Genomic DNA, 144,179 nt, shown 5'->3' with positions numbered 1-144,179 from the left:
AGCACTCGCCTAGAGCGCACAAATGGTGCCCTGCCGAGTACGTTGCTGAGTGGTGAGTGTTTCCGAGTGACCTGTAGGCCCAGAGCTGTATGAAAAGAAAAAGGGAGAGGGTTAAGGGGCGCTACTGCTCAGGGGCTCCTCTCCGTGGGCTGTGGAAGGGGCTCAGTTTATTCTAATCATAATAGAACTTCGAGCGACGCGTTTGAAGCGAGGAGGCCAAAACAAGGAAATTAGGGATGGGCCCGCCTATTGTAACTTCGTTTGGCCAGATCACGTGGGGAGAATCTGTCCAGCATAAGCGTATTCCCCGCCACCATAGTTGTACGTAATTAATTGCATTTTTGTTGTCGATTGACTGCCTAAATGTGTGCGTGTGCGTTTGTGTGTGTGTGTGTGTGTGTGTGTGTGTGTGTGTGTGTGTGTGTGTGTGTGTGTGTGTGTGTGTGTGTGTGTGTGTGTGTGTGTGTGTGTGTGTGTGTGTGTGTGTGTGTGTGTGTGTGTGTGTGTGTGTGTGTGTGTGTGTGTGTGTGTGTGTGTGTGTGTGTGTGTGTGTGTGTGTGTGTGAACTGTAAAACTGATATAGGGTAAGCATATAAACGAGGGCACCCTATGCGTGTCTCGAAAACAGCCACTCTACACACTCGGAATACACTGACACGCAGTTCTGCCAATTCAATTCACGCACGTAGTTTCTTCACTTTTGCGCACGACTGTACGCTAATTAGAGAGGAGATACGTACGTGTTTGCGTGTGACACGGATACCCTGCTGATGTCCCGCAAAATACTATATCCGTTCTTTCATAACGTCAATCTCGGCTCGAAGCTCCGCTGTGCATTCGTCCTTCATACGCTTGCCGGCGACAGTCGGAATATGACGCGTCGGCGCCGGTCTTTCTTCGCAGCTGTTGAAGCGTCGGGAATTTATATCGACACATGCTCTACATTCACAACCACGACGCTCAGTGCAATGTCTCGTAATGTCCTTGGGCCACACAGCGCTTAGCAAAATACTTCTGTCGCTCGGAAGTCGGCGACGTGCGCGTCCCTCCAACTGGGTCGGGTAAAACATTAGGGTCCTGATACCCAGTCGCAGCAGGTGCTACACGTGCGGAGGCTACTTTGAGCACGGAGAGAAGTGCAACGGTGATGCGCCTTATAGACGGTGAGGAGACCAAAGAGAGTTTCTGGAAAAGTTGCAGTGACTCTGTGACCGAGATGGGAAGTTTTGCTATGTTTTCGTAGTCTACATAACAAACTTGCCGCCAAATATTCCAGAGTTGATTGAAATTTTTTACTGTCCAGTAAAAGTAATGATCGTCCACCCCGCTGAATGTCTCTGTTGAATCCAAGACAGCACTTTTAATTATAATTCGGAACATTCAAGAATTATTGAGAGGAATGGCTATTAGCTGCTTCTGTGTCGTCTTCAAAAATCTTGTCGACGCTGGGTGACATTGAGTGTGGGCGAACACATTCTCCGGGTGCATAGTGCCTTCCCGGGTGATGCAATTGCGCTTGCGACTGATATCCTGAGAATATGAGGCCTGGTGAGGGGAGATATATAATGCAGGCTGCAGCTGCGACAGACCCGAGGCGAGTAGTCCACGTCGTATTCTCATGCGGTATATTTATATGCATCTTGGTCAACGACGCAGAAGAGAACTGTGCGCAAGAAAAAAATGCTTCACCTGTTTCGTCGGCTGCGAGGCCGATGTTCCTTTAATTCTGCTTTCTTGGAGCAAATACTACATAAACCAAACAGCCGGCAGTGTTTAATGGAAGGCTGCATGACTTCGAGTCATTTCGGTGGCTATAGTATATATGGGCAACGGCTGTTGCAAGGTCAATCTGGGCGCCATCAAGTTTTGACAACGTCAGTTCAGTTCAGTCGTTCAGTCGTGTCCGACTCTTCGTGACCCTATGGACCATGTCACGCCACGCTTTCCGGTCTCTCACTATCTTCCTAACATCACATAACTTCATCTGCAGTGCCTCGAGGATGCCATCTAACCATCGCGTTCGCTGCCTACCCCTTCTCCGGCGACCCTCAACCTTTCCCAACATCAAATCCCTCTCCAGTGACTCCTCTCTTCTTATCAGATGACCAAAGTAGCTGAGCTTTAACTTTAGAATTTTACCCTCCAATGAGCATTCAGGGTTTATGGTCGAGAATATTGACTGATTTGATCTTCTGGCAGTCCAAGGAACTCTCAAGAGTCTTCGCCAGCATCACAATTCAAACGCGACAATTGTTTGGCGGTCAGCCTTTTTCACAGTCCAACTCTCGCATCCATACATCACAACTGGAAAGACCATAGCACGAGTTATACGGATCTTGGTTGGCAGACTAATATCTCTGCTCTTTACTAGGCGGTTAAGGCTAACCATTGCTCTCTTTCCCAGAAGCAGGCGTCTCCTAATTTCATGGCTGCAGTCTCCTTCCGAGGTAATCTTGGAGCCCAAGAAGAGAAAATCTGTCACAGCTTCCACTTCTTGTCCATTGATGCTCCAGGACTTGATGGGGCAAGACGCCATGATCTTTGTCTTTTTAATGTTCAGTTTAAGCCCAAACTTCTCACTATCTTCTTGTACGCGCATCAGAAGTCTCTTGAGTTCCACTTCACTTTCTGCCATTAAAGTGGTATCATCCGCATATTTAAGGTTGTTGATACGTTTTCCAGCAATCTTCACTCCAGCTGAAGACTCGTCCAGACCGGCCTTCCTCATGATGCACTCTGCATATAGGTTAAATAGGCAGGGCGACAGTATGCAGCCTTGCCTCACTCCTTTCTCAATCGGAAACCAATCAGTAAGACCATGCCCAGTTTTGACTGTGGCCTCTTGTCCTTCATACAGGTTCCTGAGGAGACAGATGAGGTGAATTAGAACTCCCATCTCTTGGAGAGCTTGCCACAATCTGCTGTGATCTACGCAGTCAAACGCTTTCGCATAATCAATAAAGCAGAAGTAGATGGGTTTCTGGAACTCTCTTGCTTTTTCCATGATCCATCGAAGGTTGACAATTTGGTCTCTAGTTCCTCTGCCCTTGCGAAACCCAGCTTGCACGTTCGGAAGCTCCCGGTCCACATACTGCTGCAGCCTTCCTTGGAGGATTTTCAACATCACCTTGCTAGCATGCGAAATAAGCGCGATCGTGCGGTAGTTGGAACAATCTTTGGCACTGCCTTTCTTTGGAATGGGGATGTAAACTGACCTCCTCCAATCCTGTGGCCACTGCAGGGTTGTCCAAATCTTCTGACATAATGTATGCAAAATGTTAACAGCGTCATGGTTGAGGTTTTGAAGCAACTCAGCTGGAATGCCATCAATTCCGCTAGCTTTGTTCTTAGCAAGGATGGCTAAGGCCCATTCAACTTCACTCTTCAGGATGCCCGGCTCGAGATCAGTAATCACAACCGTCTTATGTTGGGTTTGCACATTCGGGTCCTTCTTGAACAGTTCTTCTGTGTATTCCTGCCACCTCTTCTTTATCTCTGAGGCTTCAGTGAGGTCCTTGCCTCGTTTGTCCTTTATCACGCCCAGCTTAGCACAGAAGCTTCCTTTGATATCTTTGATTGTCTTGTACAGAGCTCTTGTGTTCCTTAATTGGCTGTTGTCCTCAACTGCTTGACACTGTATGTTCAGGAAGACATTCTTATCTCTCCTTGCTATTTTCTGAAAATCCGCATTGAGAACCTTGTATCTTTCTCTTTCCCCCATAACTTTTGCCATCCTCCTTTCCTCAGCTATTTGCAAAGCCTCTTCAGATAACCAGTTTGCTTTCTTGAATTTCTTTTGCTTTGGAACTACCTTAGTAGCGACTCCTTGTATTATATCACGAACATCAGTCTACATCTCTTCGGGCTCTCTGTCTTCTAGATCTAATTCTTCAAATCGATTCCTCACTTCCACAGCATATTCTAATGGAATCTGATCCAGATCATACCTGAAAAGCCTTCTAGTTTTCTGCGTTTTCCTCAATCGAAGCTTAATTTTGGCAACAAGAAGCTGATGATCGGTGCCACAATCGGCCCCAGGCCTTGTTTTTACTGCTTGTATAGCGCTTCTCCATCTCTGCTGGCAAAGAATATAATCGATCTGCTTCCTATACAGACCGTCTGGTGAAGTCCATGTGTACAGGCGCCTCTTGTGCTGTTGAAAATGAGTATTCGCTATGGTCAGGTTGTTTTCTTGAAAACTCTACTAGCCTCTGCCCAGCTTCATTTGGCTCGCCAAGACCGAACTTGCCTATAATTCCGGATATTTCTTCACTCCCGAGCTTAGCATTCCAGTCTCCTATGAGAAAACGACGTCTGATGATAGGGTGCGGTCTAAAAGGCATTGTAGGTCCGCATAAAATCTCTCAACGTCAGCTTCTTCAGCAGTAGTGGTCGGTGCATAGACTTGGATAACTGTTATGTTGAAAGGGTGACCTTGAATCCGAAGTGAAATCATTCAGTCGTTTTTGGGGTTGTACCCTAGCACTGCTTTGCCCATTCTTCTGTTTACTATGAGAGCGACCCCATTCCTTCTCTTGGATTCGTGCCCACAATAAAAGACATAATGGTCGCCGGCGTTAAATTCTCCCATTCTGGTCCACTTGAGCTCGCTGATACCCAAGATATCAATGTTCAATCTGCCCATTTCTCGCTTGACGACATCCAGTTTACCTTGCGTCATAGATCTTACATTCCATGTTGCTATGTGATATATCTCCTTGCAACATCGGACTTTCCGGTCGCTTCCCGACACATCCACAACTGAGCGTCCTTTTGGCTTTAGCCCAGCCGCTTCATTCGTCCTGGGGCTACTAGGAATCGCCCTTTGTTCATCCCCAGTAACATGTGGGACGCCTTCCAACCTGGGGGGCTCATCTTCCAGCGCCATATCTTTAATGGTATTGTGACTGGCCATAGGGTTTTCTTGGCAGGAAATACTGGAGTGGGATGCCATTACCTTTTCCAGTGAATCACATTTTGTCAGAACTCTCTGCCGTGACCTGTCTATCTTGGGTGGCCCTACACAGCAGAGCTCACGACTTCATCGAGTTTCGCAAGCCCCTCCGCCACGACAAGGCAGTGATCCATGAAGGGGTTTGACAACGTAGGTAGGTATTTTCGCGCAATAAGGGTTACGAAGGCTGTCGCCTTGAAAATGCTTTTAAATGACAAAAAGCACGTTCACAGCAAAATGAAGCTTTACATAACTTTCCCTTTTTAACGAGAGGAAAACGTGTAGAGCAACGGAATAATGAAAAGAGAGAAATGACATACTATGTTCACTGCAAGCAGAAAACCTTGTGAACTGACAAAAAAAAATGTAACAGAAAGCCGCACACGAGACAATTTCTGTAAATTTCACAAAGCTTTCTGCTCTCATAAAAAGAAAGAACCTGCGAAATGACAGAATTAAAAACAGGACTCATGGCAGAACAGAAAATTTCTGGCAGAGCAGAAAATTATTCTCCGTTGTAGAAGCTCGTTAGGCACCAGCAGTGGGCATGTTCTGCTTGTGTTTAACAGGCGATGAAATCGTTTAGTATTCGAGCGAGAATACGTTCACGTTTTTCGCTTGGATATGAGTGTGTTGTCAAGCGCATTTGGGCGATGACACGACTGGCTTCCTCGGCTTATCACCTCGACACCACCCAGTAATCATTAGTTGTCCCTACACGAGTTCGAAGGATACGCTGCATACATGCATGTCGACTCTGCGCTGTGGAATCCTGTGTGTGCGTGGTCTCTATACTCGGACCACCATAATCAATTCGTTATACTATGACATCATCACCATCTATTCGCAACCTAACTCACCTTTTACTTCCCCAGTATTAATAGCTGACCAGGGTCATCTAGCCGCCTGCCTACCTCTCCACCTTTCCTTTCAGAAAATTAAAATTGATTTGCCTCTGTCACGATCGAGTGGCTTAACTAGTTCCTTCCTTTTCGCAACGGCAGTAGTGGAAGCTATGTGTTCAGACACATCTATCTAAACAATAAAACTATTCTAAAGCATTGCTTCAACCCAAACTGAAGTGTTCATGTGTCATCTATTTGGGACCCGCCACTTTGTCCCAATGACTATGGCGTTAAACTCCTCTGAGGCCGTGGAATCGAACCCTGAACTTAGCAATAGCGTTTTTTATGAAGATGCCTGCGTGCTGAGACGTGAGCCAGCTGATACATCGAATTATTCCTTATATCGAACAGTCTAGACATCCCATAGAAAATGATGTACAAACATATACTATAGTTGTTCGCGTTAATGTAACTGGCGTTCATCAGAATATTCAGTGTATGGAACGGCACGCCGCACACTGCAAGTGGCGTTTTTCCTCCCGGTGCCCTTCTACCACTTTTCGAGCGCAGAGGCAAGTCGACTGCGCCGGTTTTGCCCCTACCGCTACAAGTCGAGCTCAGCATGACGTATGCATCGAGGTTTCCCTCGATCTCCAAGGGCGGTGTTGCCTGATCGTCTGTTGCTGGGTGGTCTATGAGGGTGGCCCTTGAGTGGCTTGCTTCGCTGCCGAAGGTGTTGCGCACGCAAACGCAAACTGTAGCCTAATTCTTATGAGGAGTCTATATTTATGGTATATAGCGGTAACGAAATGAAGCGTGTTATGATAAGCAGTGGCTAGTTCCAAAGCGCCGTTCTCTGCAGTTTACGGCTAGCGTGCGTTCAGTATAATGACTAGGACTGCCACCATGCAAACGGCGTATGCAGATACAGGCGGTGGTCGCTTGGGCATCGCTTGCTCGTCATATTGCATTCTCATTGTTTTAGGTGCGGTCGCTGGGTTTTCAGCGTCGCACACTTTATGTGTTTCCTGTGCACCTGCTTGGGCTTACCGTTCATATCGCTCAAATGGAACGCTGTTCAGTAGAAACTGTTACTCGCATCACTTGTCTCTTACGTGGGTGGTGATCGAATCTGAATCACCATAATGTTTAAGCTGGCATGTTAACTGCAACTCTGCTTGAAGAAACTCTAACTCAAAGCATAAACAGTCAAGTGCAAGAATCAGAAACAGACGAATTACTCGAATGAATTCATCCATGTGTACCATGATTGATTTATAAACTCAACTGCCTACTAGCAGATGGCTTCTCGCATGCTAGATTTGTGATTGCCTAAATGTCACCAATTCTTGCAATAAATCAATTAGTTTCTGAATCAATGCAAAGCTCCGTTCTGGCTATTTACATTCATATTTATTATTTATTCTATATTTACTGTTAGTAAGCGTCGTAACTAATCAGGTTCCCGGCACCATTAATCTCTTTGCATGCGCCTTAATGCTTTCCTGGTCACAAGTTGTAGATTAAAGCGCTGCAGAGTGATGGTGCGCAGACGGGTAGAAAAAAAATGGCAGACGCTTTCACTCCACCAGCTGAAGTAATGTCGTGCCCGAGCATCCAAACCTCCACTGTCCACCCAGATAATGGACTTCCCCGCATAATTTTGGTGCTGGTCCACCCAAATCTGGTGGCCCACACAAATGAAGGTTGATGACGACGGCGACGTGCAACGCTGTGCGATAGTGCCAGCTAAATATTAAACACGCAGTGCGGTCAGCTGCGGTGATAGATACAAGGCCCCGTAGTCTCTCACCCACGAAAAGTAGGGTACGGATCCGCTCCAACGGGATGGCTTTTTTTTTTTTTTTCGTTTTACTGTTGCTATGCTAGGCTGGCAAGGTCGCTTCAAGGCAAGGCTTCAGACGCACCTCCGGCTTTGCAGCTTTGGCCGCGTAGTAGTGCCTTCGCGCTAAAAACTATGACGGAATATAGTTGTAATATCCATTACGAACAAAAAGTGGTCTGTGTTTCTGAAATGGCTTTAACGTCCTCGCTCTTCAAACAGTAACGGAAACAAATATCCAGGTGCGTTAATGAGATCCGAATTAGCTCCAACACACAAATAGGAACCGCGAATAATGCCGTATATAGAATTGCGAAACAGCTGGCTTGCGTCGACCTTATCGGACAAGTCCTACAGTACGCTAACATAATGTGGTTTTCGCGCACTTAAAATCTCCTCGCAGCTTCAATGAAAAACTATATGCGGCATTTCTGCAAACGCAACGAGCGATTGAAAATATTAGCGGCTTTTCTGTTTTTTTTTTTTTTTTTATTTGGCTATTTGTTGGTGACATCAAGCATGTTACTGTCGACCTTCATTGACAGCTTAATGAAACGCATGGTTTCCGGAGACTTGCACAGGACATCGCTTATATACTTCGGACACCGTAAACGGATACCTATACACTCGAGAGCAGAGGCGAGTGCATTCCATTGTTAAGGCGCAAACAAGCATTCCATGCGAGCCGACTCTGCCTCTGTCAGCGTACTGCCTGCGGCGTTATCTGTTTCCGCCGTGTCACCAACCTACCAGTGCGGGCAGCCGTTCCAGAGCTTACGGACCGATAACGTTCACTCTGCACAATGCTCAAATTTGTAAGTATGCCAGTAGAATGTCGAGCTGCGAGACATGAAAGAAGTGAAAGAAATGGGCCTTTAAAGACAAGGGGGAGCTAACAAATAACGTCCCTGTTGAACCTTTTGTAGATGCTCTGGGGTGGCACATGGGTGAAGTTTTCATTAGGCACGCTTCACACTGTTTGGCTACATTGGGTTCTTTGACATGCACTGATGTTGCACAGTACACAAGCGCCTTGCTTTTCGCCTCTACCGAAAATCGGCCTCCGTGCCACGGACTCGGGTGCAGTATAGTCGAGCGTCATAACCACTGCGTCATCGCGGTGGGACTGCGCCACACTGTAAATGCACGTTGGCGTTGTGGGTAAATAAATGTGTACCTGTGCACGGTGTACCGTCTTCACCTTGGGCACCATAATAAAAAGTGAGGGTGCCGTGAGCTGCCACGCAACAGCGCGGGTCGTTGCAGACCCAACGTTCCATTCTCTGTCTGTTCCACTTTGTTACCTTCCGGAAAAGTTCTGGCCTGGATACTCTCTCGTCACTGAGAGCGCACATGATGCGCCTTTCGAGGTAACTCTGAAGGACGCGACGTATAGCCAATTCCCACGTTCCCACGAGTAGCTTGGTCATGTGGTACTGCGGCTTTGGCCGGACGTTCAGTATAATGACTAGGACTGCCACCATGCAAACGGCGTATGCAGATACAGGCGGTGGTCACTTGGACAACGCTTGCTCGTCATATTGCATTCTCAGTGTTTTAGGTGCGGTCGCTGGGTTCTCAGCGTCGCACACTCTATGTGTTTGCCGGTGCACCTGCTTGGCCTTACCGTTCATATCGCTCAAATGGAGCGCTGTTCAGTAGAAACCTACTCGCATCACTTGTCTCTTATGTGGGTGGTGATGGTTGTGTTGCACATATGTGTGTGAGAGAGAGAGAGAGAAAGAGAGTACCTTCCCCTCTCTCTCTCTCTCTCTCTCTCTCTCTCTCTCTCTCTCTCTCTCTCACACACGCGCACACAGAAAGGATGTAATACAGGGATGCACCTCACCAATTCATGGATTGCCCAGAGCACGACAATTACAGGGCACGATTGAGCAAGGACCTGGGCATTCTTGAGAAAAAAACGTCTTCAAAATTTATTGGCCAGTGGTCGACGCGTACGCTGCAAGAATGAGCCCTCATGACAGCAAAGTCATTCTTCGAGGACAGTGGAATCCTTGTACAGTTATAGATAGAGCATGAATTGCAGAGTTATAACCTATCATCATCGCACACTCTATGTGTTTGCCGGTGCACCTGCTTTTCCTTACCGTTCATATCGCTCAAATGGAACGTTTTTCAGTAGTAGAAACTTACTCGCATCACTTGTCTTCTATGTGGGTGGTGATGGTTGTGTTGCAAATATGTGTGTGTGTGTGTGTGTGTGTGTGTGTGTGTGTGTGTGTGTGTGTGTGTGTGTGTGTGTGTGTGTGTGTGTGTGTGTGTGTGTGTGTGTGTGTGTGTGTGTGTGTGTGTGTGTGTGTGTGTGTGAGAGAGAGAGAGAGAGAGAGAGAGAGAGAGAGAGAAAGAGAGTACCTCTCTCTCTCTCACACGCGCACACAGAAAGGATGTAATAATGGGATGCACCTCACCAATTCATGGATGGCCCAGAGCACGGCAATTACAGTGCACGATTGAGCAAGGACCTGGGCATTCTTGAGAAAAAAACCGTCTTCAAAATTTATTGGCCAGTGGTCGACGCGTACGCTGCAAGAATGAGCCCTCATGACAGCAAAGTCATTCTTCGAGGACAGTGGAATCCTTGTACAGTTATAGATATAGCATGAATTGCAGAGTTATAACCTGTCATCATCGCACACTCTATGTGTTTGCCGGTGCACCTGCTTGGCCTTAACGTTCATATCGCCCAAATGGAACGTTGTTCAGTCGAAACTTACTCGCATCACTTGTCTTCTATGTGGGTGGTGATGGTCGTGTTGCACATGTGTGTGTGTGTGTGTGTGTGTGTGTGTGTGTGTGTGTGTGTGTGTGTGTGTGTGTGTGTGTGTGTGTGTGTGTGTGTGTGTGTGTGTGTGTGTGTGTGTGTGTGTGTGTGTGTGTGTGTGTGTGTGTGTGTGTGTGTGTGTGTGAGAGAGAGAAAGAGAGTACCCCCCCCCTCTCTCTCTCACACGCGCACACAGAAAGGATGTAATAATGGGATGCACCTCACCAATTCATGGATGGCCCAGAGCACGACAATTACAGGGCACGATTGAGCAAGGACCTGGGCATTCTTGAGAAAAAACCGTCTTCAAAATTCATCGGCCAGTGGTCGACGCGTACGCTGCAAGAATGAGCCCTCATGACAGCAAAGTCATTCTTCGAGGACAGTGGAATCCTTGTACAGTTATGGATATAACATGAATTGCAGAGTTACCTATCCTCATCGCATCCTCGCGAGAGTGTCCAGATATATTTAGTGTTAACTTTCCGGCCATGAAATTATTCGTACAGGGCTTTGGTGCAGCCGGAGAGCCATTTTTTTAGGTTCGCATTCTGTCTAGGTTGAGTACTTGCCTATGTTCTTCTATCTTATATTATTGCCGCACTCATATGGGTGCGTTGCTCACTATTGTGTTGACATGGTTACTTTGCATTTACAGTAATCATGATCACCCACTAATGCTATTTCTGCTGATGCGTGTAATGTGCTTTCTATATTTTGTACTGGGATATACTTGCGTTTTGCGGAGCTGTATATAGATAGTCAGTGCGAGCAGCTTTTTTTATTCATTTATTTATACAAACTAGTATCAGGTAGCACTGCTGGAGGAACCAGCCTCTCCTTATTTGTCCATGCTAATGAAAAAATAAAAAGCCCATGAATGAGATAGTCTTCCAAGATTTACAAAAGGATAGCCTTGCCGTCGAGTGCTTCTTAGTTTACGTACCTTCAGAGAACAGCGCATAAGCGACGCTGTCCAGATCTCAGGCTCATTTCACCTCATCAGACTAATCGGAAATATATCGCACTCACGAGAAAAATGCGGGCACACTAGAACATGTGTGTGATATATAAAGCAATTGATGGAGTAACAAGAGGACAACGACATGCACATTCAGGATCAGCCGTATTCACACATGTCAAAACACCTGCTCGATGGACCGTTGCGAACAGGTGCAGATGCCTGCCTCTACTAGTTTCAGTATGCTTGCGAGCCTTTGCGAACAGGGCGACTGCTGTCATCGTGCTTCTTCAGAATTCACGCAACAGTCGAGATAGCTATATGGGGACGCCTAGGGAACACTCATTGTTATATGTGCGCCGGGTACCCCTGATAATTTGAGTGAAGGGTTAAAACAATAAAATAATAGCTAGGAAAACCAGTTGGACATTTCTGGTAGACGTTTTGCGCATCGAAATATGCTTTTTTTGTTTCTCAGTTACGTACTAAGTTATATTGACTTTAGAAAATAAGTGGCATTTCCGAAGTTGAAGAGCACCTTCAAAAACCCCCATTACATTACTTCAGATAAGGAAATTCTCATCCGTACTTTTTTTTTTTCCACCTCCAAAGAAAGCCTGCGAAATACTGGACCAGGGTGGGGTGCCAGGTCACGGAGGTGCTATTGCATGACCGAGAAATATACGTCTGTGTGGTTTTGTAGACATTTCCGTTTTGCACCTGCGTGTGAAAGAAGGTAAGGGCGCTGGGTCCCTCGCGGGCTGCATCAGCTGTGCGTAATCATTGTCGCACGACATCTAGCGTTGATATTCCGCTTTTAAATTCTTTGAATTCAGTTCCGCAATTCAGTTCATTGCTGGTATTTCTTTAAAGTTAATTATCTTAGTACTCTGTTAGCTTTGGGATAAATACCGCTGCATAGGTGTAACAGTTGCAGAATTCACGCGTCAAACGGTAAGGAAGTTTACATTCTGTTAGCTTTGGTTACTGGGAAGGCTGCGGCGCGTCAGCGCCAAAAACAGCAATTATATATGTGTAAAGGAAGTGTGAAAGAGAATGTACTGTTTCCCCAATCTCTGCTGACGTGTTCTTGAAAAACTTTGCTGTTAAGTCGGATACATTTACCGCACGCCAGGCTCTCGAAAGCTGGATGGACGGACACATTATACACGCATTTCTTGGTCTTTACTTAGTTTAGGTACGATGCCTCCAGTCGGACGTTGCCATGCGATAACCCTGTTGACCCGATTCTCGCAACTGTTGACCCCGTATTGCAACACGCTTCTCCACTCTTCTGCTGACTGCATTGTTCTTCTTATCACAAGACTATCGCTGCCACGCGCCCTTAACGCAACATACAGCGATAGGAGGCACTCGCCGGCGCACAAAGCGTGCCAGAGGATCCGTGCTCACAAAAAGGAAATTCCCCACCTTTTGCTGAACGACCTTCGTGGTCCATTGGAGCCATAGGGCTTAACATGCAGCAGCCTCCTATAAATTCACTTTACTGACAAAAGAGCTGCCACCAGCAGATTGTTCTCTGTTACACCAGCCACGGTGGCTTAGGGTTCCGCTAAAAATGCTCCGAAAAAAAAAAAAATAAAAAAAACGGCCCCGGAGTAAACCTGCCCGGACAAAAATGGTCTCGAAATAAGCGTCCCCAGAAGAAAAGTCCACGTTTGCGAAGTCGGAAAAAATGTCCCCAAATGGCTGCAGTCAAACGTACCATTCATTACTGGCGTTTACTGATTTTACTTTACATCTTTGGTTTCAGCTTGAACCTAGTCTGTATTTGGTTCCGACCGTTTTCTTTTTATTTTCCTCGTGCTTTTTATAATGCGCAGATTGCGCTTCCCCGTGACATGCTACAACATCGTATAATACAGCGCCTTCACCCGTAAGATTTGAAGTGTAACAAAAATAATGATGCTAGCAAAAAATTATCGGCAGAGGGCACGTGCTTTTCTCGATCATGCTGTGCTTCAACGGTATCACTGGTCGAAGTGTTTTGTAGTGCGATGCTTCATGACATGGCCTACGCTGCACTGTCGTGGTGTGATCTGTTATACCAATATCAGCCCCGTAGACAGCGCTCTCGTCTTCGCTATTATTTTTTTATTTCATTTTTTTTTTGCGGATAAAAGGTTCGCTGACCACCCCCTTCAGTGGGCCGGACTATCCGGACGCTGCGAACAGTGCTTGAGGGGGCCACGGTGAACGACCGGTTAGGGCTGGGCCTACCATCTCTGGTTAAGCATCTCCATCACCACCAGAAGTGTGACAATAATTCTACACTGTCGCCATCGAAATGGTTGACGTCCGTCACCATAACATCTGCGGCGATCTTCTAGTGACCCTCCAACCATAGGTGGAACACGAAAACTACCATTTCTACCAGCCTATTGTACACTTCTTAACATTACCAGGAAGATGAGGCCTGTATTATTAAGTGCATAAAGAACTACGGAACTAAGGAACAAATAATGTTTTTTTGCGAAGTGAGTTCTAAAACGATGCATTCTAATGGTAAAGTTTTGGCTTCCCCAGGGGCCTTTTCTTCTGGGGACGTTTTTTCCGACGCCTTATCTTCGGAGGGACTTTTTTTTTTTTCTTTTTTTTTTTGGGGGGGGGGGGGGGAGGGGGGGCTACGTTTTTACCTACACCTGACGACTCAGCGGCTTAGCGTTCGGCAGCTCATCCCGAGGTCGCTGGCTACGAAAAAAGACACGTATTGTGCGATGCCGAAGCACGTTAATAGCCCCGGGTGGTGTAAATTAAGGGGAAGGGGGAAGGGGGGGGGGGCGTAATGAGCTACGCCCCTTCTAATAGATGTGTCGCCTCGACAAGTTAAACCCCGCAATTTAAAAATCCATCCTATGTTCCACTCCTGGATGTTTAAGTATCGTTATAAACCATTGCTTGTCTTAAACTAAAACTGGTACAATACAAAAAATAAATATTTTGAGTACTCACTGGCAGTGATTATTTGGAGTTGTTTTGCAAATTGAGGTTGGGTGGCGTCACGACGTGGCGCGAAGAAGACGCATAGCAGATGCAAAGGCGGCAGTAAATGGAAGCATAGAGAAACAAAGGGGCGATAATACTAACGCATTGTCATCACAGAATGTGGACTGGGCGCCCCATTAATATGTCTGCTTTCATTCTGTGCCTTTAAAAAGTGATTACATGGAGTACTGTACTTTTATTTCCCACCTTCGAACGTGTAGCCAGCCGGTGGCTCTGTCCACAGTCGATCTTAGTGACAAATGAAGTACAGCTGCCTAAAAGAGGTACAGAAAAAAAGAAAAAAAAAAAAAAACGAAAAAAAAAACACGCGTGTTCATTTTTTCGCCGTGGTGAGAAGGGAGAAGGGATATGGATCGCACCTGCTCCGGCATTGCTGTGGGATGCGGTGCATGAGCCACTTGTTCGCGGTCGACAACAGATAACTACAAAAAAAAAAAAAGTCAGTCAACGAACATGTCGCCTCTGAAGAGCTGCACTAAGCACTGCACGAGAGTCTAAGGAGTGAAGCCAGAGCTCTGATGAAACGCTTCGCGGCAGCCTTCGAACAGGACGCTCGGCTTGATGGGGTCAGTTGAAAAGGACGGCGCACGCCTCATCTTTCCACATGGCGTCCGGCGGGCCGCAGAGGAAAGCGTCGTGGAAGAGCATCATCTCGGCCAGCGGCCGGTTACACATCTCTCTGCCACCCGGCCGACCGCAATGTTGTAGACACCAGGCGGCAAATAGTAGTCGGGTACCGCGAAGACTCCTCGGAAGACCCTGGATTCCCTGTCTAAAGACGTGCTCGTCGGACTCTTGCAGAGCCGAAGCCAGGGCCATGAGCGATAGAAAGCGGAGCATGGCTCGTCGCTGCGTGGGCTGCAGTTCGGGCAACGTTATCCGGCGGCCCAAGTGACAACGGACCTGGACAGCAAACTCGCGGCGTGACTCGTTGTCCCATTCATCGTACTCCTGGAAAAGCAGCGAGGCCAGTGCGTCGGCAACCACGGCGCCAGCGACGGACAGGCGTAGAGCCAGCGGTGCGCCATCGCCGAAGAATGGCAGCGCAGCCGCCTCGGGCAGCAGCTCGAAGTCGGCGCTCAGCGGGCGCGTTCTGTAATACGGGTACTCTTCTGTGGACCCACTGTCCTCGTCTGTTACCAAAGAGAAACGGATAGAATGATCATGAAGGGAGTTCTAAATATCGCGGAGAATATTAAACATGTCACAACGGCACTGGTCCGATTTAGGTGCATTCTGTCAAGCCAGCGCAGTCGGAGCTATTCCTGCACTTGCAGAATGGCCTCACGTAGCATACCTTCTCAGCCTGGTCACCGCGCTCATGATCTGGATCGACCGCGGCAAACCAAAACCGGACGCCACTTGGTAAATTGTTATGAGTGTTATATGTTATGAGCGCTATAGGCGTTTTTGCTGGTCCGAAGCTTCAGGGCATATTCAATTTTTCATCAATCTGTATTGTGTTTTAGTTGGCATCTGGTCTCTTGATGCAGTAGTACACGTTCGCGATAACCACCTTTGTGTTTCCAATGCTTATGTGACCTAGGGCACGGACCATCAATGTATTCTCGCCTTTTTCATCTTCCATGTATCTTGTAACGCTTTTTTTTTTTCAGTTTTAATTTCTTAACTATGTATGCCCACTCCTTCCCAAGGCCTTCTGCAAATTCTGGCAGTATTTGCGAAATAAATAAATTAAATAATTAGTTAATAATTAATTAACGGTTTATTGCGGGTGAATCCTCTTGGATCCATAGAAGGCTCCCAGTAGTCGACGTACTTGCTCACTTACATTTATCCATTCGTGGTGAAATACTAGGTGTTTTAAGTTATTTAATCGGAATTTTTCTTTTAATACCCGTGAAAAATACTTTGATGTGGGCACTTTCTGCGGGTTGCGCGGTAAGGCGGACATTGACGTGATATAGGGCAAAATACGATTAATTAGCTGCAGTCCACTCATCATAATGTATGGTGCAATACCATGTTGTCAAACTTAAGGCCATCGGCATGGAAGGCTAGCTGTTTTGAAATGTCGGAATCGGCACTGTGGTTTGAGGTATTAGATGTTGAAAACACGCTTTAATATTTCGGTAGGTTGGCTTTACCACACTGCATGTTGATTACACGGTGTTGCTGGAATGCAATTACTGCGGAGTTAATATGCTGCGTTTATGATCTAGAAGACACTGAAGCGGTTTCTGCGTCGACACTAATAACTAGCGACCCCACTTGAGGAATCTTGCGAAAGAAAGATAATCGATGGTCGCTAAGGGTAACTGACTGGATCCTAAAGCGAACGTAGCACGTGGTAGCAAACATTTAGGCTGTCGAATGAAATTAGGAAGTTTTCGGGGATGAGGTGGACGCAGATGGCGCAAGACCAAATATATGGGGGAGGCATCTGCCGTGCAGTAAGTGGGGTCAGGCTGATGGTGACGATGATCGCTCTTTGCTTTTACTGCTATGCAGCTCCGCTTCAGCGCAGGAACTGACCGTGAAACACGGTACCGTACCTGCTATAAAATTTTGCTTCGTTTGCTCTGCGCGAGACAAGCCTGCTCCCGTCTGTACGTCGTGGCGTGAATTTGTGGCGTAAAACTCCAAAAAATATTCTTCAGTCTTTTGATCAGGCTAGTGTACAAGGCCCTGATCAATGGTCTCAGTGGAAGATACGAAGACAGCGTATCAGACACCTTCGTAAGCCTTGAAAAGTACCGACTGGTTGTGCGCTAGCCGTTTATAAAAACGGCTTGTATATTCTTCGTACCTTCATTTAACGCCTAGCTTGCTGTGATACAGATGTCTTGCGTGTCTTATCGAAATTTCTTCTATGTGTGTAACAGATGTTAGCTGTGTTCAGTGGCCTGCACGCCTTTTCTGTGTATATCACCATGCAATTGCTGCTAAGCTTAAAATAGCACACACTGTTGGGCATGTTGGTGTTTCATACTTCCATTATGTATGAACGCACGTACAAACGTGGATTAGGGGAAACGGACGACTCGAGCGCTCATTTTCTACTAACTACTAATGAAAATACACACATATAGAAGGAGAACACATATGCACGGTACGTTTCAGGGCTTAGGCGGCTCCGCTCTCCGTACAACCTACTTCTTTTCAAGTTAGAAAGAACTTACAGTGAACTCGGCCTTTTTCGTGTTCTTCCACCACAAGGATGTCACGACTGTCACTGAGATGAACAAGCATCGCTAGGGCAGCTAGCATCCAGTTCTCGAAGAAGCTGGCTGTCATATTGCCATACTGGGCGTATTCTTCATCAACTCTCAGCGGCGTGCAGGCCTCCAAGATTCCTAGCACAAGGCCAGAGTCGTTTCGATAGTCCGGTACGTGGAATGCCGGCTTGAACCACGGATTCTTCGCAAAGACCGAGACAAAGCCGGCGTACACGAGCGGCAACAGGCTCTCTATGTTCGCGACGACATCCTTGTGAAACGGTCGCAGGACTGTCTGGCAGGTGAACGCTGCACCCATGGCACTACGGACTATGCGAAAGCAAAAACGAGATCGTTCCGCAGTGGCATTCTCCAGGTCTGCGTAGTTTCCGACGAAGGATGGCGCGTCGAAGGCTCCAATGTGCGTTGCCACTACGAACCATCTCAGATACCGTTGCATGGCTGCAGGTCCCAGTCTAGCAGGTAGACTGAAGTACGCTTTCAGGAAAGCAGGTCTAAGGAAGTGGTACCTTACGTGACGGCTTGTCATGCCACAACACGATTTCAGCAAATCTGTCCACTCTGCCTCCGAAATGGACGATAGTACCTCGCCTCGGTTGTCTGCGACACCCTGGTCACTTTGCTTGAATGCCTTGATCAGCAGGCTGCATGTTGCCTGATGTAGTGCGTACAGCTCGTAGACGGGAATCGCAATGACCTGTTCGTTTTCCAGGTATCCTTGCACAGAGTTGTACAGCTTGTCGAAGCGTTCGCGCGCATCTGCTTTTCTGAGCGAAGCGCACTCAAAGAAAGCGCCGCTGGGGCGCATGTAGAGAAGCAAAGCGTCGGAGGAGTCTGGAAGGTCGCCGGGGCTGCTTTGGTATTTGGAGACGGAAGCGTGCACCATCGTCTCGAGACGCATCCGTGCGTTTAGAAATAGCGTGGCGTTCAACAGTTGGGAAGGATGTGTCCAGGCTGGAAAGAAGAGACCCGCTTCCGTGAGCGCCTGCTTTAGTCTACGCCCTTCGCTTGCATTCTGGGCAACGATCTTTTCGCACGACTGGAAGAACATGGCCGCCTTCTGCTCAGCAGTTTGGCCCTTGCTTGGAACGTGAGTCTTTCTGTTGATTTCAATAACGTCACTCCTGAACCTTTGCTGCCACCTTTGATGAATGGTTGCCTGCAATGTACACGACAAAAAGAATTGCTGCAAAATAAGACTTAGAAGCAGTTTCTTTTTCAGGAGGGGAAAAGAAAAAGGCGGGGGGGGGGGGGGGGGGGGTTCAATCGTTAGAGGTAATCATCAGGCACCAGTTGAGTTTGCGAATATAGCATGTTTTGTGCAAGAATGGTTTACAAGACACAGATGTAAAGAGAAACAAATTTATTTTAATTATTTCTTCTGTGAATTCACTACGCGCTTTCTTTTCTTTCTTTTATTTTTCTTTTTGTCAAGGTATAGGCCGAGGGACGTCTTGCCTTATTCTGACATTCAGCATGGAGCAATTTGTGCTTGGCCTATACCCTCCCATACACTGTTATTGACGAGCTAGTGCAGGACGGTCCTAACATTCAGATGCATTGACGGCTCACCTCACGGATGCACGTCCCACGTGAAGGGGGCACGTTTAAGCGCCGCATTTATGCGCTACCGCAGCAGTTGAATTTTTCATGTGCGGATCTCAATGCAATTTGTTCATTATATTATACGTACAAATTTTATTGCGATTGTAATTTGTATTTGAGTAATTCATTAATATATCGTTCTAATTCAGAGCATATAGGTTTTAAATTTCAACAGAGATGATGTCACTTTCGTACCTGTATAGTTGCTCTAAAACGATTGCACGGTAAATAAAAAAAAAATGAGAGCACGTTAATTTGTTCTACGCCCCGACTGCATAAATACATGCCTAAATGCGGTGTTTTCTAGCTTGTATTCCTGCTCTCACTTTTGGTCCACAGCTGGACCTCTCGTCGGTTTCATGCAAAGCCGATCGCGCTCCCGCTAAATCGGACATAGTGGTATAAGTTTCGACCCAATGTCCACGAGGCCTGTCCGAGTGACGCGCGACATTACTTTTATCCGCCGAATATGTTTGCGGAGATGGTAGGTCAGCATTATGTTCTGAGGCGATCCTACGTACCTCGAACGCCGTGCAAAATCTGACCTACGAGCCTCTTTTTCTCCTCTTCTCCATCAATCCCTGCTACCTTCCTAAAGCTCACGTTTGGATTTTGTTCTTGGCGCTACTGGCACATGGGAGCGCCCCGCGTATATTGGTGCCATATAAAGGAAAACTAATTTCCTTTGACCACTCCCAGAGACTCGCGGCAAAATTCCCTGCTCCAACTCTGCGCAAAACTTGAGTGTAGGTCCACCAAGCTGACACCGAAAGCATATAAGTTAGGAGGAAAAAACGCAACTCTAGTATGAAGGAGCAACTTTTTCAGAGCAGAGGTTATAGCGGTTACTCAATCATGTCACTTCTCTTCTGCCCGTATAATTTTCTTTATTCTGAGGAAAAGGCTGTTGTACTGGGATGATGCAGCTTTTTAATCGTAAGCCTACTGCAAGAAGATATATTTGAACAAAATATTAGCGAAGCACTCGCCTTGTGGATGTGCGGCGCCATCTGTTGCAGACAGCACAAATCATAAGCGTTGTCTTATTCAAATTATCAGGAATTTTGTGATAAAACTGCGTGCAAAAAAAAAAAAAAAAAGAAGAAATATGTGCACGCCGACAGAAAAAAAAAATCATAATCTTACCAAGGTGAGAATAATGGCTGTACAGCAGCAATCGACCACAAAATGGCGGGGGGAGCTGGCTTTCCTACATTGATTCACATCGTCACGAACTGTACGAAATGTGCTCGGAAAATAAACGTGAAACTCTTACAAAGGCTTAGTGCTTCCATGCGAAGTACGCCCACTGAACCTAAGCGGCTGGGAAAAGAGAGAATGTTGGCAGGCTTGCGAATATAGCTAAGTGGTTAAAGAATTCAACGATTCAACCATGCGTACTTTCAACTTGGCGCCAAATAGGTATTGGTTCAAATCCCATTGAACGTTTCACCTTTCTTCGATTTGAATTTTATGAAAATATAGACGGACTGGCGGACGGACAGACAAGAATGCACGGACCGAGACGAACGTATAACATATAATTCGCGATCTAAAAGTTCTCCCAAAGTTTAAGACAGAAGAATGCGCTAAAAGACAGAACAGAGATGAGGTGGTGGAGGAGAAAACGGCAGAAGTTTTAAGGGATGTTTACTGCAATGCAATTTTGCGCGTTTCTATGGCAACAAGCATGTGAACTTTGTGTAGGGCATAGAAAAACCTTAAGAAGGAAATTTGGGCTACATTTAGAAAGACTGCATACACTGCAAACTAACACCTGTCACGGCCAGATCGTGCAACATAGGGTGCTTCAAGGAATTCCTTTCGAGATTATCTTTAGTGTTTCCAAGCACATGTACTTTGAAATAAACGGCGCCATCCGAACTTTCGACTGCGCATTGGCAGATGCTTATCCCGATCGCAATTAAAGGATGCGCGTGCCTAACGGTCATATAGAGGGGAAACTGGTATTCTAGTTTTTTTATTTTAATGAACTCACAGTTATAAAATCTTCAAGAAAAAAAAAGCATTTTGTGGCCCGATTTTAAATGTACAATTTATTTCATGTAAAACAATTCTTTGAATGCGTATGTAATACATTATGTAAGGGTTCGGTGACAAGCTATGAAGAACATTTGCTGCAGGAAACTTGCTGAAATGCATGTCATTGGTTCCGCTTCACATCAAGGAATTCGAGAAGGGTAACAAAATCATCCTGCATATCAAGAAGTTGAGTTAAAGTGTTTCGAAATTGCCTCTTCAGAAACAAGAGAAGTTTGTATTCCTGTTTCTGAAGGGCCAGCTTCATCACCTAACTCAAGTTATATTACAAGCAAGATAAATTTATTTGCCCTTACTTAATGTTAGGAGAAAGCAATGGAATGGAACATAACTCAAGTTATATTATAAGCAAGATAAATTTAGTTGCCCTTACTTAATGTCAGGAGAAAGCAATGGAATGGAACATAACTCAAGTTATATTATAAGCAAGATAAATTTAGTTGCCCTTACCTAATGTCAGGAGAAAGCAATGGAATGCTTTTTTGCAAGTTTCTTGAAAAAATTCTGAAAGCTTGTCGCAAAAACATGCATAACATATAAGTGCTCACGGAATGGTTTTACAGTCTATCCCGGAGATATTGAACCCTGATATATCGAATTACTGCTGATGTCTGACTCTCAGAATATCTCCTTAAAATCTCTCATGCAAAATATACCAGCGTTGTTCTCGTTTATCGAAATCTCTTTGGGCGGAAATTTGATAGATCGCACTGCACCCCTCTGCCCTGGGAGCGGCGCTTCTCCTAATAGCCCTGTGACGATTTTTTTTTTTTTTTTTTTTTGCGCGTGGAGGCTGTTCGGCAACACGTCACTTCCCACCTGCTGACTGCGCTATTACACCATTTGACAAGGTGAACGTAGGGTCCGCTTGAAAGTGGCCTTCGGCCTGGCATGTCTTTTTTTTTTTTTTCTTCTTCTTCTTCATCGCGACATTTCTATTATGCGGAAAAGCCGGTGTTCAGTGCAACTTTGTTCATGTGGTGAAGCCAGCCTAGCTGACCGAAGGCTTAAAGGGGATCTCGCATGGCCCCCTTCGCTGCTGAAGATGCTAAAATCAACTGCAACCTTATTTTAATTGCGTTATTATTGCTGTTACAGTTACCAGAACCAGAAATTATGTGGTTCGGTTTATGAGATTAAACGTCCCAAAGTGACTAAGGCTATGAGACACACCGTAGTGGAGGGCTACGGAGTAATTTCGACCACCTGGGGTTCATTAACGTGCATTGACATCGTACAGCACACGGGCGCCTTCCTTTTCACGTCCATCAAAAAGCGGCCGACATGGCCGGGACTCGATCCCGCATTCTTGGGCCCAGCAGTCGAGCGCCCCAACCGCTGCACCACCACGGCGAGGCATTACCAGAGTTATGATCACCGATGGCTTTTCCTCACAGCGCGAAATCGGTCGCCGCTTTGTTATTTTTGTTATTGTCTCGTGCTCACTGTCAGAGTGCTTTACACAGGATGACTCAGTCTACAATGAACGTTTCCAGTTGTGCGTCTCATTAGAGGTCTGAAGGACGAAAATTCGTGCTCTATCACGAACAGTTTATGTCGATCTGTTGTTTACTATTAATGCGAAATTGTGAACTTTACCCCGGATGTGTTGTTGCTGTTCCAGTTGGCGCAAATGAAGTCGTAGAAGCTGTCGCAAGGATCGGCGGCTAGGTCCAGGCTGGCGTTCAGCAGCCCGGCAAATTCCAGGCATTGGCTGCTGCGGCACAGCCGGTCTCCCTCCTCTTGGAGGAACAGCAGGACAAAGCCGATCGCCGCCACGCATGTGGCACACATGGAGGCAAGAACACCGGCCACAGGTAGCGTGCACATTCTAGCTGACGACGTGGCATCTGTTGTCAGCAGCATCGTCGCAAGCAACGGAGCATGTTCCACTTCGTGCAGGGCGGTGCTTTCTGGCTGCTGCAGCTGTACTGAAAATTCCTCCTGGCCTGTACCGATAGAGAAGTGACGAAAAACTGGGTCCTTCTCGTCGATGTAGTTGTCAAGACATTAGGTGACAAGTAAACAAAAAGCCACATCTACATCAGCACCTCATCTATATAGACCAAAGCTACGGCGTTACTACGTAGGCATGCAAGCCTTCTGTCGCAGCAAGAGGCATGAAAGCGCCTGAAAAGTACCTTGCTATATACTGCATAGTACGCACGATTGCCCTATAATACTATTAGGATCAAAAGTAGTGTATATCAGTCTAGCATCGGTTAAACTCCTGTCGAGCGTCTCCTGTCGAGACAAGGCAGGATGATTCCGCTTTTGTCTAGAGGCATGTCAGGACGCGTAAGTTCCAATCCGCGGCCCTACTATTTAGCCAAAATGCCAGAGGGCACTGCAATAGCAGCAAAGGCCATCATTAGGAACCGAGAGAAAAACTTTCGAAAAAGAAACTGGCGTAGCCCAGCGCATTAGTAAGGGAACGGATTAGTATTACTTACAACTGAAGCAACCCCGATCCCCCCTGTTATATATAGAGGGGAGCAGTAAGCACTACAAAGGTTCATTGATTCACAGCCATAGGCATGCACACAGAAAAAGGGCGCTCCCCCCCCCCCCCCCCCCCCCACCCCACACACGCACACACCGCTTTAACACAAGCCCCTCGCGTTTCTTTCACACCACCGCTTGGATGTAGACCGCAACGCTTCATTATGCGCCTGAGAGACGAATAAAATGGGACTGACCATCGGGTAAAAGTGGCTGTGCTGTCACGGTATCCATAGGATGCTTCTTTCGCTCGTCACTAGCTCGTGCTCCCGGTAGCTGCCTGGCGTTTTCTTCTTTTCGCTCCCTGATGGCATGGCACGTAACCACAGTGGGGGATTGGTCATTCGCTAATCACACGCATGCTGTTCTTGCCAAATTGTTGTTGTTGTTGTTCTCTTCTAATGTGATGGCACATACCCACACAGGGGGATCGGCCAAGAAGTGGGGTGCAGAGATATTAGATTTTGAGATGTATAACTACATCGCAAAAATAAAAAATAAATGCTAGGGAATAGAGAAGGAAATGTAAATATGATAAACCAAAATATAAAAGAGTAAATACTAACGCACGCATAGAAGAATAGTAAGATTTATATGTACAGATTAAAACTTCAAAGCATATTAGCGAGGTAGACGTTTTGTTTCTACTAAGAAGTTTTGAATGGCGTTAAAAACATGCCTGTGGCTGTACCCAAGCATGGTGGCACCGAACGATAATAAAATTTGGCTGCTCAAATTAAGACCCAGCTGCTGTAACGGCTTCTCTAAATACCGTCTAACATGCGCTCGCGCTCCTGTCGTCTTTGTCGACATCGTTGTGGTACTGGCGGTGGCTCCACCGCAGTTTCTTTTACATCTTTTCTCCAGGATAAAGTGACTTATCAGTATTCCACTCTATTGTAACATAAAACTACCGCGCTCACCTGCAGCTCAAGATGAATGCTGCCTATGTGAGCCTGAGCCACAGTAGGAACTTCCGGGAGTGCACAGTTTGTAGCGGTTGGGTCCAGATGGTCCCCGAGGCAAGTGCGCTCGAAGAAGCGATGCTGCGATGCTATCGTTGTCACTTTTTATTGCGAAAGCAATACTACGCCAGGTTTCGGCACGTCGCGTAGTCCGTGACTGCAATCACGAATGACCTTGAATAGCCTCGAAGAAGAAGAAGAACGCTCGGTCACCCGCAGCTAATGCTTTCGCTACATTCGGTTCAGCAGCGTTGAACACTTCTTTTTTTTTTTCTTTGTGGGCAAAAAGAGTTCGGTTTCTGCATGGTTGGAATATGGGGTTAATGCAGCGCGCTTCTTCGGCTAGCACAGATGCAGGGTCCCGAAAGCAGAAACAGCACCAGTGCCTAAGCGCGTCGAGTAATTACTCTTACGCACTCACTACACGTAGTACCGCGATATAGTTAAAATAATGAAGGATTACACCAGAGCATAACATCAAAGTCTCTTTTTTCCGCAACAGGGCATCTGCACTTCAGTTATGAACGCGTTTCTTTATTTCGGCTTACATGGGAGTTGCATGATCATTTCGTTTGTCTTCAGGGTGATCACCGCGTTACTTTCTTTTTACCATGATATAGTTTCAAAGGAGATTAGTCTAGTAAGCTTCAGCATATCATAGTATACGTCTCAGTAGAATGCACTCGCGCTCACGTGCTTGCCGCAAAGAACGTTACTCTCTCAGGCCGGCCAGAGTGCGCTCTCATGGAGGAGAAAGCGAATTGACTGGGGGAATTACTCCACCCAGCCATGTAAAATTAGACATTGAGCACCCGCTTTGTCAAGTGGGCGGTGGCGTGCGGGTACCGGGAACGACACCGTGAGACACGTCTCTGGTATCGTCCCTTAAAATGGTAAGCCTTGCGCCTCAGTACGTGCGACATTTGGCTCCGTGCCTTTTAGAAACTGATGCCTCTCCGCTCTAGGATTGTTAATACGGTGCTGTCTTCAGCATAGTAGGCTTCGAAGCAGTTTTCCTGCAAGGCTGTGCCTCCGGCTTAGCATGATTTTGCCAGAAAGCATTATGCAGCTCTGCCTTTGAAAACTGCTACGCACTTCATCACTTTTTCACCCCTGATCAGCAATGTGAATATGCACGCGGTGGCCTGGGAGAGTCTGTCATCGGTATGCCAGGCGACTGAAACAGCTTTTGGAAGGGGCACTTCTCGGTGCGCTCCCGTGCACTGCCGCCTCCTTTGTTTCCGCCGTTTCTTCTCCAGCCCTCTCGTATAGAAAGAAACATTCTTTCTTTCTTTCTTTCTCTCTTTCCTTCCTTCTTTCTTTCTGTCTTTCCTTTCTTCTTTCTTTAAGGACCGTGGAATGGCTGCTGGAACGCCGTGAAACCTCGCAGAATTTGATGGTGGTTCCATCCAGGAACAAAGCTATCACATTTTTACTCCGCGGAAGTTTTTTCACGCCACTATCAGCAGTTTCCAACTAAGCTGTATATGTCAATGTGTGGATGTGAGCTCTTCACTGTGTTCATTTTGGCATTGAAAGCATTAGCTGCCTTTATAGTGCATTAAGGCATTCAAATATGTAGCACACGCTACACTCTTTGAGACTGCCTGTTCCGCCATGATCGCAAAAAGAAAAGCACAGCGGTGATTGTCTACGATACGGAAACGTCATAGTGTCCACTTGAAGCTCGCGCATTTTAATGCAAACCAGACGTTGTTGAGCTAACAATGTTGCTAAACTTTATTCAGTTTTCTTTGTACACGACACAATAAAACGTGTGAGAACATGTGGCAACAATGACTGGTGGGGCGGCAGTATGAAACACATGCTAAGGATATGTCATATGTACAAATATGCGTATGCAGGAAGAAACAGAGGCACAAAAGGTTCGTTGTCTGTGTTAGAGCATTCTCCGCGGCCTGTAGTCTCGTGCACTGCAATCTCGATTTGCCTGGCACGTGACTGGTAGGCTGTGTTTAGTAGAAAACCACAATGAAGTACCGCCATGTATACATGCTACACGCGTTTTCAGGGTTGCATTCAAAGTATACGCACATCATAAGAACCTACTACTGATAAAGAAATTATGTTTTCTAACGACAGCAGCTGCGAGATCGTTATTTTTTTTTTCTACAAAAGTAACAAAACTAATGCCACACACTCCCGTTGCTACACGCAGAAGACGCGGCCTTCAGTCGTATGACATGTTACTACACTATACTACCAATTCCTACTGATCACAAATATGAAGAAAATGTTTAGTAAGCTGGTTAGATATATTCCTCTTGTCATATCGAGTAAACATAGAACCGACACTGAGTCACTGCTCGTATTTATGCTTCAAGCACCGGTAGCCAAGTAAGTACACGGTCGTCCACTTCTACCTTGAACACCGCTCTGCGTGGCCAGTGCTCCGCGGAGCGCCTCTCGCGGGTGCCTGGGGAACGAGCGCGCAAGCGCAGTGACAGCTGTAGGTGGGGCCTCCGCTGCGTCGTCTGCTTAAGCGGCGGCTCCGCCAAGGCGCGCCTTGGCGGAGCCGCCGCTTAAGCAGACGACGCTGCGGAGGCCCCACCTACAGCTGTCACTGCGCTTGCGCGCTCGTTCCCCAGGCACCCGCGAGAGGCGCTCCGTGGAGCGCTGGCCACGCAGAGCGGTGTTCAAGGTAGAAGTGGACGACCGTGTACATGAGCCTCCTTTTCTACTGTCTTGCAGAACTGAAATAGGATGCACCGCTGGAAACCAGTAACGCTGCAGAGCTCACTAGGCGGCAGTTCTAACTTGCAGAACTTCGCAAAATACGCCACTGCGTGAAGAGGAAATAAAATAAAAAGGTCAGTGTTAACTGGTATTGAGATAAAAGGACCGAGTTTTATGCCATCATTTGCCTGACTAATGTATTTACTTTTAAAATTAATGCCCTATAACGCATTCTCCGAACGATGGTAGAGTAAGTGCGCAGCCGTCGCTTCATCTACGCCTGCCGTCGTAGGAGATAGGCATCGGAAGCGTAGGAGTCGGAACGGTCGTGTGCATCAGAGTTCACCAAGCACAAACGAATTACAAGGTTCCGACTATCTCTCAAAACCACGCTGGACGGCAGCCCGCTACAAGGGCAAAAAAATCACGCGGAAGAAAAGTAAAAGCACTACAGAGGAGCTGCACTGCGATGGGAGCCTATGTGCACTGAGTGTCTTGATGCAAGTGAACATGGATTTGTCTACAAGGTGAGACACTTGTCAAAGCCATCATGGATGCCAGTGCATTCCTGTGGCAGCTCTCCTTAATGTGTGCACGTGATGTGCTGCAGACGGCAGCTTGGCGATTATACTCGCGCGGACAAACCTACGGCGGGCGACTGAACCACTTTTGCAGGATATATTTTCTGGTTTGCACTAACACATAATAGCTGCTAACGTGTTCATACGACTCTTCTTCTCTGCAATGCGTCCTAATGTGCGCGTACGAGGGTATGGACGATGATTATAGTGGTTAACTATAATCCATTTGAAAAGAACACGATTTTGTCTTAAAGTTCGGTCTGCCATCGTCCCTGCAGTCTTGATCTTGCCTTTCTGCTCTGCCTGCTGGCGCGATGTGTGTACACGACGCTTACGTTTCATGGCATTCTTGTTTGCATGACGGTGAGGAAGCTTCGCTATATTTGGCCTTTTACGAACAAGAAAAGATATACAAAAATATAAAATTTCACAACCGAATGGCAAACCAATTCAGGCTTTGCGACTCCAAAGCAACTTTAAACGTTCCCAAATAGAGCTGTATCTAGCAAAGTCTGCTGACGTTTGCTTGCCTACAAGTTATACCTGCTACATCAAATTCCAAGTTGAAAGCGTAACCACTTCGTAGATCCCATCAAGTTGCTCTTCTCGACAGCGCGTTTTCCACTTTTGTCTCAGTAACTTACGGAAAATGAGAGTACGCACTGTGAAATAGCCACATATGCTCGCAGTACCATCTTTTTCTTTTTTTTTTTTTTTGCGATGAAATTACGCTACAGCCAAGCTGGATTATGTTTCTTGCGATGTGAAAGGGAGACCTACTTGCCGTTCAAAATGTCCTATGAGGTGTAGCTGAAAAGGCAACGTGTGAGGTCGGCTGATCTAGTGATTTTACATTTCCTTTGTGCGCGGCACAGTTTAAGTACATAGACAGCACATGTCGACTGCGGCACTCATCCGAGGTGTCATTAAAAAACTCCCGTACTTGAGGCTAGCACGATTATCGTGTTTGTTCAGCGCAACCATGCCCGCGCATGGCTGTTCCTTGTGGCGACATTTTTGTGCTCGAATGGTCTCCATATATGCAGGCTCGCCCGAAACATTCAAAGTGGTCCTGCAAGATTTCAACCGAAGACTCGGAGCCTTAGTGTCTTCTTGGAAGAAACGAACAGCGCAGTCGCTACCGGGCGGGCAATAGTATCCCCCCAAGCTAGAGCCCAGCCTATCAGCACAAGTTTAGAGTTCTGCTCGTTTGTTTCGTCCTTACAGCGAGCTAGCAGGATACGCGCACGCCTCATCTTCTTCGCTCCAGAGCCCTTATCAGCGGGCGAGCGAAGCGAGTGATGTCACAGTCTGGTCCTGCGGGTCTTTTGCGCACCCCTTTCGGTCAGCACCGGAGGAGTATGGTCGTCAGTAGAGCGTGGATCCTCCGGTGGACATGCGCGAGTTGTCCAGGTCGGAGCTGGCGCGGAAGCTTTGGCTCTTCTTCTGGTTGTAGAGCACCACCAGGAGGACGACGAGAGCCAGCGCAAGCGCTATGGCTACAGCCACCATGCTCCAGGCCAAAGTTCGGTACAGCGGCTCCACGTAGCCTGGAGGCGTGGAGATGGCGCCCGAACGCGAGTTGTCGCTTTCCCCGCTCCGTTGGCCCAGGAGCGCGGGCGAAATGCCCGACCAGAAGCGCGTCGCCTCGACCCGGTACTCGGGGCCCGGCTGAAGAGACCGGCCGATGCGGTACGCCGACACGTTGCTGGGAGTGGCACGCGGCCACGCGGGGTACTCGAAGTTTGGGTACTGTGGTGCCATTCTGCGCGAGGAAGCATGAGAGAAGGCCAGTTAACACTTAGCGCAGGCAGAACAACCAATCGGAGTTCTAACGAAACAGAATTCTGCTCTTGCAAATTGTCACTGTGGGCTGTTCTTTTTTTCTTTTTTTTTTTTTTTACGTAGTCTACCTCTTTCGGGCTTGCGGCAACTTTTTCCATTTCATATAATGCCCATTGTAACCGCAAAACAAGCAAGTCATGTTCTTCCAGCACGCGCTAAAGAAGCACCGGAGTCGCGTTCCTCCGAGCTGTCTCAAATATTTCAGGGATGGTCAAATACGCCACATGTGCGTAGCACGGCACACACTTTCTTTCTATACCTGTAGTAGGTCTTCTCGCTTAGTTTTTTTTTCTTTGGAAGACCATGGAGATGCCAAAGCCACAATCATAGAAATGGCAGCGTTTGAGTAGCGTAGAAAGACTCGCATTTTATTCTGAACATACTTTGCTGGTATCTTCAAGAGAAACCGCGGACGGAAGTATAAGTCATGCCTGGCAGAAGCTTGTGCTGGACCATGATGCGAAAGTGAGCTACACATGTCGGCCTTATTTGAAGCGCTGTTTATTCATTTTTTTTTTTTTTTTACGATTAGTAAGAGAAGTGTGAAACCGCCAGAGCACTCCAATTTTAAATATACTGCCTCAGCGCCCGCTCCAAAAAAAAGAAAAAAAAAACACTCGCACTGTTGCATCTTCTATGATCTGTAAATTCAAAGCGCAGAAGACAAGGGCAAATAGGACAAGCGCTCTTCTTGTAGAATTTTATGCAAACAGGTCCAACAGTCAATTCTTAAACTACATCCTAACGTGTACTCCGCTAAATACAGATTAAGCTCACGGCCTTGCTATCTTCTGGTTTACGGCATTTGACGCCTTCTACGAATGCAGTTGAGGATCAAAAATCACGATACTTTTTTTTTTTCTAGAGGCCACGCTGCTAAAATACACAGATGGGGTATGGATGCATTTGCTACGTGCACCACTTAGGATGCAGGTAGCAAATCAGAGGATAGCAAAAGTTGGAAGAAACATTTCGGATATATTTCGTACCCGCTTTTGGCGAAGTCTGTCCAGAGGCTGATGATCCTGCTGCTCACGAGCGAGTCGAGGCTGGAAAGCGGCCGCAGTCCGTCGGCCGTCACGTCAAATAGATAGATAAGCTCATCGCCATTCGACACGCCTGCAAAAGAGAAAATTTAGCTCTCATTTCAAGGGAGGTTAGAATAATGGCATACACATACCACATGCGAGCTTTCGATGACGCGAAGGCAGCAATGAAGTATAGTGCGGCCTCTTCGTAAAGATTGTCGACATTTTGTATAATTGAAATTTTTAATAAAAACCAGCCCTAGCTATATGGTACAGAGCTTGGCTTTGCAATCGAAGTCAATGACTGATAACATATATTCTAGACTCGTGAAACGCACTTCGCCCTTTTCACAGAACTTGTACAGCTTGCTCTATAGACTACAAAACTTATTTTCTGCCCTGAAATTCGCAGTTCTCATAGTCTTGGTGTGCCCAGTGTTATTCAATGCTCTAAATGTTAACAGGCAATCGCATATGCAAGCTATTAGCAGCCGGAGAATGTACACCTAACACATAAAAAAAAAGCAAAACTTAGAAATCCGCGATAATTTGTGCACAGTATCCTGCTTGCATTTACTCGGTCTGTATTTCGACGCGTGGACGACTGCCGCCGTGATGTTACGCGCACAATTATTAACTCGATTCATAGGGTAAACTGGGACACTGAACACGAACAGAGTGAACGATTGCTTCGAGCGCGTTATCATTATTTGCCCGGAAGGCGAGTGATATTTGTGCCGTGCCGGCTGTGCCTGCGTCGGGAGTTCCGGACAACGCACCCAGATCGTAGGACTGCCTCTGGAAGCCGAGTCGTGCGTCCAGCAGGCTGGTGTCTCCTCGGTACTCGAACACGTACATGTAGGTGGGCGACTCAAAGCGTGAGTACTTGGCCAATGCCACCTGGTTGCCCGACACGAACATGGCATCCGTCGACATCTGCATGGGGCGGAAAAAGATTGAAGGAGTGCCTCTGCGCACACTCGTTTCTAGCTCGAAGCGTACATTTGCGTTCCTAGCGGTAGATAGGTGAAGCTATACGTGATTAACGCAATTCGGCAATTCCAGTGTCTAGAAACTGCACTGCTCATGTTCTCCTTCTACTACTACGCGACTCTGGCTTGCTATTAATATTATGGGGATTAATGCCCAAAGCGACGCATGGGCTATGACTGTCGTAGAGTATTCTAGATTAATTTACACCACCTGGCATGGTCTAACGTGCCATGACATCGCACAGCTCATGTTTTTTTTTTCTTTTTTTTTTTTTTTTTTTCAATTCGTCTCCATCGAAATGCAGGCTCCGCAGCCAAGATCGAACCCGCGATCTTGGGATCGGTAGCCGAACGCCAAAGCCTCTGCACCACCATGGCAGGTTGTTGCTTTGCCTGCTTCCAAGTTCCAAAAGTAGAAACGATTTGCTGGCTGTCCCATGTCAAAATGTGGTGACATTAATGGTCAATTCGCTCAACTTAGCATCTGCGTCATTTAGATGCCAACTCGCGAGCCCCTGGCAGTATGCTCTCGATGTTCCACTTAAACTCAGTGTGTTAAACTCAGCAGAGGAAAACTTGAGCGCTAGGTTAGGCAAAACGCGGCAAGCAACCAGCGCATGTTTGATCCTCCGGTGTCATTCATTGCGTCGCCTGCACGATTGAACACAGCTTCATGAGTCAGCCATGCAGAAAATTCTGCAAAGTTGTTTCATATACGAGTATCATACACATCAACAGTTGTTTTCACTTCTGTACATCAGCCGAACGTGTCCATCATGCATCATGCTATAGGGGCACCTCTGCTGGGGCTCTACTGAACGCCGGACTGGCCCTGTAAGCAACGAGCATTGAGACGTAGTTACAGAACCCGAATAGCAGTATATGTTAAAATTTGTCTCTATTCCGAAGGAAACTAAAGCAAAAGAAAGGGAGTGCGGCTTACGTTGATGAAAGCCCTGATGATAGCTCCGGTGTCGAGCGGATTGATGTCCCGGAAGTAGGTCTCGTCCACAGCGTCCACGACGTCCGGCGGAGGACGGCTGTAGCGCAGCGCACTGCTCAGAAATCGCGGGAGCAACTGGTCGCGCACATAAGTGGAGCTGCGAGCCGATCGATCCCGCAGGTACGCAGACAAAACTGGGAACAGAAGGAGAGAAATCAATGAAAGTTGGTTACGCTACTGGTTTGGAGAATGAAAACAGCAGCTTTTTTTTTTTTGCGAAAAAGTGTCGAAATTTGCCTCTTCCAAGCGGTAACTATTAGCAGTCAAATGACGTGAAGTTTTAGAAAGTGCTGGCCTCGAGAAATTAGTTCATATTGCAGGCATTAACTTCATTCAGTAGATAGATCCGGCCACGGCGGCCGCTTTTCGATGGAGGCGAAAAGTAAGGCGCCCGTCTGCTGCGCGATGTCAGTGCACGTTAAAGAACCCCAGGTGGCTGAAATTTCCGCAGCCCACCACTACGGCGTCTCCTATAGCCTGAGCCGCTTTGGGACGTAAAACCCGATAAACCAAACAAAACCAGATAGCAAGGAAGTATCCGACCTGGATTTGCTCTTTACAAGATAAAGAGAATAAATATGGCCTATGCCTATGAACAGCCTCAATTGCGTTGGCTTGTAAGTAAAACTCTTCTGCTAAGTACTCAGCTCTGCATTACGAATGCAAGACATGGAAGATGTCCAATTTTTCTGACAGCCCTTGCACAACGGCAGCACACTCTCCGGGCGCCATTTTTGGGCGTTTTCTACTGGAAAATCACGAAAAACTTCCCCAATGCGAAAGCAAACGAAAGCAAACGAAGGTCGCCTCATAAGAACGCCCCCACTCCCGCTTCACTGGAGGCGGAAATTCCTGTTCTTGAAGCTCGACGCGGTCTCCCCAACTGATCGGACAAACGATTAAGTTACGTACAGTGCCGTCCACTCTTATTTTGAATACAGTCCCTGTCTACAAAGTAACATTGCGTCCGACGCAGCCGCATATCTGAGCAAAGTGATTCAAGAACAGAGGGACATGGAGGTGGTGCTTCGCACGGTGCTTCGCTTATATTCAATGCGCGGTCGGGTCGGACGCAATGACGATTTGGAGACCGTAACTGTGTTCAAATTAAGAATGGGAGACCCTGTATATATACGGTGGCCCCGTTCGCTCGTTCTGATTTTCTCACTTCACCAAGCAGTTCAGGTTCACCAAGCAAGAATTTAATATAAATGGGCCCATTTCACCTGCTCTCGTAAATGAGACCCTGTGCTGCAGCCACCTTCGTCCCCTACCTTCCTTCCCCTTAACCTAGTTCGGCTCGTACACCCTTCTCCCGAGCTACAGATCTTTTGAGGGTCAGGAAATGTTCATTTAACCGTTTTACAGCTTTGAAGCGTTCTTCTCTGCACGGCATGGCTACAAGCCTGTTCGTTTCGCGAAGTTTGAAACAGACACCTCGCGCCTCTAGTGATCGCCAGTGGGACGACGCCGCGTCAACTCACCGGGGAAGAAGAAGGCGGTCTCGTCTTTGTTGACGCCGGCGATGAGCGGTACACGGCGGAACTCACCGCGCTCGAGCATAGCGGCCGGCTCGTCCGGCAGGAACGCTCCCTGCGGGTTGAACTTCTCCACCACGGGCGCCGTCCGCACTGGGAAGTCGCCGAACACCTGCGCCCAGCGTACCCGTCCACAGTTCCGGTTCACCAAGCATTACCTATTGGCATACGCGCGTTAAACCACCGGAATTCCTTCATTGGTTCATGCCACTCGCGTGGTGTGCGGCTTCTTCGGGCCTTCTGTGTAGCGCGCAAAGCATCAACTCGCAATTCTTCCACTTTTTCTTTATATAGCGTACGTTGCAAGTGCACAGTACGGTCGCGAATTTATTCATATTTTTTTAGCAATTTTTTCATGCTTCATTACTTCCAAACATGCTCAGAACCACACACAAGTTCTGCGTGAACAAATGCTGCGTTAGCTTACCACTTGGTTTCATGCCGAGCTTGGTACGGTGTTTATGGCGTATAACGTTCGTATAGTTGCGAAGGTTCATATAGACGCCCGCTCTTGCATAGTTAAAGGACGGTAATCAAGAAAAGATTCTCGCAAAAGTGTTTTTCCGTTCTCTTCGTTGTAGACCAGCTGGCTTGTTCCATCAATTATAATATTTTAGGCAACCGCTTTAAGAAATGTCTTTTATCCACCGCGCGCGATCCTCAGAACAGAGCCGAGCGATGATAATGGGTATGAAAGAGGTGAAAGTTCGCTCACCCTGCGCACAGTATTTACATAGACGGGAGTTATTCATTCTTTGCCAGGGACGGGGCTGCCGATAACTCATCTTTTTCCAAAATCTTTCGGTTGCGCGGCAGCCCCTTGCAGAGCTCGCGAATGGCGCCCTCGCACCGTCTTGAGTGATGTCGGTGAACGGGGCGGAAAGAAACGGCGTTTCACGCACCTTGCTCTCCTGCTGGATGCGCAGGAACTCGCTGCTGGGCGTCTGCATGAGGCAGTCGATGAGCGCGAACGAGGGACCGTCGGCCGGGCAGCCCGCACCTTGGGCGACGGTGCGCTTAAACTGCGCCGGGTCGGGTTCTATGCTCCAGTCGCTCAGCGGGCTGCCACTTTCGGCAATGGCCCGAACGAACAGCCCTGCATGCCCACAAGGAAACGGTTCAATCACAGACGCACGAACGCTCGCGAAGAAGGGGTGAGAGCCGGAGAAAAACGCACCACGTAGAGCGCACGAACGAATTATAGTCAGCGATTCCAGGCATCGCGATGATCCCAACAAAATTTCGGGCGAAGCTCCGCCTGCAAGGGCATGAAGCGACAGCGTTCATGACTCCCGTCAACGGCTCGCTCCCCTTGCGGATGATCGTTCGCGCACATGCATTGCTTCTTATTTAATCAACAGCTCGTTATAAATTAACTCTGTATCTCCAACAACTGATTAGCATAAAGTGGTAAGAATTATGTGGAAGGCCAACCGACGTAGATATAAAGCCCCGCTTTAACCAAGCTTTGTGAACGTGCCGCGTGGCTTGGGGGTGGCCCGTCTGACTCAGTATCCGATTGTCCTGGGTCCGATTGCCACCCCCTGCCATATGTCACGCAGACTCGTGACGTCACGCAACCCGCCGACCAATGATTGTCCGACCAGGTAACCTGTCGACTACCCCCTTCCAGAGACGTGCACGTGACGTTTCGCTCACGCCCGCGACGCCGCATTTTCTGCAAAACGCGGTCGTTTCACGCTGTCGTGTCAGAATTGCCCTTTTTATGTGATTGCCGTAGCGCCGCAGGAATTCTTGCCCAGCAAACTACAATATGTCGTCTTCGAGATTCTTTTCGACAGTGGTCGTTCACTTCCAAGGAGCTGACCTCAACCTGTCGAAAAAGAAAAAAAACTCACAATTTGCTCCGAAGTTCTGAGCGGTTTTAGACAGTGAACCTTTTATGACAACATCAATTATTGCAGTAGGATAGCGTTTTGTGCAGTTACAACAAAAAAGTACGACAGAAATACGGACTACAGAAAAGCACTACGTAACTAAAAACAACACAGCAAAATCTGATGTTACGACTGAACCGGTGAATATTTTGTCGTTTTTTTTTTTTTTGGCTTGGTGCGGTAGTCTATTTCGTCAGAGAAAGAACGCTAGCAGACGACGGTCAAGGATGAGAAGGACGCACACATGCGCTCATGTGTGATGCGCATGTGTGTGTCCTTCTCATCCTTGACCGTCGTCTGTTAGCGTTCTTTCTGTGACAATGATTAACGAACTCGACCAGCAACATACCTTGTTCAAGTTGATTTCGACTCGGCGGGCTGTAACGTAAGGAGCTCCTCAAAGCTTGGCTATGTTACGTCCCGATAAATGTGCGCGGTTAATTGAAGGTCTTCCAGCGCGGCGCACCCCTACTAATTCGTTGCTCTTACTTATCTGATACAATCGTTCTTTCACGCTCATTTGAGCCGAAGTGCTATTACAGCCGGGCACTCTTGAAATCGTCCGAACGTTTTTATTTTTGAATCACTACAGACGACATCTCTTTGGAACGCGCGCTCGTTCCTGTTACACTCCATTACGGCCGCTTCTAGTGACCCACTAGTTCCCCGCGATAGGTAGCCATCACAACGCATCGGCCTCAATTCACCTACTGAAACCAAGGATCTTTTCCCTCTAATTTCAGAGGATATGATGAATAAATGTAATGTGATTATATAATATATATATATATATATATATATATATATATATATATATATATATATATATATATATGGTGCAGTGGTAAGACGCCCGACTACTCTGCCTGAGTACCCGGGTTCGCACCCGACCTCGGCGGCTGCGTTTCGATGGAGGCGAAACGGAGTGGCGTCCGTGTGCTGTACGATGTCAGTGCACGTTAAAGATCCCCAGGTGGTCGAAATCTCCAGAGTCCTCCACTACGGCGTCTCTCATAGCCTGAGTCGCTTTGGGACGTTAAACCCCACAAAACCAACCAAACCGAAAGTGAGATTGCATAAGCTTTCGTCAGTGATTTCTCAAAGGACGAGACGGAGAGGAAACAGAACGACGCTGAAAAGCCTGTCACATTAAAACAGCGCTAGAAACAAGACAGATAGGAAGACAAACACACGAAGACAGATACGGATCTTCCTATATCTGTCCTTGTTTGTAGCGCTGTTTTAACATGATGTCCAACCAACTCGCCCAACAATCAACTTTGCTGAAAAGCCGCTGAGCCGAGAAATTTTGTAAGGTTGGGTGTATTGTTTTACTCTTAAGAAAAGAAAAAGATAAGAAAAAAACTATGAAGAAGGGAAAAGGCCATCTCCTGCAGCTGAATTGTCTCTGGCAAGCTACTTTGATGCTTTTGTTCTAAAGAACGCTTTATATATATGTTGTTATTTTTTCTGGAGTTGAAGACAGACGGAGGTGAGCGAATGATTGGTGGGTGGCGCTTCTGGGAAGTGTAGACCTACCTTGCAGAAGCTTCAGACAAACGATGAGAGCCTTTTCGCCAAGCACGCCGCTTTTACTGCGCTCGCATGCAGTAAAGTAAAGGCTTTGGCTTTAATATGCGGCCAGTAGACGTAGAGAAGTCTCTGCCCTAAAAGCGGGGATGAAAAATTAAGGGGACGCCCAAGCTTCGTCCTAAGAGTAAACGCGATAGAGCCTGTAACACCTTCTTTTCATGGCGCTGAGGCCGTTCCCTTTTGAACGGGTGATCGCACAAAGGGATCAGACCAATTAAAAAAAAAAAAACTCCAAAGGCTAAAAACCAAAAAACATCGGGTCCCGAAGGTCTTGTCCACGGTGCAGTCTTCGATCTGTTAACGCATTAACTAGCTGTTAACGACTAGTCCGATGCCCCGCACTTCCTGATGTCTCTCTGCGTCGCGGCGGTCTCACTGCTCCCGGCGGCCACCAGGACTCCGCCGTATTTTCGTACACTGCACGAAATGAGCTAGGGAAATTCCACTACGTTCACTCTTCCGGATGACTCAGTCACGCCTTCCGAGAACCTGAGATTTTTTATTTTTTTGTTTAAGTAGGTTTTTGGGGAACGGACGGCGTAAAATATGTCTAATTGCAGTGGACAGCTACACGAAATTTATAAATTGGTTTAGAGGAAAGGAAAGGAGCGCTATCTGTCATAATTGCCGGCGGCAATCTCGCGCCATACAGAACAGCCAGAAAGGAGCACCCAACACCACACAAATCCCTCAATAAGTTAGAAGAGAACATCCTTAGGAGACTACAAACCAACACATACCCAACACCAGCTAAATTACACCTGTGGTACCCTACACTATACTCTCCGCAGTGCCCACACTGTGGAGAGGTAGCTAACCTCTACCATATGGTGTGGGCATGCCAATTTAATACCTTAGTTGACCCCATTCCCAACCCCTCGGAGGAGCAGTGGGAGGCTATTCTGCTCAGCGATGATCCTGACCGTCAGCACTGGCTGGTGAGGAGGGCCAGCGCAGCAGCAGCAGCCAATGGACTACCGGACTAGGCGGCCCACCCACATGTTCTGAAAATACTGAATAAACACAGATGTTTTCAATCAATCAATCAATGCCGGCGGACACCCAAACCACGTTGTGAGTTAACAAACGCTGCCTCATCTACAGGCCTCCGTTTTTCCTGTCATGGTCCGAACACTCCCGACAAAACTCAAGCCGAAACTTGGGTTCAGGGACGCGTTTCAAGTGAACGAGCTGTAAACCCTCAAGCTCGGAATTTGCTGCACCGCATCACTTGTGTTGCGTCTGTAGCTGCATCAGATGTCGAGACGAAGTTTTCACAAATTTCTCCCGAAAGATCGTGACTGTGGTTTGGTATCAGGCACTGGTCGCGTGTAGCGAGTCAGGCTGACCTTAGACGATCCTAGACAAATTGGACAATGGCCTCAGCAGGTGCGCTACCTCCCTGCACTTTTATTATACGATTGTGTTCCTTCAACTAGGCTAATCAACACAGAAAGAAAAACAAGTTCTTTTATTTACAGAGTCTAGAGGCGGCCATCAAGACTTGCGAATATTTCCATTTTTCTTCGCGAGCAGTGGAAACCCAATAAGTAAAAATAATTAAATGACAGCAGTCCCGCTTCCGAAGCATATAGCCATTCATCATATATAGCATATAGCATATAGCTAGGTCACGGTAAAATCTGCTATGAGCGTCAGAGCTCTCGCTCTTGCTATACGGAGCGCTGCAAGTCTGTAAGAGCGTGCGGTCAAGTATCTTCTACATGGAAGTCGGCCAAGAATGTTCCTATTCGTAGGTCTGGCACGCAGCCAGCAAACCGCGCCTTCTTCCGGCTTACGCATAATTCTGCTGCTGAGTTGTGTCACAGAAATGACAAAAGAGATGAATCACAAAAGGATGACGCGGGATTACAACACTGAAGCATGTGCTGCCAACAAATAGACATCAAAGCATATTGGCTATCAAGGATGCAACTGTTCTTCTATACTAACGCAAACAACATATTTAAATGATGACGTAAATGGAGGATGACTATAGGCCCCAACTAATGTGTGTTCCTGCCAATAGCTCACAAAAACCTTTTCGTTTTTTTTTTTTTTTTTTTTTTTTTTTTTTCACTGGCACACTGCCCAAAGTATCACTATGAATATTTGGTTGTCAGCATATTTCCTACGTTATTAGGGAATATGCATATTGATTCTAATGGGCTTTTCTACACCCACAAACTCTGAGCTTCAAGATATGAACTCGGAAATATGAAGTTACTCCGTCACTTTCCTTTTATTAGGCCGAACCATGAATATACATGTATGCACCGCCCAGAATGCCTAACCTCAACTAAATATAGAGTCTCTGGAAAATATGAAAAAAAAAAAGCAATTACGTTTATACTGAACGAATTCTGAGGACTCGACTCTCTGTCCAAAATTATCAAGTTACGTCATGCACGTACCCTCGAATATATGCAGAAAGCAATTATGACTTTGGTTCCATTTTCGATAACAAAAGAATGAGCTCGCAATCGGCCCCCGTCCTTATCTTACCTTTCTATTAACAAGGCATACGCGACACTAACACATAACTACCTAGGTACTATGATCGAAGTAACAGATTTAAACTATATTGTTTTGTTAGTGCAGTTGTGTTAGCAGAATGAGTTGCTAAGGGTAGTTTCGTACAATCGTTTATGTGGTTATGTTGCGCAGATTTAGAGATTCTTCGAATTTTTCGATTTCTTATATATTTATTTCATTTATTTTCTAGTGACCCTTTGCTAGGTACCAAAGGTACCTAGCAAAGGATAAATAAATAAAGGATCGATTAATAAGCCAATCTACGTTAGCACTATTCCAGCCTAAATCGAAATGTGCTTGAATGTGGAATAATGGACCCTTTGCAACTGGTTCATTCGGGTTCAGAAGTTGTCTGAATGAGACTATCTATAGATATTATAATGAGTCGATGGCTCTTTGGTTCTCGTAAGGAGGGGTTGCGCATCTATAAATTTCGAAAGGGCATGGTTCATGTTTTCATCCATGTTTTGTTTCATGCTTTCAGAAAACTTTACATTCCGAATTTTTATGCGATATCGTTAAATACCCAGCTCTCCAGAGTATCCGGCGTCGAAGTTTTGACCGCAAACATATGGGAATTATTTAATGGACATTATTTATTGGACTGAAGAGGGGCTTACTGGGGGTTATTCGGAGGACTGGAGACGGCGACCGGTGACACACGGCGATCGTAGAGTGAAGCACAATCTCGTCCGAACAAGACAGTCCGAGTTTCCAGTGCGCGCGCCAGCTGATCGGCCAGGAACCCAGCAGTCTTCATCGTCGTTTGAGTGGGCGCTGAATCATCTTCTTTCTTACAGGACATTAATTGATGGGCAGGTGACATGATCGGCCACTGATTGGTCGGCTGGTTTTACGCAACAGTGTATAGGCTCGTTCTGCCGAAAATCCGTCGTCGTCGCCGTAACCCGAAATTGAGAACCGTAACCCAGAAACGTGTAGGAAAAAAACAAATGCACCCTTCAATAAAATAAATTTGTCGCTATTGGCGTTTGAACACAGGCCCTATGCCTGACAAGCGGGTGCTCAACACATAGCCGTGGACGGGAGCCATTCTTGCAGCGAGTACGTAGTCCTGTTACGGAAAAAGCTGGTACAGATCCGTAGACGGAAACCATTGAAGCTATCGCGTCGTAACCCCTAAACACGAAACTTAAGTGTCTCCAATTTTTTTCTCGCTTTTTCTGTGCGTAAAAGGTACTCGAGGCTCGCTCAAGGAAGACGGTCTCAGCACAGACTGACTGATTTTTCGCACTTACCCGTGCAGCTCACTAGCGACCAATAACTGAGGAGGCAGGGAAAGGCAAGAAAAAATAGATGCTACAGGCCAGTAAAATTATTGCTGTTGGTTACCTTCGCAAATCTATATTGCTGCCTGTATAGGGGCGAAACTGAATAAAGCATGCGGTAAAAACCACCTCTAGTGGGGCCTATACAGTTGGTTCTTCTACTGCTTTCTTTTGTTAACCTTGTGACATGGTTTTGCAATCAACGATGAGCCGAAATGCGCAAGAAGCGGAAACTGAATTTAGAAAGCAGCACACTGCGTATCCGATCCTCGCAAAAGTCGCTTTTACCAGAAGAAACAGTGGCACAGTGATAACGAGTCTCAAAATATAAATTGTACCAATCAAAGAGCTCATCAGGTTAAACATGCCCGAGACGTAATTCATCAGAAGTGGCTGTCAGGAAGAAGCCGAGTAGACGACCAGGACACCCACATCTTCAGTGATAGTTTTCTTTGTATTGCACTAAGCAGGATACAGCCGCGATAAGCATCGCCTCACCTTCTCGACAACCGACAGCAGTAGAGCTCGGTATAACCTTTGTGGCCATAAACAACAACAAAAAAAAAATAAAATAAAATAAAAAGAAGTTGAAACCGGAACCGCCCCTAAGATCACAAATGTAAGGTGCGTGATTATCCCCAATTTTAACCCTGTGCTGAGGTGGCTGGCAACCGATTCACTGGTCTTTTATATCCAGGGCAAGTCTGCATATGTGGGGAAGTATATTTTTATTAGAAACTGCACGTACAAGTCGCCAATGCAGAAGCTGGAGGAAACCTTTCTCAGCAACAGCCCTTCTGAATCTGCAATTTTTTACACATAGGAAAATATTTATAAAATGTATCGATGTAACAGTCGTGACTCGTCTATATTTGCGCTCAATATTATGGGGCGGCAGTATAAACGCCGCGACGCCTTAAACGTCAGTTGTAAATTTTCGCACCCGACATCATCAAATCAAATGTCCAATAGCACTGCTTGCTCGTTTCAGTTACGAATCTTTGAGATGACAACTGACTTGTAATGATACCGGCGAATTTGGACACGACAATGAAAGTGAAAAAAAAAAAAAAAAAGAATTTTACATTATCTTTGACGCTTCGTGTGCAAACGAATATATTTTTAATAATACATTGCTTCTCAAACAATTGTTCCATGGTGCTAAATAACTTTTTTTGTCTGCTGAATGCGGCCCTTTCTCAAAAAGGTTCATTCTAACTGCGTTGCCAACACAGACAGTGACGCAACTAGACAGTGTTTCAGAGCTGCCTCAACGATACCTTGAGGCAGCTCCAAAACGGTCGTCATGCGGTTCTTTTTTTTTTTTTTTTTTTTCACACCAAGAGATAAAGAAACGCCGAAACGAAATGTGTCAGCGAGGCAACTCATGTTATCTACTCGCTTTCTTGGTCCGAAGAGTTTTAGTGTGCCTATATAGTCGAGCGCAAAGGCATGGCACCTGGTGCGTACCTTGGCTGAGGGGCGACAGGATGTGCAGGAAGACGCTGACGGCTCCCGAGCCCTGGCCAAACAGCGTCACTTGAGAGGGGTCTCCACCGAAGTGGCCCACGTTGTCCCGCACCCATTTCAGTGCTAGGTTCTGGTCCAGCAAGCCTAGATTCCCCGGGCAGACGCTGTCGCCCGTGCTGAGGAAGCCTACAGTACGGAGGCACGTGTGCAAATGGATTAGACTATTTCTAGTCTCTAATAAAGGTGACATCGCGACATTGTGAATGCACAGGTGCGCCTAATCACAAAAAGCACATAATATCTAAGTTAATGCAGCAAAAGAAGGTCACAGAATAATCGTCAAATAAACTGGATTGTATGTGAGGGCGAGGTCGAGGATTATATGTGAGGAGGGATGCTTTCTATTCATAGTGGTGAGCGAAGTTGTACTGTTCTTGGCCTGAACAGAAAAGCGATATAATAGACCCCTTTTTTTTTTATTTTACGCTGCTACCTGTCAACGTTCGGTCGCAAAACGGGAAGGAACGCACCGAGAATGCCAAGTCTGTAGTTTAGGGTGACCACAACAACGTCCTTGTCGACGAGCTTCTGTGGCCCGTACTGGCTTGCCGCTCCGGTCTCGAAGTTACCGCCGTGCACAAACACCATCACCGGGTAGGCGGGCGTCTGGCCATTCTGCGAGTCAGTAAAAAATCGTAAGAGTAATTATGACAATCGTAGAACAGCAAATTCTAGCTGATATGTTCATGGACATGCAATAAGAACTTCTAGCTCACGTAACTGGAGTGTCCCGCCGCGGTGGTGCAGTGGTTAGGGAGGTCGACTGCTGTGCTCAAGGATGCGGCATCGAAACCCGGCTGCGGCGGCCGCTTTTCTTTAGGAGCGAAAAGCAAGGCTTACTTGATGATTGGCGATGCCATTGCATGTTAGCCATTCACTACGGCGTCTCTCATAGCCTCAGTCACTTTCGGACGTTAAACCCCATAAATCAGACCGAACTAAACGAAGCATAAACTGACATTTTCGACTTTTTTTATTGTAATTACCGGCGTAGAAAAGGAGAGGAGGTTGGAGCAATGCCCGTTTCTAGTATTCTGTAAAGCAGTAAAGTATCAGAAACTCAAACAGAACTTTAGAAAGTAACTTAAGTATTATCACTGACATGCTAGAGATGACCGGAAAAACTCAACGCAGACTTGTGCGGTACGTCAAGGCATGTGATAACTGCTATTCTTGCAAGTAGGCTGCTGCAGTGATTCTTTTCTTTTTCTCTTACCTGCAAGATCACTCCTTATCTTGTCGTTCTTCTTATCTACAAATAGAAGAATCCTTGCTTGTGTAAAAATTCAGCCGATTTACTAAGGAGCGCCTTCACGTATGAAAGCCAAAGCTGGTTTGCGGCGACGTCCGATTCGCACGCTGGATGGATGGATGGATCGAATTTAGGAGCGTCCCCTTTGAAACGGGGTAGTAGCAGTTGCTATCATGTTCATTTTCTCTCCTATATCTTAATTATTGTTTTAGATTGGTTAGCTATGCCATCATTCTATTTATTGAATTTTTGTTTCTACATTACTAACATTATGTCACTTCTCTACTTTTAAGCCTCCAATCTTCCAGTCGTTTTTTGCTAGTTTCCACCGCCGGTTTATTCACCCGGCCACTGTTATCTCTAAACCCTAGAGCTTCAGGAACAGTGACTGAGTCTGCATCAACTTCCGGATGGATACCATTACATTCGAGTATAATATGGTCAATTGTTTCAGTGGAGTTACCACATACTGCACATGCGTCATCTTCATTGTTAAATTTCTTTTCGTAGTTGCGTGTTCTAAGGCACCCTGATCTAGATTCAAAAAGTAGGGCACTGCCTCTTGAGTTATCGAAGAAAGCCTCCTTCCTGATCTGCCTTTTCTACTTTCGGTATAGTTCCACACTCTGTTTCTTTTCCATCGAATTTATCTTATTTTTACCTCCTGTGTTTTTCCCCTGTTGCTTAACGCTCTTTATTTCTTCGTCCTTGTGACCAGCATACTTACTGGTTAGTTTCCTATAGTTCTTTTCCTCCACTGTGAGTCAACGCTTTTTAGGTATAGGTATTTAAATGCTTTCGCTGCTCATCTCAGGCATTCCTCATATAATATTTTACTCTGAGCATCCCGTACTTCGAAAGATGCCCAGCCCATATCTCCCTGTACCACCTCATTTGTGATGCCGCGGGCACCCAGTGCTAATCGTCCGACGGCTCTCTGATTTATTTCTAATGTCGACTGAACCTCTGATTTTAGGCACAGATTTTCGAAAGTAAGCCCGGGCACCATAATTTCTTTCCAAATACCTCTCAAACCCTCATACCTGTTGTATCCCCACAATGCCCTATGCTTCATTATCCCGGATTTTCTTCGCCCTTTTGCCTTAAGTGATTGCTCATGCTTTCCAATGTATGCCAATCCTTCGTTTACTCATACCCCGAGATATTTATATTCTGCTACTCTGGGTATTTCATGGCCTTGTATTTTAAGACCTTGATCAGTTGAGCCGTTGAAAATCATCAGACCCGACTTAACTGCGCTAAAACTGAAGCCTAGAGCGGCCCTTTCGTCTCCGCAATACTGAACCAGAGTTTGCAATTCTTCCAGACTTTCAGCTAGCAGCACAATATCGTCTGCATACATCAAACCGGGGAGGCGCTGCTCTACCGCCTATCCACCTAACCTATATGACCGGTTAAATCCTAGGTTACTTTCTTGTATCCCGTGTTCCAGGTTTATCATATAAAGTATGAACAGCAGCGGTGATAGAGGACAACCTTGTCTTAATCCTTTGCATACCTTGACAGCTTTTGTACTTCTTATCCCTTCCCATGTAATTTATACTTTGTTATCCCGGTATATTTCCTGTAGGAACTCTGTTATCTCATAACCGATACCTACTTCTTTTAATATGTTACACAGGAGTTGCCTGTTTACGTTGTCGTACGCCTCGTGTATGTACAGGAAGGCGAAATACAAAGATCTATTTTCCACTCTAGATATTTCGATGCATTGGGTAAGCAAGACCAGGCTGTTATCGAAGCGCCTACAATTTCTAAAGCCGTTCTGAAGTTCTCCGAGTACCTTGTTACTTTCTACCCTTGCTTGCAGCTTTAATTACACCGCCTGCATGGCCAGCCTGTACATAACAGATGTTATGGTAATCGGCCTGTAGTATTTTATGTGCATCCTTTCTCCTTTCCCTATATAAACCAAATCCATTTTACTCTGCCGCCAGCTGTCCGGAATTTGCTTATTTGTTATGACTGTTTTCAAAGCTTTTAACAACGTTTCCTTACTTCTTAGACCAAGTTCATTAATCAGCTTCATCAAAATTTCATCTATTTCTGTAGATGTGCTTTTAGGAATATTTTTATTTTTCTGCGTTCTTCCAGTTTAGATTGGTCAGTTCTAAGTTGCTTTGTATTCGGCTATCTTGTGTTGCTTCTTGATTTGCGGAGATTACCCTATCGTCGCTTTGAAATGACTCGGCTATAACGTATGTAATGTAGTTCACTGCGTTGTCTCCCTTTAAACAATTTTCCTCGTTATCTTGAATCTGGTCTTGCTTTCTTTGATTCTTTTTACCTAGCCAGCTTATATGTTTCCAGAGTTTTCTTGGTCCGCCTCTATTGGCATCGTGTATTTCAGCCAACCAGCGATTGGTGGACTGTCTTATTTTACTTTGGACGAGGGCCTGCACTTGAAGTTTCTTTTGTCGATATGATTCCCAATTTTGGTCGGTTTCCTCTGAGGTACCTGTGCTTTCTTTGCCACTCGGTGTTCCCTTGAAGCAGCCCGTCGTTGTTCAATAGCTTCCCTGATTTTCTTATTCCACCAGCTCCGTGGCTTCCTCTTTCCATTTCAGCGGTTTGCTACTTTAACCTCCTTAATTGTCTTCCTTATGAGTAGTTCTACCTGTTCATAATCCCAGTCTTCCATGAGGCTTTTCTCTATTGCTTCCTCTAAGTCTGCTGCTATCTGCGCTATTTGATCATCGTTTAATTTTGCGTTTACTTTTTGTCTAAGTTCCATTTCTCTTTTCATCAAGGGCCCCATCTGCAGACTAATACGTTTTCCTCTCCTGTGGCGCGCGCCACCACGCGACCGGTAGCGCGATGCCCTCTGTGCTCTTTCTGCTTCTCTCACGGTGCCCTCTCCACTCCTCTTCTGACGCCACTTGCTGTGCCAGGCCAAGTGGTGTAGTGAGGTGATTAGGGCATACGATTAGAGGCACACATGTCATCGGTTCCAATACCCATCGCAAACTAGTAGATATATGCTAAATGGTAAGCGCAAAGTTATTATCCCAACCCGAACGAGCACGGAAAACGGCTGCGTCGCAGGCTTGGTGGGAAAGATGGGAAATGTGACGCCACATGAAGGTCTGTTAGTGATGCCGTATGTTGTCGCCATTTTTATTGCTACGGTCGTGTGTTTACAGCGAAAACAGCCACAACAACAATAACGCTGGACATATTTTAGCAAAATTGGGCTAGTAAGGTTTTCGCATCAAACGAGCCTGTTTGGCAGGTGAGGACCCAGTCTTTTAAGCTCGAAGAGTAAGAAAATAGAATCAGAAGCTTTATCGACGATAATTTTGCACCTTAAGTCGTGCAGTGTCCATACAGCTAAGGTTATCCAAAGAGGGCACTATGCGCTTACTAAGTTGTGCTACGTCATGAAGAAGAAGCATTTTGTTACTTGCTTTAGGTGGCCTTTGACGTTATGGGGTTGAAAATGAGCTTTACCGAATTTTCATCCTTTTTATCTAAGACCTCTGGAAATAGCCACACGACGTACTGAGTGAATGAGGCATTATTCGATAAATACTGTTACTAGCAGTATTCGCTGGTCGTGCTCCAGATGACGATGAAGTGCGACAGACTGCTTAAAGACGACGACGCTGCGGGTAGACAGATCTGAGCCTCGCCCCAAACGAGGCGGACAATGTTTCGCTACCATTTAACGTATGTCGGCACAGATATGGCGCGACGTCAAGATTCAACTGGACTCATCCACTTTAAGACCGGTTTTAATTTTGCGGCTGCAGTGCACGGACAAGTTTTGAGAGTAACAATTTTGGGCCAGATTGAAAACACTGCACGTCCACGTCCGTACGGTGTATTCGTAACTAGATTGCGCTCATTCAATAGTCATTCATGTTTTCTGACAACATGGACAACGGCTAAGGAGCCGGGCAATTGCGAACAATTCTAAAGAGCAAAGCTTAGCTACTAAAAGCTTTGTGACTCTTTCTACTTCCCAACGTGCACCATTAAGTTAACTTTAGCACCTCGAACCCTATCTTGCACATTAGTCAGAGTAACCCGACTAGTCCATTGATAGCGTTTTAATTGATGGTGCAAGGATATCTCGGCCAAACACACCTCCAAATCCTGGCTCTGATATAGGTATTTTGATGTATTGGTAAGATTTGCGCAGTTTCCCTGGCTCCTACTGAAAGAGCGGCAGCTGAAATTTAGAAATGCACTTTTTGGTAAAATTTCAATTAACAGTTTTTGTGTATATCGCAATAATCCCTAACCGAAAAGCTGCTCCCGCTTCAGCCACTGCTTATGTACGCCATCGTGAGCCAGTCTAACCTTGATCGCTTTGTGTAGTGGCCTGTCTGAATACATCGCCACTTTGAAATGAACAGGGGTAACATTTCTGGCGCAAATTACCACTTTATATGTATATAAAACCCCGGAAAAATTTCAATGCTTTATCTTGCGAAGTTCTTTCAGAGCGATCTTCTGCGAGGGATAGTTGGTAGATAAGTTTATTAACATGAAGCTCTAGCGAGGAAGATTGTGGACAAAAATCCTCTTAGGCAAACACGGCTTGCGTCTAAGCATCATCATGCACTACCACCGCCTTACACTTTCATGAGCAATCGAATAACATAGTTCGCCATGTCAGCTACAAGGTTTCCGTCAAAAGTGCCGACTGAACAAATTTGAGTAAAAAATCTGAGACCATTATGGAATCTACACTGCAGAAATGCGAAAGCCTAACCGTTGCTGGTGCACACACGGTGCAATACCTTTGCTCTCCCATTATCAACTAAATGCGCTGTTATTATCATTGCTAATGCCATCATTGTCATTATCACTAATTGCAGCGTCATTGTTATCACTATATATTATCATCCTCACGGTAAACAAGGACAATTATGATTCGCGTTTCACGATCCAGGGCATGGCGCAGTTGGCTGGAGCGCTCGGCTGGGGATACAAGGGATGGACGTTCGATGACCGGTGGAGACAGGATTTATTTATTTTTTAACTATCTTCCCCACGTTAGACTTACCGATGACGTCACCAGAGTATGACGTATAATATCGCGATATCCCGCGGAATCTCGCGAAGAAGTGTGACATTTCTCGTGGCCAGAAGGACAGGGTCATGGCCGCGAGTATGAGTCATTAAAGGCTTTCGCCTTAACACAACTGATCAGCTTCCTTACGCTTAAATTCAGTTATGTAGCGTTGTCCGTCATCACGTGTCATTATTGAAAGGGCATCAAAACGTGAAAATACACTCTGCGTTGCCGGTCGCCCTGATGAGACGTGCAGACACTCTACACAGGCATCTTGTACTTACCCTGTACCCTGGCGTGTAGATGTTCAGGAAGAGGCAGTCTTCGTTGCCGACAATCCTTCCGCGGTAGTCGAACTGCGGGCAAGCCGACCGGAAGGCAGTCGCATCCAGTACCGAACTCCAGCCAGGGTGGATCACGGGCGGCTGCGAGACAGGAGGGCATATAGCGCGTAGACTTCTGTTAAAATGCCTCTTCACTGTTGTGAATGGTTTCAAAGGAGTACTGCTTAATCCAAAACATGTTAGTCGTATGCCACAAAAGGCACTGCAGGAACAACACATATCAGTACAATTTGAAGAGATGCAACCTGACGCTTGCCATTCACTATCATAAGCTTTTTAATTAGCAAACTAAAAAATGAGAGGGTCTCTTAGATGTTTCTTAACAGGATAATGGCTAAAGCCTGCCTTTCCTCTCCTATTAGTAAGGCGAAAGCCTTTCTAGGCTCATGGAACGAAATCTCGCGGGCGAGAGTTGTGCGCGAGATTTGTGCGTCAGATCTGTGCGCGAGATCTGTCATATACCACGAGATTCTGCTAGATGTGTTCTTGTATAGCGTTCCTGCCATCTGCAATCACAAACTTGAACGCGCGCCAGGAACGTCACGCGACAGTTGCGATGGCGTACCGTCCAAACTCATGGCCTCCGCCAATTTCGGTTACTTTGGGCAATTCATCGGCTCGGCGTTTTTGAATTTTGTGTCGAATCGACGGAACGCATCAAGAGGAATACCAGTTTTTCCGAGGTGGGACTTTGTTTCCGATTTTTTCGGACTTTGTTCGGTGGACTACGTGCTGAAGCTAGGCCTAACGTGGCCTAGCGTCTCGCGGCGCCCTGGGATCGCGGCGGCCCCGTCGGGGACCCACCCCTAGCCTCGTGAAGCTGACTAAAGCTTAAAAAATGGAAATTGTCGAAGGAACGCCGGTAGATCCGGAGGAATTTCAAGTGCCTGGCCAATGGTATACCACCAAGAAGAAGAAATATGTGCCGCTCGAGAACACCGTGCAACAAGTTGAGAAGCAGCGAGCTGCTGAGAAGCATGCTGGAAGAAAAATGGCTGCAAAATCGGTGGAAAAGCAGCATGCTCGCCCACCCGATGGCGCCAAGAAAATCATTTTGAGGCCACGTGGCGGCCTCGTGCGTCTGCTCAAGTTTGGCAACGCAATCTTGGCTGACGCAATAATCGTGGCAGCTGGTATCCACCCAGGCGAGGCCGGGGAGGACGTCATCTCGACGAATATTAAGCAGCACTCGATCCTCGTGGCAACTACAAGCGCCGAAAGGAAGAGACGCTACGCGAGCCTAACCCACCTCGTGTTCGAGGGGGAGAAGATCGAATTGACTGCCTACGTGGCGACGCCGGAAGATTGCGGCAAGGGCGTGGTACATGACGTGCCACTTACTTATACCGACGAGATCATCATGGAGAGGCTGAGAATCCACGGCAACCCGCCAGTTTTGGGTGTGCGGAGACTCGGCAAAAATTCCAGAACTGTACTAATTCTCTTTGAAGAGAGAGAAGTACCACGATGGGTTCGCCTGACTCCGATGGCGCAGCGGTGTCAACTTTACCGCAAAAAATATGAGGTATGCAATGCCTGCGGAAGACTCGGTCACAGGGAGGACGTCTGTCCGGACCCGAGCAACCTCAAGTGCAGAAGCTGCGGAATGGAGAGGCCACCGCAAGGTCACCAGTGCGAGGCAAAGTGCCAGCTATGCGGCAAGGGCCACCTGCTTGGTGACCGAAAATGTAAGGAAATATTCAGGACTCCGTACGAGGTGAAGAAGAAGCAATGGGAGTGAAAAGTCAAGGAGAAGCCAGCGCACGACGACAACAGAGGGCGACCGAAAGTCAAGCAAGAAGGAGGAGGAGACTTCCGCGTTAGAGAAGACTCCTTCCCAAGTTTGGAATCTACCACCAATGAGACGCCACCGCAGCAGCGAGGGCGTTCCAGTTCTCGCTCCATGGGACGCTCCAGGTCTGGGTCCAGGAGACGCTCGAGTTCGAGGGACGCGGCCAACCCATGGACCAAGCGGAACGCCAGCGGAGACCGGAAAAATGTAAGCTTCAACAGCGGGGCCTCCCAGGCTAAACCTAGGAAAGATAAGAAAGACGAGGAAGTCGAAATTCTTAAAAAAGAAATTGAGGAGCTTAAGGGGGTGATTAAAAAGCTAAAGCGAAATCAAAATTCGAAACAGCATACGGAAAAGCAGGGGCCTCCCACTCCCGCGAAGCAGCTGCCACCTGCTCAGCCAGTCGCCCCGCCACAAGCGGCGCCACCGGCGAATGGGGATGAGCAAATGGCGACTGAGGCGTCTCGCCCGCCCCCGGTGAAGCGCAAAATTAATGAAACCGACCCGTTCCAAGCACTCGAAAATAGGCTTGACGAAAAATTGAATTCATTCATGAGTCAAATGACCCAATTCATGAACCAAATTCAGAGCCAGGTACAGGCACTTGCAGGGGAAGTGCAAAGAGTTCGAACTGAACTCGTAGCCGTCAACACGTGGCAGCAGAATGTCGAGCAAACGCTAACCCAGCTGCAAAATGGCCAGGCGCGTAAATGAAAACCAAATTTGGCAGTGGAACTGTCGCGGCTTCCAGCGCAAGAGAGCGCTACTGCAGCAATACCTTCCACTCATAACTGAGACCCCCCTCGCAATCGCCCTTCAGGAAACAGGGAAGGGAGCCAAACTAATGGGATACCAGGTGTTCAACAGCGATAGAGGCGTGAAATCGACGGTGGCGACCTTTGTCAAGCGCAATGTAGCGGTGATAGAACACGATTTGAATTCGAGAGATATCGAGAACGTATTCCTCGAGATATTAACGGGACGAAAGAAGGATCCCAGTCTATTCCTTCTTAACATTTATAGCTCACCTAGCAAAAGAAAATTAGATTTAGGGCCCTTATGCGCAAAGTCATCAAGGCGGCCGGGAATAATCCCTTGCTGATCGTTGGTGACTTTAACGCCAGACATCAAGAATGGGGCTATGCTTTACAGGACACCAAAGGTAGGCAGCTATGGGAGGACACGCACGAGCTAGGTCTCACCCTCCATACGGATCCCGATCATCCAACGAGGACGGGTAACAGCGTATGCGCGGACACATCCCCAGACCTGACATTTTCAAAAAACTTACAGGGCGACTGGCAAAATTCTGAGCAAAATTTTGGCAGTGACCATTTCATTATCGTTTCGGTCCTCAAAGAGGGCGTCAAGACGCACAGGGCGTGCCAACCGGCCGTTACAGAATGGGATCAATTTAGAGAAATCAGGGCAACCGCGCAATTAGAACGAATTGAGAACATTGAGGAATGGACGGAGGCACTCAAACGCCACGTTGGTGAGGCGACAAGGACGCTGGTAGGAGACGACGCTCCTGGTATAGCAGATAGCCGACTGCTCCACATGTGGGACGCTAAACAAAGCATGGAACGCAGGCTGAAGAAACAAAAGTGAAACAAGAATCTTAGAAGACGAATCGCGAGGCATAACAAGGAAATTGAAAGCTACGCGATCAAATTGTGCGAACAAAACTGGCTCAGCAGATGCGACGAAATGGAGGGAGGCATGAATCTCTCCAAAACGTGGGGCATGCTCCGGCATCTGCTGGACCCAACAAATTCAAAAACTCAATCGGGAATAAGGTTGGCAAAAGTCAGGCACGCCTTTGAAGGTGACGATGCGACGTTTATGAATAAGTTAGTAAAAACGTATGTTGCAGACAACCAGCGTTCCCTACTCCCGAGCTACGGTGGCACGCCCAATGAGGCGCTTGACGCCCCCATCACGGAGGCAGAGGTAAGGGCGGAAATTCTAAGACTAAAACCTAAATCAGCCCCGGGCCCCGATGGGATCACCAATAAAATGCTAAGGAATCTAGACGATGACTCTATTAGTCTACTAACGGAATTCATTGGAAAAGTTTGGGAAACGAGCCAGTTGCCAGATCAGTGGAAAGCGGCAAACATAATACTAATACCCAAACCGGGAAAACCCCCGCAATTGGAAAATTTGAGACCGATTTCCCTAACCTCATGCGTAGGGAAGTTGCTGGAGCACGTAATACAGACAAGATTAACGTGCTTCATGGAGCAAAACAACCTGTGGCCGCACGAAATGGTCGGTTTCCGACCACACTTGTGCACGCAGGACGTAATGCTCCGACTAAAGCATGATATCATAGACTCGCGATCGAGAGACGCCAAAGTGATCCTGGGCCTAGACCTCACCAAGGCCTTCGACAATATCAGGCACGAGGCTATTTTTGAAGGGCTCGAAGTGCTCGGAGTAGGGGAGAGAACGTAACACTACATAAAAGACTTCTTATCGGGCAGAAAAGCCTGCATGATATTTCAAAATTTAGAATCTCCTACGATAGAGTTAGGAAGCAAAGGCACACCGGAGGACTCAGTGCTATCGCCTTTTCTATTCAACGTGGCAATGAGAGGCCTCCCGGGTAAACTTAACCAAATCAAAGGGCTAAATTTTAGCATGTATGCGGACGATATTAACCTCTGGATTAACCATGGGAGCGATGCGAGTACGGAGGAACGCCTGCAAGCAGCGACCGACATCATTGTCGATTACGCGGCTAAAAGGGGACTTTCGTGCTCCCCGCATAAATCTGAGTTGTTCGTTTATAACCCAAAATACCTCCGCTGCAAGAATAGCGGGGAGTTTCATATTCAGGTGGAGGGCAAACCGGTGCCAAAAGTAGATCAGATCAGGATTTTGGGGATGGTCATTCAATCCCACGGTCACAACGGAGAGGTCCTGAAAAAATTAGAAAGTTACGCGATGCAAACCCTTGGGCTCTTGAGGAGGGTCGCCACTAAAGGAAGAGGCCTCAAGGAGAGAAATTTACTAAAACTAATCCAGGCATACGTAATAAGCAGAATCAGTTACGCCACGCCCTACCTTGACATCAAGGCCGGCGAAAAAGAGAAGTTAGACTGCCTGATTTGAAGATGCGTTAAGAAGGCGCTAGGACTCCCCATGGGTACCTCGAGCGAACGACTGCTCGAACTCGGGGTGCATAACACGTGGGCAGAATTGGAGGAGGCAGTGCGAGTCTCCCAATTAGAGAGACTAAGCACGACCGAGACGGGCAGGGTAATCCTTGCAAAAGTAGGCCTCAACCCAGACAGGGGAGTTCAAAAAAAAGTCACAATTAATAGTGAAATCAGGAATGCCTTGGAAGTCCCCCCCTTCCCTAGGAATATGCATCCAGAATTTAATGTCGAAAGAAGGGCCAAACGAGCCGAAGCTCTAGAGCGACGGTTCAAGAACATGGGAGCAAAGGAAGTAATCTATGTTGATGCGGCAAGTGGCAGAACAGGTGCGGCGGTAGCTTCGGTAGTCGATGGCCGAGGGGCACCGGTATCCGCGGCAGCCATCAGAGGCCGCAACATAGAGACTGCGGAGGAAGTTGCGATAGCGCTAGCTTGCGTAGGAACAGAAGCCAAGTTCATAATTAGCGACATCAAAACTGCCATTCAAAATTTTGGGAAGGGGAGGATATCGCCGGAGGCGGCCAAAATCCTCACCCAAAGAACAATAAATAGGAAAATTCAGTTAATTTGGACACCCGCTCACGCTGCCGTCCCTGGTAGCGAGGCGGCTCACGAGCTAGCCCGAGCTCTCTACTTCCGGGTAGCCGTCGAGCCCCCCGAACACTGGGCATACGACGAGCGTCTGCAAAATTACGGGGAAATCATCGACCATTATAAATTGGGACGTAGACTGGTACCCCCGCCAGATGTTAGACTTAATAATAGAGAAGCTGTCGCGTGGAGGCGGCTACAAACTAATACGTTCATGAACCCGGTCTGGGCGTTTCACGCGCTACCAGACTTTAGGGACAATGATCTCTGCAAACACTGTGGGGCGAGAGGGACCCTCGACCACATAATTTGGGAGTGCCCACAATCTCCAGGGATAGGGCAAAATATTACAAGTAGAGAAGCCTGGGATACCCTGCTGCGAAGCGCGGACCCTGCGATCCAGCACCGCACCGTCCATCTGGCGGAAGAGGCCGCAAGAAGCCAAGGGCTACCTGCCAGCCTCTAATCCGCGGGCGCACGACTCCCCGTTTCCGATGGAATTAAAAGTTGTACAACCAACCAACCACACTTACCGGAGAAAGTGTAACAGATACGCCTTTCCTGTCCTGTAAACCAATTATAATTATATGTAGCACATCAACGAACGCCAATAGAGGTAAACGATGAGAACCAAATGATAGGGGAAGAAGGGTATAGGTTTTCGCCATTCTCTTCTTAAGAGACATCTAAGAGACCCTCTATTTTTTTTTGCCTCTCATCGTTTGCCCCTTATCGGCGTTCGTTGTAGTGATACGTATAATTATAATTGGTTTACAGGAAAGGAAAGGTGCGTTATCTGTCACAATTTCTCCGGAAAGTGTGAGTTTGGACGGTACATCATCTCTGCTGTAGCATGGCTTCTTTGGCGCGTATTCAAGTGTGGCATTGCAGATGGCAGGAACGCTAGACAAGAAATAATCTCGCGGAATCTTGCGGACAAGCTAGACAAGAAGTAATCTCGCGGAATGTCCTTGTCTTCTTTGCGCTACGATTCCTAAAATGCGAATGCACCAACTCGCCCAATTTAGCATTCTTGCGGAATATGACAGATCTTGCGCACGGGATTTCTTTCTATGAACATAGGATGGCTTTCGCCTTAAAAAGCCTAAACTGCGGACCACTTTCTGTCGTGGCGGAAATGTGTTTGGCGGTTACTGCAAACTTGAGTTGTACCCCACTAGAGTGACTCGCTTCCTACAGCGACATGACGCCTGCCAGCGTGCTGGTAGGGCACCGCTCTCTAGGCGTTTGTCGAAGTTCTACCCTGCCACGCATCGAAGCGCACGATCCTTCGGAACTAGTCACTGGCTGTCATAACATGTCTAATCTTGTTACTAAGTACAATATAAGCATAACAACCGCTTGTTAACATTAATGTAAAGTTGGTGCCCGCAAAGTCGTCAGCAGCGAATACGGCCGGTGAAGGCAAAGGCTAGGCTTTAAGTAGGTTGACTTCACCGCAGGACAGCGATGTGACGAGGAAAAATGATACGGTAAATCGAAGGCTACCCTCAAGTACAGCCACGTTCATCTCGCCAAGCAGTTTTCATCGCTAGCGCTGTCAAAAGGTTCCCAAAGCCGCTCAGACCTGTCTTCAAGCACAAAAAGTGATCCAAAAGCGCCGGTACGAGAAGCGTCGGTAACAGGTGCGTGGCGTGCCGTTCGATATATCGAGTGACCGGCGAAATTGAAGCTCGATATACGGCGATACTTTCCTGCACTTTTGTATAGCGCTTTCAAGTGCATAACCTGTGCGTTTGATGTAGTCAAGAATTATAAACATCCGGGTTCGTTATGTCTGGGCGCGACCATACGATTAAACTTAGCAAGGTCTCTATCTCATGCGCACCCAATTCTCATATACTAAAGCAACAAGGTCTTAACATTTATGCGTAGTTGCACTGCTACACAGAAAAGAAAGCTTCATCAACGGTTACACCCGCAGTTGTGATCAGTTTAAGTGAGCAGCAGGTGAGATAAGTCACCAAACAGCAGCACTATTGACGGATAACTTTGTATTTTTACTGATCGAGGATTAATTTTCAATTTTGTTATTATAAAATATTATATAAAACACGTTTTCTCTAATAAATAAGATACAAACCGATAATGAAAGGAGCTTAATTGCTCTGAAGCGAACCGCAAGTATCGTCGCAGTGGTAGACTGTCCGCTCAGAACATACGGTGAAAACAACGAGGAAAACGTTCGTGGCACAAGGCTTCTTAAACACAAAAATGCAAGAGTGGAAAACAGAAATGGCTAAGCTGCCCTGGTGTATTTTCGGGTCTACCTGCGTTTCAGGTCCAACCACTCAGAAGCACAGGCCAATTGAAAGCTGCACAAAATGACGTATGATAACTCAGGACTCCGTGAACCACCATGATTCATTTTTTTTCTTCTTTCCTTTCACACGTCGGCACTTAAAGCAGCACACATCTGAAATACAAATCTTGCTGTCATGGACAAACTGGTGGGGTGAAACACGGCATTGATTGTTCGAGTATTCGCGATACGTACATGATATTTTCGGTTTTAGTCGGATGGCTGGTGCTTAGGGACATGAAGTAAGAGAATGAGAGTGCGGTGACTACTACACGCTTAATCAAGCAGCTATGCTTAACAATGCGAGTGGTTTATCAGTCAGTAATGGCATGCTAGTGTGTTCGAGTTCCTTTTAATTCTCGACTATAATCTGCTGAGCTCGGCATTCAAATGCTTCGCGAATGACCGACTCGTCCATGCAACTGCTGTCAGACGTGCTTTACTCAACGTGCTTGTGTTTAATCAGATTGTTACGGAACCGCAGCGTTTGCCACAAGACATCGGAGCTGGAGGGGGGGGGGGGGGGGGCATTTTGAAGACTTAGTTGACAGATTTCACGCTCCAGAAGTCCGCTCGTAGTCACTTCACGCTTGTCACAGCAAGCGCCGTTTATTTTCCTCCGTCTGCCATTCATCGCATCTATACAGCGCGCAACAGTGCATTGTGTCACAGCTGCGCCTTTGAAATTCACCGCAGTGTGTTCTCGAAGAATGCGCCATGTCTTTTTGTTTAGAGGTACGAAGCAATGAAGGACCCCACACAGACTGCACCCCAGATGCTATACCTCGGATGGTATGTTTCACTCTGTTCTCTCTCTCTTCCTACTGTTACTATGACGCAAAAAAAGAAGAAGAAAAAAAACAGAAAAGAAAAGTTCAAGTGCAGCTTACTTTTCCATATCGTCCCTGAGGCAAAAGTGAAGCTAACACAGGGTGGCCCCGCCACTGTGACTCAGGGTTTAGCGCACTCGAGTGCCGATTCCAAAGACGCGCGGGTTTGATCTTGGCCACAGCGGCCGCTTTTCGATGGAGGCGAAAAGCTAAACGCCGTGTACTGTGCGATGTTAAATTACCTCCGGCGGTCAAAACTATCCGGCGCTCTCGATTACGTCGTCCCCTGTGGCCTCACTTAACACATGATATAACAGCAGGGAAATATGGCGGCGTAGATATACAAATAAAAAAAAAAACTGAACAGTTAGAGGTATACGTTATGCGAGTACATATATTAAGCAGGACGTATAAGTGACTGTCCGCATTGCATATTATTTTATTCTCTTTTATGGTAGCCTCACCATATTATATGTCCGCATGTGGAACAGATTTCACAGATATAAGGACTTTTTATAGACACATAAGCGACGCTACGGTAGAGCGATCGCCGGCAGAATAAGCAAGGCTAATCCCACCTGTAGCATACAACTCAACTCAACGCAACTCACCTCTGCATTCTGCCTATTCAGAGCCGGCTCGTTTGGTGCAATTAGCAAATATCGGCATTCTAACTCAAATGCTGCACCAGTAGGGCTATTTTTCAGGGTACGAGAAAAAAGCTATACGACACTATTGAACCCTATTATTGGTTTCTCATAACTGTAGCTTATCCTTCTCTTCGTCAAAAAAGGGCGCACTCTCCAATGCGGTGATATTTGCTGCGCATTGCATGCTGTTTTTATTTTTTTCAGCCCTTTGTTAGCAACTTGACAAAAGTATCTTTTGTTATATAACAACCCTTGGAAATGATGAAACGTCTCGTGGGACATGGAAACCTGGACTATGATGATTATATTGGTGATAAAAATAACAATTTATTTCTACCCAGAAAATGAATAAGGCTGGGGCAAAAAATGCGCTTGTAAAGGCATTGCGACAAGAACCCATACTCTCGTCTACAAGGCGACGATTGGACAAAATATAAAATAGACAAAAATGCATAATTTACTTCGCTATACATAGCTGCATGAACAGTAAAAAGTATCGAGCATATGCTGTACAATCAAACGTCCCCAGGTTATTATTATTATTTTTTGCCAAGGTCGTTTCCCGGTGGCAACTGAGTACAGTTCTCATTTTACGTGTCCGAAAAAATGAACATTTGATTTCCGTTCGTAGTGGAGACATATCGTAAAAATGGATAACGTGTTGCTTAGCGCCTGGGATAAGACACGTCGGCAGTAGCCAGCAGCTTGTGATTTCTCATTTCAATGTCCTTGGTGGGGACCTTGAACATATAAGAAGCTCAAAAAAAAAAAAAAAAAAAGAGAGAGCAGCGGTCAGGCATATTAACCGTGGTTAAGGACGCCCGTGTAGATGAAGCGTGCGAAAGCACTGTTTGGCATGGTTTTGCGTGGTTTCGCCTGGCGGTTTAGCATTGAGGGGCTGGCGCAAAATCAGCGAATGAAAACCTTTTTGTTTTGAGGAAAGGAAAGGCCCGTTGTCTGTCTCAGTTCTAGGTGGACACCTAATTTACAACTAAAGGTATACAACTGGAGGTACGTATACCGGAAACTAGAATGGGATGCGCAATGGTATGGCACCACTCAGAAAGCTGCACAACGAACATCACAATACGTCACAATTACGTCACAGTTACGGCACAATATTCATCCTAAATCACGTGGTCTCTATCTGCTTCCACCTGCTGCAGGCACATTCTGCGCAAGCCAGCTTCGAGCCAAGTAAGATTTCGCCTTTATGAAGTTTCTTGGGACACAATGGTACAAGATTTTGATCGCGGACGGTACGAAGCAGGCTTGAGCGGAGTGCGTCGTCCAAAGAAAAAGGAAAGTGCTAATGAAGCACCGATTCGATACGCAGAGATAATTTACTGAGCAATACAGCTAGGGGTGTGGTTGTATTGCTCGCTCTGCCGCCTTTGCTGGGTACCACGACTCAACGTGTGTTGACCTTATTTTCTTTTTCTCCAGAGGACTCGGGTCCCCGGCTTCGTGGACTGATGAGGCTATAAAAGTATCTCTCTCTCTCTTCAGTAGTTTGTGTCACAAACGAGATGTTGAGATGTGCCTAATTTCGTGCAAGCGACACCGAAACGTGTGAGATGACGCGCTTTCACCTGCAAGGAATGTGGTGCTACCGGCAGGCATTCATTGCGTCATAGCGTCGTAGATATTGATCGTCGCCTACGATATTTCCCTCCAGGTCGATTCGCGTCCTTTTGCACCGCAAGTGGCTCCTGCTAAAGGATCGTTACATGGACATATATAGCCGACGCCCCCGCCGTTCCGCTGCGATGCTCCTGCGCCCTTACTTCGCATCACTCAGATCTCTTCCACTTCCATAAACATGGCTCCCGCGGGTGATTGACGACGCTTGCTCCGACAGAAAGACAATTAGCCTCGCTTTCTCACTGCCTTCCCTCCTCTCATCTCGTGTCTTCGCCTACAGAGCCGGCTTCCGAGACTATCTGCCGTGTGGGCGCCGATATGGCGGTAGTAAAAGCGGTCTCTTCGAGCTGGCTCCGGAAAAAAAAAAAAGAAAGAAACCGCGGAGAAAACAAGCACCGCGTCACGCTCAAGTGCGCATGTCGCCGCTCGATTTTTCAGGTACTTCCGTAGCCGTAACTGTGTCGCCTCAAGTCTTATGGGATGCAGAAAAGCGTGGCGGCGGGCTTGCGTAAGGTGCTTATGTTGACCGACTGAGCTGCGCAATACGACCGGTTATATACGAACCGCCCGCAAGTTTCAACTGCCATCCTACAATTCATAACAAGCTCTTAGCTGTGTAAGAAGAGGGGGAAACATGCATGCATGCATGCATGCATACATACATACATACATACATACATACATACATACATACATACATACATACATACATACATACATACATACATACATACATACATACATACATACATACATACATACATACATACATACATACATACATACATACATACATACATACATACATACATACATACATACATACATACATACATACATACATACATACATACATACATACATACATCATTATACAAAAACGAAATGAACGAATTATCGACGTTGTTTCATTCACTTAAATCAGCCGAAGAAGGGTCATTCTGCTGATTACAAAGCTTATTCGGCCAACAGAATTTATCTGCAAAAGAGCAATAGGAATGCATGGTGAGAAATGCAATCAAGCCGACTTTACATAACGTAGAGGCAAAACTACGAACAATTGGTATTTTAGTTTTATGCAGCAAATAATATCAAGCTAACGAGAGGTAAACTGTGTTATGAAAGGAGGGAAGCCTAACCAAGCAGACGCTACCAAACTCATCGTAAGCGCAAGCAAGCCTAACTACATCATACTTCGAGACAAGAGAGAGAGACAGAGGTCAGCAGCATCTGGCCAAAAAGTGGTCACAATGGCCCCGAAAAAAAAAAAAGTCCGGCGCATGGATGCGCGTTTTCTGCCACTACCATCCATGCGCCGGACGCACGCACGCGCGCGCGCGTGCGTGCGTGTGTGTGTTTGTGTGTGTGTGTGCGCGCGTGCGTGCGTGCGTGCGTGCGTGCGTGCGTGCGTGCGTGCGTGTGTGTAGGGGTGATGGGAAGGACGGAGAGGCAGCGAAAAGTCCATTGTCAAGAACGACGAGCAAAGGTGAAAAGCGATTGATAGGGCGAATTCCACTCATCGACTGAAACATCAAATATATCATGGTTTAGGCCTTTCTGCAAAAGCCCGAACCCTGCATCTCGGTAAAACTGGGCGTACGCATCGTCATTTGCGCGGGTCTTAACTGGGCAATGGGAACAGACTGAAGCTGGCCTGAATCAAATCTATCGCCGCATTCAAGCAGCAAAGCCGCTGGTTCACTGCAAGCGGAACTTGTTTATATTTAGAAAGACAGAAACAATGATATACTGATGTCGCCATTAGCGGTCGATTTCGCAATTAATCTGCGGCGCGTCGACATGGTTCTTCTGGCGCGGATCCCAGAGGCCGGGCTGCATTGGATTCGTTTCGCAACGGTGGGGGCGAAACGAAGAGGCGCCCGTGTGCTGTGAGATGTCAGTGCACGTTAAAGGTCCCCGGATGGTCGAAATTACTCAGGAGCCCTCCACTACCGGCATCGCTTTCTCTCTTCCCACTTTCACCCCCACTTTCCTCATTTCCCTTACGCCACGGTTCAGGTGTCCACAGAACAAGTGTAACAGATACTGCGCCTTTCCTTTCCTGTGAACCAATTGTTATTTATGATCACAGAGTCCTTTTCGGTTTAGATGGCACAAGTGTGAATTTAGAGGCGGCGGAAATTTTCAATCCTGCTTCGTCAGCGACAAAAGCCGTTGAACTTAATCACTTCTACTGAAAACAAAAATTCGATGAGATATCAAAAGCTGTGATTGCGCGAGCTCTGTATCAGCTTCTTGACGTCAAAATAGTCGATGCTCACTCCAACCGATCCTAAGAAGCAGCAGTGCGTCCACTGTATATCTTCGCACGAAACATATAGATGTGAGTAGCGCGAATTACGCGTCGTGCTTTTGCTGTCACTTGCTTTCGCTCATCGTCCTGAATGGGGTACGTTAAGGTGTATTTGATGGCAGCGCTGGCAGTGTATACACGGCATCAAACCACGTTGCGGGATGCATACATTCCTGCTGTGTGATACTGAAGATGCATCGCAAATTTTACTGCCGCAATTGTTTAGTGCGGCTACGAAAAAGCTCCCAAATCTGGATTGCATCGTTTCATTCTTCATGAGAGGCACTGATCACGTAAACTGAAACTATGTGCATTAGGCGAGACACGGAGTCCACACTCTTCTGTAATTTATCATTGTTGTGAAGCGTTATCTGTTGCTTTTATATGTTAGGATTTCCATATGCAAGAGTTCATTCATAATGTATCCACTTTTTGAACGTACGCCAGCTTTCAGTTCTCGGCTCTTGCCTTTATACCTCTTCTGTCGTGTAACCAATGGCTGAAAATAAAAACATGTCTGATTTGGTTACACTTGATTTCGACATGGAGATGTAAACGTCAGCTAAACGCCTGCCCGGAATACCAACAGGCAGTTGTTTCTAGCGCGTGACCCGTAAACAAGCTCGGTAGGCTTCGGATGGCTTCCTGGAGGGGGCTGTGTGCGACGCAATCATCGTATTGCTTCAGCCGACCTTTGTGAGTGAAAAACATAGACCTAAACGTAGGAGGTAAGGTAAGCTGTAAGCTGGCTGATAATCGCCAAATGAAGCACCGAGGCTCTCTCTGAGCGACTGCAATGTAAGTTCAGCCAGCGTGGAGTGATCATAGCAAGCGCTGGCGCTAGTTCCACGCGCACCGATGCGGTACTCGCGGCGTCCCCTTTTGTCGTCCGCTGCCGGGCGGCCCACGCATCCGCCCCGTTGTGTGAGCGCCGGGCATCCTCGACTTGGCTCTTCTTCCGGAAGAAGCCTTTGTGGGCCCCAAAACGCGAGCTTTTTGCCTCAAATGCGGCCGGGCCGTTCGTGGTCGGCGGCTTCCCCTCTCACGTGGCTCGTGCAACGCGGCCGCGCGTGCGTGCGCGCGAGTGCGGGGCGGCAACGTCCACCGCTGCTCGAGGGCGCCAAATGCAAGAGAGAGAAAAGCGCGAAGACCTTGCGGCTGGTCGAAGGACAGCCTGCGTCCCTCCCTGCACGCGCATGCACGTGTGTGAGTGCGTGTGTGTGAGAACACGCCAGATCGCGCAAGCGCTCGAGCGAATTCCATTGACGACGACATCGTGTACATGCCTCCAGCTCGGCAGTTGGCCGTGGCGCGCATTGTTCCCAGAGGGAAATGCCTCCGCGTCCCGTTTGTGTTTGCCCCATCGTATATTCGGCTAAGCCGCAACGAGTTAAGCACCTGGGGGAGGCCTGAAATAAAAGTCCTGCAGTTTTGTGCGCGAAAACAACGGCACAAACGATAACTACACGGACGAAGCATCTGCTTGATGTGCGTGCTGAAAGCGAAGATTGATCGCTCCCGCTATTTCCGTCTCTCTCAAGTCAGCGCGACGGCATCTGATGAGCAGCAGTACAAAGCACCAGCACCACTACTGCCTATTGACGTCTTATTTAGCGGCGGTTATACTGAAAACATCACGCTGATTGATAACCGTGTTGTATAATGTTGCTCCGAAACCAAACCGAACTGTTAGAGATACTCTGAGCACACTTCAGCCCCAGCAAGTGCTATCTGGGTTGTAAACGCGTCTAGCACGCAGCCCAATTGTCCTGGGTTCGACTCCTGCCTAAATTTGTGAAAGATTTCTCTCAGCGCAATCGCTTCTCTAATGCATTTACATCATTCGAGAAATGAGGCGACCTTTATTTCGTGTTACGTGTCACGTTTAAATTGTTTTCATTCCACGCGTGACGCCACGCTTAACGTGAGCTCTACTAGGTGTGGGAAATTCCCGCGCGAGCTCGTGTGGCTGTGACTTCATTCAGTTCAGTTCAGTTTAGTCGTTCAGTCGTGTCCGACTCTTCGTGACCCTATGGACCATGTCACGCCACGCTTTCCGGTTTCTCACTATCTTCCTAACATCACATAACTTCATCTGCAGTGCCTCGAGGATGCCATCTAACCAACGCATTCGCTGCCTACCCCTTCTCCGGCGACCCTCAACCTTTCCCAACATCAAATCTTTCTCCAGCGACTCCTCTCTTCTCATCAGATGACCAAAGTAGCTGAGCTTTAACTTTAGACTTTGACCCTCCAATGAGCAGTCAGGGTTTATGGTCGACAATATCGACTGATTTGATCTTCTGGCAGTCCAAGGAACTCTCAAGAGTCTTCGCCAGCACCACAATTCAAACGCGTCAATTCTTCGGCGGTCAGCCTTTTTCACAGTCCAACTCTCGCATCCATACATCACAACTGGAAAGACCATAGCACGAGTTATACGGATCTTGGTTGGCAGACTAATGTCTCTGCTCTTAACTAGGCGGTCAAGGCTAACCATTGCTCTCTTTCCCAGAAGCAGGCGTCTCCTAATTTCATGGCTGCAGTCTCCTTCTGAGGTAATCTTGGAGCCCAAAAACATAAAACCTGTCACAGCTTGCACTTCTTGTCCATTGATGCTCCAGGACTTGATAGGGCAAGATGCCATGATCTTTGTCTTTTTAATGTTCAGTTTAAGCCAAACTTCTCACTCTCTTCTTGTACGCGGATCAGAAGTCTCTTGAGTTCCACTTCACTTTCTGCCATTAAAGTGGTATCATCCGCATATCTAAGGTTGTTGATACGTTTTCCAGCAATCTTCACTCCAGCTGAAGACTCGTCCAGACCGGCCTTCCTGATGATGGACTCTGCATATAGGTTAAATAGGCAGGGCGACAGTATGCAGCCTTGCCTCACTCCTTTCTCGATCGGAAACCAATCAGTAAGAGCATGCCCAGTTCTGACTGTGGCCTCTTGCCCTTCATACAGGTTCCTGAGGAGACAGATGAGGTGAATTGGAACTCCCATCTCTTGGAGAGCTTGCCACAATCTTCTGTGATCTACGCAGTCAAACGCTTTCGCATAATCAATAAAGCAGAAGTAGATGGGTTTCTGGAACTATCTTGCTTTTTCCATGATCCAGCGAAGGTTGGCAATTTGGTCTCTAGTTCCTCTGCCCTTGCGAAACCCAGCTTGCACGTCCGGAAGCTCCCGATCCACATACTGCTGCAGCCTACCTTGGAGGATTTTCAACATCACCTTGCTAGCATGCGAAATAAGCGCGATCGTGCGGTAGTTGGAACAATCTAAGCTTACTTCTGAAGCTCGACTACTGTGCCCGAGGAAGCGGGATCGAATCCCGGCCTCGGCGGCTGCGTTTCGGTGGAGGCGAAACGGCGTGGCGTCCGTGTGCAGTGCGATGGCAGTGCATGAGAGACGCCGTAGAGGAGGACTCCGGAAATTTCGACCACCTGGGGTTCCTTAACGTGCACTGACATCGCACAGCACATGGGCGGCTTTGCTTTTCGCCTCCATGGAAAAGCGGCTGCTGAGGCCGGGATTCGATGCCGCGTCCTTGGGAACAGTAGTCGAACGCCGTAACCACTGCGCCAAACCGGCGGGGTAGAGTGCGCAGTACTGTATGTTCACTGTTGAAACTCTCAGTGGCAGGTCAAAGTTGCGAACGACACTTACTTCGCCAGCAACTGTTACTACCCAACAAATCTCTCAGATTGCTACTGAACTGGCATCACTTAGCAGGGTCGTGTGCATGGGAAGTATCTCTACGTACTTAATCCGCATTGTGCACAGTCCGTGACGAACTTAGTTTTCGACTGTTTCCACAACAGAGCCATTTTAGCGGTTTAATAGGGGATTAAATTCTGATTTTACATTCACTTAGAAACCTTTCTGTAACAATGATATTGAAAACACTCGGCAACACCTACATGCAGCATATTCTCAGTTATAAGTTATAAAGTATACATCATTCTTAAGTTTTCAAGCTTGCATTGAAAAGGGAGTCTATGAGCTTAGCTTGTGCAGCACTTTTTTTTTCTGGGGTGTTAAGTATGCAGTTATTTTCATCGGCTCCAAAGCTACAAAGCTGAAAATGGCGCACCCCATTTATAGCCCGAATTACATAAAGGGTTCAAAGCTTGCAAATGAACCGGGTTCTCCGAGGGCTGGAAATGAAATGACGAATATTATGGTTGGAACGAAACTAAGTCAATTATGCTTCCTATGATTTCCCGTTATTGAAATTACCTGCTGCAGTATTGAAGTTCTTATCCGCACCCTACGCTTAATTCCAGGGTTAGCGCATGATTTGCCATTCGAAAGATAAAACTTTAATCAGATGCAACTCAAGAAAAAAGCGGCTTTTGCCCCTCAAGAACCCCATGCAGCCAATGGCATCGACCGATTCTCGTGAATAACCCCCTTGGACCTGCTAGCGAAACAACGCAAGGTATGGCAAATGAAAGGAGGGTGACCACGCCTTAATTTGATTAACCATGGAGTCATGATGACCGACCGGCGCCATTGGTTGAAGTGCTTCTTTTGAGGAGCATCTGCTACATTTCTTTACATTTCTATACTTGAATCCGACTATAGTCCGATAATTCAACAATATTTAGAGCGATGGAGCGGACGGTGCTAATCCAGCTAATCGATGCACAGATGATGTCGGTCTGGCGCCTGAGCAGCAACTGTACTGTCCTGCAGCATCAGAATATCTCCTGCGAGATTGCCAGTGCCGAGTGCTCGTCTCTGTCGATTGACTCCAATACCTGGCGTGAATCACAAGGACCAATTTACAGGTGTCATTCACTACGTGGCTAACGACGTGTCAGGCGAACATTTCCTCGGGTTTTTACCGATTGCCAATCACTAAGGGGAGCAGTAAGCGTGATGAAATCGTTGTATGATTTTATATCCATCTCAAGAGAGAGATTCGATGGAACTGAAGAGCAGGCGAAAGCAGTTTTAGACAGTGCTACTTACAAAGAAAAAATCTAAAGAAAGTGAAAACAACGATACGATCGCGATAAATGTACACGAGCTCTCCAGAGCCACAAAGTTCATGAGGCTGCCCTTCTAGCCACGCAACCTGCAGATCAGTTGTGGCTGGTCGAGCGGGCTAAGCTAGAAGGAACAACCAGAGGGCTTCTGGACTAAGAGGTCCTCCTGGGAGTGTTTACACTTTTTATTTAAATAAAGTTTTTTCCTCCTCATCCTCCTTCATAGGCTATGTAAATTTCACTGTGAATCCGTCGTGACTGACAACATCCTGAACGATCTCGCGGGCTGCCTGCAGTTTGTTGGAACCGCTTTTCCCCCAGCACAGCGGTGTCTTCATTCAGTGGATCAACCTCGTGAAAAAACATACATCTTATCTTGCTGGCACATTTTCTGATGAGCTGGAGCAGTTTATTTGATTTTCGAGCAACGAAAGTTATTATTCCGCGACAAATGTGCTAAACGTCGAACTCTATAAAAGCATGAATGGTCATTCCCGGATGTTCGATCATGCCACAATTTGAAATGTTGAGCTTGAAGGTGAAAAATTGCACAGGCGAAAGATCATCTCAGCAAGCCCAAAACGATCAAGATTATATTTCGATCAACAACGACTGACAGCCGTCTTAGCGATTTGTCGCTGCTGAGCATGGAGATGCAGATGCTGAACGTCGATATGTCATTAATAACTTCTTCCAGCAAAAAACTCGGAAACGGTTTAAGAAATGTAAATACATTTCTTCCTTTGTTTTAGACAGGATAAAAAGTGTAAGCATACGTATACATGATTATTTTTAAAAGTTGACTTTCCGTGTAGTGCATGAACATACCACCTTAATAAAGTGTCTGTAAAAATTCACATTTATTCCATGCGTTCCAAGCAAGAAAGATGTGCCAAATGTGCACGCGCTTCCTTGTTTTATAAAAGCGGAAAGTCGTGTGCAAATATTTAATTCATATCTCCTCATCCTGGCCCGGAGCTTCGGCGCCCTGCGTCTGCTTGTGCCGTTGGTAGAAGGTCTAGGAGTCATCGCTTGGCTATTACCCAGCCTGCCGGGCCCGATGTGACCTCGCCGTTTCATCTCCTCGTCCCCCCGCCCCGACCACAAGACACGAAGACGGAGAAACTGACACGAGATGGGGGGTGGGGGCATCCACACGACCACAAGACAGAACGAGAGAGCCGAACACCATATGAATCCACTGACCCGATGAGCCGACAAAAGACCCCACTGACCAAGACCCCACGACCTAAGACGCCGCTGCACTCGAAGACATCACCCCTGCCTATGTCATGCGGTGTGTGCCTGGGACTCCGCCATCGGGTCTTGGTGACCTGTGGTCCGAAAGCATCCTGATCCAGGCTTCACCGGGAATCATCGTGTCGGCAAGCCGTTGTCTTCTTCCTTTTTCCTCTTCTTCTTCAGCCATCTAGCCACGCCCATCGTGATGCCATATGGATGCGTATTGCCGTTCCCCGAAAACTGCAGCAACGGAAATGCCGGGTGCGTCACTCAAAAATAAAACGTAACCTTACATTTTTTTTTAGCATGAAGCGTAGTACGGAAATTGAAATGCCATATTACAAAACAGTTTTATGGATTGAAATTACTTACTGTAAAGAACGTAATACATCGGTGGCGCCTGTCGCGCCATCTTTGCTACGTTGAATAAGTTAACTTTAAAACTCGCCGCGGCGTAAATCCATAAAAAAAATAGTTTAAAGCATGTTAAAAGGTGATTGTTGCTGAGAGCTGTCACTGAACGCAATCTACACATGTCGAACACATGTCTTACAATCAGGTACGTGGTGTTTATCCATTGCGCCACAGAAGCGACGGGTAGTACGGTGGTGCGACGGACGCAACTGGCATGATCAGAGGATTACTGCAAGCTTTTAATCGAGCAAAACTATTTTATTGCGTATGCATTTTAGTTTATGCACTGCACTCAAATAAACATATAGCTTTGTTGACTTCTTTTTTGTTGTGTTTATTTTTTTGTGACGCCACCTGGCACTTCCGTTGCTGTAGTTTTCAGGGAATGGCAATACGCGCCATGGATCGCATCGACATCGGCAAACTTCCTCGTCCACGATCGGGACGATCGCTCGGTGGCCCCGAGTGATGTTATGGACGAGGAAGAAGCGGGCAGTGGCGCGGACAGGAACGCTCGCGCTAGGCCCGCCGCGATTCATTAAACTATCCCTCAGTCACTGACCACCTTCTGTCTGTTCTCTGTGCGCGTCGGCTTGCCGCCCCGTAACAATATATTATGTATTTAGAGAAAATCAATGCGAGAATGTAGATTAATTATTGATTACGGAAGCCTGTTATTAAACACTTATTTTTGGGCGAGTTCACTGTCGATCTCATTTTATATATAGTCTCCACCTTTTCACAGTGATATAGCTTCCCGAGTGATGAAAACATTTGGAGAAATACATCATTTACCTTACTCGTTATTAAACTAAGTCGGCATATAGAATATAATCACCGCAGTTTATATAAAAACAGCACTTTATGATACTATCGCTTGTAATTCATTTTGTCGAGTGATTTAGCCCGATTGACGTTTGCTAGCTTTCTACTGTAAGAATTTGTGAGCAGTTTATAAAGGCACGCCTGTCTATTTCGCCACTGCTCGCATCCAGCCAATCATCGCGCGTTCCAGAATCAGCCAAGCAGTCAACAGATCACGCGTTCCGGTCTACTTTGGAGGGAAGACGTTAAATATGTTCCGTCATCTCCGAGGGTATTTAAATTGCGATTGAAGACCATACCCACGCGCTCTAAGGAGAAGTAGACGTACAGGCGACGTTTGTAAACATTCCGCTCATTATTCGCGTAAATAGGGCTAAAATGCATCAATTCACAGTGTCACAAGTCTCAGTGTCACAGCCAGAGGCACAGTCCATGCCACTGCCCGAACAAGGCCTGCCAGAAGCATGCTCGTGACTTTTCGTACCATTTTTGTGCACGGCGATGGCTTTTGCTTGAATGGGGCGATTAAGGTTTTCGCATTAAAAGGAATTTAAGATAAGAAAATTAATGGCAACATCAGTACCTCGAGTGTTAAGATTAGGAAGCACCAAAAAGTGGACCATACTCAGAAATTCTGGATAAGCCCGTTTCAAGGCGAAAGCCTTATAGGCTTATGAGTGTGGACATGATTTACGCGTCTGCGGAGGGTACCTCCCCTTCATTGTCGAGAGTGGGTTGATTGATGAGAAAATGAATGGTTATGTGCGGTAGAGAATGAAAAATTGTGTCTATGTGCAAAATTTCGCTGATGTGGAAAAATTAGTTAATTATTTGTAGACAAAAAGTCAATTAGATGTCAAAATAGCCAAGGACGTCTGTATAGTGTACAGACGCCAAAACAGCCACGGACGTTGAAATTGTGCAAAACTTGAACGTGGGAATGAACAAATTGAAAGAACAAAACTAGAAAAATAGAAAAAGAAACCAAAAGAGAAAAAGTAGAAACGCAAAAAAGCAAAAAAAAAAATAAGAAAATTAGCAAAGAAGGAAAATAAACGAAAATTAGCAAAAATAAAAGAAAAAAGGGAAGCAGATGAGTGATAAGCGGCAAATGAGTGCAAAGAGTTGTAGGAAAGGCTTTCCGCCTTACCGCACTTAAGATAGAGACCTAAGTGCCTCCGACGATATCGTAAGATTGCGCCCACTTGGCTTTCTATAGTTTTCTATTCCACAGTTTTCGGCTCACGAAATTTTTTGACGGATAAACAATTTACACCGTAAATATGTGAAGAAGGATCACTTTTCGTTTGACGAAACTTTTTGACGGATAAACCATAAATATGTAAAGTAGGTTGAATCGTGGCTCCACAGCTACGGCCCATAAAAAAAAAAAAAAATGCGACGTAAGTAACACAAACTTCCGGGTCGTTCACCTTATAAAGAAATTCCCGGTCACGTCTTTCAGCGCGCCCTGTCACGACATTGAAGAAGCGCGTAGCTTGTTGGCCAAGTTGGTGCATGATTACGAGAAAAACCAGCTGAAAAAAGTCGCGTTCACAAGGGAAAGTACACGGTGGTAATTCACCGAGTAAAATTCAGTTGTGTTTCAGTGTCGTCCTGTGTACTCCTCCTCGTGAACACGTCTTATTCCGCTGTTTACTCCCATAATAATATCACGATGTTGGTGTTTCTATAGGTGCCAAATTTGTTGCTTCTATGAAGCATTTACAAGATGCAGCTAGAATAACGGGCTCTTATTAGGCGAATTTAATTATGGTACTTCCTGCTTTTAAAAAAGAAAACCGTGTAGAACCGAGAAACCCCCTGTTTGATTTGTACGGTGAGGGTTCCGTTGTGTATACAATAACAAGGCAAATAGGACGGGACCGGCTGCGTCCTGCCTCTTTTGTGATTGTCTAAACAGTGCATCACTTATCGTGCAGTGTGCATCGTACCAACATGCACAACTACCCACTCCGCAGTACACCGTTAACCGCGAAAGTGGACCTAGCAGTAAGCCTCGGGCACAAAGCCAGTCATGAAGTGAACTGCTAAAGAAAGCCCGGTGCTCTTCGGACCTGGCTTTCATAGTACCCAAAGTGTTCCAAATGCGAAATGCCAGGAGTCGAAGGTGCGCGATGCTTAATTTATGCAGCCTTTTTTGGGCAGTAGATGAAATGTCAGAGGTGATCTGTGGAGCAAGTACACGCGAGTTCTCTGCAGATCACGCTGGAAAACAGCATATTCACAATTGTTAGTTTTTACTCCGTAAATTTGTCAGGGGTGGAGAATACACATCAACCTCCGAAGTATATTTTGACCTCCCGGGAACGTGTGACTTACACTCCAAATACCTTTGCATCACGTTTGCGCTTTAGGAGTCAACAAACGTTAAAACAACGATGTTTGAGCAAAAGAGAGGAAATAATCGGCACTTAAAAGACAAAATAAATAAAAAGGAGCATTTATTGGAACAAACTTTCGGTGATTGTTTCTTGCACTTTTTCTCTCTCTCTCTCTTTCTGGCTCCGCCCCTACATTCAGCTTAGGGTAGTGCGCGCAGGAAACAAAATGTGCCAAGATGTACGGCCTCACGACAGCGGTGTGAGGCCTGTACAAGAGTGCACGCACGCTAGGGAAATCTAGTGCGTCCCCACCTGCGGATCGGCACAAAAGGATGTTTGCCTTGTCGCTGGAAAATTCGAAGGGCGTCGCATGCGCACGCTGTCTCTCTCTGTCACACTGCAATCGCGTACGGAAAGCGTCCCGCGCACACACGAATGTGGGCCCCGGATTCGCGTGCACAGCCTGTATGCGTGTGGCGTATGCGCAGAGACGGACGCAATCGGGGCCAAAGGGCTCTCGGCTAGCGACCTCGACGCCCAGGGGCGGGAGTTTGACTCGCGGATTTCTGTGTGCGCTTGGTGTGACAGCGTGCTCCGCCGTATAGACATTTTACGCGCACATATTGCCAAGCGCGTGCGCGAACGCTGCCGCGGTCGCTTTTCCGAGCGCGCCATATCCAGCGCGAAAACGGTGTCAAATCGTCACCTCACGAAGCGGAACCAATGCTCTAAGGAGAGGATGCGTGCCCGGCAGTGGCGTTTGTTTTAGAGAAGCGACAGACAGCGCGGGAAGCAAAAAGCGCGAAACCGGGTTCAGTTTCCGCGTGCGCGCCGCCGCCGCCGCCAGACGCGCGTGGCCGCTGTCGCTGCTGCGACGGGCGCTGTGCCCCCTTTCCTACTGGCGTTGTGTATGCCAGCAGCGCACGCCGTGACACTCTGACGGCGCCGACTGTTTTGGCCGACTTTCAAACCGTACACGCACGGTGTAACGTATGCGGGGCTAGACTTTTCTTTATTGATGCCGTTCTTTTGTTCTGCTCCGCCGTTTAATATGCTTTTTTGGCCATTTTGACGCCGGTTTGAAAACAGCGAGCTCTCGCTGCCTAGGAAGTCATTACTTTCCGCACGTGTAATCACTTTCCACAGTTCGTTTCGCGCGTTGGTTTCCGTCTACCGTTAGGGCATTCCGTTTCTTCTTCTGTCGCAACTTCGATTCCGAGCTCCTGGGTTCCATGGGTCTGTCTTCCTCTGCGTGTTTTTCGGTCCCCTGCAACCTTGGTCTCTAATTCCTACAAGAAAGTGGTCTCAGGAATACTTGAAAATTAAATTCCCACAGAACTGTTGCATCATATTTTACTATAACGCTATCACGCGACAAAGAACCCATTTGCACACAAGTGCGCGAATTTCAGAGTTGTAGCTGATCCGAAAACGACTTTCTCTCGATCAACGCCATGAATTTCCACTCGAGCCACACGTGCTATATCCGCCACCAATGCACTACATTTTTCTTCTTGTCGGAAGACTTCGCGTAACGGGATAAAGTGCCATCAAATAAGGCACATTTAAAGCAAAGAACTTCTCGGCGTGCAGATGCATTCAAAAATCAAAAAGATCTGTATCCCATTATTAAAGAAACATTATATATAGGAATAGTGAGTTGCTGACTGTACGCTACAAATATTTTATGTAAAGCGGTAATGATGCTCAAGCGGAATGCGGAACTGAACAGAGGAATGCGGGTGAGGTGCACTGAGTTCTTGGGAGAAAGTAATAGAGAGCATGAAGAAAGGCCTTTAATTATAACACTGATTGTCTGGGCTTTCCCACAGCAGTGAAATCCAAGAATGTAGTGAAACCTATAACATGGCACATCGTGCATAATATAACAACTACTAACTGTGTGTGAATCTTCGAAAACTTAGAATATCGAATCGAATATTCTGGTATTCGATTATTCTATAGAATCAAATAGTGCATTTTGAAAAAAAAAAAAAATATTCGAACCGTATAGAATATCTAATGAACTTATTTAATGATTTTCGAATAATTGGCAAGAGGTTCGAATAAAGCCTGACGTATAGTAATTTTCTTCAACGCCTGTTCGAAAAACAGGGCACCTTCGGCGCTGCCTGCCATCCTGTAGAAATCAGTATCTGCAGGATGAAGCGTTTAGCGTGACTACGCGGTCTATTCGTTTGGTCACGTTCATAGTGGCCATAGGTAGCCTTTGAGACTGGAGGTCGAGGGAAGGCTTAAGCAAGTTTAGCAACCTTTCTTGATGCTCGAGCTTCGCACGTCTCATATCCTGAGGTGTGGTTTTAGTTTATTTCCTTTCGTCGTCAATAAGGATAATTTTTCTACACTTCTGACTTGACGTTAATCATGGAGTTAACATACTGAATTCGCTTTGCGGCCCCTTGGCGTAGATTACTGCTGCGGTTTTTAACAGCTATAGCTTTCACTCCTGGAGTTACGATACCACGCCAAAGCACCGCCGCTGGCACTTCAGTGTTTCACGCTACTGCTTGTCTTGTTCAATTATTCCAAAAGGCAGCGAAAGTCAGCGCACATATCGATTCATACTCAATTCAGTGCTTTAGATATACAATTCATATTTGATTCTGTAGCGAAACTACATTATTCTTGCCCGAGTTTGCAGCGGAGGTACACTATTTGTATTCGATTCGATCTGGAAAAAAAAAAGAATTGCAGTCGATTTAGCTAAGCTGGCGAAATGCTAACCATGTGCGATTGCACGTAGCGTTTCATCTCGCTTTCGGTTCATGGCTAGGCCTTCAAGGTCAGGCTTCAGGTAAACATAAATGAGATAGGTGACTGGGGACGTTAGTGGTAGTCCAGTATAAACTTTTGGGGCAGCTTAAGAAAAGTCAAGGCGACAGTGCGATAGCGATGCGTTTGTATCCATGGCGCGCGGTTGGAAGTGTGAAGATCTACGACGACATGCAGTACACAGCGCGAGAGAGAGGCCGTTAAATACATGAGTGTGATATAGTGCGCTAGTGCAGTGGCCCGTGAAGCTGACCTGTGAGTACCCCCGCGGAATCGGAACCCTGTCCCACAGCGACTGCGACAATATCTATTTTATTTCTTTCAAACTCATAGCCCCTTCACTGGCTGCCGGCTGTCCTCTTGCATCCGAACAGTGCCGCCGGCGGTGACCACACACCCACTGCCTGGATCAAGGGCTCAGTGCGACATCTAATGCTAGCGCATTAAAGGTATTATTCCCACACCCCTAGCTAATATACAAGGATGTATAAAGGTCGGCTGTTACAGAGCTGACGCACGTGATGATCGACCTCGTAACTGTACAGCCAAGAAAGTAAGTGTTACTAAAAGAAAATACATGAAATTAGTGCATAGTGAATTTATATATTAAGGGCAAGCTGCGCGGGATAACGGAAGTGCAGGGAAAAGAAACAGGTTTTTAGAGACGCTTTTAGGAGAATGAAAGCAATGTCAATAGAAAGAAGGCCTTGCCGAAGCGATTTTATGCCGTCTTCGCATTGGGCGTAGATAGCATACACGCAGCTTCATAGCGGCAAATCACTACCCTATGCGAACCCAGCGGAGATGAGGTTACATTATACCGTGTCTTTGTCCTGCACAAAACATGAGGAGCTCAAAAACAGCCATTTCGATAGTTTCAAATTTAACATATTTCCTCTCACTCTAGCTTACTTCAAGCCGACGATGAAATTTTTTATTCTTCATTTGTTTTTAGTTTCTTATGAGGAATTGTTTCATATAAATCGAAGCTTAATGAACGCTTTCTGTCCTTTAGACACAGCAGACAATTCCAATTCTGTACATTTTATGAACAAAAGATCTGCTATAAAACCTTAATTTACTAGGCTGCGCACGCACCGTTTGCACTTACTTGCGCATGGCCCTGATACAATGGACTGTTTAATATTACTGAAACCTTACTTATCCAAATGACAGCAGAGCATTCGCCTTTTTAATGTCTACTCTGAAATTAGAATCATTAATCAAGAGGTTCCACAGGGTTGTATTTTAGGCCCCTTGCCTTGTCACTATCTGCATCAGTGATCTTCCAGCTTAGCTTAGCCAATCCCAGTGCGCTTCATATGCCGACGAGGCCACCATATCTATGTGCGAGAAATCATTTCCGACTTAATTTACAAGAAAAATGGTTGATTTGGTTTGGTTTGGCTTGCTTTGCTTTGCTTTGCTTTGCTTTGGTTTAAGTGGTTTAACGACCCAAAACGACCCAGCCTATGAGAGACGCCGTAGTAGAGGACTCCGGAAATTTCGACCACCTGGGGTTCTTTAACGTGCACTGACATCGCACAGCACACGGGCGCCTTGCTTTTCCCCTCCATCGAAAAGCGGCCGCCGAGGCCGGGATTCGATCTCGCATCCTTGGCCGCAGTAGTCGAGCGCCGTAACCACTGCGCCACCGCGGCGGCAAGACAAATGGACTACTCGAAAAAGTTGTGAAATGTTGTCGCGATAACAATTCATTCGTTGATACCTCTAAAACTAAGTTCACGGTTTTTAGGTCCTGTCAAAGAACCGTACCTCCATCCGCTTAGCGTTATGCCTTCTCAATTAGCCAGCAATCAAGTTCCTTACAAGTGAGACCCTCACGACCTACTGAAGAGTCATAATATTAGAAGTGCGTCGTTTACAAAAGGTTTGCTTTAAATGACATTTTTTTATTACCAAAGTTCATACTAATTGCGAAATGACGTTTTCCTTCGCTGCTGTTAGTTTTTGGAGTACTATACTTCTATAATTGAAGTCATATCAGCTCTGTTTTCAACCCGGCCAAGACCGCTTTTAGATGGAGGCAAAATACAAGGCGCCCGTGTGCTGTGCGATGTTCGTGTACGTTAAAGAACCCCAGGTGGTTGAACTTTCTTGAGCCCCCGACTATGGCGTCTCTCATAGCATTTGTCTCTTTGGGACATTATACTCCATGAACCAAACCATAGCATTTCTGATTTAAATTGAAAGAAATATTGAGATTTTTTTTTTACATGTAACAGGTTCTTCAACCTTGGTTCCTTGCTTTGAGTTCCTTCGTTTGTTCGTTGAATCAATTATTATTTCCAAAACTCCCTGTACAGGTTGTGAATGCTCTGTGTTTGGTACTTTTGTACGTTGCTCATATGGGGTCCCCATAAAGTTTACAGGCTATGGGACCCAATTATGCATACCTTTAGGTATGCTTATATTTACGACTAGTGAATTAACTTGATTTGGTTTTAAGTCTGTGATGTGAATTCCTAATTAGCTTTTTTTTTTTTCTGCACACTGTTAGGCCCCACAATGCCAAACAGTCAAAGGCAAGCAAACGTTGGGGCCAGTCAAGCGCTGTATTCTTCTGACTGGGACAAGGTTCGTCTGTACGTATAAAGATACAAACAGGAGGAACGCGCTTGAATGGTTATCATGCTAATGGATGAAGTTTAAAAATGATAACGAACGAAGAGCAAGTGAATGAAAAAAATAGCGTGCACATTTCACATATTTGCATGCTGCCCTTGAAAAGTGATGTCTTTCATTGACAGTGGCATAAACTCACGTAGTGTAATGTACTCTGGGGCATCCGATCTCGCTAGCACTCAAACGGCGGTTTAGGGCGATGAAAAAAAAAAAATGGCTTCTTGGCTCCCAACATTAGCTCACAACGTTAAACCCTACAAACCCAACCACATTAGCTGTCCTAAACTACTGCAGAATTCGTCTCTGTGATGTCTGTCACATCCTACATAACGTTTTAAGCTAGGAACGAATTTAAAGTGGAAAACGTGGGGGTGATGAGTGACTACGCCCTATTAATCGAGAGAAAATTTTTGAAGGAAAAACCCCAATGGCCTCAACGTTCAGCGAGGAGAGTCCAAGAATGGCATGGTGCAGTGCAGACAGGACCCTCCCTTCCAAAAGTGAGCCCGTAACCTCACTTCTGGATTCGCCGCTGGCGATTCAGTGCCTCCTTTGATCCCACAGGTTAGCTGTAAGGCCTCATCAATAGCGCGGTAAGCGTGCCCGCACCTACGGCGTGAGTTACTGCGGTCTCGAGATCTCTGTTCGCCTCAACACAAGCACGACTGAGTTGCGCAGAAAAACAATATGCTTGCATGCCGCGTCGAAATTCTGCGAATATGTTCCTTCCGCCGTAAAGACATACCCGGTTAGGAGCGCGCGTATGCAGTTACAGATACCATCAGATAAAAAGTTGGCACACGCCTTTAATGGCGCGCGAGGCAGACCTTCGTCAAGGTCGCAAAGACTCGGTCACGGCGTTCCAGCTCATTTCTGTGAATGAAAGCCACGTTTCGGTTCAGGAATCCTAAAATAGAGTTTTGCGAGGACTATCGATCAGCGCGGCTGCTATCGTAAACGTTAATAGATGGATTGTTTTGCTCATCGGGCGATGTCTATCTGGGGTTCTCCCCTTTTGGTTTCGGTTATTCTGTCTCGCGGCCTTCGGCGAAACGTGCGGCTCGCATTTAAGTGCTTTATACCTTCCGCAGGTATTAAGTGGCGCTTCTTATAGACCGTCGCAGTTGTGCTACCAGAACCTTGTCAGTAGGCCAGAGATTGCTCTTAATGCGTCGTGCTTTCCCGCTGTATATACGCTATTCAGACGCTCTCGTTTTCCCAGGTCGAAGGTTTGTTTGCGCATCTCGCGCGGAATTTTGATCAAAACAAATCGATAGTTGGGAGTAATTTTGACCTTTCTCAATTGTGGTTGTTGTCCTTATATGGATTTGTCAACTGCGGGTGTAGCCTGTGCGAAGCCGCACACATATTGTTTTCTTTACACGTCTTTCAATATAGTGTATTAAAATGTACTAGCGATTTAGAGAAAAGCGAGACCATCAAAGCAAACTTCTGCAAACTTCTTATGCGTTGGGCTTCGTACGCTGAGTTGGTTTTGCTTGCTAATAATGTGTGCAAATACAACACGCTGTATACTATTAGAAATTGGCCCCTGCAGTTCGGCACCAGTGGCGATGTGAAAAGATACCATCCTCGGAAAAATGCGTTCACTGCGAGGGACCCGGCTGCGACCCCACTGTGCACCACGTACTGCGAACATGCCCAGAAACTTCGCCGGTGCGCGCTCGTATTCTTCGAAATGCAGGCGAGCTGCCTTCCCTATAATCCACCCCCATTTCCGCTTTTCGTTAACGAAAAACGTTGATGCTCCTGCGTTATGTGACGTTTTACACCTAAGCTGAACTGCAGCTTTTTTGTTCGTTGTAACACTTCGTAACGTTGCTTATTGGCAGCAACTCTTATGTCGTGTGTAATATTTAGCGTTATATACAGACAGTACGACGAAGCCCGACTCGCGGCCGCTGTGACGCCATGGTCCAGACGAGGAGGGTGGAGAGCAACACTATATGCGTGCGCGTGAAACCCATCTGTACGACCGGAAGCGTTCAGCTCAAGAAGCCAGGAAGGTCTTCGCTGTTGCGAGACGTCCACGTGATTGGGAGAACAGTAGCTATACCAAGCGGAAATGTCTTAGCGTTACAGATAAACATCTGAGCTTTATATCACAGCATATACCAGCTTTACGCATTCGATAGAGCGTTGACGCGTCAAATCAAAAATGGCGTTACCATTACGCGTAGCCTAATTTGTTGACATTCAGGGATTTTTTTTTTGTGTGTGTGTGTGTGTGTGTGTGTGTGTGTGTGTGTGTGTGTGTGTGTGTGTGTGTGTGTGTGTGTGTGTGTGTGTGTGTGTGTGTGTGTGTGTGTGTGTGTGTGTGTGTGTGTGTGTGTGTGTGTGTGTGTGTGTGTGTGTGTGTGTGTGTGTGTGTGTGTGTGTGTGTGTGTGTGTGCGTGCGTGCGTGCGTGCGTGCGTGCGTGCGTGCGTGCGCGTTTTTGCGTAGAACATAACGACTAAACCGCTGAAAATCGCATGTGGATCTAGTGTTCTATATATTATCACGAGCTGCACAGAGCCGCCGAGAAATTGTCACGAGGATGGTACGGCAGCATGTTCTAGCTTTCAAGACCAAACTTTGGTTGCCCATGGAATGTCAAGAGGAAAGCATACAAATATGCTCGAAGTTTCTTCACGGTTCTTCAAGTTCAAAGTTGTCAAGTTTCTTCACGAAATATCACGAGAGAACAAATCCTGGAGAAAGGACACGCCAGCCACTAAACCATAGTCGATTATTGCCAAACTCATTATTCTCGATACGTTTAAAACCAGCTACGTTTTTTGTAGCTCGTTCCGACTGACAAGCAATGCAGAGAAAAATACAAAAGCTGAGCGCGACGTTGCACTTCAGGAGTTTTCCAACTATAAAGGCGAGGGCGAGACGCGAGATGAGAATGTAGTAGGTAGTATTCCCTCTGCATCCTGATGTTGCTAAAATGTATCTGGCATAGTGTTACTCTCACGTCTCGGCGTTGCTGTTCAATCGACACGAGCTTTTATTACTACAGTTCCATAGACCACTACGGGTGCGTGATATTAGTCATCAGTCGATCCTTAAGCACTGTACAAAAGTGAGCCCTGAATTTTGCTCGCGAGCGAGATAGGCCGCTAATTTCTTGCTCCATTTTTTTTTTTTTTTACCACATTAATGTACCACAACTCTGCTAGCATTGTTCTGGGTTTGTGGTAGGCATCCAGAAGGGAATGTTTCTTTAATAAATGGGCTATCAAGTGAATGTTTCAGAGTTGGCCCAAAGCGGGAAGAATGGAGGTCGGCTGAACCTCACACAGCTAACATTTTTTTTTCTTTAGTGGCATTAAAACTTCCGCCACAGCTAATAATTTTAGCAGGCACTTGCGACTACTGCAGAAAGCGACCGTAGTAAAAAAAAAAAAAAAAAGTCAACTAGAAATAGCAAATCGAAGCTGTCGGTAGTTTCGTCATATTTTTTGGATATTTCGCCGTCATTAGCAAAAGAAGGAACGCCGAATTAGTCTGTTCCAATAGAGTTCAACATTTTGATCAGTTCTTCTGACCCACCGCGGCGCGGCGACTCAGTGGCTTCGGCTTTCAGCGGCTGATCCCAAGGTAGCGGGTCCGAACGCAGCCTTGGCGGCTAAATTTCAATGGAGGCGAAGTATGAAAACGCCCATGGGATGTGCGATGTCACGCGTGGTCAAGAATGCGATGTGGTCTAAATTATTCCCGAGCCCTCCAACGCGGCGTCTTTCACAACCCGAGTCGCTGCACCGATGTTGTCCACATACCGCCAATTCTAGACTTGCATTCTTTATACGAAAATGCCATGCGGCATTATACACATGTAGGCACTTTTTTTTTTTTTTTTTCGTAGCATTACTTTTAACCTAGCGTCTTTGATTTTGCTCGGCTACACCATAACTGCGAATTAGAGTACCGGGGTGGGAATGGCGGCAGGCGAATTGATGCAACTGACGTCATACCACGTGACGAGGCTGTTTTTGTGGGAAACGCTGACAGAGCACGCGTGCATCCAAACGCACAAGCAGCTACGCATCCGCGTACGTGCTTCAAGATAAAGTGAGCGGAAACAGAGGGGAGAAAGCCGACAGAAGAGTGAATGGCGTCAGAGCGTCCCACCAAAAAGCCGCCACAGCCGTCGCTTACTCTTCGACAGCTCCCGGTCGGCCGATTCGCGTGCAGGAAAACAAAAAGAATGACAGAGTGGCGGAACAGGTAAGCGCCAGCTCGGAAACCATCGAGCGCATGATGTGTCCCCGCGCGCATGGCTGCTCCTCCGGATACCTGTAGCGGTGAATCAGGCTTAAAGGATTGCGAAAGTGCAGTCGGCGGAGCCGGTCATCTTGCGCCGTGACTCGTGTAGGCCGCCGACGACGCTGCCGCTGGTAACGGAGGCGCGACCGAGACCTTCGCACTCAGTTCGCTGGACACACCCCCATCAACGAGCGCTAGTCGTCCAGCGCTCGCTCGCCGCCTTTTAACGCATGCGGGCCCGGAATGTATGCGCGGATGTTCTAGACGGTCGGTGAGCGTCGCAGTCGTGACGAATTCACCTCCCTTCCCATTCTGCTCACTGCTAGCTGGTGTGTAGCATAGAGCCCGCGCCTGGGTGGGCATCCATGGCCGAGTGTTTTTTGGGACGTGCCGCCGCGTATCCGGGGCCCAGAAGCTCGAACGCCTGCAGCGGATGCCTCGCGGGGATGGCAACGGAATGCTAATCTACTTATGTAACGTTTACGGCCGCCTCTGGAAAGCAAACAGTGCTGAACAATTTTTTCTTGCCTAGAGCTCTTGCAGCACGCATAATTTTCCCTGCCAGGGCGCGCAGGCTGTCGTAGTGAATGCTTATCAGCGGCCGTGGGGCTTCGCCTACTTCCCCCGCTTCTCCTTCTCCCTCAAGAACCCTTGCGGAGATTTTGCATGCCACATGTGTACATAATTTTTGGGTTTCTGCGAAATTGCAGGCCATGAAACTTTACATACAGTGGCGAAGATAATTTTGTGTGACTCGGAGCCGCAGCAGTAGCCAACCTCCCTATCTTTCTCTTTTTCTTCGCTGTCTTAGTTCGCGCAGAAATTTATGTTGCCCAAAGTGTATTATTATACATTTAGTGTTTCGCGATGGGCGCAGGTGGTGCTTTCAGGGCCAGACCTTATAGCATAATGACTGTCGACAATTTGCCTTCTTATTTCGCGTTTTCCTCGTGAAGTTCTACCGTCATATATTGGTGAAACCTGAAGAGTCCCGCCACGATGGCGCAGTGGTTAGGGCGCTCGACTGTTGTACCCAAGGATGCGGGGTCGAATCCCGGCCGCGTCGGCCGCTTTTCGATGGAGGCGAAAACAAAGCGCGCATGCTGTGCGATGTCAGTGCACGTTAAAGAACCGGAGGTGGTCGAAATTTCCCGAGCCCTCCACTAAGGTGTCTCTCATAGCCTGAGCTGATGTGGAACGTTAAACCCCATCAAAGGAAAGAAAAATATATCGTTGCTATGAAACCGCAGGAATACATCAAACATCTATTTTTCTTTTGTAAAAGTCGCTTTACTTGCGTTTAACTATACTTTAGGCGAGATGATAGGCTTTCTGGTCTTTGAGAGCAGAACGATTTACCTTATTCTCATACAATTGATCAAGTTACTCTTATTTGCATTTGTTGGCTCACTTTGCAGGAAAGCAGAATGCTTCACAGTAACCAAAACATCAGGTCCCCAAAAATGTTATTTACCAGTTCGAAAAGCTGCTAACACCGTTTCCAAGCTATAACAGTTAAATTAAACCCTTTCTAGGAATAAGCTCCTTGGTTAATTTTTGTGACTGTCTCCCGATACCCATTGCTGCGGCTTCATTTCATTATACGGTCAAACATAGTCTTTTAGAAGCCACCCACTACAACACATGGACCTCTATGTGATTGGCACCAATATGCGTCCCAGTCCCACGCTAAGGAAGCTACTGCAACGCTGTTTATTCCGAACGAAGAAGGGACGTTATAAAACGAATGTTTTCGCTGTTCGACAGCATGCACAACCGGGGCAGCCCCAGAAAGAACGGCAAAACGGAATTCGCACGGCAGCTACACGCAGGTAAATGTGAGGTAGAAACAAAGAGAGAAAAAAAAACAAAAACAACATATATGTACTCCCGTAAACAATGGCTTTCTACAGCCTTTGCTATTTGAGAAAATAAAGAGGAAGTTTCTATAAAACCCCGATCATATTGGGCATTACAGTGAATTGTGCCAGATTTTTATCTACGAAGTGAGAGAAGAACGAAGCTTGAAAAGCACAAGTATCGAGCACTACCTGGCTGAACACATTCTGGCGTCTGCTAACCGCGTGTTCCGCATGTGCGTTCGTTGCAAGCGCTCAGTAAACTCAGCTAGCTCTCTATTTGTCATTTAAGGGGAAAGTATAAGCTTAATAAGAACACGCAAGGGCCTCTTCTGGAAGGCACAGTCGATGTAGAAGTGAGAGACGCTGCAACGCATTTTTTTGACACGTCTCGTGGGTATGAGCATCATAAGCGAATTCGCCACAACTGTACTGCTGGCTACCTTCACAGCAGCTGTCCAAAATTAATCGGCCAGAAAAAAAGTGTTTCAGCGTCCCTTATACGCTCCGCTACTGCGCAGGTATTCGTGACCGCGGCTGCGACAACAAAATTTCGATGCAAACGAAGTGAACATATTTCGGCGCACGCTTACCCACCCGACCCAGGTGGTCGAAGTAAGCTTCCGCCACGGCGTTCCTCATAACCCAAGTTAATAATAATCATGGGGATAACAGCAATAATGGTAGCAGGTATAGCAGCCAAGTGGTGACAACGGTGGAGTAGAGAGATCGTCTGTATACTGCGCTGATACGAGGAAATACTAAACAGCGTCTGAAGAGCAGTTAAGCGACACGTGGTAATCGAAGATGTGAAAAAAAGAAAAATTATCCGATTTCGTGTTCAAACAAAATGTGGGCAGGCACATCACCTGTGCACAACAGGATTTCGCTCTGTGCTATATTGAGATAAACTTGCATTAGATTCAGCTGGCGTAATTGTGCGAAAGTAAAAAAAGAAAAAAAAAAAAAAAGGAATGTTCTTTATCATAACCAATTCACTGAACAAGTCAGCTGCCAAGTCTAGGTCAAGAAACAGTTCTACTAAATAAGAGGAATTCATTGACTGCACGGCGCACCGGCTTGTACAATTTTCTTGGTGATGCAGTGTTCATACACATTTGAACTTTCAGATCACAAAGCGACTTTAGCGATAAACCATATCCATAAATTCTGGATAAGAGCATGCTACGCCAGGAAGTTGTTTATGAACGTAGTTTTTCGCATACCGTAAATTTCATCATAAAAATCAGCATAGCAGATCTCCCTCCGGACGCTCTTTTCTGCTATTTGTTGTCAAAAATGCGCCCCATCGGTTTCCAGTCGCAGTCTAATCAACTCAGTGCGAGCGCAGGACAAACTTCAGAAACAAGATTTTGCTACGCATTGCACGATTAGGCCATCAATACGTTCATGGCTATATCTACATTCACCTCGTATGTCCACGAAAGGTGGACTCGAAAACGTTGCTGTTCCTCTGAAAATGGGCGCAAATACTTGTGTTTGATAGCAGATGCATTTGTGGCTCTAACCTCTAGTACAACCGTATTGTTTGGACGCATCTGTACAATATGACCAATGTAATGTGATTGCGAGAAATATGACAGCAGACGTATGTACAGGCTTCATGCGTATCACGGTACTTGTTTTGCGGCGCTGTCATCTAAGCACATGGCTTTCGACTGCTGTATGAGCGACACTTTGCGGTGGGCTCCACAAGTACTCCCCTGAATTGTGTGTCGTTTGTCCCGGTGACACACAGAAATCAAGACTCCGTCACCAGTGCTGTGCGCATAGCTCTCGTACGTGCTCCCCGTAGCATACTGTAAGCGCTCCTCTACGGGTAGCACATATGGGCAGCATGAGGCCGTGTGGCAGTGCGGCGTCGTGTGCACGACCACTCACCTTAAAGCGCAGTGGCCCCAGAGGCGCGGCGGCGTACGGGACACCCAAGAAGGCGACCAGGCCTCTGCCCGAAGGCGTGCGCAAGACGCGTCCCCGCAGCACGCCCTGCGGTATGGTCAGCTGCACCATGCGCTGGGGCCTAAAGCCTTGCTGCTGCGCGGTGGCCTGCGGGTGGCCGTTGGTGTTCGGTGGCAGTTGCAGCGCCTGGTTGATAAGTTCGGGGCTGAGCTTGATGCCATCGGGCAGCGGCGGATACCGGTGCACGGGCTGGAACCGAGTCCTGGGAAAGTGCTGTTGCTGCTGCTGTTGCTGCGTGCGGCCGGCCAGCAACAACACAAATAGCAGCGCAGCAGCGGACAGCGGCGGCGGTGCCGGCGCAGTCATCATGCGGTCGTCGAGCGGCAGTTGGCCCGGCGGCCTGGCGTGCGGTCCATGCAAGCGCGTCCGCTCGGGGATGCCGCGTTTGGGGCCGCCGTTGTTCGCTCTCTGGTTATGGGGCCGGATGGGAAGCCGGGAATACACCGCGGAAGGTGAAAGGGGAACCGGGCCACGTGACGCGCCCCTCGCGTCACGCTGCCCTGGCTCCACACCCTTTGCCCGCCCGCCTGGTTCACCGCCACGCCACGCTCGCAAGCTGATGCTCCGCCGCGTCACAGCCGCCGGCCTTGCCGCTCGCGTAGCGCTCCCGGGGCGCGCCTTCGGAGAAGTCCGTTTCGAGTGGACACTCTGCTGCGGGGACTTCCTTCGATCAGCTGCGCGCCTCCCTCTCTTCTTGCTTTGTTTCTTCGTACGCCCGCGGAGCAGCCTTTCGTGCGTGGTCTACTCGAGTGTTTTTCTTGTCACAGCTTTATTGCTCGCACTCGCTGAGCTGGCCGAACAAAAGGCGGCCACGTACTTTGCAGAAGACCGTTCTTCCGGTCGAAGGCCAAGGCCTAATAGCGACGATTGAAAGCGACGGTGGGACGCTCTTGCTTGAAATCGCCGCACCGGTGGGCTCCGAGATGTAGCATTTCGCGCTATTAAAATTGTTCTCGCACTGTAAAATTCTTTGTGTGGGATTGTGAAATCGACTTGAGGAGGTGCGTTCGATCCACATCAGTTAATTGGACATTCGCTTCCCTGATGGTGAAAATCTGTGGGATTTAGAGCCTGTAAAATGAAAGAAGCGAAATGTTGTACGAATAAACGCAGGTATCTGGAAAAAACCTTGATATGTTGCAAAATAAACTGAAAAATTCTGAAGCACCACGTCAAAATTGTCATGCCGACAACGTGATATTATTATTATTGTTATTATTATTATTATTATTATTATTATTATTATTATTATTATTATTATTATTATTATTATTATTATTATTATTATTATTATTATTATTATTATTATTATACACAAAATGTTATCTCTCGCTACTTTAACGTAGTAATTTTAAGAATGTCAATATTTATTTACCCTCAAGGCCTTTCGGCGTTACAGAGGGGGTGAGTACATAAGGTTACATCATAGTCTTTTGCGAGACACGAAAAAAAAAAAACAGAAAAAAAGTACGTGCCTTTCACACATGAAGGAAATACATAAAAACACATCAAAGAAAAGACACAGTGGCCGGGCTATACAGAAAGGAGATGTTTCATCGCATCTTTGAATGCCGTGGGATCATCGATGTAGGCAATGGAAGGGGGCAGGTGGTTCCATTCTCTTGAAGTTCTTGGCAAGAAAGAATAAAAAAATATGTTTGTAGGACAGAATGGGGCATGAACTTTATATGTATGATCGACGCGTGCTGATAAGTAGGTAGGTTCAGAAAGAAGTTCGCGTTTTAGTAATGGGTTAGTGAAATACATTTTAGGAAATAGGCCCAAACGGGACAATTTTCTTCGAACGTTTAAATTTGGAAGACCTAGTTGTGACTTCATTAATGATTCACTCGCGGTACGGGCATAATTAAAAAGAATGAAATGCACTGATCGATTTTGAACTGCTTCGATATCGTCAATTAAGGTAGAAAGAGCTGGATCCCATATAGCGGAGGCATATTCTAGTTTAGGTCGAATTAAAGTTTGATAAAACGTTAGCTTGAGGTGTTTTGGGGCTTGAGAAAAGTTTCTACGGAGGTAACCCAACGTCCGACTGGCATTGTTAGTAATATATTTTACATGAACATGACATGAGAAGTTATTTGTTATGTGGACTCCAAGATATTTGTAGGAATTAACATTTTCAAGGGATGCTTTGTTAATTGTGTAGACGAAGGGTAGAGGCGTGTTAGTACTACTACGAGAGATTGTCATACTTTTACATTTACTAGCATTTAGGGTCATAAGCCAATTGTTACACCAACTAGAGATTGCGTCAAGATCGGACTGCAGGAGCAAGTTGTCATCAGGGTTAGTTACTACACGATAAAGAACACCTGATGGATGAGGAAACACAGTCAGGAAGGTCATTAATATAGATTAGGAATAACAAACGAGCTAAAACGAAGCCTTGAGAAACACCAGAGGTTACAGGAGCAGTAGATGATACAAAGTTATTAGCTGTTACAAATTGAGAACTGTTAATGAGGAAACACTCAATCCATTGTATAATGCTGGGATCAATGTTCAAGGTGCGTAATTTTAGAAGGAGTAACTTATGAGGAACTTTATCGAAGGCTTTTGCGAAATCGAAGAATATGCAGTCTACTGATAAACCATGGTCAAGGGAAGAAGCTATGCTGTTAGTAAGAGTTAATAGCTGTGTTTCACATGAGTAGTGTTTGCGAAAGCCATGCTGGGCGGGTCTAAAAAATGAATTTGATTCGAGGAAGGATACGAGGTTGGAATATATTATGTGCTCTAATAATTTGCAAGGGATACTTGTTAATGCGATTGGTCTATCGCTAAGGGGAGAAGGAGTGTTACCTGACTTGAAAAGCGATACCACCTTGCCCACCTTCCACTCCTGTGGTAGCGCGCTGCGCTGTAAAGACTGCGTAAAAAGGTTTGCCAGAATCACCGATGAATATACTTCAGCGTTTTTCAAAAATTTTGAATTAATCTCATCGACACCACAGCAGGACGAAATTTTCGAACCTTGTATCGACTTCATGACACCCACTGAATCGATGACGATGGTCGAGAATGATCGAAAAGAATGATCGAGGGCATAGTACGGATACCAAAGCAGTAGTGGCATCCGAGAAAGACTCAGTAAAGGTATCCTTCAATACGTTACAGCATTGATTGTTGGGGATGACTAGACTAGTACCGTCAACAAGCGATATGGTGTGGCTCTTGGGCGGATTGATGACGGAATTTAGAGGGATTGCTTGAAAAAAGAGAGGGAAGGGCATTCGCGAAGAGTGATGTTTTTGCTTCTTTAAGGGCATTGCGATGATACTTCGAAATGACGTTACGATATGCAAGCCAGTTTCGTGGACTGTTGGTTTGTTTGGCTTTACGGAACAGCCTTTTTGTCTTGTTAAGCAGCCTCTTCAGCGCTGTTGTGAACCACGGAGATCGCTTTTTCCTCGAGAATGTATATAATGGCACATACTTGTTGATTGATGCTATAACTTTGCTTTTGAACAGGGTCTAATTTTCTTCCACTGAACGATCGAAGAAATCTGGCATGTATGTTTCAACAAAGATTTCTAACTTTTGATTAAATGCACTATAATTGGTTTTGCCATAGTCTCTGATTGTTTTAGATGCATAAGTTGGGCGTAGTATGCGGTTAGCTTTCATTATAAAGTGGATAAAGCAGTGGTCACACAAGCCTGGAAAAAACGTCATCGAGTTCACGAGTTCGGGGACAGTTGCTAAAATTAGGTCAAGTAGATTGGCTGAATTGGGACAGTTCTGGTAGGCTGCAATACAATTTGCGTTAGGCCAAAGTCAAGGCATAGATTCACAAGGGTTGCACTCTCAATGGATGCGCCTTTAACTATCGGGGTAGGCTGTGACCAATCAATTTTCGGTAAATTAAAGTCGCCAAGCAAGAACAGTGGACAGAGTGGAAAACGCAGCACTAAGTTATTTAAAATATCATGCATATCATGCAAAATATCCCATGTCGTACTCCAGAATATCCTCACAATATCTTATACAGTGTAAGCATTTTGCTAAAGGAACCAGGGTAATGAGACAACTACTTCCAAGTCGATCCGAAGTCCAAGCTCTTTATAACCTTAACACTCTATTTTCGAATAGTCTCATACGACCTCAAAGATTGCCTGATTAAAAGTTTTCTCATATACTCATTCACTTGTACTGTCCCTTTATCTTTATTTTTCTCTTCTCCTCCTTTTCAATTAACCTCCTATTTAAAATATCACCATGATTCATTTTCTTTCATGTCGTATGTGTGTCTATATCTGACTATTTTCGAGTGCACCCGAATTAGCTTTATTTTTGAACCAGGTCTAAAAACCGCCACAGTTTTGATGGGGTCCACTTCTTCGTGAAATTGTGTGTCGATTCTACGCAATAAAGATTATTATTATTATTATTGTTATTATTATTATTATTATTATTATTATTATTATTATTATTATTATTATTATTATTATTATTATTATTATTATTATTATTATTATTATTATTATTATTATTATTATTATTATTATTATTAAACTTTAATTGTCGTGGTAGCTTCGTTTGATAATGGTTTGCGAGGAAGTAACACCTAAAGAAGGTCGACTGCTTTTGAAAATTCTCAGTGGCTGAAGCAGAGCAATAACACCACATTAATTGGTTTTAAAAAATACTGGCCGAGGATTGCGATATTGGGTAATGCGAAATTTGAGCGCAGCGCGTTGCGTGTTTTAAATTTAATTTTGCTCTATACTGATACAAAAAAGCGTCCCGTTGCCTCTCTCACTCTACCCTACATCTCCCTCTCTCCAATTCCCTACTTCGCCACCTGATAGCCGTGGTAAGTGGCAGGTGGCCGGTGGCGCTTAGCTCTGCTACCCGTGTACACTTGTTGGACGCGATAAGCGTTAAGTGGTTCCTCAGGATCCCAACGCTGTCATTGACCAGACTGTCTTCTGAGACATCTCTGTTTCGTATGAACATGTGGCCCCATCGGCCACAGTGGATGGATGGAATTTACCTTTGAAACGAGGTGCTGGCAGTTGCCACCATGCTCGAGGTTTTTTTTTTTTTTTTTTTTTTTTTTTTTTTTTTTTTTTTTTTTTATCCCTTACATCTTGAATGTTACTATTAGTTCGTCAACTACTTCGTCATTTCATTTACTAATTTGTAAATACTATTTTTACGCCTATAACCTTATGTAATCTTTCTTTTTTTCATCCAGCTGGCCACCGGTTACGTCGACAGCGACGACGCTTAAGCTAGGGACAGTCGCTCAACGCGTGCGCTCAAAACCCGTTCACTTAAGAACAACTGAAAGAAGAAAAATCATCGGCTGTATACATGCGGCAGCAACCAAGATGAGCTTGTTTGTTTCTTTGCCAGTACTTATTCTCGCTTAGATTCACGGCCCCTTATTCGTAGACAATTGGCATGTTTTCTGTGAAGACGTGCAGAGTATGGGGGGGGGATACATATCCAAATTCTAGGTGTCAGCAAGTGTCAAAACGCACATCAAGCATATTTTTATTTAAAGGGGGGGGGGGGGGCGCACATTCGTCAAAGCCAGCAATAGTTACGTGGGAAAATTCTTTCAATAGATATTATTGCAGAATTATTCCTAGCGCTATAACCGGTGATTCCAGCTATGGAGGTAGAAACGAGCATGCGTAGCTACGGTTTACTGGAATCGAAGTGTGCCCCGTGCAACATACGGTAATTCCTGCCCTATAGCTACATGGGGTAGTTTTCTTTTTTGTTTACAGATTTGCGTTTTTTTTTTTTTTAACTATGAGAGACACATCTGCGCGGACTGTGACGCCTCTGTGCGGCACAACAAGGCGGACATCGTGTGCAGTCTTTGTCTAAAGTTTACAGTCCAGGAAGTTAGCTCCTAAACCATGCGGTGGGGCTTCATTAGGATTAAGCCATGCCTATTCGAGAGAGCGAGGTTAGATATATTACTACCTACAGGTGGTCCGGAGCACTGGAAATACATTATGAACCACATGGTATGGCTTAAAAGCAAGCCCATTGAGCTCTAGCCTTTGACAAAAATAGTGCTAAATGACTGGACGAATTATTTCCCAAGAATTAAATAACCAAGTCTTTATTTTTATTTTGAGACTCTATCGTCAGAATCAAGCCGCCAGTATCAAAGGTGATCCATATTTTAACATTTTCTAAAGCCAGCTACGAGGTTCCAAGTAAGGCACGTCAAAAATACACACATCAAATCTGGTTTTGTTCGCTTTCTCGTGTTTCATATTTATAGAATGGCATCGCTCATATTTCATCTGCATCAAATAAAGACACTGCTTGTGTATTTGATGGTGTAGGAGAATTTGCATTATTTTGGCGACGCTATCACACAAAACAGTGTCATGTTAAAAGTATGCGCCGCGCAAGAAAACCCACTCAACAAGCTACGGCATTCGTCTGCAGACTCGTTTGTGTCTGCGATGAGGGCCGATTGTCGGACGACGCTGTTTCCCCAGTTCTTCAAGTGTATTCCGTTAAAATGCTCACTTTTGGCCCGCAGTAACTGAGTTGCTTTGCCAAAAAAATTTAAAGACTGGGCTCATCTTTGATTTTGACGGCCTACCATGCCCCCCCCCCCCCCCCGGACACGATGGTAACGTTGCTATGGAGACGGCAAGAACGCTAGACAATGAGAATTAAGATTCGTATCTCACGTGCCCTCCATGGCGCAGTTGGTTAACTCCCTTGGCTGGTGATTAGATCGTTAGGAGTGCGATTTCCAGCGGAGGACGATTTTTACTAAATGTTTAATTCATGTCTGGGTTGTTATGTGGCTTGTGTTAGATTGGCTTTGGATCTATCTCGTTTGACACACCTCAGCGGACACCACTCGTGAGCCAAGAAAGGTTTTCGCTTTAATACAATGTCTCACTCACACAGTACAATATGGGAACCTATACACGAAGGCCTTGATGGAAACGAGGCGTCGAAGGCTCTAACGCGAACTCTCTCAAGCCGGGCGGATTGCATCCCTACCTCACGTACCCTCAGTGGACCGTATGGTGACAGGCTAGAGCCTAGCAAAACACATTTTTCGCCATCACGTCAAGAACTATTCTCCTCGGACGCTTGAATGAGAACGCAGACTAATTTTCTAATCTTGGCGCTCCAAACAAGATTAGTCCCACAAAATACCCTAGCTATTGTCCTGGGTATGGAGCAAGGAACGATATGGTATGGAACGATCTGCGAAATCTCCTAAAATGCCAGGACAAACCGGATAGCAATTTAATATTGCCACACCCGACACACGAGCATCGGAAGGCGACCCTGACCAGCGACCAACCTAGACCAGCAAGCCTGGATCATCCAGCTACTGTCCGCAAATCAGCTGCCGACAACGGAACTCTGAACAAGTGGCACCGACCATCTAGCTTCTGCAAATTATTATCTTTCATTATCTCTCTCTCTCTCTCTCTCTCTCTCTCTCTCTCTCTCTCTCTCTCTCTCTCTCTCTCTATCTTATCATCCAGGACTGTTTCCGCCGCTAAACATTAGCTCCAGTCCCCGTTTTAAGACACTACATTGTGTGAGACAGGAAACAAAGCTGCAGCACTCCCTTAGCGCACCGTCTCTTGGAAGAAGGCAGCAGAGCAGGTAACAACGCTAATGATGCAGCTAACAAAGTCCATTCATAAATAACAAGCACGAAATCGGCAAGGATTAGGGCGTCAATGTACGCCAGAAAGTGAAAGATCTGATTGACTTTATCCAGGACGACGAGATGCTACGCAAGGAGCGCAAGAAGGCGAAGAAGGCTAAGGACAAGTACATTGGCTTGTCCGGCGAGTCTCTGGGCTTCCGATACAGCGACCGTAACAAGTTCGATGACATGGACCACGGGCCGCGGCTGGGCCGTCGGCACAGCTTCGAAGACTCGCCCGACAACAGCAACGACGAAGAGCGCGACGAACGGCCTGGTGGAGGCGTGACGTACCGCGACGAGTCGAGGACTCCTAGTTGGAAGCCGCAAGCTAAGAAGCTGGACATGGGCGCCGCCGCGAACTACGGTCGTGAGGCCTCACCGCCTGCAAGCCCGGCTGCCACCACGGCGCCGGCGCCGAGTGTGCCGGCAGCTGACATGCTGAGTGACATTGTTAGCAGGCCTACCGCAAACGGCGACTTCGCCGACTTCGCCGACTTCAGCCAATTCCAGAGCGCAACGGACGAGTTTACGGACTTTGCGTCCTTCACACCGACGAGCAGCATTCCTAGCGGCCTGATTGACCTGCCCGGGCAGGCGACCAATGTGCAGCCCAGCTTGCAATTTAAGCCTCGCCGGCTCCGCCCGTTCTGCACTGTGTGCAGCCGAGTCTGCATACGAGTCCCATCTCCCAGCCTGTCCTGCAGGCTAGTCCCCTGGCTGGCCTACAGCCAGTAGTGTCGGCCAGCCCGCTACCAGGCATACAGCAGACCAGCCCCTTGACTCCACTACAAACAAGCCCCCTTGTCACTGGCCTGCAGTCGCCACCAGCTGGAATGATGGGCCTCCCAATGGGCTAGCCACAACCAGCCGCCTTCCACACGGGATACCACCTTCCGCCACAGGCTGGCCTTGCCCAGCCTGTGGCCTTGCAATGGCTACCAGGTCTTGTCCGGCAGCCCAGCCCTGGTTACACACCTTTGACACCGAGCCCTGCCAGTGAAGCATCATCTGCACTTGGAGGACCAATAGGTGGCCAAGCACCACCAGGAAAGTGTGGAAAAACGTGGGTGGACTCTGGTAGCATTAACATCAGTGGGGACAACCTGCGGGAGGTGGTTTGTTCGAAACCCGCCACCAGACACCCACCGGTAATAATGGGTACAAGCGTCCCCCGGCCTGGCGCCCGGCTCTCACAGGGGTGTGCGCTTGGAAGAGGCTCCGCAAACCGCGCTGCGCTCCTTCTGGGGCAAAATAGTTTTGAACACCTCAGCCTGCAAAGGGTTTTCGAGTTACCGTGTACATACAATACATGATAGAATATTATATGTACAAACGAGTGGTGTATGCATAAGTTGGAGAGTTGCACCTGTTCTGAGCGATGTGTAACTAGCCGCATGTGACAGGAGTCTGACGGCTATGAAAGATAAAGGCATTGTAAAGATTTTTCGTTACGTTGACGACGTTTTGGCATTGTGTGATTTAGAGAAAGGAAAGGCGACTGACCAACTAAAAGACATAGCACTGGGTGTGTTTGAAGAAAGTTGCCCTGATCTAAGATTCACCTGGGAGTTTCCAAAGGAAGGTGTCTTGCGCTTCCTGGATTTGAGTCTCGAATTTTTACCAGAATACTTATGTTGGACTTACCAGCCCAGAGCGAACAAGCAGTTTCTTTCGTATACCTCCCAGCATTCAAAGACAGTAAAAAGAGGTGTTGCGAAGGCTGCATTCACGTCGGCTCTCAACAAATCATGCCACCACCATGTAAGAACAAGTTTCCTAAGCCACTCTGAGAGGCTACTGGAAGCACAGTATCCTGAATATTTGCTGTGTAGCATAATAGAAAGCATTGCCCTGCCGATCAAGCGGAGGATTTGAAAAGAAGACCTTACTCAAAGAAATAAGTGGTCAGTACTATATATTCATGGCTTCACCTATAATTTGATAAAGATTGGTCAAAGACACGGCATCCGAGTTATTCCAACGGCACCAAACAGAGCTGAAGGGATGTGTGTGCGGGTTAACAACCAGGACTTCAACTCTGGATGCAAAACTTCGCACCGGACTAGGTACTCCAAGTGTATTCAGGGGATTGTTTATGAGATTTCCTTGCAATATGGAAATAAATATAATGGACAGACAGGAAGATGTATCAATTACAGGATTAGAGAGCACTCTATGGCAATATCGGACAAGTCTGGCACTAATCTCGCAGTGCACTGCAAAGACTGCGTTGTTTGTAGAGACCAAAAAGGTCCAGCTGACCGTCACAATGTTACGGTTATGAAAAGGATGAAGGATAAGTTAGCAAGGAAATTTTATGAAGCATATGCAATCAGTGACTCGGGAGACAAATGTGTTAGTATGCCTTCAGTGGTATTGTTGAAGAAGGAATTAGAATTTCTGCGCAAACCGGCAGGACGTTAAAAACATGGAAGAAGTTGGATGCAGACGTGAAGCGAATGGAGAAGATGTGCGGGTTCTGGTCAATATAGTTGTCAGTGCAGCGTTGTCCTTGTGTTTGTGTGTGCTTCTTATGTTTTGTGTTGTTACCTGCTCTACTGTCTTCTTCCAAGAGATGTGTGACCAACTAGCTCAACGTTCAACTCTATTATAGCGCACCTTATTGCGACTTCCACCTTCATTTCTTGTCTTCGAAAAGCGATCATTTTTTCTGGGCACGAAGTTGCCCTACCATTCTGTTCAGTGGGAATTCTAACTGTAACCGGTATCACTGACTTCGTGAAAACAACTCTGGACACCTCAAAAAAACTTTAGAGAAGCCGCGTGCACAACCTTAGACGCTGTGCCACGCATGGATAACACAATGGTAGCCGAAAGTTGATGCAAGATTAAACAAATCGAAGCCAATTTTCATAACATTCGGATAACAGGACAGTGATTCGAGTGCTATTATCAAAATTTTGAGAGCATGCGCTATGTGGTGGCAGGCAGTGTTTTGGATAAATGAGGTACTACAAAAAGCAACAAAGACGCACGCGTCACAATTAATTTACTAACGAGGCTTGAAGGATTTTTGGCTGCGAGGATGAGGAATTACGCATGCGTACATAGCAAACAAGCAGCTGCTAGCGCTATAGACATTATCAAGTTTGCTGCTTTCGGGAAAAGTTGCGTGAGCTCTGAACTACGAATCATCTACGAATAAGTTCAAGGTGTGTTGAAGGACGGAAGTGGATGTACTAAGAATGCCTTAAGAAATACACAACCTCTACTGCCTTTACGCTACTCGGAGCTTAATTTCATTCACGTAGTGTGCCGTTTAAAAAAAAAAATACTTTAGGCGATTCCAGAACGTGGCAAAGAAACGAAATAGGAATTGGTAGTGGGAAGTTGCAAAACATAACTGTTGTCGGGCTAATGATTGCGTGATTCCATGATTGACTATTCTAATAAATATAGACATAAAATGAAGCATCTGCATGACGCTATTCAATGAGGCACGTATAATTCAGGTTGCGCTATTGAACTCGACTAGTAGTCGTTGACAGAACGATATTATAAGAGGTCAGAAAAGGAAAACTGCCAATGTCAAACCTTTCAGATTTGCCTAGTTTAAAACTGGCCAGAATGCAACGTAAAGCATTACACACCTTATGAATTATTTTTCATGTAGACGAATTGATTCATAATGCAATACCGACAAAGTTTGAATAAAAATTAGTAGTTGCAGTACAGACAATCTGAAAAGTTCTTTTTTTTTTCCTGATAAAACCAGCCGATATACTATCACAAGCAAATCTACAAAAAAAAAAAAAGAACGGATATTTGGGTTCTAGTTTATGCCTTCTCCCTGCAGGCCACCAGATATCACTACAGTGATTCGTTGTGAATCTCGAAATTATCTGGAATATATATATATATACTGTCTGGAAGGGTATAAGCACAAAAGTGATTAATTTGTATTCAATCAATATATCCGCAGTACATTGCGATAGTGGTCTTTACTATGACTTAGCAAACAATAATAGAGACTGAAATAGAAAGATTAAGGGAGTATTTTTTTTTTTTTAATTTTCGCTAGGTAGACATATTACCTGTACATTGTGAATTGCAGCAGGGTGCAGAACAGGAGTGCTAGAAACCAAGACACAAAGAGCACACTGAAAAACGGGTATGCGCTAGCCCTGTTTTTCAGTGTGTTCCTTGTGTCCTGGTTTCTTGCGTTCCTGTTCTGCACGATGCTTCACCGACTCGCCCACACGAAGGTATTAATCGATGCAGCAGGGTTCCACTGCAATAATGCTTTACGTCCCTGCTATCAAATCCCGTGCTTGTATTTCGGCACTTTCGGCAGCCTTTTCTTGCAAATGACCGGACCGCGCTAGTTCTGTTGGCTTGCGTTTTCTGAAAGGCGAATGCGCGCTGATCTTCGTGATACGACAATTGAAAACTGCGTCACATAGTGCAGCTGAAGCCCTGAAAGCTGTCACAGCACTTAACATCTCACTCCCGCCTCTGCTTAAATCCAAAACAGGCCACAGATTATATTTAAGCGTCTCTAAGTACCCTTGTTTGCGATGTGTTTCTAGAAATCGTGTGCGCATTCCGTCCCCTTTGAGCGATTGCGCGAAGTAAGCGCTTGCATTCATTTCTGCGGGCGTTGTCTTCCCTTCAGGGTATGCTATATATTTCGTCTTTCCACCAGGTAGCGTGAGAGCGTCAAAGGTTGTTTATGTAGAGTGGTTCGCGGAGGCGCTCCGATTGCAACCGCTTTCATAATTACCAGCTTATGCCTTCGAGCTGGAATTGACTACAAGTCGGTAGAAGCCATCACACGAGCAAAACGATCGTCGATAGGCGCTCTCGGCGCGTAAAAGAAGAGTCCTTGGAGAGCTGAAAAATCCGCTTGAAAGTCACGACTGAATATTTTTTCTTCCTCGGTATCGGCCAGTGGCTTCGAAGAGGGCGTGGTTCCACGCAGCTGCCAGACGCGGCCTCCGACGTATGGTCTGGATAGACGGCTATCTGTTCATGTCCAGAAGCTTGTAAAAAAACAATGCGGAGAGTATCGCTGGCCGTTAAAACTTTCTCATGAACATGACTGGGGTGCTGCTGCTTTCTCTTTCTCTCGAAATACACTGGCTGTGATACGACGACCGAAGGTCGTCTTTCTCTGTCTGCCGGTCGCGGACGTAAATCACTTTTTTTTTTTTTTTTTTGGCAGCTATAGAGGGCTACGACGCTCAGGTAAGCATGTTTCAGGAGCTCAGACGAGGAAAGGGGGGTAAGTGCAAACTCGAAGAGAGGAAAACCCATCTTTTTCCCGCCTACGTATCATCTATTTGGGACACATCGTTAACTCTCACGCGACAGCAAGGTGAGTATGGGAAGGGCAAAGTGCTGCTGTCACCCCGGCTGCTCCCGGCCGCCAAATGGTTCTAGTACAGGAGGTCGCGCTACATTTGCCACTAGTTACCGCACTGAATGAGCAGATGCTGAGTTCACGATTTGTGGCTACATGCTGTGAGCGAAGCATAGCCTGTAGCCGCATGCTATGTGGCTACAGGCTATGAGCGAAGGAGCTGGAAAAGCTCCACGAATGCGTAGATGCACTTACTTTTTCTGTGAGCATAACAAACAACTCGTGAGGATATATAAAGTGAGAAAAGAATCTTCCTGTAATAAAATAAATGTACCATAAATGCTACCTTGTCCCTTTCGTCGTTTTTTACGCGGTTGGCTTTAAAATGTTTTTTTTTTTTTTCATAAACCGTGTAGCCCATTAGTATACTAGTATATAGTTGGCGACGGTTTTGCAGCTGCAGTTTTACAGTGAGAATTACACGGCCTTCGATCGAAAGTGAAGATCAGCGCGTCGCATTAACTTATCCGACAACAGCGTAGCACAGATAAAGGGAAGATTGCACATACAGCACTCCTGAAATGTCCAGCTTTTAGCTTATTTAGCTTAGTGTAATGTGCTGCCACGGATTTACGGTCGTTCTTCATTAGGCTCTAGTTGGTTTTTTGGTACTTGCGAAACTGGCGGGGGGTAGTCCTGTAGTGGTGATGGGAGTTGTTTATTTCAATAAAAAAGAAGAAAAATTAGGGGCACGCTTAAGCTTCGCCTTAAGAGTAGACGCGAAGCGCCTTTAGCACCGCCTGTTCATTGCGTGAATTAAAAAAAAATTATTGTTCAGATAATTTCAATTTTAAAATTATTATTACTGTAACATCAGTGCCCATTCCAAACTAACGTTAGTAATTCACACGCACCAAAACGCGTACATTATGTGCCCATCTAACGCTTCGTACCAACCACCTTTCGTAGCCAGCAAAGAACCTAAGGACGTACCAAACATCTGTGTTCTTTGCTGGCTGTGCTGGGTTTATGATAAAGCAGGTGATAAAAAGAGCCCTTCATGATCTCGTCACACATGGTGTACTAGATGGTAAACTCCACTGTATGGGTGGTCACTAAGAAATTATTTGCAATGCTCTAGCTACAATCACGTCCCTTGGCCGCCATCTTAAATCCGATAGCGACGGAGAAACGGACGAGAAACTGGCAAATGTAAGTAGCAAGAGCTATACGCTCTTGATAGAAAGGGAATTTGAAAGTCCGGGGAACAAAGACAGGCGGGATACCAAGAAAGAATGTGGTAGAGCTGTTCCATATACAAAGCCACAGTCCCTCACATTCGTACAAATAACGAAGCAGACGCGCACAGGCGTCCTGTCACTGTTTTGCACAGCGCGCGGATCGTCACTATACAAAATCACGTACACGCGCATATCTCTATACACACTTCAGTCAAGTAGTAGGCATGTCGTTCCCTAGAACATTGAATCACGCGCGCTGCTCACTGTCATTTGTAAGCATGCAGTGGAAGCGGAGCGTCCCCTCACTGCACGACTACCTGTCCCCTTGGGCGGGCGCCGAAAAGAAGTGGGCTGCAAAGCGAGAAGCGGAGCTGTCGACGAACTATATGGCAGGTAGGTCCGCAGTTAATGTGTTTTAACGGGCTGGTATGCATCACGCGTAAGTTATACGTTCGCAAAAGTCAAGGATGGTCGATGATAAGGGTTGCACTTGTCCATTTCTCTCTCCGTTCTGGGTTTTTCTGTTCGGCTACAACTTCCCAAAATACGCAACCACCAAGCCCAAGTTAATTTCAGACTCCCTTCCCTTTGTCATACACCCAGTGTGTGGGGTATTTATCGTGCTTGGTTTACAAAAAATTGAGTTGGATAACCAGCGCCCTGCCTATGCGGCGTGTATCCCTTCGTCCACGTCCTTTAGCTGTTTTTTTTTTTTTTTTCATTAATTAGCCGTGCACCAACTAGCCCGGACAGAAATCCTGATTGAAGCCCAAGTTTCACTGTTATGAGAGTGAAACCTGTCGAATGTATATTACGTGGAGTGAAATAAATTGGTAAAAGTTAATTCACTTTGCTGTTCGCGTATTTTACCAGCTCCCAGGGAAGTTCAATTCGTTCGCCCTTTATGTTCCCCTGTTCCGGTAACACCGTTGCAAAATATCAGAGTCAATGTTTCGGTCTTCGCTTTGTCTTCGTGTAATCTAGGTAATCCAGCAATGTTTACCGTAAATAGTTAAACTTCAATTTACTAGGACATTTCCCTCGTATATGTTCCATGATCCGAGCTGAGTCAGTAAATGGATGGAACATGACAGCGCAATTCTTTGCATAACTGTGTTGTTGCCCAGTCTCGTGGACGCTTGTAATTGACTGCAATTTCGTTACGACCTAATGGAGCTTTCTTTTCCGCTTGTATTTCTGTTTTCAATGCTCTGTATCGGCAATATTCTAACATGCCCACAGTGAAACTTGAAGGCTCTATTTTAGTGGCGACATTGTCGCAACAGGTTCAACACAAGGGGAGAATCAACGCTTTTCGAGCATGTTTGAAGGCACTTTGGTGAAACATCTGTATCGTGACACGGGCTGTTCCTTTTTTACTTGCAATGCAATAGGTGCAGAAATATGACCATCCTCCGCTCCCGCACGCCCTCCTTCTGCACGAAAACGCAGTTCGCGCTCGAAGCAGTTCGCGCTACGTGAAATTGAGCAACATGTGAGGGAGAGCTATTGGGGCTCTGGACTGATGTCCCCACTCCCAGTCCTACAATATTTACTCACATTTCAGGAAATAAATGTTTTTCACTCACTCGAGCAACACGGGCACAAAACAGATGGAGTGAATCCATGTCCTGCCTTCACCCTCTTCCGTCTGTGCGTCGGACGCTTGCCTGGATTCTGCAAGCTGAAAATTCTGACCGCAGAAACGAGCTTGGCCTCTTAGGCAACGTTTTTCTGTGTGTATTAAATTGAAAAAGTAAAAGAAGAAAGCGTAGAAGAAAAAAAAAAATAGCTGGTTGTTTAACTTTCGTTAACCCTGGAGGGAAGCGAAAGATTTAAAGTATGTGATCATTGCATACATTCCCCTTTTGATGTTTACAAAGACAGAACACTGGTTGTTCACATTTCTCGGCAGTTGCTTCAGCATCTGGTCAGTATCCACAGGCACGTTCCCCTAGTCTCACTCACCAGACTCAAGTCGTTCTTGGGTCATAGTCGTTCACAAACGCCACACACGGCCGAACGGGTTGTTTGTATATCAGCGGTGAAACTCTCTTGTTGCAGACTCGAACTGGCTCACCGTCTCGCTCGGCACAATCTCAATTTCTTGAGCCAATGTAGGAGATACTTCTCACTAGGCTTCACTTGAAAATGTCGATATTTGAAGCACTTCTTCTTGGATTCATACTTTTTGTGCTTTTCTAGCCGTATATATCGCTTCACTTCTGTTTCTTCAGCACGACGTTTCCGACGAGCCTCGGCGTTGCGCTTCAACCCTAACTGTTGCCGAGCTGCTACGGCAGAGTGTTTTTCCTCCATGACGAATGTATAGCTCTGCCCGCAGGCGACAACGCGTTGTTTTATGTACGTTCCTTGGTATGAGGTCAAAGCTACAACCATGCCACCTTAGTTGTCACTGGCTGTGACAAAACACTTTGTTTACCCTATCTCTCGATATATCACTTAGCATGACGCGGCCACCCCCCACACCCTCCCCTGACCGTTCACCTTAACCATGGTGGTCATGTGAGTCACGTCACTTCTCTGTAAGGCAACTGTTATAAGCTTTGAACAGAAAACTTCACTACGCCAGCTTTTCAAGCCGTCAGCGTGCGCCGGAAGACCGCCGTACGATCGTTTTTGGAGGCGCTGCGACCATCCGCCTTCCGCCAGCTGGCGGATGCGCCTTTTCTTTCTTATAAACTAATTTACAATTGAAGCGCAGCGTTTACTACGCTAAGTAGAGCCGGTCTTCGCGTAGCACCAAATCTGACCTTCAAGTGGCCTTGACCTAATGAAGTGTGGGTGTCCAACGAAGTATACTGCGCTTTCCTTTCCCCAAAACCTAATGTACCGAAGTACAAGGCTGCATTTCGGTGGAGGCCGAACGAAGAGGCGTCCGTGTGCTGTGCGATGTCAGTGCACGTTAAAGATCCCCAGGTGGTCTAAATTACTCCGTAGTCCTCCACTACGACACCCCTTTTTCTCCTTCCGCTTTCACTGCAAACTTTCTCCCTTCCCTTCAGGTCTCCAATTAAAAAGTGGAACAGATACTGCGTCTTTCTTCTGTGAACCAACTGCGCCAACGCTGCGGGGCATACTATAGCACCTCTCAACTTGATGAGTGTGTCAGCGATATCAATAGCTGACTATCACGTACTAGAACTATGCCTATGATTTTTCACTCACAACGATAATATCCTAATCACGATAACAACTGTAGTGAAAACTTAGAAGGCTATGATTTTTGTGCGCACTGGCACACTAGTCTATGCTAATTTTTTTTCTCGCTCAGAGGAAACATAGATCTATTTGGCGCAGCCATGCGCGTGTTTTAGCATGGCATCTAGATGTACTTGGGATATTACTGGCACTGCAGTATTAACAGCGCACTCAAATAACAATCCCGATGTGGCGATAATAGATTACTATGTATTATTGAAGGTGGAATTGAAGAAACAACCCCGTAACCTGCGGCACAAAGTAAAGAGGTCGCATACAACAGCACAGTTCCGGGCCTCAATGAAGTAACTGCGAAGGTACGGAAGGAGGTGTGGTTCTGCTTGCAGCGGGAACGTCGCATTCTTGGCGAGCGAAGGTTCTCGAAGATTTGGTGCGGGCCGTCTGTGATCTTCTCGGTTAAGGGTGGAATACTCTCTGTGTCGCTATGATTCTATTACAGGGAATGGTCGTCCTTAGTGGCACTCGTTGCGTTGTCATGAAGGTCCGCCTCGTTGGCTCAATGCCACGATGGCGCTGCAGGTCGTCTGTGCGTAAGCTGCCACTCACTTTTGTGGGGGCATCGCGCGGCGGCCCCCTTGTCCGGGTAGGACCCTCACCTCGAACTAAAACGTTCTCCCAGATCCCACTTGTCCCTAAAGGAGGGGGGGGGGGGGGGGGGGGGGGGGGCTTGCCGGAGGTGTTGAATGGATGATTATGGGCTGATGAGTTATGTGTGACTCTGAGGCATGGCACTTCCATATGTCATTCCCCCTCCCCATCTGACAACGGCAAAGAGGCTCTACAAGACACTGAAATAACAACACAATTTGTATGTGGCGATAAAAGATCACTTTGTATTCTTGACTGGTGGACAGCAGCCATCAGGAACAACCCAGTACAGCACACAAAGCAAAGGATTACTGAGCATTCCGCCGGTCCCACTGCTGCCTTGCCCACTGGTGAAGATCGAAGGCGCTATTCAGTTTGAAGATTCCGTGTAACACACGTGATTTGAGGTCACCGCTGATAGGCACGATATATATTATATATATATATATATATATATATATGAAGGAAAGAAGCCAACAGTCGGCGAGGCCAAGGAAAGCATTGGGGATTGTAATTTGTCTTTTTTTTTTATTTTTAATTTTTACTTCGATAATCACATAAATTGTATACAGACAACATTAATACCCAAGAAAGTAGCAGGGGGGACAGCGGCCGATGTAGCTCAGTTGGAAGAGCACCGGACGCGATATTCGGAGGTCGTGGGTTCGGATCCCACCATCGGCACGTTGTTTTTTCTTCTACTTTGTGTTTAATTATCTTTCCCCTGAACAGATTACATTACTAATTTATGTGATTATCGAAGTAAAAATTAAAAAAAAAGACAAATTACAATCCCCAATGCTTTCCTTGGCCTCGCCGACTGTTGGCTTCTTTCCTTCATGTATTATAACGAGCACCCTCATTTCCCCTTCATTTATCTGTATATATATATATATATATATATATATATATATATATATATATATATATATATATATATATATGGTTGGTTGGTTGGTAGGGTTTAACGTCCCAAAGCAACTTAGGCTATGAGAGACGCCGTAGTGGAGGACTCCGGAAATTTCGACCACCTGGGGTTCTTTAACGTGCACTGACATCGCACAGCACACGGGCGCCTTGCTTTTCGCCTCATAACGTCGTGACCGCACGGCCCACTGACGACAAGAAAACCAGCACGATGTCGAAGGAGGTCGCTACAAATTAGGTAAAAGAAAGCAGCAACTGACGGCGAAAGGCTCAGCTGTAATCAGTGTCAATACTGAACATTAACAGCAGAAGTTTCGTTAACAAGTCAATTGAGTTAGAGATCGATCGTAATTTCAGATGAAAGCAGCAAATCACGGCGAAAGGCTCAACGAAAATCTGTGTCAATACTGTACATCAGAAGTTTCGTTAGGAAGTGAACTGAGAGATCGATTGCCATTTCCAATGATCCAGATGTTTTTATTCTGACCGGGGCATGGCTCAGTGACTCTGTCTGTGATGAATTTGTGCCGTCAGAGTAGTGTTTACCGGAAAGATGGAGGCAATATAGGCAGAGGCGTATTTATATTGCTGCATACCATTCAAATCTGTACTTTTTACAGCCACTGGCATGCGGCCTTAATGATGTGATCGCAACGCGCAGACAAATTCTCTATTCTTTGTTTTGTAAGGTAACGCGAAGGTCGGACTTGGCGGATCAGGTTTTAATGAGACCTGAAGCTCTGGTCGCACACTGTAGCGAACCACACTCCGCGATGACGATGGGTATCAACAAGAGAGAGCAGGATGAAGATGAAGCAGCACGTTCAGCCATGTGGAAGATGAAGCGCCACACAGTGCTCACACTATTTCGCCCGCGCAGTTAAAGCGGCCAGCCTGGCCGCAATTAGTCCGCAGGATTGCGCCGAATAAAAGGCTTCATGCGTGAAACGTGGACAACTTCAGTGCCACGGTAACGACCGTCCGGAGGAGGGTAAACAGGGGAGACGCGATAGTTGACCGGGGGGGTTTTTGCAATAATTGTGTAAGGACCAATGTAACGGTGCTGTAACTTGTCACAAAGGCCAGGAGTGCGTAATGGGGTCCAAAGTAACACCTCGTCGCCGGGACGGAACGAAACTTGGCGGTGGGTTGCATCATAGAGGCACTTGCGGTCATCCTGGCTAGCTTCCGTGTTGACGCGAGCAAGCCGGCGAGATTTGGCCACTCGGGAAAGGAACTAGTCGGGAAGAGAGGATGAGGAACTGGCATGTGTAGAAACGAAAGAGGCATCAAGAAGGGTAGCGGGAGAACGGCCGTAAACGAGGAAAAACGGGGTGTAACCTGTGGTCCGCTGCACAGCCGTATTGTAGGCGAACGTAACAAAAGGAAGTATTACGTCCCAGTTTCGGCGGTCCTGGTCGACGTACATAGGCAACATGTCAGAAAGCGTGTGGTGAAACCGCTCAGTCAACCCATTGGTCTGCGGGTGATAGCTGGAGGTCAATTTGTGATGTGTGGTTGAGGCCTCAAGAACTTCGGCTGCAATCGTCGACAGAAATGTCCGACCACGGTCGCTGAGAAGCACTTGAGGGGCCCCAGGGCGCAGTACGAGCGATTCCAAAAAGAACGTCGCGACCTCATGTGCTGAGCCATTAGGCAGGGCAGCGGTCTCAGCGTAGCGTATTAAGTGATTGACAGCGGTGACGATCCAGCGATTACCTCGTGCGGACAATGGAAGTGGCCCGTATAAGTCTATGCCAACAACGGCGAAAGGAGTAGCGGGGCAAGGTGGCGGCTGTAGTAGGCCAGCAGGGGGAGAAGTCGGCCGTTTGCGGCGCTGACATGGCAGACAAGAGGCGACGTATTTTGCCACGCTTGAGGCGAGGCCTGGCTAGAAGAAACGGGTTTTCACGCGGTGGTAAGTTTTATGAAAGCCTAAGTGACCGGCAGTAGCATCATCGCGGAGAGCCGCCAAGATACGGGTGCGAAGCGCTCTCGGAATAACGGGGATCCAACGGGTGCCTTCAGAGCAATAAATATAACGGGAGAGCACGCCGTTGTCAAGTAGTAACTTTTGGAGTCGCCTGCGCATCCTAGCGGTAGGAGGGTGAGAAGCACCAATGAGAAGGTCAATTAGGGAAAGGCAGTAGGGATCTGCTCGCTGGTGTGAAATAATGGCGTAGCGATCTGGAGCAGCGGCAGGAGTAGCACAGGTGATGTTTGGAGCCCTGGACGACATTGGGACGTCGAGGGTGCACGCAGGAAGGCGCGAAGAAGCACTAGGGGGTGATTTTAGGAGTGGGCAACGGGAAAGAACATCGACATCTCGATGTTTGCGACCCGATTTGTATGTGACATCGAAGTGGTATTCCTGCAAACGCAGAATCCAACGGCCCAGGCGTCCAGTCGAATTTTTGAGGGTTGATAACCAACACAGAGCGTGGTGATCGGTAACGATCGTGAAATGGCGGCCGTAGAGGTAGGAGCGGAATTTCTGAACTGCCCAAACGACGGCGAGGCACTCTTGCTCAGTGATGGTGTAGTTGCGTTCCGCTGGTGTTAGAGTTCGACTGGCAAACGCAGTTACCTTTTCCCGAGAAGCGGTATCACGTTGCATAAGTACGGCGTCGATACCGTGGCTGCTGGCATCGGTGGGGAGAATGGAGACAGCAGTGTCGTCGAAGTGAGCGAGAACAGAATCCGAAGTGAGGGCATTCTTCAGGGTTTGAAAAGCTTTTTCGCATTCTTCGGACCAATTAAAGTAGTATACGGTCGGTAAGAAGGTGGTGGAGCGGTGCAGCACTGGTAGAGAAATTGCGAATGAAACGGCGAAAGTAGGCCAAGGAAACTGCGTAGATCCTTAGTCCGCTGAGGGCGTGCAAAGTTCAAAACTGCAGCAAGCTTGTTAGGGCCGGGTCGAATGCCATCGCGGATGACGAGGTGGCCCAAGATCTTGATTTCTTTCTTGCCGAAATTACACTTTTTTGTGCTCAGCTGGAGACCGGCGGATGCCAGGCACGTTAATACTTGATCAAGGTGGCATAAATGATCAGAAAAAGTAGCAGAGAAAATAACTATGTCGTCCAGGTAGCACAAGCATGTTTTCCACTTAAGTCCTCTAAGAACAGTGTCAATCATGCGCTCAAACGTAGCGGGGGCATTACAAAGTCCAAAATGCATGACATTGAATTCGCAAAGCCTATCGGGAGTAGTGAATGCAGTTTTTTTTCTTTGTCGGCTTCGTGCATCGGAATCTGCCAGTAACCGGAACGCAAATCCAAAGTGAAGAAATATTCGGCGCCCTGAAGACAGTCGAGGGAGTCGTCAATTCGTGGCATATGGTAAACATCTTTGTGAGTGACTTTGTTAAGTGCGCGGTAATCAATGCAAAAACGCACGGAGCCATCCTTTTTTTTTACCAAGACGACCGGAGATGACCAGGGGCTAGCTGAGGGCCGAATAATGTCTCGTCAGAGCATATCATTCACATTATCTTCTATGATTTTACGTTCTGATAAGGAAACAAGGTAAGGGCGGCGGCTAACAATAGAATTACCTTGTGTTATAATGCGGTGCTGTGCAGAAGTTCCGCCCAAGGTCGGAGAAGTGACATCAAAGGAGGCTTGGTGTTTTCGAAGTAATTCCTGCAAAGCTTGGCGGTGAGTGGCAGGAAGGTCAGGATTGATGGTGCCAAAGAGAACACAGACAGAGGCATCGGAATAAGCTGCTGGTGAGGAAGAGGGGGTGGTAAGGGTGGTGAGGGTGGTGAGGGGCACAGGGCGAATGTTCAGTCATGTGGAAGATGAAGCGCCACACAGTGCTCACAGTTTGTTCATGCTCCTTGTCTTGAAATGCAGCTTTATAATTATCAGTGTCTGTCGCGAAAGACGCGCCGAGATGTGTCGATTATTTCGGCCACTCGCGTATGTTTCTGCAATGTTCTAGGTTGTGCTAGTCCCTGTTTGCGGCTTTATCTAGATGTTTCCGCGCCACCTTTAAATTGAGCGCTGACGGGTGCGAGGGTATTCGTAATTTGACAACTAGCTAGCACGTTTGTTGTTATCGCCGCCGCCGATTTTCTTAGTTATTTTGAGGGCGCAAGTCAGCCCTATGAAGAGTTTATTCAAGTCAAGTTAAAAGCCTCCTCATTTGTTACCAACGGCGTTGTCACCGCTACGTGACATCTGGTGGAGGTGCTGAATCGCGTCAACGTAACGTACCCCGAAGATGGCACCCATCGAGCAGAAAGCACCCTTGGTTTTCGTCCAACCCCGCGAGCCCCTCATGTTTCTAAGGACGACCGGACGAGGATGCGGAAGACTGGCTCGACCTGTTCGAACGCGTCGCAATGTTCAAGTTCAACGCCTGGAACGACGAAGCGAAGCTATTACCCATGTCACATGGTCATTTTCAAAACCGATTGAGTCGATAGCCTTCGAGATTTTCAATCGTGATTGAACTCGAAGGAGTTGTGGTTGTGCCACTACGACACGGCAAACTCGAAGGCTACTAAAATAGTTCTGGTGTTTGGCACCAAACTTTTGTGGCGCCACTATCATTGCTTTCGGTTTTGCTTAAAAGACTAAAATCTTTATATAAATGCAAAATAAAATATAACTGCTACTTTGTTTTAGTAACTGCAGGTTTTTATTTGTTATTAAATAACGTTCTTTTTAAACGCGTTATTTGATGTTCATACGGCTGTGCTTTTTATTGTGTTTGCTTTTCTCGGCGGTGCAGGTTACAGTGGTAGAGAGTACAAAAATAATGCGCCTTAAAGAAGATTGATGCTATGTTTAAATTATTACGCACACTAATATTTTACCATGTAAATTAAAGGTATGAAATAATAACGCTTGCTAATGTTTTTGTATTGTAAACGCGCTGTGCACGAGAGTGCGCATGGCGCTCCTCGGGTCAACGCTAGCAACCTTGCGCGACGTTCGAAGGCCTTCAAGATCCAGGGCTTAAAGTCAGGGGATCTTGGTGGGTCTGAGACCCCTCACCAATATTTAAGAGGGGTCTGAGACCCCCCGCTCTTGAAAGTATAAGGACTGTATGAATACGAAGCAGGCAACCCTTTTTTATTCTTGTCAGTAATAATCAGAAGATTTCCACTCTTTCATTTCGACAGCTTTGCAGTGAGCTTTACCAAGGAACCTTAACAGGTTTTCTAAAACTCGAGATGGAGATAAAAATTGATTTCTACCCTTTGTATACAATATTGTTTGCAAAACAGGCCACCAGCCGCTTTCTCTCTTTCCCTCTTTATTTCCCTTCCACCGGTGCTCGAACCAGTATGTACCCCCGTCCAATGGAGCCAGACTTTAAGCACTGTCGAGGTCTCGATGGAGTTCTGAGCTGTTCTGTTAACTCGATAGACTACCGACTCAATGACCATTGAAAACGCCCGTGTGGCAGAATTCGAAGGCCTTCGAGTCGATAGACAATCGGTCCGAGGGCCTTCGAAATGCCCATGTGACAGCTGTATAAGACAAGTCTATTTTACTCTTGAGGGGTCTGCCCGTATATGGTTCGAAAATCAGGAGGCAGCTCTGAAGGATTGGGAGATTTTCAAGGAAGAGTTTTTGATTGCCTTTGCAAGTGTCGCCCGGAAGGAAAGAGCCCAGGCTCTTCTTCAATCAAGACTTCGACTCCCAAATGAGCCTATCCTGGCTTACGTTGAGGAGATGAAGCGCCTCTTTCGCCACGCCCATCCTAACATGGCCGAAGGGGAGAGAGCGAAATTTTTGATGCGAGGCGCTAAAGCGTCGCTTTTTGCAGGACTTATCAGAAATCCGCCAAAAACCGTGGCGGAATTTGAAATCAAAGATTCCAACATCGACAAGATGATGAACACCCGGATGCGCCACTACGAACAACCACTCGAACCGGCGCGTGCAAGGCGAGCGAAGACAGGCGAGACCTTATCCGAGATATCGTCTGAGAAGAACTCCGCCGGTTGCTGCCACCATACCAACAACCCCAGATGGCGACGCTCGTGAACGTCGTCCGCGAAGTCAAGTAGGTACTGGTTGTTTCTCAAGCGATGGCTCCGACTGCTCCATTGCAAGAGGCAGCAGCCATAAACTACGCTGCTCCATTACGTCATCCTGCACCCCAACTTGACCTTCCTGGCCTTCGTCGCTACCGTCCTGTCCCCGAAAACCACCCCTTGGCCCCTGCCCGCCGAGCCGACCAACGACCTGCTAGCCCCAAGAAATGCGAAGCCTGGGACCACTATGCTTCCACTGCGGTGAGGCCAGCCACATTCTACGCCCCTGCCCTTACAGACGCACCGGCCTGCGCGGCTTCGACATCGACGCCCGACCGGAAGAAATCGAGAACTATATGCGGAGGGCAGAGTGACCAAGCCGTCGGTACCGCTCTCCCTTGCCCGATTTGCGTCGCCAGGCCGCAATTGATGACAGTGCGCGAAGAAGGTCTAGCCCCCGTAGGTGAAACTAAAGGCAGCAACCTTTGAAGGTGAGGTTGCTCAGCAGCGAAAAGACAAATATCCTCCTTCGCCAACGACGCTGCCGTTTCACCGCCGCTCCACACGACGACATCGACAACCAACCGACTGGAGTTGCAGAATACGACACCGCCGTCCAACGAACTGACAACGGTGTGCCCCGGCCAATTCCACAGTACACGACGGAGCAGAGATCGAACACAGAGGCAAACACGTAATGCAAGGACACGAACAAGTGATCTTGTAGTGGCTATCGACGGTCACACAGTTATACTGCCCTAGTGGACACGGAGCTGACTGTTTTTTCATCAGCTGACCGTTCGCCGCCCAGCTCAAGAAAGCGACATCGCTACCGGACAAGGCGTTGTCGAAGGAAACGCTCAGTTGCTCTTGGAGCGAGGTCTTGACATCGCAAGAGGCCTAACCAATTTGTGGACTGGATAAGCTCGGGTGTTGGTAACGAACTTTACAGAAGAATACCGGCATCTCAGCAAGGGCACGACGATCGCTTTTCTGGACGAATTAGCGAACATCTGGGAAGTCTTCGCCCTCCCCGACCAGCCCACATACAATTAACCCACCCGAGATCAGCTCACGTTCGACGTAAACCCAGCACTACCCCAGAGAAGACAAGACCAGATTCGCGCACTTCTTGAAAGCTACAGCGAGTGCTTTTCGTCAGTGTAGAAGGTACGACAAACTCCGTTGGCCAAGACCGCATTATCACGGACGAACGTTGCCGACCTCTGCGTCAAAGTCCTTAGCGCGTATCGTCGCGAGAGCGCCAGGTCATTCGCGAGCAAGTCGATGAAATGCTTCGTGACGACGTCATCGAACCATCCAATAGCCCATGGGCAGCAGCAGTCGTTCTGGTGAAGAAGAAAGACGGAACACACTGCGTTTCTGCGTCAATGATCGCCGCTTGAATAGCATAACGAAAAAGTATGTTTACCCGTTCCCTCACATCGACGACACACTGGACCGGCTCTGCAATGCAAGGTACATCTCATCGATGGACTTAAAGAGCGGCTACTAGGAAATTCAGGTCGACGAAAGAGACCGCGAGAAGAACGCGTTCATCACACCAGACGGCCTCTTTGAGTTCAAGGTAATGACATTCGGCCTCTGCTCCGCACCCGCGGCGTTCCAGCGAGTAATGGATATATACCGTGTTGGCTGGCTTGAAGTGGCATATTTGTCTGCTGTACTTAGACGGCGCCGTTGTCTTCTCTTCGACCTTTGAAGGCCATCTGAAAAGGCTTCGCACAGTGCTAGACGCAATTAATTAGTTAGGGCTAACGCTGAAAGCACAGAATTGTCCACATCGTAAGCAAGGGCAGTGTTCGTCCAGACCCAAACAAAACAGCTGCGATCGCGCAGTTTCCCCAGCCAGGTGATAAGAAAGGTGTGCGCCGGTTCCTCGGACTGTGCGCGTATTACTGACGATTCGTCAATAACTTTTCGCGCCTCGCCGAACCTTTGACACTGCTTACAAAGGTAGACGTATCATTTTAGTGGAAAGCGCCGCAAGCTGAAGCCTTCGAGGAACTCAAGCGCTACTAGTCCGCACCTGACCTTGGTCATTTTGATGAAAACGCTGAGACTGAAATTCATACCGACGCAAGCAGCGTGGGCATAGGTGCCGTCCTCGTTCAGAAGAATGCCGGAGTAGAAAACGTTATCGCTTGCGCTAGCAGGTCCCTATCAAAAGCCGAAACCAATTATTCGACCACCGGGAAAAATGCCTCGCGATCATCTGGGCCACGTCAAAATTCCGTCCGTACCTATACGGTCGGCCGTTCAAGGTAGTAAGCGATCATTATGCGCTTGCCAGTTTGAAAGACCCCTCCGGCCGCATTGCACGATGGAGCTTAAGTCTGTAAAATTCTGACATCAGGGTGGTGCACAAGTCTGATCGCAAGCATTCTGACGCAGACTACTTGTCGCGGGCCCCTGTTGACGCGCCTCCGAAGGAAGAAGACGACGACGCCTTCTTGGGATCTGTAAGCCGCACCAGGTTTGCACAGCAGCAGCGCTCGGATCCTCTGTTGAGAGGCCTGGTGGATTATACCTAGAAGGCAAGACGGCTTTTGCTCCTACGGTCTTCAGGCGTCAGCTGTCGTCCTTCGCGTTGCACAACGACGTCCTTGTGATGAATTTGGCACCAAACAGGACCACATCCCTCCTTGTAGGGCCTAGGGAACTCCGAGGAGAAATTTTGCAGGCGTTGCAAGATGAGCCGACAGCAGGGCACCTCGGTATGGCGCGAATGCTGCATCGGATCCAAGAGAGATATTACTGGCTGCAGATACCTGCCGACATTGCCCATTACCTGAAAACGTGTCATGAGTGCTAGCGACGCAAGACACTCCCGATCAGACCAGCTGGACTACTGAACCCCATATCGCACCCTCAAACCCTTTTAACAATTTGGGATGGATCTGCTCGGCCCCTTTCCGGCTTCATCTGATGGATCATTGTAGCCATGCACTGACTACCTCACTCGCTACGCCGAAGCAAACGCACTGCCAAATGTCTCCTGCGACACCCCCGAAGAGCTCATCACGAACAAAGGAACAGCATTTACGGCGGAGCTCACTCAAGTCACCTTGGAGTACAGCCAGAAAAGCCACTGGAGGACGACTGCCTAACACCCGCCGACAAACAGACTTACAGAGCGTCTGAATAAAAGTATCGGGGACATGCTCGGCTAGTACGTCGACGCCGAGCACAAGACCTGGGACGCCATCCTGCCGTACTTGATATTCGCATATAAAACGGCCGTCCCGGAGAGAGAGAGAAACAACCTTTATTGCCAAAAGAGTGATCATTAAGGCATGTCGGCCTGGCGAGGCCCCCGGGTGGGGGCGACGCTCTGGGCCCCCGAGACAACCCCATTCAAACTTGTGTACGTTGCCCACGACAACGCTCGATGCGACGCTGCCACACGGCTAAGGGGAAGACAACCTCGACGTCGCTGACTACCTGCAGCGTGCATAGGAAGCCCGACAACTCGCCCAGCTACGCATTAAAGACCAACACACCGACGCCCGACGATACAACTTGCGACGACGCGACGCAGAGTACAAGCCGGGTGACCAAGTCTGGGTATGGATGCTTATTCGTTGTCGCGGACTAAGTGTAAAGGCTTTACGACGATACTTCGGGCCATTCGGGTCTTACTTCTAATGTTTATGTTTACCTTTCTCTGTTTACTTTTTTTGAACATCGAGGCGATGTTTTTTTAAGGGGGGAGTAATGCCGCATACCATTCAAATCTGTATTTGTTACAGCCGCTGGCATGCGGCATTATCAGTGTGTTGTAGCGAACAGATCAATTCTCTATTCTTTGCTTGTTCATGCCCGTTGTCTTGAGACGCAGCTTTATCAGTGTCTTTGTCGCGAAAGACGCGCCGAGATATGTACCGAAGATTCGGGCCACTCGCGTATGTTTCTGCAATGTTTTAGGTTGCACTAGTCACTGTTTGCGGCTTTAACTAGATGTTTCTGCGCCGCCTTTAAAGTGAGCATTGACGGATGCGGCGGGTATTCTTAATTCGACGACCAGCGACGTTTGTTGTTATCGCCGCCGCCGGTTCTCAATGAGATAAAGTTATTTTGAGTGCTCAACTCAGCTCAATAATGAGTTTATTCAAGTGAAGTTAAAGCCTCCTCATTTGTTACCAACGGCGTCACCACTACGTCATAATATTACATAAAAGCAGTTTAAAAGTTCGCTCTATGCAGAAAAGCAGAGTCCATTTTTGCAAAACACATTCGGGAAGTATAAAATATGTTATAGGAGCGTTGTACAGGCCCAAAACTTCCAGTATCACTGTTTTTGAAGAATTGAAGAAATAGTTATGCATGTCAAGCCCGGTGATAGAGTATTCTGGAGATTTCATTCTGCCCAACATAAATCGACCAAGCATGTCGCTTAAAATTGCAATGATAAGATAAGTGAAACAATGTTAGATATAGCGTTCACGTTTGATTTATTACAAGTTGTCGAAGGCCTCATAAGAATTCAAGAAAGCGCGAAATCACTTCTAGATCTTATCTTGGTGAGCGGGACGATAAAAGACAAAACAAACTGACAGACATTTACCGTAATGTCAGATCATTAGACTGTTCTACTTACTTTGAATGGCGTTGCTGTAAACAAGAACAAAAATTGCTGTTCGCATTGCGCCCAATACTGCAACGTTACAGGGTGCAGCATAGCGGGAACGCGCCAACAATACGAATCTCCCGTTCAGGTCCCAAATCTGGTCGCAGCGCACGTTCTAGCGTTAGCAGAGGTGATGAGAGGTGCATCTTGCTCCTCGCCATTACGCCATTTCCACAAACAGACGCCGGACCCCTGACGGCACAGAGATGTTTTATTTCCGTGCATTTTCATATTGTCTGCGCATGCATATTTGTATACCGTTGTGCCCGCAGTGTGTGGCGTTTTTTGAGCGAATAAATCATAGCTCTCCCAAGGATATATGTGCAGAACGAACGCTGGAGATCAACATGCGAACAATCTACTCGAACCTGCGCCCTCAGTGCTGCTCCTGGGGCCCTTTACAACGGAAGTTCACGCCACAAACCCAGGCTGCAGGGGCGCCGTACAAACCGGAAGCCTTCAGCCTGCTTACTGACTCGTGCACATCGCAGAGATAGCGGGTGCCTTTCTCCTTAGTATTAAGGCAAAAACCTTTCTAGGCTATGTTGGCGGGGTCCTGTTTACTGGAGGTGTCCGCAGCCGTTGTTTCGTTCTCAGAAGGGTTAGGATCAAACATGGTTGTGATCGATAGAGGATGATATGAGGACGCTGCGGAGAAAAAAAAAAAAAAAAATATATATATATATATATATATATATATATATATATATATATATATATATATATATATATATATATATATATATATATATATATATATTGTACTGTGATAGTCAGCACTTCAGCCATCGACATGCACCTGTGCGTTGTGCGACGAAGACAAAGAAGAAGTACGCTGGGCTCGCCGTTGCAAGGTCCTGTCCTCACAGCTCTCCATCTGAGCGTCAATAAACGCCCTATTACAATTGGTGGAGGTGCCGGAAACGATCCCACCCAAACTGGAACTGCGAAGCCGTACGCTACCCTCTACGACCGCCATGCAAGACGAGTCCACTTCGACGCTGCCGGCCGTTCCACCCACGATCATGTGTGCTGGCGTCGTGCGCCAGCGTGACCCTTGCCTGTTCAGCGGCACGGCCGATCAAGATGTCGACGACTGGCTGTCATCGTATGAAAGAGTAAGCAGCTACAACAAGTGGGATGACTCATACAAGCTCAGTAACGTCATATTCTATCTGACGGACGTGGCGAACCTCTGGTTTCGCAACCATGAGGCTGACCTGTCATCTTGGTCGACATTTAAAAAGAATTTCGCGGAAGTGTTCGGCCGCCCGGCAGTGCGTAAGCTTCGTGCCGAACAACGTTTACACGATCGTGTTCAGCGCGCTGATGAGACCTTTACCAGCTACATAGAAGACGTCGTTGATCTCTGCAAACGAGTCGACCCGGCCATGCCGGAAGCAAACAAAATCCGCTATATCCTCGAGGGCATTTCTGAGGACGCCTTCCAGATGCTGGTAGCGAAAGATCCCACCAGCGTTACTGAACTCGTGAAGCTTTGCCAGAGCTACGACGAGCTCCGCAAGCGGCGCGCTTCTAGGCGCCGCTCCAGTGTGTGCGACGAAGGCGTATCCGCATTAGCCCTGGGTGGTTCGCCAACTTCTGAAGGGAGCCCGCTGAATCAAAAGATCAAAGATTTTATTCGTGAAGAGGTCGCACGTCAGATCTCACTCCTTCCCCATTTTCAAGACTCGGGCCGCCTCGTTCCTGAACTGGCTCCATCTTTGGCCCCTGCTATACGCCGTGTCGTGCAAGAACACGTCGCTGATGTCTTGCCGTCCAACCCCGTGGTGCCGCCTGTGACGGCACCTCTCACGTATGCCCAAGTAACGGCTAGGCCACCACCTTCGCCCACGTCTGGCTCCAATGTGCAGGTACCTGCCTACCGTTCACCGCCGCATGCTGAGCCTTCGTTTCAAGCCCCACCCTCAAGGTTCCGCCCACATCCTATGAAACCTTGGCGTACTACGGACAACCTTCCGATTTGCTATGCCTGCGGTCGGCCGGGCCATGTTGCGCGCCTTTGTCGCCAGCGCCTCCAACCTTCACAGCCTGACATTCGACTTTACCCGTACGATACCGACTCACGCTCGCAAATGATTGCGCCCGGTTCTCAATTTGTCCCACAAGATCGCCAAACCTATACCACTCGTCGATCACATTCTCCTCGGCGCCGATCGCTTTCTCCAATGCTGCGACGTTCTACCAGCACCGTTGAGGGAAACTAACAGTCGCAGTTCCGGGGGCAAGAACTGCGCTTGTTTCGAATTCCTCAAGTCCTCCATGTCGTCCCGCTAATGTTATCAAAGTTTCTGTAGAAGGCGCCACAGTTCTCGCTCTCGTCGATACCGGTGCAGCCGTCTCCGTCATCAGTGAAGCGCTCTGCCGTCGAATTCGCAAAGTGACCACTCCGATTTCCGACTTTTCGCTCCGCACCGCCTCATCACAGCACATTCACCCATCCGCATCTTGCACAGCCCGTGTGCTCATTCAAGACGTCTTGTACCCCATCGAGTTTATTGTTCTGCCGAACTGCTCGCATATCATCCTCGGATACGATTTTCTATCGACTCATCAAGCCGTTATTGACTGTGCTCGTGCGCAAATTGCCTTCGCAATTTGCGCAATATATATATATATATATATATATATATATATATATATATATATATATATATATATATTATCATATATTATATTATATTATTATATATATTATTATATATTATATTATATTATATATTATATATAAAAATTATATATATATATATATATATATATATATATATAATTTTTTTCTCCGCAGCGTCCTCATATCATCCTCTATCGATCACAACCATGTTTGATCCTAACCCTTCTGAGAACGAAACAACGGCTGCGGACACCTCCAGTAAACAGGACCCCGCCAACATAGCCTAGAAAGGTTTTTGCCCTAATACTAAGGAGAAAGGCACCCGTTATCTCTGCGATGTGCACGAGTCAGTAAGCAGGCTGAAGGCTTCCGGTTTGTACGGCGCCCCTGCAGCCTGGGTTTGAGCGTCAAAAAAATTGCTATCCCAGTGACATATATATATATATATATATATATATATATATATATATATATATATATATATATATATATATATATATATATATATATATATATATATATATATATATTGGTTTCACTGACCTACCTGAAATATATTATTTTGTAACCCTTGGTTCAAGTTAGCTGGGACACCCGGTATATATATATATATATATATATATATATATATATATATATATATATATATATATATATATATATATTATTTTGTAACCCTTGGTTCAAGTTAGCTGGGACACCCGGTATATATATATATATATATATATATATATATATATATATATATATATATATATATATATATATATATATATATATATATATATATATATATATATATATATACCGGGTGTCCCAGCTAACTTGAACCAAGGGTTACAAAATAATATATTTCAGGTAGGTCAGTGAAACCAATTGCACACAACTGCCAGCCTGTTTGCGCACTACAGGCAATTTTTTGTTTGGCAATTGCTTAATTAGCTAATTATGTTAATTTTTTTAATTTATTAAATATCGACTTTAGACCAGAAATGTGAATTGGAAAGTTGTAGAGCACCTTCAGAAACCCCCCTTCCATTGATTGCTATAAAGAAAGTCTCACGTGTATCTTTTTTTCCGGACTCAGAAGAAAGCCCGCGAAATACAAATAATACCACGTGACTAGCGCATTTGTGCGCCGCGATTGTGGTGCTCTCAGTCGTGGTTTGAGCGAACGAAATCAGCTGCGGCCGTGACCCGATGGTCCCGTTGCAGCGGCAGGCAGAAATGTTGGCGATGGTTCGAGCGAGCTCGAGCTCGCCCGTCGCCACAGCGATTTTGGCCAGGCCTGCTCACCGCAGCAGCCTACATCACGACAGGCGGATGGCGATAAAGAACCGGCAAATGAAGTTGGAGCGCTAATTTTAGTCGAGTCACAGGATGTCATATCGCCCCTTTACCCAAGCCTGTATGCGCAGATTCAGTGGCTGATACCTTATCGCTCATTCGTTTGTAGTGACTTTCGCTGATGGGAGAGAAGGAGGCCTTGTTAGAATGTCGGTGGTGTCGGCTCGCCGCTCTCGCTGCTACTGCACCGTCACGTGGGCCGGCTGTCTGACGGCTGTCTGACCATTAACGGTGACGTTACTTTTTTTTACGGCAAATTACACCGCACACCGTGTAAGGCTTCCATTACGTAGCTCTTGCAGAGGAAAGAACCGAAACTGAAACAGGCGGTATGAAATAGTATTAAATGATATATAGTATCCTAAATTGTCAAATGCTGAAAAGAAACGCGCGTTCATTACGTTTGCTTAAACCACAAACATAGGCAAACCAGGGGGGAGGGGGATTTAAGCTTTCCCCTTGAAGCTATATAGAGCGCATCCCAAGGTCATATTTCATCACTTTTTTTTTTTTTTTGCGATCCATGCAAGCCGTCTTTTTGATCGGCAATAACTCTACGGATAAGTAAACAAAGCTTACCGTTAGCTAGCTCTCTATGAAGTTCACTGTATACAACTATAGGCTAAACAACGAATCAAGGAAAGAAAGGCCGCATATGTTACTGACTGCACTCGTCTCCCATTTACCTCTGCTGATGAATTAAGGGACGCATGCTTCTTTGTGCCCTCGGTTTGCCTATACGCAGCCCGTGTAATAGATAACCCCTTAGTACCGCGATGTCGTGAGCTTTAGTGCGCTCTCCGGAAGTTACCGACAAACTCGAGCCTTTACAAACATGCTCTCTCAAGTACGTTTTCGGACAGGAAAGAGGGCAGTTATTGATCTATGTAGCCAGGTATTTATTGGCACAGAAAAGTGCTTTCAGCCTGCAACACGATATCAATGCTTGAAATGTCGTAGTGCAGGTGAGATGAGTTTAGTGCGATCGCAAATGTGCACCTACTACAACGACAATAACAGCAAATAATTTCAAACACCGGTAATATATATTCCTTGTGCGAAAGCATACATGTCGAGGACCTTTTATTTTCTCTCTCTTCTTTTCTCTTTCTTGTGTATACGTCCACATAAGTGTGCTTCGGGAATCGTTGCACAAACCCATCACGCGGTCTCTCCGCCTGCGCACAAATTATTTTCACCTATCTTAATGCGAGCGTTTCCAATGCATGCCTGTGCTATGTATAGCGCCTTGAGGATACATCATTTTGTAATAAAACCTCAACACACGAGCGATATGTGAGCAAGCACGTCTAAAGCTATAGCGTCAAGAAAATGCTGTACAATAAGATCATCAGCGGTGCATGGGATTAAGGTATCAGTGGTTACAAAACTGGGAGTCTCCAACAGAGCAGTCAGAATAATATATTGTGATCTTGGAAATAAATTCACATTGCGCATTTAAGTTACAGAGCTGACAATTTTTCTTTATATCAACTGCGGAGACGTACCGGACGGGTTGGAGCAAAAATGGCTAACCAATTATCGCAACGCCACCGACCGTTAAACAGAGAGCACAAAGGAAACTCGACTGTCGTCTCTAGTTTAGCGTCTAGGCATTACCCGGAAAAATTGAGGGAGCAGCTGCGCAATACTTTGCGCCTTTTCTCTGTGACGACAGCATTTCAGAGTAGGTGCGCCCAGAATGAGCCTCACTCCGTTATGGCATGTTAAACGAAGCGCCGTTGATTGACTGCGAATTCAGCTGTACATTGCGCTAGAAGCCTTGCCTGTCGTGCTTACTTCATATCCATATATCTATTTTTTTTTTTCTTTATGCAGGCCAGCCGTGGCGACGTCTCAGCTGCTCTTCGATGCTCTTCCGAGAACCATGACGGGCCAATGCCGGGCTCTCAAAGTGGCTAGTCCACGGGGTGCTGCGCGGGTGTTCGCTTCTCGACACCACCCTGCCCTTATACACGCACTGTGGCAACTGGCCCGTGCGAAAGAGAGACCCATCTTCGCGACGACTGTCTTCGAGTCGCATTAAAAATTTCGAAACAGAAGCCACCTCCGAGTGAATTATGGGCGTGAATACTAACGAATCCAACGCCCCCTCGCAACAGGTAGTCGCAGTGGAAGCACATTCATGCGGATGACAATTGCTCGACGACGCCGCGTCCAACCTCAAAACGTCGCGGGCGTCAAGTAATCCCGCGCTGCGGCTGAGTCGACAGCAGTGTCCTCGAGCCTGTTGTCACTTTTAATGCGCGTCAGACTGCCGCTCGCCTTTCCCCCTGCCCCTCCTCCCTCTCCTTCCTTCGGAAGCAGCGGGTGGTCTTCTGTTGGCGGCAGCGCCGCTCTTGAGGATGAGTCCGCGGTCGCCCTTGGCCACGCCGTTCCGCTTGCGTTGCCCGACCGCGCTGCGCAGGCCGTGGGGCCCTTGGTGGCGCTAGGTCCTCGCGTCGGAAAATACAAATCCATCAGCCCCGCGCAGTCTTCCCGCCACGTGGCCCTACTCGCAATATGACGGGAGCCGCAATCTCATCCGGCTGCGCACGCTCAGGTAGACGGGTGGCACGCAGCGCTTCCGTCCAAGCACTGTATGCCGGAGACTTATTTTGTGTTAAGTGGCCCGGAAAAATGAGAAGCTGTAGATTTGTGCGACTCTTTTGGAGACCATAGGCTCTGCGGCGTTCCGTGGACATTTTAGGCCTTCCTTCTTTTCTTTTCTTTATTATTTTTTTTTTTTTTCAGAGAAAGGAGTATGACAGACTTTCTCTTCGCTGTCAACGTAGCATGTCGCAATGGGAACCTCACGCGTTATACTGCTTGCTGAATGGAATATTATGCGCAGGAACCGGGGCCCACGCGGACTGTAGAGTGGGCGCCCTTTTGAAAGTGGCTCTGGCGGTCACTTCATCCGGGTGCCACTGGGAGAGCGTGCTCTTACAAAAGGCACTTGCTTGGAGTTTTTTATCCTTAAAAGCCGTGTTCGCATTTGAGGTTTTTAAACCGAAAGCTTGAATAGCTTCGGTAAAGGGCCAAATATTATAGATATAGAGAACCTAATAGTGGAGTCAATGTCACACCACAGAGCATCACGCTAGGAAAGGAGAAAACCGAAGTTGAGGAAGAGTGAAAAATTGGCGGAATGCGCTCGCTCAACGAGAGAGCGTAGCTCGGGCTGTTTGCTGTGCCAACATAAGTCGCCCTCACGCGACCCGATGCACAGCACTGCATCATCAAACGCGGAGCCGCTGGTGACGACGCAGGAACAGTTGCTCGCGTGTAGTAAGTACTGTGTTGGACTCGAAGCTAAATTATAACTCGATAAGGTTGACGTAGCCTATTTTTTCTCTGTATTCTTGTGGGCTGACGTCGTTGGTGCCGTTGCCTCAGGACGTCACCACGACCAGAGGTTGGCAATCGACGAGTAGAAGCTAACACGTGGCCACTATGTTGGGGAGCGCAGTGGCCGCCGCAAGAGAGGCGGTTACTGTGGAAGACAAGACCGCGAAGCGCGGACAAGACGCAACTCGCCATTCGATCGATGCTCAAAGATTGGTTTTGGCAGCGGGCCTGAATAATACACAAGGTAACCAATGACCGAAAAAGAGCTATTCAGCGCGCCAAAAGCTGCACGACGTTTAAGTTGCTCCGGAGTAGACAAAGCACGTTGCGCATTTCGCGCCGTTTTGAACAATTCGCGTTGGCGGCAAGACCATACTTCCCAGATCCCAATCTGTCATCTTGAGAAGCCACGCACTTCAAGCCTGGCCTGGATGCAGAACAATGGCTGACCGATCGGGGCTGCAGGATAGCTTCGGCTAATTGATACCTGGATAAAGGCTTCAGCCAGAGATGTAAACTACAGGTAATAAAATATTTATTACTATTACACTGTCTGATGCGCTGGAAACGCATTGATAACAGACTACTCTATGCACCACGATACCACGCCCTCTGCCTTAAATGGCTCGAAACGCGAGCAAAATAACTCTGCATTGCTTGTAGCGCAGTTATTGGCCCAGCCCACGGCCGGACTCGATTACACGCGAGCAGGCGCATGCATATGTTCTAGACTTGCTGTACCCACTCCAAAGGCGTCACTGAGGAGAGAAGTGTTAGTCATGCTTTTGGTCCCTTAATTGCTGCGCTCGCAATGAATCACCCGCCTATGAGCATATACGCAACCCCGTCGCGCATGCAGTTGGTTATCGCGACACTGAGCTACAAGCACGCGTTGGCGCGTTACTGTTAGATTTATGGAACATTGAGCTATTTAAGAACAAGCTACATGCGGGCTCCAGCGTGACCCGTACGGCGGAAAAATATTTGTTGCCGACGTCAGCATGACCGCTTCTTACCCCAGCCGCCGCCTACACGCACAAAGGGAGCGCCGTGGCGATGAGCGAACGTGCATAAACATACCCCCACGCTGCCAGCTCACCGCTGACAAAAATTACGCCTCGCGCCGGTATCATTCAACGGCAGCATGTGAGCAGAGGCGCCAGAGCGCCTCTGCTGAGCAGCAGCCTCCCAGCGGATCGGCACCTCCTGCGCAAGTTCTATGAGAATTGTCGAAAGGCTGCCGTCCCTTTCTGAGCTGAAATTTGCTCAAGACAAAATGTCGTATCGTCTCAACATGCACACAGCAGAAAGACGGCGCGCGAGGTGGCGAAAACTCAGGGAATGCTCAAGCATAATTAAGAGTAGATGCGATAGCATCGCCCCGCCGGGGTGGCGCAGTGGTTACGGCGCTCGCTACTCTTTCCCAAGGATGCGGGATCGAATCCCGGCCTCGGCGGCCGCTTTTCGATGGAGGCGAAAAGCAAGGCGTCCGTGTGCTGTGCTATGTCAGTGTGCGTTAAAGAACCCCAGGTGGTCGAAATTTCTGGAGTCCTCCACTACGGCGTCTCTCATAGCTTGAGTCGTTTCGGGACGTTAAACCCAACAAACCAACCAACCAGCGATAGCATTGTCAAAATAATTGAGGCTAAGTGAAAAACTTAATGAGTTCCCAAGGAGTATTCCTGATAAGTAGTGCGAATTAGTAGTACAAACAACAAGGCAACGCAGTAGTGCGATACTTAAACTCACTATAAGTATTATAGCTAAAGAGTAAGGTAGTAGGAAGGCTGCTTAGCGGTGCTAATTGGTCGTCTTAATGTGAACTGAGGGGTGCCCTCACGTAATATATGGCGGTTGTCTACTGCACGGTTCCGCTTGACCATCGTTCTACTTTTGAGTGTAAGTGCTTTTCCTCCCTCAGAAGCACATTGCAATGCGGTTGATGACACCACAATCCTGCCAGTTACATGCCAACTTGGCCATGAAATTCTCGCAATAGTCAAGAGCTCGATGACTTCACAAGTTCACGTGACCTGGCCACGGAGCATGAATAGGCGGCTGGGCATGGGACTTTACCAAACCGATCAATCAGGGAATTTCCTGACACAAACAGGTGGGGTTTCGGTGCAACGATCACTGTTATCGTATCTCATTGATACCGCGTACTTTTACGAAAAAAAGTCACGGTATTGTTTAGAATAAAGCTTCTCTAGTGCGCCTATAGAGGCCCTGGGGGGCCGAAGATCAGAAAAGGTCAGATCACCTATGACTAGATCAACCTTTGTCCAAGGCTCCCCCTTGCTTATCTACAGGTTAATTCATTCCTCTCCACGGATCCCTATCCCACATAAAGCCGTTTTCCATGTCTAGAAAAATTCTGTTGTTTGCATTTTTCCACTGACTCTCGACTGCCTCCAGCTGCGCTTTCTTTTTGTCGGGACCTGCTCTGCTACCATATTAGACAATCAAATTTTTATCCTTGTTTTGCATGTCACTCATCGGTGTCATTTCCTTCTCTTTATTTTCACAGGAATATCATTTACCCGTGGTCTGCCTGCCATCCATATTGTTTTCATTCATTTTCAAAGGCTGCCCTGTAGGTATCCAAAGCGCATGCCCGGATGCTACTTCAAAGTCGGCAACATCTGCTTTGTTAATGGAGTATATTTTTTGCTATATCATCAGCCAGACTTTACCCACTGCGGGTCAAGAGTCTCTCCCATATTCATCCAGTTACCCGGTCCAGTGCTAGCTGTATCCACTTGACCACTGAAAGCATCTTAACCTAATCCATACAACTAATTTTCTGATGCCTTCTGCTAGACTTTCCTTCATTTAGATTTCAGTTTCTTACCTTTGGCCACCGACGGTTATCCTCCCTTCGCATTACATGTCCTGCCCATGTCCATTACTTCTTAATTTCAACTAGAATGTCACTAATCCGAGTTATTTCTCTGCATACTCTGCACGTTTTCTATCTCAACGTTACACCATTTCCAAAGCTCTCTGAATGGTCCTCGAGTTAATCAGAACCCTTTCCTTCAGCCGCCACGTTTCTACCTTATATAGGTGAGCACCGGTAAAATGCAACTACTATATACTCTCCTCTTGACCTGCGAGTACTTGTCAGGTGCACTCCATCCCAATCTGATTCTTCTTGTTATTTTCCCCTAGTCTCGATCTACGGCTAATTCCTGTCATTAGTAGGCCTATACCTTTATCACTTTCAGTGCCTCGCTACCTATTGTAAACTGCTATTTCTTTCCGAGGTTGTTGAATCTTGACATACGAGGTGTGTTAGAAAAGTAATGTGACTACTTTTTGTAACCATGAATTTTATTCTTTTTACACTTCAAGGTTATCCCCTCCAAAATAGCACCCTTCTGCATTTACACAGCGACGGAGACGTTTTTTTCCAATCTTCGTAGCAGTTCTGGAAGGCTTCTGCTGGAATACGTTTCAGCTCCTCTGTTACACTCTTCTGGATATTATCCAGAGTACCCATGTGACGCCCTTTCAGATGGGTTTTGAGCCGTGGAAATAAAAAACAAAGTCACAGGGACTGAGATCCGGTGAATAGGGGGGCTGCGGAACCACAGAGATACTGTTTCGTGCCAAAAAATCATTAATGGACATTGCCGTGTGACAGGGTGCATTGTCGTGGCGAAACATCCATTCCCGTGCAACGCCTGGTCGCACACGTGCAACCCGTTTCTTGAGACTTTCAAGAACTTCACGATAAAAGTTTGACTGAGAGTTTGTCCTGGAGGCACGAATTCCTTGTGGACGATCCCCCGACTGTCGAAAAAACAAATGAACATCGATTTAATTTTCGATTTTCTCATTCTCGCTTTCCTTGGACGGGAAGAATCTGTGGAGTGCCACTCCCGACTTTGGCGTTTTGTATCGGGATCATATTCAAAAATCCACTATTTATCACCTGTTATAACACGACTGAAGAATTCTGGCTTGCTCTCTAGGCACTCCAGAACATCAAGATACACATCTTTTCTGTTGTTCTTCTGCTCAGTGATGAGGTTCTTTGGAACCATCTTCGCGCACACTTTCCGCAAACCCAAATCCTGTGTTAAGATTTGACAGACGGTAAAAACGTTCAAATTCAGCTCCTGACTCACCATTCTCACCGTGAGCCGACGATCTGTCTTTACAAGAGACTTCACTCTTTTCACATTGTCATCCGTTCTTGAGGTTGAAGGTCGTCCCGCACGAGCTTAGTCATCCACTTCTCCTCGGCCTGCTAAAAAACACTTGTGCCATCTGAACACTTGGGCCCTGGATAGTGAATGTACTCCATAAGCCTTTTTCAACTTTTCATAGGTCACAGTAGCGGTTTCGCCAAGTTTCACACAAAATTTAATGGCGCAGCGTTGCTCATACTTTTGCCGGTCCATATTCATAGCGCACATGAAAGACGCAACTTCTCTTCAGATGTTCTCAAAAATCGTATAGCACCAACTTCAAACTGGTGCTGAGTCAAGGGCACGATCCAGACTAAATGCCGTATGAAAGGGGCGACAGCAGCGCCAGCGCTGTCGATTCCCGCTCAGTGTTGCCAGTCTCATTACTCTTCTAACACACAGTAGGTTTCTGCATAATAATTTTCGGGCCTCTTTCTGCTTTGGCTGTCAGGTCATTAATCATTATTTGCAATTCGTTCACAAAATTACTTATCCGTGCAATGTCATCAGAGTATCGCATATTACTGAGGTATACAGTCTTCATTAACCCTTTTAACTGGTGCCATTCCAGGTTTCTGAACACTTCCTCTAAGCAAGCGGAGAATAGTACTGAGGGGGTCTTGCCTTCTTGCCTAACCTCTTTCTCTGTTGGAATTTTGTTACTTTGTTTATGAAGGACTCGGTTGCTGCGCAGTCACTATAGATATCTTCCAGTACTTTCTCATATGCCACATCGAGGCCAACCGCACCCACGGTTTTTCCGCCGAAATATCTGAAATCTCCCTTCTCTTCAATAAAGAACATCGCTTATGAAACTCTTCACGACCAATTTAAAGTACACATGCTCTCTTAGCGACCATCGCTAGACTAATCTTTCTAACTTACTTTAATCGACCAAAAACTGTGCACCCAGATTTATATTCCGTGGTTATTTTTCCTACACCCCGATTACTCAATGCCGACCTGACTTCTGAGATTTCCCCTAATTCAAATGCTTTCGCGTAATTAAGGAACCTTGTGTATAGGGTTGGTTATATTGCGAGTATTTTTCTACCACCTGGTTGATAGTATCGATATGATCGATGGTAGAGCGTCTTTTCTGAGCGCGTGCCTGATCCGCTCGTTGAGTGAAGTCCAACGTTGCCATGATACGTATATGTAACAGATAGTAAGCTGATCGGTTTGTAATTGTTGAATTCCTTAGCGTCCCATTTCTTTAGGATTAAGAGAGTGTTAGCGTTCTTTTATGGTTCTGGTACCGTCGATGTCATAAGACATCGCGTATATAGGATGGCCAGTTTCTAAAGCACGATGTTCCCACCGCCCTTCAACAAATCTGTAGTTACCTGATCCTCTCCCAGCTGCGTTCCCCATTTTTATAGCATGCAAAGATTTCTTGAACTTTTTCTTTTGTTATGGGTGGAACGTCTGACTGCTGTTCACTACTGCCAGTCTCACTGTCACCTTGATTAATTAGGCTACTGTATAGATCAGCGTAGAATTCCTCGGCCACCTTTACTGTCTTATCCATATTAGTAATGAAACTGCCCACCTTGTCCCTTAGCGCACACAGCCGATTTTTGCCTGTGTCTTGTTTCCTTTTCACCGCTTTCAGGCTACCGCCGTTCTTGAGAGCATGCTCGATTCTCTTCATGCTATACTTTCTTATGTCGGACACTTCACGCTTATTGGTTAGTGTTTATAGCCCTGAGAGTTCGATCTTGTCTGTTCGAATAGAGGCTTTTATGCTTGGCATTTTTTTAATAGATTTTTCGGTTGTTTATAGAGTTTACAGTCTACATATAGTTTTCTACATGAAATCACCGTTTCAGTGTGATAATTGTGAGTAGCTTTATTAGTCATGGATCAATTTCAAAGATCTAAGTGAGATTGTACCGGTTAATCTTCTCTGCTCTGTTTAACAATTTATGTGAAGTGAAGACGGACCGAAACGAATATTTTGCATTCTCTATCATTCTCTTGAGTTCGACGGACCTTAGTCACGCAGGCAAGCGCCACAGTGGACCTCCGTTTTAAATTAGATGTTTTAGCTTGCACCTTAAAATATTATAGACGCCTATTTTTCGGGTTGGCATTATATCCTTTGTAATAATGCGTAAGACATTACGGTACAAGTATCACCACGTGATATTCGCCTACGACGGCTATATAATTTATAATCGAATTCGTTCATCTGTTTTGGTTTCAGCAGCCGAGAGATAGCTATGATGTCAGTCAACTCTGGGTGACGTGAGAGATGAAAACAAAATTAGTTGTGGTTTATCTCTGGGTAACCCTAGTTGAATTGCGAAAGCAACGGCGGAAGCTTCTTTTACCTGCTACATTATTCCCCTATCACGCCCTATGAGAGTAAGGTGCTACATTATAGGGGACCCTTAAGCTGATCCTTTAAGGGTATGACGCGAGAGCGTAAGCTACCAGCCCACATATTAAGTCACGCTTTGACCAAGCCGTATGAACGTGCCAGCGTGTCGTACAAGTAACGAGAATGCAAACGGTTCTGGCAGGATGATTCTGATAAAACCCTCTCATACGAAAGGAGCAACCCGAGTTAGCAGCTCCTGCCCGTTGCGTAGGGGTAACGTGAATTCAAAAGTCATGGCAGGCTGATATTTTTTTATGAGGAGACCACTGCTACGCTTCTTCACGGCGTAGCTGCGGCCACCTGAGGTCTCGATCTGGACGTATGCTTCTCTGCCCGCGGAGCACACATTTGGCAGGAGCGAGCGGCAGCGGCGCGGTGCCGACTGCGGCACCTTCTGGCAGAGCTCGCCTAAGCAGTTACTAAGCGTGGCTGTTCAATGTCATTCGTGGCCACGGCCACGCCCAAGGAGGTGATAAAAAACTGCAGTTTTTTTCATAACCTCCTTGACCACGCCTTACGCGACGAGCTGAAACCTGGTGTAATGTCGCTTTAGCAACAAAAACTGCGATATAATCGTTCCTCTGTAGTTTGAATTCACTGCAATTTTAAATCTAGTCTGCCTTATAAACAGAAGTCACAACAACTTAAAGTCAGCAATTCTATCGCCGTTTTTCATACTGCGTGTAACCTAGACTGAAATATGACGTCACCATCACTCGGCTGCTGAAACCGAAACCTAAACTGGTGAGAAAAGTCACTACTACATTTTTCAGCGGTCGTAAGGGAAAACCACATGGCGATCAGTGTACAGGAATGTCTTACACATTATTAACGAGAAACGTGCCCCCAAAATGGCAAAATATGGCATTTATGCTCCGTGAAGCACTTCGAAAAGCAGAACTGACAAAGTACTGCAATTCATTTTGAGTTTGAGAGCAAACAGAGCCACAGCCTCCGACAAACGAACCTGCTCCCTAAATGTGCATGCGAATTGCATTATTCACGCAGAAGCCTACATTTCTCGCTGCACAAACTTCAGGGGTTCAATCGGCACCTTTGACCGTGTGCAGGTGCACTGAATGGCCCTCAGGACGCACAAGGGAGCCGTCGCCACTAGAATCTTGGACTAGGAGCTGTATCGAAGGATTTTATTTTTACTTCTTAAGCATAATAGTTCACTGGTACTCACAGGGAACACACCTCACCTGTGATATTTTGCTAAGTCCATCACGCATTAAAAAAAAGGGCAGTACAGAAGTCAGTCGAACCAGACACTGGTTCTTAATGTGCGACCATAAAATATTCCCTACTTACCACAATCTCCTCGCAGCACCTACAAAAAAAAAAATCGAACACAAAAAAGCGTCTCCCATCCCGCGGCGCTCGCACGAGGCATTCTCAGAAAAAGCGGAACACATGCATTGGAGGCTCACAATACTGCGCAAGAGCGCCAGTACAGTTTCCAGTTGCCTGCAAATTACGAGTCCGACTACGGTGTCCGCTCGTCGCTGTGGCGTTCGACAGGGACAGGTCAGCGGTCTCTGTCACGCTGTCTTGGAGACCACTGCCTTCCGCTCCTAGCTCGCTCCGTCCCGTCTGGACAAATGAATACGGCCATGGTCCTTGTCTAGGAGCCGGGCCTTCCGGAAGGAGGATATCTGCTCACATTGTTCCAGGGCGACCATCTTGTCGGCGTACATCCTGCGGCTATCTGCGGCGCCCGCTCACCAACGTGGTGTTCACCAGGGCCAGTTCAGAGGTCTGTCACTCTGCCTTGGAGCCCATCACATTGCTCCTTGTCCGCTTCGTCGCGACTGGAACACAACATGCGGCCATAGTGCTCGTCTTCGAGCCGGACCCCCTGCAGGCCCCTGCAGGGAGGATATTTGATACCACTGCTCCAGGGCGACCATTTGGAACCGGACCCCCTGCATGGATGATATCTGCTGGCACTGCTCCAGGGCGACCATCGCGTGGACGGGCTACTTGCAGCTATCGGTGGCGCTCGCTGGTCGCCGTGGCGTGGACATAGCCAGGTCAGCAGTCTGCCTCCCTACCTTGGAGCCCAACGTCATCTTGCCCCTTGTCCACTTCGTTGCAACTTTATCAAAGCATGCGGCCATAGTGCTCGTTTTGCAGCCGGACCCCTGCAGGGAGAATACCTGCTGGCACTGCTCCAGGACGACCATCGCGTCAGCGCGCCTCCTGCGACTCTGGGCTCCATGCTGTTCTACTATGATTCGGCAGTCTCAGTAGCGCTACCGGAGACCCCGATCACCTGAATCCTCACCCACTCCGTCACGCCTGGACGAAGGCACGCGGCCACGGTCCCCGTCTTCTCTGTGCCGGGTCCTCCTGCCAAAAGTAAATGCACTGCCCTGTGTAGCAGTCGAGTGGACTTTTCGCTATGATCCACCAACGGTGCCAGCTAGACGCCTTAGCATTTATGTGGGGCCGTCTGATATCATCAGTCACTGGTGATCAGGCCTCACTGTCATCTAGATTCTCGCCCTCACAACCTCCATAAGCTCACACCACCATAGCCCTCGTCTCTGCTGAGCCCCTGTCCTTCATGGGAGTGCCTGTGGGCACTTATCCAGGACGACCATGAAGGGAACTGATCTCTAGTGTCTGCAATTTGGTGTACTTTTGTACTGATGCTTCCAAGATTACATCATGCAAGAAAGCAGCTCGGCAAATTTCGCTCCACGTCCAAGCTTTTAAACACTATCTTCAATACGTCGAAAGCCTACTGCCGGCTTCATTTAGCTGCGTCGTCCACACAGCTTAGTGGTCATCGCTATATCTGAGGCAATCACATCATTATAATGTCAACGTAAAAACAGTGTGGGAGGCTTAGATCCATTCATAGCGCACAAAACTTCAAACTGAAAAGAGGATTTATTTATTTATTTATTTATTTATTTATTTATTTATTTATTTATTTATTTATTTATTTATTTATTTATTTATTTATTTATTTATTTATTTATTTATTTATTTATTTATTTATATGGTTACTATCAGAGCCGTTGAGGCGTTACAGATAGGAGTGGTTTGACTACTCATACAAACATTAGAACTAAGAATTTTTTAACATAGGTGATGAAGAAGCGCAGATTTGAACGCTTCGGGTTCGGAAATGGAGACGATGCCGGCGGGCAGGTGGTTCCAGTCTAAGCTGGTCTTTGGGAGGAAAGAGTAGAAATACTGGTTAGTCCGGTAGTTTGGAACATTAACTTTAAAACGTGGTCAATGCGGGATGATATGTAACTCGGAGCAGTGAAAAGACTTTGTTTCAAGGATTCATTTCTGTAATATGTTTTGTGGAATGTGGAAAGTCGAGAAAAATGACGCCGCACCAAAAGTTCAGGAAGATCTAGAGATCTCTTCATGAGTGTGACACTAGATGAACGGGAGTAGTTATTCAAAATGAAACGAGCTGAACGATTCTGGACAGATTCTAAGATATTAATAAGAGTCTTGATGTTAGGATCCCACACAGAAGACGCGCATTCCATCTTACTACGAACGACCGTTTTGTAGAGAAGTAGCTTCAAAGAAACCGGAGCAAGTGAAAAGTTATGGCGAAGGAAGCCAAGCATGCGATTAGCGTTGCTACTTACATGTTCGATATGCGTTTTCCATGAGAGCTCACTGCTTATGTGTACGCCAAGATACTCATATACTGGAACAAAGTCTAAAGAAGAGCCATTAAGAACGTACGGATGTGGGTTAGCCTTGTTAGGATAAGTCGTGTTACTTTCATTGCTTTACATTTGGATACGTTAAGTTTCATTAACCAAGTTTCACACCATGCAGAAATGTTATTAATATCACGCTGCAAAACAACAGTATCAGATGGGTTAGAAATTTCCCTATATATCACACAGACATCAGCGAACAGCCGGATAGATGATGCTACAAGATCAGGAAGGTCATTAATATAGATTATAAAGAGGAGAGGTCCTAGTACTGATCCTTGAGGAACGCCCGATGTTACCGATGAAAGATTGGAGTTATGGTCATTAGCTGTCACGTATTGTGTGCGGCCCTCCAAAAAACATTCGATCCAGTGTAACAAGTCATTATCTATGTTAAGTTTACTAAGTTTTAGGAGTAGAAGAGGATGAGACACGGTGTCAAAGCCTTAGCGAAATCTATGAAAATGCAATCAACGACCGATGAATGATCCAAAGCTAAAAAAAGATCATTAGTAAAAGCTATTAATTGGGTTTCACAGGAATGATTACGTCGAAAATCATGTTGACTGGCTGTAAAAAAGGAATTGGACTCAAGATGTTTTACAAGGGCACAATAGAAAACATGTTCAAGTAATTTGCATGGTATAGATGTTATTGATATTGGTCTGTAATTGGAAGGGCAGTGAACATCACCAGACTTGTGCACCGGAACCACCTTGGCCACCTTCCAGTCGTCAGGGAGTGTACCGCACTGCAATGATTGAGTAAAAACGTCTGACAACATAGGTGCAGAATAATTGACGGTGTTTTTCAATAACTTGTTGCTGATACCGTCAACGCCTGCAGATGATGACACTTTAGCATTATCAATAAGTCATTTCAAAGTCATTTCCTAACTCTAATTTTGTAGGAGTTTATCGCACAACTCCTACAAAATTTGAGTTATTATTTATATGCTTATAAATATAAATACTCTTATAAATTTATATGCTTACAGCGTGGCGCGTTTTATTTCAGAAGGATAAGGAGGGAACTTCGCCACCTGCAGCCTGTGCAGGCATGATGCTCGAAAAGGCTTTTAGAAGGTTGGACATTTAAGTATATCAGGGGCTGACACAAATGAGATCACACATCCAAGAATGGGCGTAAATTTATATCATGCAAATGATTTTGCCTAAATACCCAGAACTTATCTAATGCATATGTGGCCAATCTTTAAGGTAAGGATGCACAAAAAGCTGCCGCGCGGCTTTCTAAACTACGCTGTCACCCCGCCGCGGTGGTGCAGTGGTTAGAGTGCTCGATTGCTGTACCGAAGGTTTCGGGATCGGAACGCGGCCATTGCGGCCACTTTTTGATGGAGGCGAAAAGCAAGGCGCCCATGAACTATGCAGTGTTAGTGCACTCTAAAAGAACCCCAGGTATTCGAAATTTCAAATCCCTTCGCTACGGAGTCTCTCATAAGCTGAGCCGCTTTGGGACGTTAAACCCCATGTACCTTAAACCCAAAACTATTGTTTGTTTGTATCGACTAGCCGTCTGATAGGGGGGTAGCTGTTTACCTACGCGTGGCAGCACCGGACGCATGCCGAAGAAGAGGAGGCAGTACCGGCACGAGAGAAAGAGAACGCCATGGACTTTCCCCTCGACCGGACGATGCCTACGCCGCCTCTCAAGCTACCGATGAATACCTGCAGACGCGGTCGCCCTTGACCGCCGACCGTCATAACCACACTGTCAACCCACCCTCTTGGGTACAGCATTTGAGCGCCCTAACCACTGCGCCACCGCGGCGAGCCTGTCAGACGTGATGTACTGAGCGTATGAAGTGCTACTTGCCATCGGTTTCAGGGGGATGACAATTTTGCCTAGCCTCTGTGCTTTGCAGACTAAAATCGGTGAAGTGCAGATTTTTGCAAAATGAGCATTTGATGACCACACGTGCTTAGTTTTTTTTTTTTCTATCTTCTAAGAACTCCCTTTTAAATGAGATGTGTTCCTTTGTAAGGAGACCGCAATCATTGCAGCGATACAGGCCAACTTCTATTTGTTCTTGGCATGCCTTTAACTATCTGAGTGTCTAACTTTATCCCTTATTGTACTGAGTGCTTTTGGCAAACGGATAAGCGGAGGCTAGTATCAATGATATATGTTGGTAGTAACCACACCTATGGGGAACTTCAGGCTTTCAATGTCTGTTAGCATTTCTTCTTGCTGTATGTTCTCTTTTTACCAAATGTACTCAACAATGGCAATTGCGCTTCCAGATCTGAACAAAACATTGACGAGGAAGCAGCAAAAGCTGTCGGGAAGCTCCGAAGAACTTATATGGAACACAAATAATACGCATGCTTTCCGAGCTTATTTTGAGCTTAGGAGAGATACAGAGAAAAACCCTTTAATGAAAAAAAGGAGAGAAGTTGGCCGTAGTTTCAAACCTGTTAACGCGCTATTCTGCGCAGGGAAGGGAATCGAAGGCATGAACGGGGAAGTGTTGAGAATGGATAAAAAAAAAAAAAGAATAAAAGAAAACGTATAAGGTCATGAAATTTTGAAAGATGGAACAAACAACTTGTTATGTTGGGATATAGTTAGAGGTGATGCGCAATGACCTACAAATAGACTGACAGCGTCTCTTGCTTGGATCTGGTTGCGCAATGTTTAGTAACGTGAATGTTTTAAAACTTTTTCGGAAGTCCAATACCATTCAGATAGGAAAAGGAATTGAGTAATGTTGAAGACCGTGGCAGTTTTAAACCCTGTCTAGAAGTCCAGGGATTACATAAATGGGAATGGAAAAAAATTGCCTGCGGTTCAATACGGTTGAACCTAGCTTACGGAGCGTGGTTCAACTCCTCCATGGCTCTCTGCGAACATCAAGGAAAAGCACGCCGAAGCACTGGTCCTAGCCAGCGACTTCTTCTTGACTGTCTGCGAACCTCAAGATTACTACTGCCGAGTCTCGACGACACGAAGGTGTCGAGGGCATTTTGATGGGGGATGTCCCAGGAGGCGAGCCAGCCCATACAAAAAGTTTTATGGTCAGCTATAGAAAATTCTTTGTATGATCGGCTATAGATATTTGGCCCAAATATTTATAGCCGCTTCTATTCCTGTCGTTAGGTTTTTCTATAGTCTGTTCTATAGAAGTCTCTAACCTCTTCTATGGACTTATGGCTTCCTATTTATTGTAGGCTTTAGCATTTTTTATGGTCAGGTACAAACTTTTATGGTCAGCTATGGAATATACTTTGTATGGTCGGCTATAGATATTTGGCCCAGAAAGCTATAGCCGTTCCTCTGGTAGTCTTTAGGTTTTTCTATGGTCTATTCTATAGAAGTCTTTAACCTATATTTCTGTAGACTTATGGCTTCCTATGTACTGCAGTCTTTAGCATTTCCTATGGTCGCATACAAACGTTTATGGCCAGCTATAAAAAATAAATCCCTTGTATCGTCGGCTATAGATATTTGACCAAAAAAGCTATAGCCTGCTATAGAAGTCTATAACCTATGGACTAAATCTGGTGTCTTGATTTAAGTATTGTCAGCTATAGAATATTCGCGCGCGCGCGTGTGTATGTGCGTGCGTGTGTTTGTGCATGCGCAAGTGTGTATGTGCATGTGTGCACAAGCTCTGTATCCATGGCGGAAGTAGAATGGTGGTGAAGGCTGGGCCCAAAAGCGGTTCAGCGGTACGGCAGCATATATCCACAGGTCGGGGGTCAACCACTCAGATTAACAAATTATACTACTACAAATTAAAAAGTATCAATCACCATAAAAAGAAATGACATTTTGATAACTTCGCTTGTGAATGAGGTAAGGTATTTTATAGATACATTCCTAATATTTTTTAAAAATCTTGATGTTGCATCGGTCAGGAGGCGCTGCCAGAGGTAACCAAGGCAACGGAGGTAACGAAGCTGACGAAGCACGAAACGGTTTCTTATCGCTATCTGCTGCTCGTCTGCTGTGGTGCGGGCCTTGGTGCGCCCGGGAAAGCGTAATTTAGTTCGCAAGTCTAAAAATGTCCCTTTTGCAAAGATTTCGACGTCCTTGCTGGTCGCTGCTCTGTCGCCGTTTGGTGAGATTCAATATCCCCCTCCAGCCGTGTTTTTTTTTTTTTTTTTTTCGTCTCCTTCGTCGTGCGGGCAGTGCGAAGTCTTTTTGCAGCATTGTATTGCGATTAGCGTTTTATGCAAGATGAGTCCGCACAAAGTGAGGAAGCGATGCTCTGTGGCACATTGCGACAGCGTGGACTCAACCGTCGGTGTCTTATTACACCGCTTCCCGGCTGACTTTCACCGGTGAACAGATCTGGAGGTTGCGCACAGATTCACTGTATGCTCTAATGCTCCTGTGTTAAGCACGTTTGTTGATTCTAAAGCTGTCTGGACTGGTGCAACCTTGAAATTGCCTTGAAAACTGCTGTATACTTTCTGCCGAAGAATTTAAATGTGAAGAGTGATCCCAGTGCTCTATGCTCCACGTATGTTTTGATGCACCTACTAATTCACGACATTTTTATTTCAATTGCAGCTGTCATAGCTTTGTTTTCTGTACATGCATGTTTCTTATCTGGTGATGTTTTGTGGCAGGCACTTCAAGCCTTTTCCATGCCTCGGTTGTAGTCATATTGAGATGATTAGCCCGCTTAAACAGCGCTACTGTTTGTGCTGTCTGCGACATACATTTTTATTGTTGTGATTTGTTGCTGTATTTTATTGGCTGATGCAATAAACCATGAATATTGATACCATAATTGTTCACTTGGTACAGTCTGTTGCGAGCTGGGCACGACTTCCCCGTTGTACCAGAGTTTCTGGACCGCACCTTACTGTGCTGAGGGACAAAGTAAATGGCCAAAGTACTTGCATGACTTGCAGCAGTATTTGTATTATGAATCTGCATGCGTGGTCTCTATTTGGAAGTGTTGCGCTGCCTTTCTATGCCGCCACCTTTGCCAACCACTTTCATTGTGGTTGAGCAACTGCTTATAAACAAGGGCGTAAACAACAGAAACTCGAGTTATTTTAGATGGCGAAAGTTGGCGCGCGCTGAAAGGCAACAACCTTCAAAAGATGCAGGCTCGTCAATGCAACGCGGCGGTTTTAAAAAGAAAACTTATTTATAATTCGAGCCAAATAGAACGTATGCGTGACGTCATTTGACGATATGGCCCCCCAATTTTCATAGGTCGCTGGAGCCCATGAGCCGCCATGTTTTGTAGGTATGGGCGTCTATGGAGCCATCGCTACCATAGTACATATACCTTGCTGTATCTTCGGACGTTCATTTTTCAATTCGATAAATAGCTGAAAATTGGCGAGCAGTCCCCACGACTAAAACCATCAAAGGTAGGAGGTACTCACCGCAGGCGTACTTCTATGCGGCGACAGTGCTCCCACCAGTTATACCAACATTGTGACGTAATCCATTTGTCGTACAGCGTTCTAGTTGATGACATACGGTTTCTCGTTGCATACAGCACAGAACTGTTAATCAAGAGTACAAGCCGCACAAGGGATTCGAACAGACGATATATGTACTTATATATAAAGGTGTACGCATTCTGGTCTATAGCTTTTGGTATATACAATATTATATAGCCAGCTAAAACAGGTTATATGGTTGTAGTGGAGGACTCCGGAAATTTCGACCACCTGGGGTTCTTTAACGTGCACTGACATCGCACAGCACACGGGCGCCTTGCTGATCGCCTCTATCGAAAAGCGGCCGCCGAGGCCGGGATTCGATCCCGCATCCTTGGGAACAGTAGTCGAGCGCCGTAACCACTGCGCCACCCCGGAGGGGCGTAGACAGCTAAAGGTAACAAGTATGAATAGTAGCTTCAGGAACATACACGTTTCTTTAACTAGCTAAATCAGCTTATATGGCTTGTAGTCTGTAGCTTTAGAGGCATTCAAATTTCTGTAGACAGCTAAATATATTTGTATTACTAATATTCTATAGCTTCAGGAGCATAAACGTTTATATAGCTTGCTAAAACTGATTCTGTGTATTGCAGTCTGTAGCTTTAGAGTCATTCAAATTTCTATCGACAGTTAATGATAACTGTATGACTAATAGTCTATAGCTTCATGGACATGAAAATGAAAATTAACAGCGAAAAATCTGTCCTACTTCGCGTTACCAACAAGAAAAAACCATTTATATTTTCTTATTCTATAGAGGGCATGCTGTTGGCTGAGGCCACTAAATTTAAGTATCTGGGTGTGACGCTAACGAACAACTGGAAGTGGAATTCCCATATTAGCGATATCTGTTTATCCGCGTTTCGCAGGCTTTGTTTGCTGCGACATAAGCTTAATGATGCCCCATCACAGATTAAAAAACTAGCTTATACAGCCTTAATAAGATCCACATTCGAGTACACATGTGTCATCTGGAATCCACATACAAAGTTAAACAGAAGCGCTTGAAAAAATTCAGCGAAGATCTGTTCGTTTTATCTTCTCGAAGTACAGTCGCACTGACTCTGTTTCAAAACTTGTGCATGATGACGGTATCAGAACTCTGCAGTCCAGACGCAAGTTTGTGCGTCTGAAATTTCTATTTGTATTAATAAACCGCAAACTTGCTCTTGATCATAACCCGTATCTATCCCCTCTTGCAACGCGCATAACCCGCCATACCCATCCCCTTTCTCTTACACCATATTTTGCTAGGACAAACTTATTCAAATTTTCGCTCTTTCCCCGGACTGTTCATGACTGGAATGATTTACCTGAGTATTGCCTTCACTCGCTTGACTCCATTGACAGTGTGCTGCAATCAAATTATTCATGTTATCCTTATGTATTTTGTTTTGGTAACACCGCATCAATTCATCATTTTTTTTTTACTTTTGTGCCCTGATCACGTACCATTGCTCCAGTTTATGTATCTTGTGCTTGTATTTCATCGTACTCTACGTCTTGTATGCCCCTCCTGCCTGGGCCTTTCGCCTGCAGTATCTAATAAATAAATAAATAAATATGGTTTTTTATAGTTAGCTAAAGAGATTTTGTATGGTCCAGAAGCTATAGACAAAGTGGTATAGAATTTTCTATAGCTGCCTATAGATATTTCAATGGCACTTTATAGCCGACTATAAAATTTTATAGATAGACATGAATGACCATAAGCTTCTCCATTGAAGTACATAGACCATTTTTGTATGGAAGATGGGTAGCGGTGGTGGTAGAGGGAGTGGTTAGACAAGGAACTGAAGGGCTGTGTGGCATATTACCAGACGCTGTTGTATATTAGTGGAGAGTGCATACCTGCACGAATAAATTCTGGCAAGCATGCGAAGTAGAAGAATCGAAGCAGCAGCAGTAGAAGTGAGCGCCACCGGCTCTACGCGGACCACATGCAAAGAAGTATCGAACGATGCCTGTTCTTCGCGCCGCACCTGAGGTCAGATCCCGGCGTCGGATGACCTTCACGACTGATAGCAGTACAGCTAAGTCTTTAAAAGTTCATTGCATGTCTCTGCTGCCTATTCCAAACCGAGACCTACACACAATCCATCGCTAGCAGAAATTGGGTGAGCGTTTCCCTTAGATATTTATGAGTAGGTTCTTCGGCATACACTAAGCGTTTACAACAAAATATGCTCAACTACTTCCAGCACGGCGCAGCTGTCGAAGGAGGGAGCGTACACTTGTTCTAAACAAAACGCGCGGTAAGCTATTTGTGAACTCAGCGTTGAGATGAAGTCAATAATAAGCAGTGTCCATAAGCGATTAAGTCGGGTTAGTATTCAAGGTCTGAGATGTGGGTTAATGGTGTTTTTTTGGATTGTAAAACGTTTATTGCCAACAGTCTGAAGGGCATATAGGCCCCTCGCCTAAACGACGGCCAGACGGTCTTGGCTCCTGGCGGCGTCTTCGACCAGTTGGACGACTTTTGTTTGAGTCTCCGGATCGGAGCTGAGTAGGAGAGCCTCCCATTGTTCAAGTGACTTTATTTTTTGTCCCTCCAGGGGGGCAAAAGGGCATTTCCAGAGAATATGGTTGAGATCCGCTTTGGCCTTACATTGCTTACACTCGTTTAAATATTGTCCCGGATAATAACGACTTCACATAACCGGGTTCGGAAACGTATAAGTTTGGAGACGGCGCCAAGAGGTGGCCTGACTCTTTGTCAATGATTTATCAGCGGCGGGGTACTTCGTTCGATTAAGCCTATAATGTTGTGTGATCTCTCTGTAACACACAAGACGACCCCTGTCTGCGAAGCCCTCGGTATGGCCACTGGCTCGAAAAGCAAGACCTCGAGCCAGTTCGTGAGCTGCTTCATTTCCAGCCAGGGATGCGTGTGCAGGTGTCCAGACTATGCGAATTTTGCGGTCGTCCCTTGCAGTCCGCAGGATTCCGTTCAACAGAGGGGAGACCCTCCCTTTGGAAAAGTTCATCACTGCTACCTTTGAGTCACTGACTATCGTTGACGCATCCGTGCCCACTATTGCAAGTGCGATGGCGGCTTCTTCTGCAATTTCGGGACTGCCCGTCGTGATCGAGGCGCCGGCTCGGACATATGTCTCGGCACTAGCTACCGCTCTCACCATTCTCCCCTTCCCGCAATTAGCTGCGTCCACGTAGGCCACGTCTTCTATCGGATAGTTTTTGAAACATTTGCCGAGGGCTTCAGCCCGTTTCTCTCTGCGATCCTTGTGGTGGACGGGATGCATGTTTTTCGGTAGTGGTGGGATCATCAGCCTATCGCGCACGCTCTTAAGCATGTCCACTTTCGGACCTCGCTGACTCTCGTAATTTATTCCTAGTTTCGCTAGGATTTTCCTGCCTGTAACGCTTCCCGACAGCCTTTCGTACTGCTAGATTGTCACGTCTTCCACAATTTCATCCAGTGTGTTGTGAAGACCTAGTTCTAAAAGTTTTGCGGTGGGGGTCCGAATTGGTAAACCCAGCGCCTGCTTGACACTTCTGCGAATGATCCCTTCCAGCTTGGACTTCTCCGCTGCCTTCAGATTAAGGAAAGGAGCTACGTAAGCAATCATACTTATTACAAAGGCTTGAACTAATCTGATTAGATTCGTTTCTTTCATGCCATAGCGCCTATTTGCGATTCTGCGGATGAGCCGCATAGTCTGTTGCGCGCATATCTCCAACTTTTTTATTGTTTCTCCATTGAAACTGTTGTTTTGAATGTACAGCCCTAAGACTCTAATCCTGTCCACCGTCGGGATATCGAGTCCCTGAGCCTTAAGAGATATCCGCGGGGGATCCGACCGTGATTTCATCTTTGGATGGTAAATAAGCATTTCCGATTTTTGCGGGGAGCACCTAAGTCCCCTATCATTTAACGTACTTTTCAACTTCTCCTATGGCCATTTGGAGAGTCTCCCCTATTTGACCGTCGGTTCCTTTGCCAATCCACATAGGAATGTCATCCGCATACATGCAATGACTGAGACCTTCAATCGCTGCTAGTTTGCTAGGAAGCCCGATCATGGCCACGTTGAATAGAAGCGGGGACAGTAGAGATCCCTGCTGGGTCCCCTTGCTACCTAGCTCTATGTAGTCTGATTTACTTTCCCCGAAGTTAATTTGAGCCACTCTGTCGAAAAGGAAATTTTTAACATAGTTGTAGGTTTTCGGGCCTACTCCCAGGAGGCTGAGATTATCCAGGATTGCCTTGTGCGTGACGTTATCGAAAGCCTTCGCCAGGTCAAGACCCAGGATGACCTTCGTGTCCCGTGTTTGTGAGTCCAGAATTTCATGTTTTAGTTGCAGCATCACGTCCTGCGTTGAGAGATGAGACCTGAATCCCACCATGGAGATAGGATAAAGATGGTGGTCTTCCATGTAGTTGTTGAGACGTGTCTGCACTACATGCTCCATCAATTTCTCTGCACAGGAGGTTAGGGATATAGGCCTTATATTCTCGATCGACAGAGGTTTCCCCGGTTTAGGAATAAGTACCACCTTAGCCGACTTCCACTGCTTAGGAATCTCACCCGCCTCCCAACATTTCTGCATGTAGGCAGTAAGTGCTGTTATAGAGTTGTCGTCGAGATTTCTGAGCAATTTGTTGCTTACACCATCGGGCCCGGGCGCTGAATTAGTATTTAATCTAGCAAGCTCTGCTCGCACTTCGGATTCAGTAATGGGTTCGTCCAAGCGATCGTTGGGTATCCCCCAGTAACCATGCAGAGGTACCTTCTCGGTGTCCACTATGTACTTAGATCGAATCTCATCGAGCAGCTCTTGCTCTGTGCCCTCATGTTTATGCTGGATCTTTTGGAGGTTTTGCCTCTGGGCCGTTTTAC

General features: G+C 46.6%; 1 protein-coding gene and 2 pseudogenes across 1 annotated transcript; 1 reads left to right on the top strand and 2 right to left on the bottom strand.

Moving 5' to 3' along the window:
* Positions 1 to 28,722: 28,722 nt before the first annotated feature.
* On the bottom strand, positions 28,723 to 87,023 carry LOC146202254 (cocaine esterase-like). Its single transcript, XM_084588051.1, has 10 exons — positions 86,528 to 87,023; positions 49,858 to 49,998; positions 43,748 to 43,892; positions 43,218 to 43,403; positions 35,335 to 35,528; positions 34,379 to 34,544; positions 32,835 to 33,028; positions 31,679 to 31,835; positions 30,861 to 30,990; positions 28,723 to 29,791 (listed from the first exon to the last, which is right to left on the bottom strand). The coding sequence occupies exons 1-10, from the start codon at positions 86,912 to 86,914 to the stop codon at positions 29,395 to 29,397; spliced, it is 2,097 nt and encodes a 698-aa protein (XP_084444177.1). The 5' UTR covers positions 86,915 to 87,023; the 3' UTR covers positions 28,723 to 29,394.
* A 2,104-nt stretch (positions 87,024 to 89,127) lies between these two features.
* On the top strand, positions 89,128 to 132,457 carry LOC146202253 (uncharacterized; annotated as a pseudogene).
* A 9,280-nt stretch (positions 132,458 to 141,737) lies between these two features.
* On the bottom strand, positions 141,738 to 143,076 carry LOC146202252 (uncharacterized; annotated as a pseudogene).
* Positions 143,077 to 144,179: the final 1,103 nt, after the last annotated feature.

This window comes from Amblyomma maculatum, chromosome 1 (assembly GCF_055883805.1).
Source record: "Amblyomma maculatum isolate TAMU_Amacu chromosome 1, ASM5588380v1, whole genome shotgun sequence".
NCBI classification, from domain to species: Eukaryota; Metazoa; Arthropoda; class Arachnida; order Ixodida; family Ixodidae; genus Amblyomma; species Amblyomma maculatum.
This window is presented reverse-complemented; position numbering and strand designations above follow the sequence as displayed.

Excerpts from the sequence above, each read along its gene's own strand:
- LOC146202254 (XM_084588051.1), bottom strand. The coding sequence starts at position 86,914 with ATGATGACTGCGCCGGCACCGCCGCCGCTGTCCGCTGCTGCGCTGCTA. Across the intron at positions 43,404-43,747 it reads CTACAGACTTGGCATTCTCG|GCTTCCTCAGCACGGGCGAC; the intron begins GTGCGTTCCTTC and ends TCCGTACTGTAG. Across the intron at positions 31,836-32,834 it reads TCATCAGGGCTTTCATCAAC|ATGTCGACGGATGCCATGTT; the intron begins GTAAGCCGCACT and ends CGCCCCATGCAG.